Here is a 144,179-nt window from a genome sequence, read left to right on the forward strand (position 1 = left end):
GGAGAGCTTCACAAACTTTTTTTTATAAAACTCATTTAGATAATGAATGACATAGATATGTGTGGTAAAGAAAGAAAACTAGTGGACTGGTAACTTTTGTAGACTAATATACTAAATACATAGCAGCAATAATGTAAAAACATTACACGGAGAGTAGTACTCCCTTTATTTGAAAAGTAGAAATGCCTATGTGGAAACAGCCCAGGACCCTAAATGGGAGGAAGGAGGCAGGCTAGAAGAGATAATAGAGATCACTTACCCTAAAATATTATTATTATTATTATTTTACATTTATATCCCGCTCTTCCTCCAAGGAGCCCAGAGTAGTGTACTACATACTTGAATTTCTCTTTCACAACAACCCTGTGAAGTAGGTTAGGCTGAGAGAGAAGTGACTGGCCCAGAGTCACCCAGCTAGTTTCATGGCTGAATAGGTCTCCCTGGTCCTAGTCCAGCACTCTAACCACTGCACCACGCTGGCTCTCTTATAGAGCTACCCTACCCCAGCAACAAAATAATGAGGGGCCAAAGCAAACAAATCTGCATCTCCCAGTTGGCAGTGGCTGAGTGTTGTATGTGTGCGCTGCCATTATACAGCCAGGAATTGTCCTTAGCAGCAGAAAGTAGCATGCAGGGGGCTAGCCCTCATCTAGCTGGCAAGGGTTGGGGATGTAGGTAGGTGTAGGAAGCAAGAAGCTTGGCTCTGCTTGGCTCCAGCAGCCTGAGGCATAAACAATGGGGGTAACTGGTCTCTGGAAGATTCGTGCTGTTGGAATGGAATTCTCCCTCTCCAAGATTATTTGTGGCAGTGAGCAGGGTCTTCACTGACACATTAAAAAAATAATGGGAGGGGAAAATTGACTTAGAGAAAATACACCTGTGGGACTGCCTCTTCATTGCTTAAAGGATCATGGGAGGGATTGGGCTTAGAAGACATGCATCCTGAAAGCCCAGACTTGCTCCTATCACCTTCCTCCTTCCACAAATTTTGCATCATGTGTCCCAATTTGGTTTTGTCCCAATAGAACAACATTTCTCTCGGACTATTCATGTAACTCACTATAAATATTTTGAGATTAGAGTGGGCTTTTCCAGGTATCAAAAGCTCAAAAATGATCCCAGCAGCAGAATCATTCTTAAAAGCTAGTTGTCACTTCCCAGCATGTATACACACAACAAAATGCAGGCGTGATCATTACATGCTATGAGCTGTCCACAGGTTAATTCTTACTTAAAAGCCCTTTCCATGTCGGGATTTTTTTTTTTTTTTAATGTGAACAACTTCTGAGCCCAAGAGTGAAAAAGATCAATGTGAGATAGAAAGAGACATAAGCCCCGTGCAATGTTCAGCTCTATTATCCTCTTTCATTGGTAAGGATGTAGAAAAGTGCCTAGTGTCAAATATAACGCAATCCCATATGTTTAAAGAACACGTTTTTATTTAGACGTGTTGCATGTTCTCATCCAGCTCTGTTGAACAACAGATCTTTTCCCTTTGTGTTTCTCAAGCACTTATTTTCTGTCTCCAGCACCAAAATAAAACAATATTTTTTTTTAAAAGCACCCCCCGCGCGCGCGCGCACCCACCCCCCGTTCCTCACTTGTTCAGACTCCAGTGAAAAAGAAGATTGCAAGACGGGGAGTGGGGGGGGGGGGGAGCTAAGGTTGCTGTCGCTCCCCCTCGCACCCCTATGTTCCCACAGTACTACCGACAGGGCAGCAGCAGCCTTGCCTGGCCCCATTAAGCCGCCTCACACTCTCTTTCCTTTGTTACCAGCCCCTACAGATGGTGCCCTGCTTGGGTCTCTGGGGTATTGAAGCGGGGGGGGGAGAACGGAGAGCAGCCAATCACAAGGCAGCCCATCAGCTGACCTGCTTTGCTTACACCAGGTGCACGCTGGCTGCAGGCTGTACAAAGCGGAGCTTAGGAGAAGGAGGCTGCAAGCCATAGCGGCGGCTGGAAAGGGGAGGAAAAGAAAAAGAAACAGGCAAGCTGGAGGAGGATTGGGGGACCAGTTACTCACGGGTGTCCAGCGCGGAAATTATAGCCACGATCGCCTTAGCTCGAGCAGGGGGAAGAAAAGAGGGGCGTTCCGCCGAGCCTCTCTTAGTTTCTTTCATCATCATAGACTTATAACATTTAAACTCGAACTGGTGGAGCCTGAATATTAAGCCTGCTTTACTCCACGGCCACGCCACACACCCCTCTCCAGGGATTGTTGTAACTCCTGGGCAGGCTGGGAGGTGTCGAATGAGCATCTTCTGCTTCTGCACGGGGGGTGGATTTAAAAAAAAATTTTTTTTTTAAGGTTCTTTTCCATTGCACCCACCATCCATTCCCCTCTGGGTAAGTTTTTCCCCTCCCTTTCTCCCTCACGTTGGGGCGGGGCGGGGGCAGGGAGCTGAGTTACCTGAAGGGATTAAAGGAGAAGCCAAGTTGCTGTGCTGTAAGGCAATGGAGAACACAGGTATGTTAAAGATGTGGGCGGGGGGTTGGGGGAGCGTATGTTAAAGAGCCCGGTTCCCCGAATCCATCGAGAGTGGCTTTTGTCTATGAGGATCAATAAGTGGGCACCCAAGGGACTGGTGAAAGAGATGTCGCCTAGCAGCGGTTGCTTTTGTTTGGGAAGGTTGTAAAGGGAATGGCATTGAGAACGCGTTACCTAGCACACACGGTCCGCAACATGTATGGTCGTAGTCGAACGTATTAAATCACCCTGGTTTTCTCTCCATTAGAAAGAAAAGGAGTGTGCTCTTTCTCCCCCCCCCCCGCTGCCAAAGTATTGACTTGTACTTGAAGCTTATGTAATGTATAATTAAAGGTCTCAGCATCGCCTAAGGGAAGGGAGATCTAGGTGTTGACTAGTCTTCCTTCTGATGGATGTGGTGGACTGGTTTTCAAGACTAAAGCAAGTTGCCAGCCATAATGTAGTCCAGGGAAAGTATGGAAAGTTTGCAAGCCGGTCTCCTTTGTGCTTCCAGGCATGAGGGATAGAGGATGGCGGCTGTGGCAGCAATGAGGAGTCCCTCCCCTTCTTTTCTTTCTCTTAAGAAGCTAGTTAGCTGGCTTGTAGTTTCAGCCTCAATTCCGAAATTCGTTTTGCATTGTCTTTCTGCAGAGGTTTGAAACATTCCAGTTAAATGCATGCATTCTGTCTTTGATTGTCTTCTTCAGCCTCAGGAAATGGTTTTATTGCTATCGGGATAGTTGTGTTTGGCGGATGATACAGTTATTTGTATCAATGCTGACTTTAAGGGTTGTGTTAGTCTACCCTGTAAGGCTTTTGGTCTCTTTCTTGTGAAGAAAAAGGAAGCAAGACAAGCACACAAGTACTAAGAAACTCAGCAAGATGCTTTCCAGAATATTATCACCATGCTGACGACTGTTACCCCCTTTTGTTTTGTTTAAAACACTACATGAAGCTTTCTTTCTACATGTTTCCCCCCCTATTTTCTTCTGCATTTTAGTGCACTTGCTACATTAAGCTACTAGGGAAATGAAATGGACAGTGAGGCATATGTGACAAGAAAAGTACAGGGTTGAAGTTTTCATTTCCTCTTCATGTGGTAAGGAGACTGGTGCTGTTTGTCCAGCAAGGGGCATGTGTGTCCCCCTAAATCTCTGATTTGCATGCAAATGTGAGTGCACCCTGGCAGATGTCTTGCCTCCTCCATTCACATGAAGGAATTTGAAAAGACAAGGAGTCTTCAGTTTAACAATAGACCTTAAGAAAATGGTATAAAGGCTCAGTGTGAGGAGCTTTTTGTTTCCCTTTCTGTTTTGGAAATTATATGTCTTGCTGTCTGTCACCTCTATCCAAGAGCCAAAATCTGTTGAGTTAAAATCCTAGGGAATTGCTTGTTCATTACCTGTAAACTTTGCTTTTAAAATTTTTTCTCCTTTTCCAACTGGTTTACATAGAACAGAATGAAATTTTATTTTCTCAATATGTTTAACCAATTTCAGTTTTGTTCTTATAGTTTTCTTAATGGATGCCGACCTCTTTCTCTTTTTTTAAAAAAAGCACTGCACTTTTATTACTCATGATATTAAAATGCTAAACAAAAGGCGCAGCAAGTCAAAGCAGATAAGGCAAGATCCTGAGTCAGTGGGCTTTAGTGATGGCCTAAGCCTTTTAAGCTGTGTGCATTTAAAAAAACAAAGTGCTATCCCTGCCCCACCCACACATGTTTCCTTATGGTTTGATGTAAACATCTGGAATTAAGGCAAGCAATGGGTTTTCAGACCATGCCATTTTCCCTGTCCCTTTAGGAATTAGCTTGCTAGCCTGTGCATTTCACCTCCTGGCATTATGGAGCCTTATCGGACAAAAGCATGCAGCATGGACTGCACGTGAGTCTGGATGAATATCCCTCCTTGCATGCCAGGCACCAGTTGCTGCCTCCTTTGTTGAGTTGCTTGGCTAAAAGAAAAAGACCCCTTTAAAAAAAACACACACAAAAAGTTAACCCTTGGTGTCCATTGCTTCAATGAAAGAGACAACACAAAGAGCTAGAGGGAAATAAGGCATTGTATTAGTGTACCATTGTTTGGAAGAGGAACACAACAGATGTTCATCGATTTTATGCATTTCCCTAAGTTATTTAGTCCTAGTTCAGTGCATGTTTCTCAGTAAGCAATTGGGTAGAAATGGAAAGGAGCCAAATAGAAAAGTTTTTAAAGTGTGCAAGAGGAGGAAAGAAGCATCTTAACTGAGTGTTTGTTCACAACTTCCCCCTTTCATTGAGCTGTACAGTACAGTAGTTGCACTCGGACTGAGTATTTTCTTTTTTTATGGGATCCTATATGAAAGCGGCTTGATTCTGCTACACAAGGCTGTCCTCTTAACAAAACTGGAAAGTATTTTAAAAAGTGGCAGCAGCATTCTCTCAGACAATTGCATATCACCTGTACTCCTCCAATAAATGTTGTTGTCAATATGTGAAGTGAAATTTGTAAGGTCTTTTTTTAAAAAAAAGTATTTGGAAAGATAAGCATACATGCCCACTGAGGGGAAACCATTTGCGTAGGGTTGCCAGATGCTCCTTGTTTCAGGTTTGCACCAGAAAAGTTACTAGCCAGCCTTTCTCTGCATGCCTAGTCACCTGTGGCCAGAGTTGATTTGGTTAAATCATGATTTAAATTGCTTCACAGAAGGACTCAAATTTAAATGATTTAAATCACGATTTAAATGACTAGTGAGGAAGAGTCTATTGAATCATCATTTTCTAGTAAAAGTTTGTTCTTGTTTAGTCTAATATAGTCAGTAAAACTTTATTTCGGTCATAGACCAGCAATACAACAATATAGTCTAATATAACTTTAATACGTTTTCAGAGATATAGGTTTCATTTTTAGAAGGTGGGTACACACTATAAGAGAGGTGGGTACACACTTCTCATTATGTGGTTTCATGTGGGCAACCAAGCCTTGCATTTCTTTGTTGCACTGTTTGCATTTCGCACACATGGCTGTTTTATCCACAGGTACAGGAACCTCATTAAAATATTCCCAAGTTGGAGCGGGGGGGCGGGTCTTGCTTTATGGCCTATTGCCAAAACAGGTCCCTTCTACAATGGAGGATACATTCAGAAAAAAGTTTCATAAGAACAACATGAATAAGTTCTTTTCACTTCTGGTTTCACTTTCTATTCCCCTCTATCGCTTGCATTTATATCCAGACTCCTCCTGCTTGCTCAGATCTACTCCATCCTCCCAAATTTTCTATTTATTCATTGGCCTTCTTTAGTCTGATTAAAACATCATGCTATACAAGTGTACAGATGTCTGTACACATGTGTGTGTAAACTTCTGTACCTGGGTTCATTTTAAAAGTGAACCTGGATACAGACACTTCAAATGCATGGAACATATAGGAACTGTACCTCTGTACCTGCGTTAAGCATAACATGTGAATGACTGTATCTGTATAAGATCTATGTCCCTGTGTATGCTGTACACTTGTATGAGTGTTGAAACTTTTGTTGAAAAGTAAATATTCATAATAAATTGCATGTGAATGGACCTAATGTCTTTGCATTTCTAGAGAAAGAGAGGGATATGGGCTTAACCATGTGTGCGCGCATTCGCACTACATGCACAACACTTGCAGAATAGGATTGATTAGGTCTGTTTATCTCTCAACCCCATGTACAGCAGTTAACAAGTTCACAGACTGATTAGGAGCTATGATTAACATTCATGATATCTTTGACCTAGATTATTTTTTTAATATATTTTTTTAAAAATTAAAATTTGACTTTAAAAAAATCTGGTGTGTTTTTTTTTTAATCATCATTTTTTATCAACCCTGTATGAGACATAAAAGAAATATTCACATGGTGTGTTCTTTCTTGGTCAACTGGAGACAATTCATCACAAGATGAAACAAGTGAATGTTTGTAAGCCTAACTTATTTTTAAAAGCTGTAGTCAATGAATTTCCTAAAGGCTTATAAAGTTATACTAGTAGTTGTGGCGATAGTCTTAAATATGGTAACTTCATTGAGCATACTAGTGTACTATGGTATATTCTGATTGATTTGTCATAAAATGTCAAGTGGAGGTCCTAAATTAGGATCCCAGTTTGCCCTTTGCTCAAAACCTTTATAGATTAATGGTGCAGACATGTCTTATTAGGAATTCAACTTTCCAGACTTAGCTAACTATCATAGTAGAATTGGCATGGGTTACATGATATGAAACCAGAAGATTTCTTTTCTTAGTTCTAAGATATGTCTGATGCAGTTTTGTATTTATCATATCTATATTCCACCTGGTATGTGTCTCTCTAAGCCACCTAATGGCGCAGTGGGGAAATGACTTGATTAGCAAGCCAGAGGTTGCTAGTTCGAATCTCTGCTGGTATGTTTCCCAGACTCTGGGAAACACCTATATTGGGCAACAGCGATATAGGAAGATGCTGAAAGGCATCTCATACTGCGCAGGAGGAGGCAATGGTAAACCCCCTCTTGTATTCTACCAAAGACAGCCACAAGGCTCTGTGGTCGCCAGGAGTCGACATCGACTTGATGGCACATTTATCTGTATCTCTAAGTAGTATACACAGTTTAAAACACAACTAATTTAAAACAGAGTAAAAACAACTTCACTTAATAAAAAGTTAAAATATTTTTTCATGAGATTTCATGCATGTGACTCTGCACTGGTTCAAATGATACACTGAACCAGCCCTTTAAACGTTCTGGAGGAGAAGCATTATGTGCATATGTCTCTTCGCCACCCACCTGCCCAACACCCATACCGTAATTTAATTAGGCAAGGTAGAGATGAAATCTGCCTCCCACCCAATACAATAAGGCAGTGGTGCACTGGGGAAGGGGAAAGATGTGCATGCCCACACACCGCACCTGTGTTTAAGGGCCTAGTTCTCAGTATTGTCTGAACTGGCCCCATGTCTTCTCCTCCCTTTCCTCACTATACTATGAGTTGGTACCAAAGAATAAGGTAAAATCATTGTGTATGGTGTTGAAATAACTTTTGCTAAAATAAGACATACAGCATTTAATTTGCATGTCTCTTCCTCGGACAGAATGGAAGTTTTTTCTTATTTTCTGCTATATAAAAAGTAGCATTCCTTTCCTCCTCCTATGTAAGTATGTATATATCTTAAAATGTTTCTCTCCTTTTTTCAGTAGAACTCAAGGTTACTATAACAGTCACAGCCAAAATACAGCAATAAACATACAATAAAGCAGAACAACAACATCATTAAAAGACTATAACATGTTTTAATCCTTTAAAAAAACAACAGACTTCAAGTGGTAGGGAGTTGAAGTCTCCCTACCTAATGCTTCTCCTCCCTAAAGAGAGAAAGCCACCACTGAAAAAGCCCACTTGTGCATCACTACCAGCTAAGCTTTAGATGGCAGTGGGATGTGAGGAAGAGCGGTTGCTACTGAGGGGAGGCAGTCTTTGGGTATCTTGGCCTTAAACTGTATAGACTTATACTCAAGCTAATCCAGTAGTAGTCCATATGCAAAATTATCTTGCCTTCCTACACTTTTCAAAAACATGTATTACAAGTTTCTAGGTACCAGTCCAGCAGATTATTTCAAAGGTTTAGGTTCAAATATGAAATTTCAAGGTCACCAGACACTGAGGAATAGGGATGTGCACAAATGGCTTGAGGCAGCTGATGGGAGCAGTTCCCTTAAAAAGCAGGTACGCAGCTCCTTACCTGCTCGTCCCCACCCTGCCACTTTTCCAGCAGTGCCTGCTCTCCAAATGGCCACACAGCTCTGCAGCGCTGTTCCCTGTAGCCTCTGTGCGGCATTGGCACACACATGGCTGGTGTGTGTGCATGGTCAACATAGGTTGCTGTCCATGTAAATGGCCAGTGCACATGCATGATGTTTGGTGGGGAGGCAGGTTTCATCTCTGCCTTGCCTAATTAAATTATGGTGTGGCTGTTGGGCGGCGGGTGTTTGGTGGGGGAGAGACACATGAACCTAATATGTTGTTGACCATGCAAATGTGCATGCCAACACCATGCAGAGCCTGCAGGGAACAGTGCCAAAGCCCCAGTTCAGTGCTTCCCAGAGAAGGCATCGAACCAGCTAGTGCACATCTCTAGTGAGGATTTTTTCAGTTCTTCATATAGTGGTTAATAGTCGACCGTAATCATTTTCTAATCTTCCATTTTATTTTTATTTATTTGACATAAACCACCCAAAATGTATGTCTCTGTGGGGTTTACAATAAAACAATAAACATTAAAACAAAATTAAGAGGTTAAAATATTAAGTTAAAGTTTAACACAGTGTTAATGGTTAAATGTTTTTGAGCGAGCTCTTCAGTAGAGTAGCAGAATTTTAATACCTGGGCCAAGCTTTCTTCAGGAAGCTTGTGCTCATATTTATATCAGAAGCATTGAGACTTATGCAGTGGAATTCCAAGTAGAATTTTATTTATAGGCTGCTTTGTTTCAAAAATATTGAGTTGGAGCAGGTTGCTCAAGACTCATGGTGATAAAGGGTCATCTAGTTGGCATTACAGGCCTATTATTGGCAACTGTCCAGGTCATAAGCCTTGACCAAATTGTTGTGATGGTGGTCATAATGACTACATCAACTATTTCTGTCATACTTACAATATACATACAAATATGAGGGGCAGAGAACTTTATTTATTAGATTTTTTATACTGCCTCACTCAGGTGGCTCTGGGTGGTTCACAAATATAAAAGCAGATAACAAATAACTCATTAAAGACAAAATTAAATATCAGGCTAAACAGATATGTTTTTAGTGCTCTTTTAAAAAACTCTTAAGTTTCTAATATCCATGGAGAGTGCGTTCCAGGGTTCAGGAACAGCTATAGGGAAGGCCCAATACTGAGCTGCTACCAGGCGAACTGGTGGTTGGCGGACCTTTCCCAATGACCTTAAAGTACTGTGGGGATCATACTGAAGAAGGCGCTCTCCTAGATAACCTGGTCCTAAGCTTTTAGGGCTTTAAAAGTAATCACCAGTACTTTCAATCAATATCTTTATTACAGTCTTTGACCTGCCGGCAAAACATAAAAATTGTCATCCGAACAGAAGCGAAAGATTAAAACTATAAAATTATAGTTTAAAATAGTCAATGCCTATGAGGGCTGTGAAGACAGTGACTATAGCATATTAAAAGCATATTGCTCAAAAAAACCCTATGAAATTGGTTAAATTTAAAATTTAAAATGTGATAAGGTAGATCATAAAAGCTAAGAGCTAACAGCTATATTATTAAAAACAGCCTATGTGTATGAAAACAGTTTGAACGTGATATCATAAAAGTCAGAGTATTGCTATAAACTAAGATCAATTTTTTAAAAAAACCCTGTAAAATTAGTTACGATGACCTGCACTTTGTATTTTGCCCAGAAACACTGGCAGCCAGTGCAGCTGTTCTAAAATGGGCATAATATGGTTTCTCAGAGAAACCCCAGAAATCAATCCAGCTGCTGCGTTTAACTTGCGTTTCTGAACAACTTACAAAAGCCGCCCCATGTACAGTATGTTGCTGAGTCAAGCTGAGAAGTTACTAGTGAGTGCCCCACAGTTTTTAGAGAACTTGTGTTCAAGGAACGGATGTAGCTGCCATATCACAGAGCAACTATCCACGAATGACGCCATCTGAAATCTGCCTGAGAAATAGGAAAGGAACTACTGCAGAGTAATATCCTGTATACCCACATCCCTCAGACAATTCAGAAGGATACCATGGTCAATAGTATTACAAGCCACAGAAAGATCCAAAAGTACCAACAAAGTCGCACTCTCTTTGTTGATTCCTTGGTATTGATCATCTATCAAGCCAACCAAGGCTGTCTCAACGCTATAGCCCACTCATATAACATGGTTTTTGATATATAAAAACTAAAGGTTATGAGCTAACATTACAAAATAGAAGCCCTTTGGAGCCTGTAAGTTTTACTCATCTGTTTTAATTTTTCTATAGTTAACCGAGAGCTGGACGTTCTTCCAGATACTGAGATGTGTTCAAAAAGTAAATCTGTACTTCCATCATTTAGCACTGATTCTCAGAAGCTGCTGCAAACATCTGTATATCAGTGGCCTTTGGTAGAGACCTCAGCAGCATGATCTGTGTGTTTACTAGTCTCATTTAGCTCAGTAGGGTTTACTCTGTAGTAAGTGTGTTTAGGTTTGGAGCCTGGATGTATAAAGAACCAGAAAATATTAGGGTAGGGACTTTGTTTGAGAGTGCTGTGGGGGAACGTGTGTGTAGGTAGGGAATCTGAATGATCTTGGACACTGGAAAATATACTGAGTTTTTAGAGGTAAAATTGCACTTGCATGCACCCAGAAAAAAAATGTAAGGGATAAACAGCTTTTCAAGAATAAATCTGCCTTCACCATTGCTATGATGTCAATGATTTGGTTTAAAAAAAACCCAAAAAACTAACCAGGACCCTAGATTAATAAAAACAAGTAGTAATTTTCAGACCCAAGCTATCTTGGTTCACAAATACCCTTTTTTGGCAGGGATGTGGTCCCCACAGCTGTCTTCTCATTTGTGTATGAAATAGAAACACTGGTGTCATTTGTAGGTTACCATAGTTACATGAACAATACACGTGTGATACTTCATCTTTCCAAGCTAAAAGGGTTTTTCAGTTCTGTGCCTAGAAAATGACTGCCAGGCGAGAAGGTCTCTGTCTCTGTCTCTCTTTAGTATACAAATTTCTTCCCTTTAATATATTTTCATAATGTTATTTTGATGGCATTTCTCCCTTTTCATTTGAGCAAGAGCTCATTGCAAGCCTTTTGCTAATTAAACATCCAGCAAGCTGTTGTACTCCTGTGGCTTGCAGGTGCTTCATAGGTTCACCGATCTAATTCTTAATAATGACATGTCATAAGGTGACTTGGTAAACAAGATTTGCAATACATTATTTATCAGCTTGCCTTTGAGAGCTGGTTAAGGCTTGTTAATGGAGGGTTGAACTTGGATCTGGGTTCAAATCTCAGCTCATCGGTGACAGAAGGTGTGGCTGAAGGCAAATGACCATCTGTCGGCCTCTATTCTCCATTTGTTTAATATGAATAACAAATGGAACCTGCAACAAAAATGTTGCATCAGATTTGAAATCTCATCTGTTACACTGTTGATGGAGGGGCAAAATAAGACATTGATAGGTAGCAGGAAGGTTCTTGTCAGAATGCTTTTCATGTTTGCTATAGCATATTTTGTTGCTTTTGCAGCATGTTTTTCCTCTTTGTTTAAAAACAAAATTGGAACATCTCTCTGTTTTCGTATTTGTCATTTTCTTCTCCTTTTTAGCCTGCTTTCCTTAAGGAAAGTAAGCTTATGAGATCACACAGTATTGTGTGTGTGCTTGTCCCATCAACTTTGCAGTGACTGGACCAACATGAACCAAACTGAGTACAGTTGTAAGGACACATGGGACACCTCAACAGCATAGTTTGATGTCATCCACACTGATTCAAGATGGCAGACGTGAACATTTGAGGCAAAAGTGGGCTAACCTGTGAACTGCCTAATCGATTTGAACCAAATTTAGTCCAGTTGTAGGGATAGTAAAAGGAAAGTAGGCAGATTAGTTTTTGTCAGAACTTGTTTTCTTTATATATAGCCTGTGTCTTGTGAAACTAATACCCCTGTCACTTTCTTTCCTTGTTCCCCCCCTTCCTTCATCTCCCTCTCTGAATATTTTTTTAACTTCCTGCCCCAGAACATTTAGTATTATTTTCTATACCCTGTAGATTGTAAGGAGAAAGACTTCCTGTCAGAACCTTTGAGCATTTCATGGCTGCAAAGCATATGAGCTCTCTGCCTCTTTGGGAGTAGTTTTTGGTTCTGTGGGGGAGAGGTGCAGGCTAGGGATGTGCAAACTGGTTCAGGAGTTTGGCGATTTGGTTCGGGGATTTGGGGTCAAACTGAACCCCCCCCTCCCAGTTCCATCCGGACCGGAACTGAACCCCGCAGCAGTCCATGATATATATATTTTTAAAAATTATTAAAAAGATTAATATTACCTCTAGCCCCTTCGGGGAGCTTCCTAAAGGTCTCGGGGTGTGTGTGTGTGTGTGTGTGTGTGTGTATGTGTGTGTCCGCAAAGGTTCCCCCTCCCCCTGCCAGCCTCTTAAGTCACCGCTGCGGCCCGTAAAATGATGTTTTTGGCCCGTTCAGGCCGCTGTATTTGCATGTGGTGGCCATTTTGCCTTCCACCACACATGCGCAAATGGCCTTTGCAAGGCAAAATGGCCACCATGTGCAATTACAGAGGCCCAAACAGACCAAAAAATACCATTTTACGGGCCGCGGTGGTGACTTAAGAGGCCGACGGGGCAGGGGGAACCTTCACGGACACACACACACACACACACACACACACACACACACCCCTGCGGCCTTTAGGAAGCCCCCCGAAGGGGCTAGAGGTAATTTAATTTATTTTTTTTTAAAAAAAATTGCAACCCTCCCTGCAGGGTTGATAGGGGCTGGACCGAACTGGTCCGGTCAGGTTCGAACCTGGCCAGCTGGTTCCATTCACACCCCTAGTGCGGCTTCCCTCCAAACACTAACACTTTTTAGCATGCATCAAGAATTTGGGGGTGCTGGAAGTTTCCCTCCCAGCACCCCCAACTCCCTCCCTAATTGGAGCTTGCAGAGACTCTGTGCCTATCTGCACTTTCTATTAGCAATCAGTGATATATTAATAGGCTATTACCTACTTCACAATCTGTTTGTAAGAAGAAATGCAATATGCAATTGTACTGTATTCTTCACACTACATAATATTTATTCTACATAAATATTAGCTAAAATCTATGATTAATATTTTAGAGGCCTCTTGAGATGGGTAACACATTGGAAGAAGTGCTATGTGAAGCCACACCTAATAAATATATCCTTAGGGGAAAGTAAATACAGGAGTTCTAAGAAACAGAAATAATTTTATTGCTTCCCAACCTGTAATTAAGTCTAATACAAATGTAAATTGAGTGATTTGGTTAAAAAGCCATTCAACCATACTAGAGGTGCTGTCATGCTATAACAATGCTAATCAGTACTCTTGTGCTTATAGAAGAATCCTTAAATTGTGAAAGGCTATTAAGACAATCAGAAGATTAACTTGATTACTTTTGTTTTAACAGCTACTGGATATCTATTGTTCATATTATTGAGTCTTATGTTTTTTCTCCTTGCCTGAATTAGATTTAACTGTAATTATTTGAGATGAAATAATGGAAGGTGGGCATTTGCTCAAATGTAGGCAGGCATAACATTAATTTTAGGCATGGCACATTAATCCTTTATGTGTTGAAGCTCATTAATCTAATGTGTTGAGGAAACTAGATTGGCTGGTGAGAGCGGGGTGTGGGTGGTTATTGTCTTACATATAGCTGGGAGAGAGGGTGGAATCCAGTTAAAAACACTTCTTCTCCCACAAGCATGTTAAGCCTGCCTTGTCCATCTCTTCTCCTTTATTAATATACTGAATAATCTTTTGAAAAGACTAGCCAATTTCACATAATTGTTCTATTAGTGGCTGTTTGCCATGATAGCTATATTTATTTAATTTAATTTAATGTATTTAACAGGTCTTTATTTTGCCCCAAACCTATGTGTCTGGGTGGTTTACAATAAAACAAAATAAATAACAGGAAAAGTTAAAACATAAAAACAATTTAAAGTTTTAAAACAATGTTAAAACTATTAAAAGAGTATTTAATTAAAAGCCTGGGAGAACAGATGTGTCTTTAAAGTTTTTTTAAAAAAACTTGTCAGAGATGGGGATGCTCTTATTTCAGCAGGGAGCGTATCCCAAAGCTTCAGGGCAGCAGCAGAGAAGGCCCATCCCTGCCACCAGACAAGGCAATGGCAACTGCAGACGGACCTCTCCAGATGATCTCAGTGGGCGGTGGGGTTCATACCGAAGAAGGCATTTTCTTAAATACCCAGGGCCCAAGTTGTTTAGGGCTTTATAGGTTATAGCCAGCACTTTGTATTTTGTCCGGAAACATATCGGCAGCCAGTGTAACTCCTTCAATACAGGAGTAATATGGTCTCTCCTAGATGACCCAGAGACCAGCCTGACTGCTGCATTCTGAACCAACTGTAGTTTCCAGATTATGTACAAGGGCAGCCCCACATAGAGCGCATTGCAGTAATCCAGTCTGGAGGTTACCAGCAGATGTACCATTGTTTTGAGGTCATCTGCTGGGTCACCAGCAGAGCCAACACTAAATCCTTCCAAGGCTTCTTGGAATCCTATTGTATCCAGTAACCTTCTTGGGTGGACCATCCTAATGGGCCCTGTGCCCCTGCAGAGGTGGGACGTGGTCATGAGTCCAGCCTTAACCAGATAGTGGTCCGCCCATGACAATGGGGAAATCCCTGGAGTTCCAACCAACGGAACACCACCCTGTTCAGAGCAGAAGACCAAATCAAGCGTGTGACCAGCACCTTTTGTTTTGCCCAGAAACTTATCAGCAGCCAGTGTAGCTCTTTCAAAATGGGAGTAATATACTCTCTCTGAGATGACCCAGATATCAACCTGGCTGCCACATTCTGGACCAACTGTAGCTTCTGGACTACATACAAAGGCAGCCCCACATAGAGCACCTTGCAGTGATCCAATCTGGAGGTGACCAGCAGATGTACCACTGTTTTGAGGTTGTGTATCTCAAATGGACGCAGCTGGCATATCTGCCAAAGCTGATAGAAGGCACTTCTGGCAACTGCCTCAACCTTGGATACCAAGGAGAGGCTTGGATCTAGAAGCACCCCTAGATTGCATACCTGTTCCTTCTGGGGAAGTGTGACCCCCATCCAGAACAGGCAAATCAAAATCATCTCCCGGTTTTTATCTCACACAATGAGTTCGTTCATCTTATCTGGATTCAGTCTCGGTTTGTTACCTCTCATCCAGCCCATCACCACCTCCTGCCACTTCCTGGCAGGCATTTAGGGAGGTTATGCCTTATCCTGATGATATTGACATGGAGAAATAGATTTGGGTGTCATCAGCATACTGATCACACCCTACACTGAATCTCCTCCATGATCTCTCCCAGCAGATTCATGTAGATGTTAAACAACATTGGAGACAATATAGAGCCCTGAGGGACACCATAGAAAAGTTCAGATTTTGAACAGTCTCCAAGAGACACTATCTGGAACCTGCCTAGAGGTAGAAGCGGAACCACTGCAAAGTAGTGCCTCCCACTCCCAACTCCCTCAGACGCTCCAGAAGGATACTATAGTTGATAGTATTGAAAGCCTCCGAGAGGTCCAAAAGGGACCAACCTAGTCGCACTCCATCTGTCAATTCTTAATTGGAGATCAGCCATCCAGCCAATCAAGGCAGTCTCCACCCCATAGTCCGCCTGGAAGCCAGTATGAAATGGGTCTAGATAATCAGTTTCCTTCAAGTTTGTCTGGAGCTTGGAGGCCACCACCCTCTCAATTACCTTGCCCAGCCATGTTAGGGTCTGTAGTTGCTCAACTCTCAGAGACCTAATGCAGGCTTTTTCAGAAGTGGACTCATAATTGACTCCTTAAGACAAGGAGGCATCCTGCCCTACCTCAGGGAAGCATTTATAATCCCTACCAGGCCTTCTACAACAACACCTTCCAGATAGTATAAGCTATGTCAGGCAAGGGTCCAGAGAACAGGTGGTAAGCTGCACCTTTCCAAGCAGCTCATCCACATCCTCAGGAGTCACAAACTGGAACTGATCCAACCTAACCACATATGAGTCATTGCTGGACACCTCTACATCAGACACTGAAGTAATTGTGGAGACTGAATATAAGTTGGCTCAAATACAAGAGATTTCCCTCACAAAGGATTCATTAAACACATCACAGTGGGTAATAGATGGCCAGATTCTCATTCAAGGGAGGAGGGGCACATACTAGCCCTCTCACAACCCTGAACAACTCCACTGGATGTGAACTTACAGACGCAATATGGGCAGAAAAGAATTTCTTCTTCATGGCATGTATTGCCTGATCATCAAATGTGCTTCATGTTGCAATCTGTCAGATTCAAGTCAAGTTTTTCTCCACTTGGGCTCCAGTCATGTACCTTGTTTCAGCCCTGTAGTTCTTCTGTATACCAAGGGGCCAGTTTTGAAGAGGGTCAGAGAAGACGCTTAGGTGTGATTATGTCTACTGCTCTGGTGAGTTTGCTGATCAAGTTCTCCACCAGGGCACCAACAGGATTGCCGGCAGAGCCAACAGTAAATCTCTCCAAGGCTTCTTGGAATCCTACTGTATCCACTAACCTTCTCAGGAGGACCATCCTAATAGGCCCCTCACCCCAGCAAAGATGGGAAATGATTTTAAGTCTGACCTTAACCAGATAGTAGTCGGTCCATGACAATAGGGAAATCACAGGAGTCCCCACCCATGAAACACCACCCTCATAAGAGTGAAAGACCAGATCAAGCATGTGACCAGCAATGTAAACCGCCCTGAGCCATTTTTTGAGGGGCAGTATATAAATCAAATAAATAAATGTGCATTGGTCCAGAGACCCCTTGGGATAGTCCCATAGTTGTCATGGCTGCTGTGAACTCCTGAGCCACACCGGATAGATTGGTCCAGAAATGAACATTGAATTCCCCCCACCACTACAAGCCTGTGGGACTCCAACACGAAGCCTGAGACCAAGTCTGTCAGGTCAGTTAGGGACTCTGTTGGGCAGTGGGGTGATCGGTACACAAACAGAAGTCCCAATCTATCCCTGTTCTTAAAACTTTAGTGTGCACATTTGATATGGTCTTACACTTCAACAGAGATCCTGGTAAGGGAGATGGTGTTCTTATAGACCACAGAAACTCCACCTCCCCACCTACAGTCTCACATCCACTCCTCAACAGAATACCCTGGAGGAAGAAGCTGGGACCAGACCACCAGTCTCCCCAACCAGGTCTCTGTAATACATACCAGGTCAACTCCTTCATCCAGAATCAAAAAATGGATGTTTTCTGATTTGTTCTGGACTGACCTGGCATTACAAAGGAGCAAGGTGAGGTTCCATGGATGGTTGGCACTCCTCTCAGTGTTTGCTGACAGGACAACTGAAAGGGGAAACAGCATATGCACAAGATCTCTCGTTCAATCAACAGTAGTTCCAGATACAAGGATGTTTGGTAGGGCTGAGGCATTGTAAAGTCATTGCTGGTTTGAAGCAGGGTATAGAAGCCATCTAATGGCACAGTGGGGAAGTAACTTGCCCATGGATCAAGAGGTTGCTGGTTTGAATCCCTGCTGGTATGTTTCCCAGACTGTAGGAAACACCAGCAGCGATATAGGAAGATGCTGAAAGGCATAATCTCATACTGCATGGGAGATGGCAATGGTAAACCCCTCCGGTATTCTACCAAGAAAACCACATGGCTCTGTGGTCGCTAGGAGTCCAAACTGACTTGACAACATAACTTTACCTTTTTACCTTTAAAGGTAAAGTGTGCCATCAAATCAATTTCGACTCCTGGTGCCCACAGAGCCCTGTGGTTTTCCTTGGTGGAATACAGAAGAGGTTTACCATTGCCTCCTTCCATGCAGTATGAGATGAAGCCTTTCAATATCTTCCTATATCACTACTGCCTGATATAGTACCAGCAGGGATTTGAACAGGCAACCTTTTGCTTGTTAGTCAAGCATTTTTTATTAGTTCATTCTCCCTGTTCAGAGATAGTGTGAGTTCCAGATTCAGGGCATAAACAAGGGAGAGCACAGGCAGGATGCAGTGAATAGTGGGGCAGACAGGAGGGCCTCAGCAGAAGTGGAGGTGGTGAATGGTGTGTTCTGTGGAAGCTCCCCACAGCAACCCAGCAGATGGCCGAACAGTGGTAGATCTGCCCTACAGTCTCTTCCAGTTTCCAACAAATTCCTAACAACTTCTTTTGGAAAGTAGAAAGAGAAACAAGGGAATGGGCTATCCTTGACCTGATCCTAACTAGAAAATTGTTGTTGGGGAATTGCTTTGAGATTTGAAGTTTAGAGGAGTTCTCCCAATTAATCTGGATAGTGGAATGCCTCCATTAATACTACTTTCCCCCCTTTCCTTGAAACAACTGTAACTTGCTCCAGGAAAGCATCCTCCAGCAGTTTTTATTGCTTCTGCAATTTTATTTTATTTTTTACCTGGATGCTCTCTACTGAGCTATCATGTTCACTGTCCTGGATTTCTATGTACATATTTTTGAGATATAGTTCTACTTTATTCCATTTCTGTTGCCTCTGTTCTCTTTGAGCACAATATAGTCTCTAGTTGGTATGTATGCTCCAATCCTGGTAGCCATCTCATTACATCTTGGATATTCCTCTCAGGTCGCATTTACCTTGTTGTAATAGTTCATGCTCATCAGCCACTGGGTATGATGGGTATTGTAATCCAGCATCATCCCAAAGTTGGACCACTGCAATGTCCCAAGCTTGCTATAGACATTATGCTCCAGTATCTTTACTATTTTGTTGTGGGGTTTGCTGGGCAGTCTTGCAAGTCCTTGCCCCAGTTCCTCCTGCAGCACCTAGATATTTTTCTGTAGTACTTTTGTATGTAATTTTGGACTTTTGGCTCCAGCCTTCATTCACTGAATTGGGAACTTAAAAATAAATAAATCTAGGAGCCAGACAATGGACACTTGGTAAAAAAATTGCCAGACTTAGTGACAGACATTGTGGCAGGGCAGGGATATGGTAAATAGGCTTTGCTTTACACTTTTACAAGCAACTTACTTAGAAACCAGGTTGCTTGGGACAAAATCTCCTGTATTTGGGTGACTTGAACTCCACTATTTCTGCAGGGTCAATGAAGGGGATGTCCAGCAATCCCTCTTGCCCTATTAGATTGAATCAGTTTCAATCTGTGACTCCTGAGGATGTGGACCAGTTTCTTGGGGCGGTGCGACCTACCACTTGTTCTCTGGATCCTTGCCTGACTTGGCTGCTTCTCTCTAACAGGGAAATTGTTGGAGGTGGCCTAGTTAATATCATAAATGCATCGCTGAGGGAGGGTAGGGTGCCTCCTTGTCTGAATGAGGCAGTGGTTAGACTGCATCTTAAGAAGCCTTCCCTGGACCCCTTAGCGATGGATAGTTATAGACCAGTCTCCAGTCTTGGTTGGACAAGGTGATTGAGAGGGTGGTGGCTGACCAGCTCCAGGTGGTTTTGGAGGAAGTTGATTATCTAGACAAATTTCAAACTGGCTATGGGATTGAGACAGTCTTAGTAAGCCTGATGGATGACCTCTACTGGGGAATCAACAGAGATTGTGACTCTGCTGCTTCAGTGGTGTTCAGTACCATCAAGGAAAGGAGATCTGGTCTTGTGATTGCAAGCATGAATTGTCCCCTTAGCTAAGCAGGGTCCACCCTGGTTACATATGAATGGGAGACTAGAAGTATAAGCATTAATATGATATTCCCCTGAGGAGATGGAGCCGCTCTGGGAAGAGCAGAAGGTTTCAAGTTCCCTCCCTGGCATTTCAAGAGGGCTGAGAGAGATTCCTGTCTGCAACCTTGGAGAAACTTCTGCTATTCTGTGTAGACAATACTGAGCTAGATAGACCAATAGTCTGACTCTGTATATGCTAGCTTCCTATGTTCCTGTGACCATGGTATCCTTCTGGATTGCTTGGGGTAATTGTGGATAGGGGACACTGCTTTTCAGTGGTTCCGTTCCTATCTCTCGGGTAGATTCCAGATGGTGGAGCTTGGTGACCGTTATTACTCAAAAGAGGAGCTGTTATATGGAGTCCCTCAGGGCTCCATTCTGTCACCAATGGAGCTTTTTAATATCTGCATGAAACCACTGTGTGAGGTCATCATGAGTTTTGGTGCTGGGTGTTATCAATATGCTGATGATATCCAAATCGACTTCTCCTTTTCATCTACATTATCAGGAAATGGCATTCATTCTCTTAATGCCTGCCTACAAGCAGTAATGGGCTTGATGAGGGATAACAAATTGAAACTAAATCCAAGCAGGACGGAAGTGCTCATTGTAGGGGCTCAGAATTTAGGAACATAGGAAACTGCCATATACTGAGTCAGACCATTGGTCTATCTAGCTCAGTATTGTCTTCACAGACTGGCAGTGGCTTCTTCAAGGCTGCAGGCAGGAATCTCTCTCAGCCCTATCTTGGAGAAGCCAGGGAGGGAACTTGAAACCTTCTGCTCTTCCCAGAGCGGCTTCATATCTTGCAGTGCTCACACATCAAGTCTCCCATTCAGATGCAACCAGGGCAGACCCTGCTTAGCTATGGGGACAAGTCATGCCTGCTACCAATTTGAGGGATGAGTTAGAGCTTCCTGTCCTGGATGGGGTTACACTCCCCCGGAAGGAGCAGGTATGCAGCTTGGGAGAACTCCTGGGCCTCTGGTATTTCAGGTGAAGGCTATGGTCAGGAGTGCTTTCTATCAGCTTTGGCTGATCCGACAGCTGCATCCATTCCTTGAAGAGGATGACCTCCAAACAGTGGTGTATCAGCTCATAACCTCCAGGCTTGACTTATTGCAATGCGCTCTATGCGGAGTTGCCTTTGCAGAAACTTCAGTTAGTTCAAAATGGTCTCTGGGGCAACCTGGAGAGACCACATTATGCCTGTTTTAAAACAGCTGCACTGGCTGCTGATATGTTTCCAGGCAAAATACAAAGTGATGGTTATTACCTTTAAAGCCCTGAACAGAAGGTTACCTTAGAGAGCACCTTCTTCTGCATGATCCTCACTGCATGTTAAGGTCATCTGAGGAGGTTCATCTCCAGTTGCCACCAGTACATCTGGTGGTGACTAAGAGGCAGGCCTTCTCTGTAGCTGCTCCTGGGTTGTGGAATGCACTCCCTGCAGAAATCCGGAATCTGAATTCATTATTGGCCTTCAGGAGAGCCTTAAGACCTATCTGTTTGTCCTGGCCTTCCAGGATTTTAAAATTGTGTTAAATGTTTTAATTGTTAATTGTTTTTATATTTTTATAGTTTTTTATTTTAACTGTTAATTAATTTTAATTGTGTTTAGCCTATTTTCCAGTAGGCATATGAGATCATCTGGTATTCTCTGTGTGTGCACACGCGCGTCCCCTCCCCACCCCATCAGCTTTGCAACAGCTGAACCAATATGAATCAAATTGGGGACAGTTGTAGGGACACCTCAGTGGCATAGTTTGTGATGATGTCATCTACCCTGAACCAAGATGGTGGACGCATAAACTTTTGAGGTGCAAGTGCACTAACTTGAGGTCTGTCTATGATCTGAACCAAATTTGAAGATTTTGAATGGACACATAGGGACACCTCAATGGTGCAGTTTGTACTGATGACATCCACCCTGATCCAAGATGGCGGGCACATGAACATTTGAGGTACAAGAGATCTAACGTGGACCTTGATTTGCACCAAATTTAATCCAGATGTAAAGACAGTGAAAGGAAAGTAGGCCAATTAGTTCTTATTAGAACAACTTGTTAATGTAAACCACCTTGAGCCATTTTTGGAAGAGTGATATAGAAATAAATAAATAAATAATAAAGATTTTTTTTATTAAATAACACTACCCATCGTGGTTATAGGCACCACAGTTTACTATTTCTAGGTGCTATGGTTCCTTGGCATCTGGGATTTGACAGGACCTGGTTTAAGCTAGATATAATTCAGGTCCCTTCCACTATGAGATACTCACATTTGAAATAACCTAAGTACTTCCATCTTCAAATTTTAAAGAGTCATTGCTGTGTGTTAAGTTTATTTGCACTAGCATTTCTGTCATGCCGGTGATATGTCTAACTTTAGAAGTAGGACATTACTTCAGTATGTTATGAATAAAATGTGTATTAAGACTTTATTCATAACACACTTGTGGCCTACTTTAAAATTTCAGTTTATCACCAGCATGACAGGAAGCTAGTACAAATAAACTTAATATGTAATGCAATGACTCCTTAAAATTTGAAGATGGAAATGCCTGGGTTATTTTGTATCATGGCTCAAGTTTATGTATGTGGAAGCATTGGGTCTTAAATATCTAGAGTGACCTGAGCTACAACTTGGCATGGAGGTAGCCATTCAAACACGGTGTCCCCTTTTTTGTGAGATCCAAGTTGTGTTTACATCTCCAGTTTCCATGTCTTTAAAGAAGTAATCTGAACCAATTTTAGTGACTTTGGAGCTGCACAAACTAGAGGTACACATCAAGCAGTATATAAATAAAGGGAAATCTAATCCCTTTATACTACTGTAATTCCATATAGAATTGCCATATATTTGCTTTTAGGTAAATTATACTTTGATTTGAGAAATGTGTCTTGCTCTTGATCTTTGCCTTTTCATGCATGGTGATTTTTGAGTAATTGAATAGCCTTTAAAATTGAAATATGATTTCTAATAGAAATATAACATAACAAGGGATTGCCACAGTGCCAAAAGGTACAAAATAGACAAGCTGTCTATTATAGTCTTTTGTACCTGTATTATAACTGCATAGAAGATAATGTGCCTGAATTCTGTCTTATAATTTGTCCTGCAATAAAGTGATGCATCTCATTTTATTATATTAGAGACTGTGTGGGAAAGCTATTGGAGGATGAACAAGAGGCTGAAACCGCTTTAATCTGTGACAGTTTTTTCATGTATGTCCTCAGTTTTTCACTTAATTGGCATAGCTTTGAAGGCGAAACATTTATCCTCAAGAACTGTGCTACAATTGGATAACTCCAGAAAACAGCAAAACAGTGAAGGTGTTCAGGGCATTAGGGGTGTGTTTGTGTTTTCCTTTGGTATAGATGTTTCTTTGTTATCAGGTCTTTACGGTTGTACAATTTTTATATTTTCCTGTGCTGCTAGCAAAAAGCTAAACTGCTTAATAATGAAAAAGAGAATAAATTTTTCTCAAATAAAAGTTTGAGAACATGTGAAAACTAACTTTAAAGAAAACTCTAATTACATGCTGACCAACAAAGTTCTATAAGTAGAGATGCTGGCTACTTTCATTCTTAAATAAAGGCCCTGGCAGAGGCTGCCTGGAAGCACAGGTATTGGGCTGTGAATCAACTGAAGTGTTTCTTAACTCCTGGGAAGTGATAGCACTGTGGAAAGAGGGATATTCCTCCAATTGAAGGAGCTGTTTATATTGTCAGACAAAAAGTCTGTCACACCATCCACCTTGACTGGTCAGAAGAAATCCTGGATCACTCTAGACATCTGTGGAAAATGTTTTTGCCACAGATTATGCAGTTGGGTTTTCCACATTTGGGGCAATCACAGGGGTCAACGCACAGTCATAAGAACATAAGAACAGCCCTGCTGGATCAGGCCCAAGGCCCAACTAGTCCAGCATCCTATTTCACACAGTGGCCCACCAGGATGCTGGACTAGATGGGCCTTGGGACTGATCCAGCAGGGCTGTTCTTATGTTCTTATGTTCAGCACACAGTGGATGAGTCGGCACACAAGGCAATGGATGAGCCTCACCCTGGGAAAACCACATTCAAGGATCTGGAATTCTTTTAGCTAGGGATGCTTGGAATTGGATTGGGAATCTGTCATATAATGTGTCCATTTTCAGGCCTATGCAACTTGGGGCCCCCAGCTGTTTTTGGACTACAATTCCCAGAATCCCCAGACACAGTGGCTAATAGGCAGGGATTATGGGAGTTGTAGGCCAACATTGGCAGGAGGGCTGAAGTTGATCAGCCCTAGTTCATATGCTTAAACTTGATGCAGTAGTTCAACCAACTCACTTTGGTTTGGGCTAACAGATGAAAGGTATATACCTTCTTTGCAAACGGTTGCAACGCAAATGGCTTCTGTGTTCCAAAATATATACACAGTTGATAGGGCATGTTGTCCCCTTCAGTTTCTCTGCCAGGAACTCACTAAGTGGCCTTAGATGAGCCCTTCCTCAGGGCCTCAGCTTCCCAGCTGCAATATGGGAATGTGTTGCTTCCTATTTGGAAATGCCACCCATTTTGGAATGTTTTTTTTAAAGTGAGAAGGGACAACACCAAGTCCTCCTCCAGATCTTATTCAGGGAATAAGCATAAAAAGGTGGTACTACAAGCCAATCCTGGTGCATTAAAGTGGGCAGTTGCAATAGAGGTTTGCAGCCAATGCTGATTGGTGAAATGATTTTCAAAGTTAAACAGATTGTCCATAGTTGTATATGACTGAATAAGCTTTGAAGGTGACTTAGTGCTGCTCCTGTTCCAAGTGTTAAAAAGTGTTCTGATGCAGAAGGCAGTTCCAAACAAGAAATAATGCACAGCTTGCACATAGTTGCCCATAATGATTGCACATATAAGAATGAGAATCAATGTGGTTCTAGTGGGGTTTGGTTTTTTTTTGACAAATTGCTGGTCTGCCTTATCTTGTTCTTGACGACTAATGATTCTTATTTTTCATAGTAAATTTTCAAAGCCTTTTTAATGGTGAACATCTCAAGTTTGTATTCACCAAGCTGTCGTGCTGCTAATGTACACATATTCCAATCTGTAGTCTGTTTTACACACCAAGCTGAAAAGAGTTAAATTGGAGCATCTGGACGACTGTTTGCTGTTCTTTCTGGATCCAAGCTTTGTGTGAACGGTATCTTCTGTATGCAGGTACAGTGCTAGCAGGAGTATGCCAGCAAGCCTTGCCCTCTGCACCAGCATGCTTATTAACCAATGTGACTCCCCCAGCTCTCCACATATACAGCATTTGTCTGCAGATGCAAACACTGTATGCAGAAAGAGATCTTCCCCATGACTAAGAATGCTGGGATATTGCACTGGGTGGAGGAGGCAGGTTTGTGCCCCCACATCTCTTCGCCACATGTTTAAAGGGCCATTTGGAGCATCATCCTATATTTATTTATTTATTTTATTTATACCCCGCCCAAACTTACATCTCTGAGTGGCTGTGTTTATTCTCTTCTTGGAGGTAAGGTGAGATACTAATATGATCAACCTCAAAATAGAGCTGTTTTATTCTGCATTGCCCAAATAGAAAATAGTTATCCTGTTAGAAAAGAGAAGCACACTTTTGCTCATGGCATATTTCCTCGGGTCACCTACTCATTTTTTGGCTTTATAGGAAGGCTCCTTGTGGCGGTGGGCCCACCACCAGCGGGGGGAGCCACTTCAGGAGAGAACGAGGGCAAGAGGGATTCTTTTTAATTAGTTTTAAGCTGTTTTAGATGGGTTGAAAGTATTGTAATGTGTTTGGGTTCATCTGAAGATGGGGGGACAGGGGGTGCCTTCGTTGACTATGGGGCAGCCATCCCGGTGGTGGTGGGGAATAGAAGAAGTAATGTTGGCAGGTCAGCAGGCTGTTCCAGGGGAAGGGTAGCCAGAAATTTAATAGCTGTCTCCCCTTCTGGCTGTCCTGCCAGCTCTTTGAACTTGGGGAGGACTGCCAGCAACCCACATAGCTTTTCCCTGTTCCTCTGTAATAAGCCTGAACTCATCCATGATTTGATCATGGATGAAGGGGCCGACCTGTATGTATTACCGAGACTTGGTTGAGGGAGGCTAGTGGACCAGTTTGGTCCCAGCTTCTCCCTCCAGGATATTCTGTAGAGGATCAGGTGAGGGGACGTGTGCAGGGAGGTGGGGTGGCTGTAGTCTATAAGGATAACATCTCCCTTACCAAGGTCCCTGTCAGGGTATCTGACCATATCGAATGTGTGTACTTGAGTTTGGGGACCAGGGATAGACTGGGACTTCTGTTGGTGTACTGATTGCCCCACTGCCCGATGGAATCCCTTACTGAGCTCACGGACTTGGTCGCAGAACTCACATTGGAGTCTCCCAGACTCTTGGTGCTGGGGGACTTCAATGTTCATTTCGGGACCAATCTGTCCGGGGCAGCTCATAGCAGCCGTGACAACTATGGGCCTATCCTAAGTGGTCTCTGGACCGACGCATATTGCAGGTCAAATGCTTGATTTGGTATTTTACTCTGATCAGGGTGGTGTTCCATGGGTGGGGACTCCTGTGATTTCCCCATTGTCATGGATGGACCACCATCTGGTTAAGGTTGGACTTACAACCACTTCCCACCTCCGCAGGGGCGAGGGTCCTATTAGAATGGTCCACCCAAAAAGGTTATTGGATCCATTAAGATTCCAAGAAGCCTTGGAGGGATATAATATTGGCTTTGCTGGTGATCCTGTTGATGCCCTGGTTGAGAATTGGAACAACTTGCTCACCCGGGCAGTAGACACGCTCCCAAGCGTCCCCTCTGACCCGCTTCAAAATTGACCCCTTGGTATACGGAAGATTTGCGGGGGCTGAAACGGCAAGGTAGGTGACTGGAGCGCAAGTGGAGGAAGACTCTATTCTAATCTGACAGACTGCGACATAGATCACATCTAAAGATCTATGCTCAGGCAATACATGCGGCAAAAAGGTGGTTCTTTTCTGCCTGTATTGCCTCTGCAAATTCACATCCAGTGGAGTTGTTCAGGCTTGTGAGGGGATTAGTATCTGCCCCGCCTCCCTTGAACCAGAATTTGGAGTCATCAGTTACCTGCTGTGATGTGTTTAAAGAGTTTTTTCTCAGATAAAATCTCTCGGATTCGGGCCGATCTAGATGGAGACTGCACAATTAATTTGATGTCTGAGCTGGAGGTGCCCAACGACTCCTCTTATGTGTTTCGACTGGATCAGTTTCAGTTTGTGACTCCTGAGGATGTGGACAAGCTGCTTGGATTGGTGAGGCCTACCATTTGTTCTCCTGACCCTTGTCCAACATGGCCTGTTTGATCTAGCAGGGAGGTTGTTGTAGACAGCCTGGTGGATATCATAAATGCTTCTCTGAGGGAGGGCAGGATTCCTCCTTGTCTTAAGGAGGCAATCATTAGACCTCTTCTAAAGAAGCCTGCATTAGATCCCTCGGAGTTGAGCAATTATAGGCCTGTTTCCAACCTCCCATGGCTGGGCAAGGTAATTGAGAGGGTGGTGGCCTCTCAGATCCAGGCAGTCTTGGAGGAAACTGATTATCTAGACCCATTTCAAACTGGTTTTCGGCTGGGCTATGGGGTGGAGACTGCCTTGGTTGGCCTGATGGATGATCTCCAATTGGCAATTGACAGAGGAAGTGTGACTCTGTTGGTCCTTTTGGATCTCTCGGCGGCTTTCGATACTATTGACCATAGTATCCTTCTGGAACGTCTGAGGGTGTTGGGGGTGGGAGGCACTGTTTTACAGTGGTTCCGCTCCTACCTCTCAGATAGATTCCAATGGTGTCGATTGGAGATTGTTGCTCTTCAAAATCTGAGCTTTAGTATGGTGTCCCTCTAGGCTCCGTACTTTCTCCAATGCTTTTTAACATCTACATGAAACCGCTGGGAGAGATCATCAGGGGATTTGGATCTGGGTGTTACCAGTATGCTGATGACACCCAGATCTACTTCTCCATGTCAACTTCTTCAGGAGCTGGCACATCCTCCCTAAAATGCCTGTCTGGAAGCAGTAATGGGCTGGATGAGGGAGCATAAACTGAAGCTGAATCAAGATAAGATGGAGATACTTGTTGTGCGGGCTCAGAACTCTAGAGACAATTTTGATCTGCCTGTTCTAGATGGGGGTCTCACTTCACAGTTTTGCAGTCTGGGAGTACTTCTGGATTCACACCTCTCCCTGGTTTCTCAGGTTGAGGCGGTGGCCAGGGGTGCTTTCTATCAGCTCTGGCTGATACGCCAGCTGCGCCCGTTTCTTAAGATCAGTGACCTCAAAACTGTGGTACATCTTTTGGTAACCTCCAGACTTGACTTTTGTAATGCGCTCTACGTGGGACTGCCTTTGTACATAGTCCGGAAACTTCAGTCGGTTCAGAACGTGGCAGCCAAGTTGGTCTCTGGGTCATCTCAGAGAGACCATGTTACTCCTTTCCTCGTGGAGTTATACTGGCTGCCAATAGGTTTCCGGACAAAATACAAAGTGCTAGTTATAACTTATAAAGCCCTAAACGGCTTAGGCCCTGGGTATCTAAGAGAGTGTCTTCTTCGTTATGAGCCCCACCACCCATTGAGGTAATCTGAGGAGGTCTGCCTCCAGTTACCGCCAACTCGTTTGGTGGCTACACAGAGACAGGTCTTCTCGGTCACTGCCCTGAGATTGTGCAATGTGCTCCCTGCTGAGATACGATCCTCCCCATCTCTGGCAATTTTCAAAAAACACCTGAAAACCCTTCTTTTCACTCAAGCTTTCTCAGCTTCCTAAATTGTGGGGTTTTTAATATCTGTTTAATTTTAACATTCAAAACCCAATTTTAGGGTTTTTAATCACTGTAATTATTTAATTGTTTTAAAATGTTTTTAAATTGTTAATTGTTATGTTGTTTTTTAATTTGTTTTAGCTCTTTACTGTTTTAGTGGTGTGTTTTAATTGTAAACCGCCCTGAGCCATTTTGGAAGGGCGGTATACAAATCCAATCCAATCCAATCCAATCCAATCAATCAATCAGACAATACTTTCCAGTCTTTCAGTTAAACAGTGTCTCACAGCAACAAAAGGAAGTTCTTCAAATGTCCCCAAGAATCACTCATAATACACGACAGAAATTAGCAATATTATTTTTTGAGAATATTTAATTTCTAATTATGAAATCTCTCAACTTGTGCAAAAAATTTTTTATCATATTTTATATTGCCTCATGTGCATCTCTAGGTGGTATACAGAATCTAAAACACAACAGAGTAAAAACCTTTAAAATTTCACGCAATAAAAATCCCTTAAGATAAGAACAAGTTAAACAGTGTAACATTAATTCCAGTTAAAAGCTTGAGAAAGCAGGTGCATCTTGAGACTCTTCCCAAAAAACAAATGGAGAAGGAGATGCTCTTATTTCAACAGGGAGCATATTCCAAAGTCTCGGGGCAGCCACAGAGAAGGCCCAGTTCCAAGTCACCACCAAATGAGCCAGCGGCAACCGTAACCAGACCTTTCCAGATGATCTTATGAACACTGCTGCCTCTTGACAAAGAAGGCACTCAAGTACCCTGGACCCAAGCCATTGAGGGCTTTATAGGTAATAACCAGAACTTTGTATTTCGCTTGGAAACATAGCAGCAGCCAGTGCATATCTTTTAAAATCAGTGTGTTATGGTTCCTTTGGGTTGTCTCAGACCAGTCTGGCTGTTGCATTCTGTACCAATTGTAGTTTCTGGACTATGTACAAAGGCAGCCTCATGTACAGTGCATTACAGTAGTCAGGCCTGGAGGTTACCAGCATATGCACCACTGTTTCAAGATCATTTGTTTCCAGAAATAGATGCAGCTGACATATTGGCTAAAGTTGATGAAAAGCACTCCTGGCCACTGCTTCAATCTGAGAAATGAGAGAGTTTTGGATCCAGGAGCATTTATATGTTAAGGAGCATAAATATATCAAGACTGTGGGACTAAGAAGCCAGGCAGTGAAGGTGTAGTGATTACCTACACCTCACGTGAGCTTGCTCAGAGACAAAGGCTTTAATCTGCTACAGAAGGTATTGCTCCTTTCTCCAGACCAGAATGACCCTAGAATCAACTTTATTTGGCCTCTAGTAGCCTTACCAAGATTTAATCCATATATGATGAGACCCTTGCTGACAATCTTTTCACCTTGATGGATGCTTGATGTCTATGTTTAATTGTTGCTATTTCAAGCCTATTCTATTGGCTCAAGCAGAGAACCAATCTACTGAGTTCCTCAGTTTCCGCAGTCAGTAAACCTGGATACCCTGGACGTTCAACTATGTTACTGACTTTTACCATCCATGAGAGGTTGGAATGTTCCAGCTCCTAGGACAGAATCTGGATAATAGTTGCTCTCTAATAATACACTTTTGGCCTGGCCTGCTCCAGAGAATTTTGGGTAGCACTACCTGGATGCATAATTCTGTGTTGTGAGAGAGGATGTGCATGCATGCATATGTGTGATCTTATAATGAGGATAAGATGTGGGATTTGTAATAATGATCCAGGTACTTGGGGTTGGATTTCAGAAAATCTCTGATGGTTGGCTGCTGCTTTTCAACAAAAAGCACTCAAAACAGTTTGCATAGCTCTGAGTCAAGTTCTGAGTCCTTGCCCCAAAAGGGCACTTAATCATAAAACAAATGCCGTGCACATCCCACCAGTAGCTGCTGCTATGGAGAGACACTATGCTGGGCTTAACAGGGACAAGTGTTCTCCTGTGAAATGAGAGAACCAACTCTTTAAGAGATAAAAGATGCCTCTGCCCAGTTAGCAGGGGGTTGATATTTGGGGCAACAAAACTGCCATTGACTATACTGAGCTTTGTGGTATTAGGCAATGGGTTTAAGAAACCTATACAAGATGTGGATACTAGAAGCCTATATTCAGGAATCCACACTTTTATAAAGGCGTGGATACCTAATTTTTTAATAGGACTAATAAGTGTAAATAGTGATTTATTTATTTTTTTGGTAGAATATCCACATGCGCTGGGTGAGGTTGAATTCTGAACCTGTGCCTACCACTGAGTTCTACAGAGGAGTTCCTAATATAGACTAAGTTCTAAGACAGGGCCTAGGAAAATCATTCTATTTCTAGGCAACAGCATCAAATTATTAAACACCCATATTCTTTCCACCCTTGCTCTAAAACCTGTACTTCGCATTAGTATGACACGGATATTGTCTTGTCGCATTTTGTATGCATGTAGGAATGCTGTCTTGCATGTCTTAAAGAACAAAGGAGTCTTCTGCATACAAATGTGTGTAAAATAGATACATACAATTGCAGGTGGAAGAGCATTTTGGCAGCTTAAAAAAAAATCTATTCTGATATGCCCGAGTTATGTCTACTAGGTCGTAGAGTACATTGTGCAGAGAAGGGATATCTGCACCAATGCTGCTGCTTTCATTTTTCTTTTCAATCTTAGCGTTCTTATATGTGCATATTTTCTCCTTGGACCTTTTAAAAAAATCTACTGCATTTTAAAAAGAATGCTGATATGCACAATTACACCTATACATCTTAACACCAAATAACTTTGAGACTAGATAAAAAGGAGGGAACCTTAAGAAGCTTTGTAAAGGAATTGTGCTTGTGCAAGGTTGGAAATAACTACATCTTCTTCACAACAAAGGAATTCTAAATTAGCAAGATATCTGGTGAATGGATGGACATGAGTAAATGGAGCATATAGAAAAGGGGAAGTGGGGGTGGAGTACAAATCCCCCTCATTTTTCTTTTTTAAAGATTCGAATAACTGGAAAAATGGATAGTATAATGGCATAAATGTAAGTAAAGTAAAGTGTGCCGTTGAGTTGGTGTTGACTCTTGTTGACCACAGAGCCCTGTGGTTGTGTTTGGTAGAATACAGGAGGGGTTTACCACTACCATCTCCCGCACAGTATGAGATGATGCCTTTCAGCATCTTCCTATAGGTGTTTCCTGTAGTCTGGGAAACATACCAGAGGGGATTTGAACTGGCAAACTCTGGCTTGCTATTCAAGTCATTTCCCCGCTGCGCTATTAGGGGGCTGGCATGAACGTAGGATGTCACAAAACACTTGTCCAAACTTAAGTAAGACATATGGTAGGAAAGTGGTTCCATTTTTTATAGATTCACACAAGGAAGCTTGTTCAGATCATCACTGCTGTGTGACAAGTCTTGGGCTGAGGTGCAACCAATTCCTTTTTGCTATATTCAGTGACAGATGGTGTGAGAGAGAGAGCTTGTGCAGGCATATCCTTAGGCACACCTGAGTTAATAGCAGACAAATACCCTGATTCCCAGAAGAAAACACAATCATGACCTTTTGATATTTTGTGAAGGAGCAGACATAAAGAATTATGGAATATTTTGAAAGAGCTGGAAGATTGCATGTCGGCAAGCATCTGTGTCTAAAATGACAGATTTTGTGGTGGTACCTTTCCCCACATTATGTAAGTGAAAAGCAGACTAATTCAGAAGCAGTTGATTTCAGAAGCAACACAATTGGAATTATTTTGCATCTATATTTATATACCTCCTTTTGACATGACTTTCTCAAAGCAGTTACATAGCAATAAAAATGGGGTGTGGGGTGGGGATGGGTCCCTGTCCCAAAGAGGCTCTCACTTGAAAAAGAAAAAGAAAATCCCTTTGCTGGGATGAATAGAGACAACTGCTCTCCCTTTCCTAAATATGAGAAAGGTAAAGTGTGCCATCGAGTCAGTGTAGATTCCTGGTGACCACAGAGCTCTGTCGTGCTTCTTGGTAGAATACAGGAGGCGTTTACCATTGTCATCTCCTGCAAAGTATGAGATGATGCCTTTCAGCATCTTCCTATATTTCTGCTGCTATAGATGTTTCCCATAGTCTGGGAAACATTCCGGTGGGGTTTCGAACTGGCAACCTCTGGCTTGCTAGTCAAGTCATTTCCTCGCTGAGCCACCACCTAAAAGGAGCTTATTTTTTGCCCCATTCTGCCAATTACTGTGAGCTGTGAATAGAATAAGGAACCTGAATTAGGCTTATGTGAACTAATTATGTGAATAGTTCTACCTTTCTCATGATTTCCAATTAATTTGACTATTTAATCACTATAGTGAACAAAATAATTGCTGTAGACTAGTTGTGGGGGGAGTATGCTTTGGCCAATTAAAAAAACCCCATGTATCTTTGTGGACTTTTACAAAGCTGTTGGAGTCAAGACTGTAAAAGCAAATGAAGTGTTTATATGTGTATTTATTGTAAAGTTTATGTTCTTCCAATATCCTTTGGTATTAATATGTCAATGTCATAAATGCACACTTAGAAACTCTCATTAGTTTTAATTTTATGACCTTGCATCCATCAAAAGATTTGCCTGCTTGCCACTTTCAAGCACATACAGGCTGGGAATCCCTTGAAGATGCATTGAGAAGTCGCAAAGGGAATGCAAGTTGCAGAATCCTAGTAAAGCTGAGCATACAAATTGTGTTGTTTGATTAGACCAAATTACCTATCCAATCAGCACACAGATGTCTCCGGGAGGCTCACAAGTAGAACATGATGGTTAAAATGGAGACAAGTCATCTCTGGCATATACTACCCCAAGTGAACTGGATCATAGTGAATCAGACCATACTCAAAATGGTGCATCCCCTATGTAGAAGTAAGGAGATGACTGCCCTTCTAAGCGAGGGAAGGACAGAAATATTTTCTAGGTTAGGTGGTAGTAAGTAATATTGAAATTGAGCAACCTATACACTTTGCGTCAAAAGGCATACTCTTACTACCAGGGTGGTGCCAAGTGGAAGGAGCCAGTATTCCTCTGTTCCCCAGTTGTCTCTTCCCCCAAACTCTTGAGTAGGGATGATGACTTGATAAGGAGAGATTCTGCCCATCCTTCTCAAATGGGGCTGCTGGACACAGTGGCAATACAGAAGGTGGAAGAAGGAGCGGATGTCACCACTGCTGTGTATCCTCCTCAATCGCCAAGGAGGAGAGTGGGAGAGGATGAAGTCTCCTTTCCCCTCCTCATGGGCAAAAGGGATTTCCATCCTAGATATATCTGTTATCACAGGGAGTTCTGGAATTGGGAAGAGGCAGTGGTTCCACAAGTCACTGTGCCACTGCTGCCTTCTCCCACCTGCTGCGCTGGCTGCCTCTGCAAATCGGAATGACCCAGGAATGTTCCCATTTGTGGGTGTAAGAGGATAGCATTGGTGCAAGAGATTTGTGGTAGTGCTGCCTTCTTGCAGCATGGGGATGTCTCTGGGTCAGCGGTAGGCTCTCAGTCCCAACTTGGCCAGCTTCTGATGCCCCCCTGCTTATAACAAGCTTGTTCTTCTCTTGTTCTGTCAGTTGACAAGATCTTGTAAAAGAAAAACGCCCTTCTCCAGAGCCCTGCATGTGTTTCGATTCTTACACACAAGGCTCATGTGCATGGGCTATCCCCTACATAAGAACAAAGGAAGCTGCCATATACTGAGTCAGACCCTAGTTCCATCTAGCTCAGTATAGTCTACACAGACTGGCAGCAGCTTCTCCAAGGTTGCAGGCAGGAATCTCTCTCAGCCCTATCTTGGAGATGCCAGGGAGGGAACTTGGAACCTAGATTCTCTTCCCAGAGCAGCTCCATCCCCTAAGGGGAATCTCTTACAGTGCTCACACATCAAGTCTCCCATTCATATGCAGCCAGGGTGGACCCTGCTTAGCTAAGGGGACAAGTTATCCTTGCTACCTCAAGACCCAGATCTCCTACATTTCAGTAGTGTTATCCTATCCAAATGCACAGGTTGATCTCTTTGATGCAGTGACATCATAAGAAAGTTGCACTGTGTAGGATGTGAGCATTGGACATCCTGTGCCTGAAATAGATTGCTGGGTCAGGATGATGTATTCTTTGCATTGTTTCTTCCCAAATCTCTGATTTATTAATTCCTATACATTTTTGGAAACATTGTGGGGAAGTTTGTTTACTGTTGCATCTTTCTATCTATGATGATGTTATCCACCTTTCATGAATTGTTTGGACATGAGCCCTCTGTACCAAGGGTGGGCAGGCTTAAGGCTTCTGGGAGCTACTTGTTTTATTGCCAGAGCCTTTGGAATTTATAGCATGAAATAACTGCTTGGGGAGACAGAGCCAGTCACAAAATGGCAACGTGGGTAGGCAGAACGAAATATTTACATCACTAAGGGAGTCTTCTTTTTTTTTTAAACATCAAAACCGCCAAATTCAGGGAGCATTCTCCTGTGATAGGAGGAAACAAGAGAGGCTGATTTGTGAGAGAAGAAACTGGAGAGAAATTTATGGAAGATAAAGTAGAAGCCATCCTGAGCATCCGTAGAGAGATTAAAAATGGCATGGCCATGCCCCCACTCAAGCCAGCCAATATTACAGATTTGATTGGCTGGGAGGAAAGGGAGGGAGGAACAAATTCAGATAAGCCTGGGAGTTACCAAGCTATCTAGTGCCTACCCCTGCTCTATATTACATATGGCTAGTTCTTCAGATTCTGCAGTTGGGGAAATTGATGAAAAACTGGCACATTGTACATTTTTTCCCTTCGACATGCTTTGGATTTTATTGATTACAGTACTGTATGTGGATGATTATGGAAAGTGGATGCATGAGGACTGTGTGTATTGGATAGACTAATATAGAAGTTTCATGAAAGCTGCTAGGTGACTGGATGAATGGAGAAAAATCCTTCTGTGATACCTAGTTTGGCCCTAAGTTTTCAAATTTTAATGTTTGGCTCATCTACAGTTCGTTTTTCCTTTTAAAATAGCAATTGTGCATAGGACATGATTCAGAGTATAACCATAATGTGGATGTAAGGAGTGTTTAACTCCTATTGTACAATTTCCCTACCAAAATCTACCCCCACAAATGGCACACAAGTAAGAGGTTAAACATCCCTTCCTCTGTGCCATGGTTCCTATCCAGATTGGGCCTATGCCTAGCTGCAGTATTTAAAGGCGAAGAAATCTGGACACATTCACCTATCTATTTAATCTTCCTTGAATACCAGATTTACAAAACATCCTGGTACTATTCTTTTGAATGGTTTTTCTGGCATCATGAAGGGTGGGCTGAGTGAGTGAATAATTAACTTGTTTTTCATTCTGTTAAGTATTTCAGCCAACTGTTTGGCTTTGGATAACTATATTTCTTATTGCAAGATGAGACCAGAAGCAAGACAGAGTTAATGAGGGCAGGGATGCTCTTGATAACTTTCTCACAAATAGATGTGTGCAGCAGTGAGGACCTCCACTAGGGCTGCAGTTTTATGACCACTTACTAGGGAATAAGTCCCATTGGGACTTCCTTTACTTGGGATAAACATTGGCTTCCACTGCATACTGGGACTTAAACTTTACTTGGGATAAACATTGGCTTCCACTGCATAGAAAAATAAATGGTTCCCTGACCCAAAAGGGCTTGCAATCTAAAAAGAAACACCAGCAACAACCACTGCAGGGATGCTGTGCTGTGGTTGGATAAGGGATAGTTGTTCTGTCCTTGCTATGTATAAGAGAATTACTACTTTAAAAGGTTCTTAGTTGGCAGGGTTTAATTGACACTGGTTAGTTGAAAGTGGGGATGTGGAACCTACAGAATGTTTAACCTTCAAAGGCTAAAGAGTTCTTTTCTTCCTCCATCAAGGTCAGTTCTTCTTCTCTTCCTCCACCTTTATACTTTCCTTCCTGTAGTTGCACAGGATTGTAGTTGCCCTTCAAGGAACATTATCATAAGCTAACATTGTGTGTGGTGAGCAAATCCTTCAGACTTTCAGATAGTGTATAATAAGCCTTTCTTGACCATCCATCCACTTGTGCTATACACTGAATCAGGTGGTTGATTTAAGTGCGAGACAAAGGATGAAAAAAAAAAGTGCTTCCATTGTAGTGCTGAGTGGCAAAAAGATGGGAACTGATGGCTGGAATTTTGAGCTGAGATACCCTTGGAACCTAGTAACCTGAGAAACCTAGTAACCTATGCCGTGTGAAATCAGTTTTAGGCTGGGCCTTGTGAGAACCTTTTTTCAAAAACAAAAACCGCACTCACCAAAGTGATAAGCAAAGCTGCAAATTGTCTACAGCTCTCCCACAATAATGCAAGTTGCTTCCTAGAAGCCATATTGAATATGGAACAGAGCAGATATGGAAGCCCTTAAAATTGTCTCTCAATGGATAGCTTTTTGCCCACTGGTGTGTAGAAATGCGTATGAAATTCTTGACTTGATTAAATGCAGCTTTCAAAGTCCATAATCTAACAGTGAGGTAGAGAAAGGGTGGGGGTGGGGAAAGAGAAATGCAGTTGAACTGAAGGTAGTTTTCATGGCCAAGTTGACTATTAAACAATTACACTTGCCTTGCAGGTTTTTTCCATGGTCTTCAAATGCTTAAAAGAGTACTCCTATTCCTCCTGAAAACAAAATGAAAAGCAATCTGGCAATGTAAATAACTTGACAGCTCAGTATTTGCAAGTATTCTTGATGTGTCTAATATGACTTGGTAATGCTTATTTCACTAAAGACTTAGCTAGGCAATGGCAGAATGAAGCAGTATTGCAGCACCTGGTTGATTTTTGCAACCGCTGATGTACAGAAAATCACCCTGGGCTTGTATTTAATTTTTTAAACTAAAAAATACAATAGCTATACTATAATATTTATAAGTAGAAAAGGGCGTTTTATTTTCCATGGAGTCAAAATCACTAAGAGATGGTGACATGCACCAACCTTATTTGGCCCCAAGAAGATAAAAAGACAGAAGCATTCTAGTTTCTTAGTGGTCTTCTGTAGGAACACATATCTGTATTCCATTTTTCCCAAATGAATTGGTCCAAGTGTGAGCGTAGCAATTAAATGCAATATTTCAGCTTTACTGAGGTGTTGATAAAAGTCTATCTTGCTTAAACTGCTTGCTTGAAGTCCATGGAGTACTAGAATGGAGATGCATTAACACTTTACGTTCAGCAAGTTTTTTGTTTGCTAGTTTCACGCGGTATGACTTCTTGTTGCCATCCATAGTGCACTAAAACCTAACCTTTTTCTGCTTGAATTGTTGGCACGCTGCTGTGTACATTTACACAAACTACTGAAGCACCTTTGTAGGTGTAAAAAAAATTTTAACATTTGATTTTTAGTTTCCTCTCAGATGAATGGTGAAATACTGTGTTCAGTTAAGAGTTCATTGTTGTGGTGCCCTGTCCCCCTCACCACACCTGGGACAAGTATGGATGGATTTGTGTGTAAAAGGGCCCTTGTTCCCCATCCCTCCTGAGTCCAGTTGTCTCTAGAGACTGCTTCAGACACCACAAAAACTGGGGACCCTGGGACACCCCAGCATTTGGGAACAATTTGACCATGAGTGCAGTATTTGTCCCTTCAGGCAAACATTGTAACCATGGACAATGGAAGGGTGGGGCATCTGAGTGCATCAGAATGCAGCAGGGCTTCAGAGCATGTGCTCAGGGATGCTGTATGTTAGTTTTTACTACTTCTGAGGAGAGCTTCGATAGCTCTTCAGAGCTGCATTCCAAACGCATCTTTGCAGGGTCATTCTAATAAGCTGCTTACTGCATGAAATCAGCTAATACCTTTCCAGACAGTGGCTGACATCTTGACTAATGCTGTGTGTGTTGTTATAGCTGCTCCCCTCGTGAACACAAAGTAGTCTTGTGTATGTTTAACTATTCAGAAACAGCTCCATGTTTCTCCTTCTCCTTCCCTTCCCTTCCCTTCCCTTCCTGACTCCACCCCCCACCCCCTCTACAGGATCCCCCACAGGAACAAACTTCTAATTAACAAAACATAAACAATTGCTAGATAAAATACAACATTGTGCTTGTGCAACAAACCTCCTAGAAAAATCTCATAGCTGTACAAAGTCATGCTATTGCACAGAAGTTCTCTTTAAAACCTATGAGGTGTGATGCAGGTTGCGCATGGACATTGGCCATTGTTTCTTACTGATCTGTAACCTTTTCTCACAAGTATTCTTAATAATTTAAAAATGGAAAGTGCTTGGACAAATCATTTTTATACAAACAACTGCATATGAAATTGTACAGTTTCTGAATTGCTTTAGCCAAAGGGCACAGCAATAGCATCATCAACAAAATGAGGTACCGCATAATGATTGCACTAATAATCATACAGTCCAGAGTATTCAATAATCAAAACTCCTGCTCTTTAGCAGAATACATCATCACAACAACAAATATTTAAATACTGCTTTTTGACAAAAGTTTCCAAAGTGGTTTAGATAGAGAAATAATAAATAAGATGGGTCCCTGATCCCAAAGGGCTCACAATCTATTATTCAAATAAGTTGTCATTGCAGTTTTACAGATGATCCCCACAAAGACAACTCAGTTAGCTTTACAAACTGAGAACTGATTTCACATACAGCCAGTGCAAAGATGTTCTGTTGTGTGCTTCTTTAAAAATCCTTGTCCCTTAACAGATATGCAGTGCACACAGTAATAAACCAATATGCGGTAATATTCAGAACTGTAGATAGTAATTCATTTTCCACCGTAATCGGAGCCCATCCTTTAGTTAGGTATTTCCTTCATGCTATCAGAATTGACAGGAAGTTATCACAGCAGAGTTTTCCTGGAGGCTAGGTTGATAGTTAATCCCCAGTTCCTTTTCCTGTCGCTTCAGGAAAGCAGCAGAGAGAGAACTCCTCAAAACTTTGTTTTCTTTGTTTCTTTCCTTGTTTTGTTTTTTGGGCTACTATAACTGCTGGCTCGCTTTCCATCTAAGCTCTCCCAGCCATTTTCTACTTCTTTTCAGCTACTAAGCGTCCCTCCCGGACAACATTGAATCTTCCTACTCCTCCCACTCTTGCCTTCCTAACCTCAGCCAAGCCAATGGAGCACGCTCATGCCGCCAACACCATCATGGCTTCATTGTCCAAAGGGGAGACGTTGACCGCAAGTGCCACCCTTACAACTGGGGTGGTTTTGGGTGCAGGACAACTAAGCATAGCTCAAAGTGCCACCCTTTCTACGGGGGCCAATGCGGCACCAAGGAAAACAGCAACAAAGTCAAAAGAGAGAGAGCGGGGGGCGGCGGAGCAGCCGAAGGCTGCCGGGAGCCGCCTGAAAACTACAAAGCCTCCGATTGCACGGTTGAGCGAACGCCTGCTTTTGCAAGCAGTCTGCCAGCAGTGGCAGACCCCGGCACATTCCTTCCCCAAGGCTACTAGCCCACCAGGGAGCGGACCAGCTGGGGAAGGAGGCCGAGGCAGCGACGGACACCATGTTACCACACGTGATGGTGCCTTTGGAAAACCAGGGCAATGGGAACCCAGAAGGAACCTCCACGGCTGCCACCACAGAAATCCAACCTACAGATGCCGAGCCATTACTCGTGAGTAACCCCCCACTCAGGCAGGGCAGCACAAAACCTCCCATATCAGAGGAGGGGGCCATGTGGCTGAGGGGTTTTATAGCCAGGGAGTTTAAAACACTCTTCCCTGCCCTGGCTATGGAGGTGGGAACTTCCTCACCCCCAATTGGAGAGGGACATAGAAACTCCTCCTCATCCTCCTCCCCGGACTCAGTAATTCTCAGGGGGCCCATTCCTGAGGGAGAGCAAGGCCATTTTGTTCCGTGGGCACCCTCTTTCTGAAAGAGGAGGTGCTACTGTTCCCCCTCATCCTCTTCCTCAGAGACTGGGGGAGCACCTCCAAAGAGACCATCTAGAAAGCTCACACCTGTAGCGCCTACAATCTCAGTCCAGCAGCCACCCCCAACCCCACAGGGACCAGGGGGGCACCCTGAGGTATCTCCTCTTCCCGGGAGGCCGGAGAACCTGGACCACTCCTCTTTTGGGACTGAAGAAGGAGAGATATCCAAGGAGGGAGAGCTTACCCAACAGGCAGCAAGTTCAACCCATCTGTTTACTCAGGCAGATTTTGAGGTTCTGCTGGCAAAAGCATGGCATACCATTAATGTGGTCTCTCCACTGGAACCCATGGATGTCAGGCAGGAGCCAGACCAGGAGGTCTTTCCTTCTACCTCCAACACTGCACCTATAGTTCCATTTCCCCAACTGTTCATGTCTACCCTAATGACCGAATGGAACACACCATTTACCCACAGGTCTATGACCCAGTTTTATAACAAGCTTTACACAGTCCCACAAGAGATGTCCGCCTTGCTAGCCGCCGCCCCCCCCCGGTGGTGGACGCCCCAATCACAAAACTGGTATCAGGGTCCATACTTAGTAGAGAAGGAGATGAACAACTAAAGGCCACTGAGGATAAGAAGTGTGAGTCCCTCTTAAACAAGGCTCACAAGGCCTCTGCCAATGTAGTTAGAGCAGCAGCAGTGAATTCTATCTTTGCCAGGGCTTCAGTCCTCTGGGCCAAAGAACTGGTCAAGATGGTCCCACCTGAGAATACCAAATTACAGCAGGGCATCAACAAGATGGCCAAGGCGGCAGCGTTCATGGCAGATTCCAGCCTGGACTGCATACAGCAAGCTTCTAGAGCCATGGTGTCAGCGGTTGCGGTGCGATGCTGCCTATGGCTGAAGCACTGGAGGATGGATTCCAAATCCAAGCTCAATCTGGCCTCAACCCCTTTCAGAGGGACGAGGTTGTTTGGGGACTCACTAGAGCCCATACTAGTGGACTCCAAGGACAAGAAGATGATGATGCCTTCTTCCAGAATAGAAAACCAGAGACCATTCAGGGCGGGAAGACAAGCACGAAATTTTCGCCCCTCCTTTAGACAGTCCAGCTACTCGTCAGCCAGTTTCTTTTGTGACTACTGTCAATACAACCAGCGACCAGCCAGCTGCCCCCACTGGCAACAGCAACAGAGGGGAGGGGCTCGCCAGCCATTTAACAAGCAATCCCGATCAACCTTCTTCCAACGGCGCAAACAATGATGCCGCACCAGTCAGGGGCAGGCTTCAAATATTCCAGGAAGCCTGGGTCACAGCCACCTCCGACCAGTGGGTTCTCAGGACAGTCTCTCCCGGCCTCTCCTTGGAGTTCTCATCCCCACCCCCCAACAGTTTTCGTCTCACTCCTGTTCCCAAGGATCCAGAGAAGAGACAACAAATGGCTAAGGCCATACACCACCTCCTCCAGATCAGAGCAATAGAACGAGTGCCGAGGACAGAGTCTGGGCACGGCATATACTCAGTGTTATTCTTGGTCCTCAAAAAAGATGGGTCGTGGAGAGCAGTCCTGAACCTAAGGCCTCTGAACCACTACATATGGAAACGCACGTTCAGGATGGAGTCCCTCAGAACAATCAAAGAAGTGGTGAAAGACCAGGAATTCTTGGCATCAGTGGACCTGTCAGAGGCTTACCTCCACATCCTGATTCACCTACACCACTGGCGTTTTCTCAGATTCGCCTTCAACAACCAGGATTACCAATACAGAGCAATGCCCTTTGGCCTGTCCTCAGCACCCAGAGAAGATCATGGTGGCACTGATCACACACATCAGGGCCAAGGGAGTATGCGTCCATCCGTATATGGACGATCGTCTTATACGCTTGCACTCACTACTGAGGGCCAAGAAGGATGTCCAGAGGATGCTGGAACTCCTCACCTCACACGGCTTCGTGGCAAACTGGCAAAAGAGTCACCTGTTACACACACAAAGACTTCAGCATCTGGGGGCAGTCTTCGACACGGCCAGGGGGATCATTTACCAAACTCTTGAAAGGAAGGAGAAGATCCGCCAGCTTGTATCCTCAGTACTGGAAGCGAACTCCTGCCAGATCATGACACTGGCAGCACTACTGGGCTCCATGACAGCCTGCATAGAGTGCACCCCTTGGGCCAGGTGGCATTCCCACAGTCTACAGTGGTTACTGCTTCCTCACCAGGACAGCATCACGTTGTGCTTACAAATACGTGTCCAGATTCCACTCACAGTACGGGTATCACTACATTGGTGGAGATCCAGGGTGCTATCTACAGGCCGCCCATTCAGCATCCCATACAGAATAACAATAACAACAGACGCAAGTCTGGAAGGGTGGGGAGCACACCTGGGACATCTTTTCATACAGGGAAGGTGGCATCCACGGGAAAGCAAAAGATCAATCAACCTGCTGGAACTCAGAGCAATACGGTTGGCGCTACTTCATTTTCGACAGCACATCAGACATCGGCATGTTTACATTCGCATGGAAAACACCACGGCAAAATCCCATGTCAACAACCAGGGCGGAACGAGATCCAGGCAGCTTATGCAGGAATCAGTCAGGCTCTTTGCATGGGCAGAGAGAAACCTCCTGTCCATAACAGCCAAACACCTCAGCGGCACCGCAAACCACAGGGCGCACTGGCTCAGCAGGAGACAGGTAGATGCGGCAGAATGGTCCCTGAACCAGGAGATCTTCGAGTGGATGACCAGCGCTTTAGGCTGACCAGAGGTGGATCTCGCCACCAGCAAGAACAGGAAGGTACTGCGCTTCATGACATGTTTCCATCACCCACAGGCAGAGGGGACAGACGCCCTGATCTCCAGATGGCCGGTGGGCCTGCTCTACACCTTTCCCCCACGGTGATAATCACCAGAGTGATCCAGAAGATACAGCAGGAGGAGGCCAACATCATCCTAATCGCTCCCCGGTGGCCACACCGGCTGTGGTTCGCCGACCTACTTGTAATGTCAGTACAACCACCCTGGCCCCTTCCAAGATGACCAGACCTACTATCCCAGGGTCCTGTTCTCCATCCTGACCCAGATTGGCTCCAACTCTACGCCTGGACATTGAGCGGGAAGTGTTAACGGGCCTTGGGTACGACCACAAGGTACAGACGACAATCTTGACTTCCAGAAGGACATCCATCAACAGAATTTACCAGACCACTTGGAGGGCTTTTTCACTATGGTGCAGAAGAAAGGAGATTTCACCCACTGCGGCAAAGGTTCAGGACATACTCTTGTTTTTACAAGATGGACCTGACCAGGGACTGCGGGCCAGCACCCTACGAAAGCAAACCTCAGCCCTGGCCTCCATACTCAAGCTAAATTTGAAAGGCTCAATCCTTCTTCACCCCCACATTAGGCATTTTCTGAGAGGCACGTCAAATGTAGCTCCACCTCTGTTGCCAAGATTTCCATCATGGAGCCTGAACAAGGTCCTCAACGCACTTACAAAATCTCCGTTCGAACCCCTAAAGGAATCCTCCCTCAGAGTACTCATAGGCAAGGTGCTGTTCCTGGCAGCTATCACTTCTGCACACAGGGTATCCGAACTTAGCACTCTATCAGTATGAAAGGAACTGTGTGTTTTTCAGGAGGCGGCAGTGATCCTGTACCTAGATCCTACCTTCTTACCCAAGGTAAACTCAATCTTCCACAGGTCACAGCTGGTTATACTCCCCTCCTTCTGCCCAAAACCATCACACCCAAGGGAGAGATCCTGGCATTCCCTGGACATCAGGAGGGCCCTACACACATACATCTGGAGGACAAGGACTTTCCGCAAGACAGAGTCCCTTTTTGTTTCTTACAATCCCTTGACTATGGGAAATAAGGTGTCAAAGGCCACCTTGGCAAGATGGATATGAGGAACCATCATAATGGCCTACAACACCCTAGAGATTCTGGTCCCAAGAGGCATTACAGCACACTCCACGAGGAGTGCAGCCACCTCAGCAGTCTTCTCAGCAGCCTTCTCAGCCAGAACATCACTTCAGACAATCTGCAAGGCAGCAACGTGGACCTCGGTCACGCCATTCATAAAACACTACAAGATCTCAGCCTTCCATGAGGAGCAGGTGGCCTTCGGCCGTACTGTTCTCCAACAAGTTGTCTAGCACACTTCCGCTACTTCTGCGACCCACCCAGGCAATGCTTACTGTTTAGCCGGCTTGGGTATGTCTGTAACTAAAGGATGGGCTCTGATTACAGTGGAAAAAGGAACATTGGGTCTTACCTGTGAAGGGTCCTTTTTCACCGTAATTGGAGCCTATCTGCCCCGACCTGTGGAAGCAGACTTAATTGGGGTCAACACTGAATTCTATGACACTGAATTCTATGATTACCGGGACTAATTCGTGTGTGTGTGTACTATATAGAGGTGTTGGTGTTACAACTGTTAGTAAAAATTAGTAGTGGTTAGTAGAGATTAGTAGATATTAACACTCAAGAACGACCAGAGAATTAGTCATTAAGGGGGGTCTGAGTTGGACAAGGACCAAAGGACGACGTCACACGGATGGGCTTATCCATTGGCAGGGGTGAATCTGATACTTTTCTAACCTCAGTAAAAATCATTAGTATTGCTACCTACAAAACAGAGCGCTCTCTCTCCAGTAGTTTTTCACAGCATCCTTCAGCATGACAGTCGGAACTGGGGATTAACAATCAACCTAGCCTCCATGAAAACTCTGCTGTGATAACTTCCTGTCGATTCTGATAGCATGAAGGAAATACCTAACTAAAGGATGGGCTCCGATTACGGTGAAAAAGGACCCTTCACAGGTAAGACCCAATGTTCTTTTCTTACCTAAGGTCCTAACCAGGGTTTAACAAGACCCTTACCAAGTCGCCAATGGCAAGCATCCCTTTCATTAGTTTTGCATTAATTACAGAGGTGGGGGGCTGTCTCCCCTTTGAACTGACTGGAGAAAGTTAGCTCCATGCTCTTTGGAGCATAACATTTCTGGGGAGAGTAAACCATCATCATAATCTAAATTCTCTACCCATCCACCTGCCTCTCGAGAACAGCAGGCATTACCTTCATGCTGTGTGCATGGTCCTGCTTCTATATGTCTGAAGCAGAAAAACCTGCCAGGGAGGTGGTTGGGCCCTTAGATGATGAGGGGTGAAAGGGATTATTATGGAGGATAAGGAGATTGCAGAGAAGCTGAATGAGTTTGTTGCATCTGTATTCACAGCAGAGGATACTGACCATATACTCTCTCCGGAACTTGAGCTTCTCAGGTTTAGAAGCTGAAGAACTGTGCCAATTTTGAGTTGATGAGGGAAGATGTTCTAAATTGTCTTGAAAAACTAAAAATTAAATCGCCAGGGCCAGATGGCATCCACCCAAGAATTCTGAAGGAACTCAAATGTGAAATCTCCTATCAAAAATATGTAACTTGTCCCTACAATCAGGCGCTGTACTAGAGGACTAGAAAGCAGCCAATGTAACCACAATTTTCAAAAAGGGATCCAGAGGGGATCTGAGAAAATACAGGCTGGTCAGCTTAACTTCAGTGCTGGGCAAATTGATGGAAAGCATACTTGAGGACAAAATTTTTAAACATATGGAAGAAAAGGCCTTGCTGAAGGAGAACCAGCATGGCTTCTGCAAGGGCAAGTATTGCCTCACTAACGTTTTGGGATTCTTTGAGAGTGTGAACAAGCATGTAGATAAAGGTGATCCGGTTGACAGAGTATACTTGGACTTCCAAAAAGCTTTTGACAAAGTTCCCCACCAAAGGCTCTTGGGTAAACTTAGCAGTCATGGGATAAGGGGACAGGTTCATATATGGATCAGTAACTGATTGAAGGACAGGAAGCGGAGGGTAGGAATAAATGGACAGTTTTCACAATGGAGGGAAGTGGGTGTAGGGGAAGAATGGCAGTTCAGTCCCCAAACAGCAGAGCAAAACCAGTTTGGTGAGAAAGCAGTAAAGCAAGAAGTCTTGAGACAGTTCCTTAGTACTGAAGAACTACAAGGATTTATTTAAAGAAAAGGTTACAAACAAACATGAAAATGTCTGCAGCTTATTTCAGCTGTAGTTCATGGCTGAAGACAGAGACCAAAGCAGTCAGACATCTCTGGAGAAACAAAATGGAGACTAGCACCGGAAAAACAAAGAGGGGAGGAGTCCAGCACTTTTATCCATGACCCTAACCCCCTCCCCCTGGGTCACTACGAGACATTGCAGCTGAGAGTTGATGCTGCTAGTTTCTTCGCTCCAACAGTGCTCCAGGGATCAGTACTGGGATGAATGCTCTTTACCTTGTTCATAAATGATTTGGAAGTTGGGTTAACCACCTAAGGGGCCAAATCTGCAGATGACATTAAACTCTTTAGGGTAGTAAAATCCACAACAGATTGTGAGGAGCTCCAAACAGATCTCTCCAAACTAGCTGAGTGGCAAAATGGCAAATGTGGTTCAATGTAAGCAAGTGTAAAGTGATGCATATTAAGATTTAAAAAAAACAGCTCACATATTCACTGATGGGATATGAGCTCTTAGTGACTGACCAGGAGAGCATTGGAGAGCGCTCTAAACTTCACATAGTTCTCTGCTGCTTCTACCTTCATAGGTGCTGTATTAGAATATTAGAGACTTTTTAAAAAATGTAATTTGGGGTGGGGGGTATGATTGAGTTTAATTATCAAAAGGATACTCAGGACCCAGGTGTTTAAAATACCTATCCGTACCCCTGCCTTAGTAGTACCATTGAGAAGGTCATTTTATTCCTCTATAGATTTGCAGTGGCCTTCAAAATCCTTGCATGTAATCATACACAGACCTGAGTTATAGTGAGCACTGAACATCATCATCCTTTATTACAGTCATAGACCAGCATAAAAGTACATGTTAAAGAATACGGGTAAATAGAAGTAGTAGGTGGTTACCTATATGATGATGCATATATATATATAAACATTAAAAACTAATAATACTGAAAATGTATGAGGGTGATTAAATGTTAAAAAAAATGAGTACTAAAAAAGGTAGAAGTACTAAAATACAAAGAATGAGAATGAATAAAATAATAATAACAATATTACTATTGTTTAAAAGTAATAAAATGCTGTACAGTGCAATAAAATGAGGCATGGGCAAGTGCAAGGTCAATCCAGAGTCATCAAGAATCGGATTAAGGGGGCTCACAGCCTATCATCCTTCGACGGATGCTTATTGCAGCTGCACAGAACTTGGCAACACCATGTGTAATGGCAGGGTTAGAGTCAGAAAGCAACAGAAAACTGTAGAATTGTCTCGAACGTCCCGGGAACTTGCTTAGCAATGGGAGAATAAGGATGACACGAATGTCTCTATAAACCAGGCAGGATATGCTCAATAGTTTCGATCTGTTCGGAACCACAGGGACATAATTGCTCTGCAAGTGGGATCTTTCTGTAACGGCCAGAGCACTGAACAGAAGACTTCAGCTGATGTCATCTTTGTAATATCATGTTTCTGTAAAACAAATCTGGTCTCCTTCCAGTAGACTCATTGCTAAATGAGAATTGGCTAGATAAACTGACATCTGTATTTTCATCTGAGTCTTCATTGAAACTAGAGATTCAGTATAGAAAACTGCCAAATGTGCATTTATAAAAGTAATTAAAACTCCAATGTATCAATTTTGACTCTTCCCCCCCCCCCCCCGCCACACAACTCTGATCTGTGGTCTTTATTTTAAACTGTTTTTGCATGCCAGTCTCTGAATTTACCTAAGCACAAGAATTGAAATGGAACAAGACAAGTGAAACCAGCTACAGTTTTACTCTGCTAACTAACATTGGAGAGGACATGCATTTATAGATATGTACAATTCTGTAGCTAGAATCAGGATTTATTTTGATTTAAATCATCATGATTTAAACTCCTTTGCAGAAGGACTCAATTTTAATCATTTATCAGTCAGAAAAATTCTATTTAATCATTTATTGGTAAAAGTACATTCTTGTTGTCTAATATAACTTTTAACACATATTTAGGGATAGATGTAAGTTTCATTTTTAGAAGGCAGGTACACACTATAATAGTGCACACATCTCATGATGTGTCCATTCAGGCAACCGGGCCTTGCACTTCTTTGTTGCACTGTTTGCATTTCGCACGCATGCCTGTCTTATCCACAGGTACAGGAATTTCACTGAAATATTCCCAAATGGGGTCCCTTTTACAGCCTTCTGCCATGATGGGTATGTCCCTTCTACAAGGGGGGATACATTCGGGAGGGGGGAGTTTTCTCAGGACTGCATTAATACGTTCTGTTCACTTCCTATTCCGCTCTGCTGTCGACACTCCTATTCCTTGCTCAGATCTGCTCCACTCCACCCCCCCCCCAATCCTCTATTCATTTATTGACCTTCTTGGTCTTTGCACTTTTAGAAAAAGAGAGGGGCAAGGGCTTGAGTGTGTGAATGTGTGCACGCACACATGTGCTGCATGTACACACCTGCAGAATAGGATTGACCAGGTTATCTCTCATTCCCATATACTGCTGTTAACTTGTTCATAGAATATAATTAGAAGTTATGGTTAATACTCATGATGATATCTTATGGATTGGTTTTTTAAAAACTTAAAATCCAATTTAAAATTTAAAAATCTAATTTAAATTTTAAAAATCCAATTATTCTTTTTAAAAGTAATTTATTTTTATCAACCCTGGCTAGAAGGGATTGGAAGAAATAATATGCAGTTTATTCATAATTTCAGTTAGAGAACTAGATCTCCCTGCACTAGGAAATTGCTTATTCTAAGAAACAAAAGTTTCATTCTTAACTTGTAAAGTCATTATGCATGAAATGCTTAAAATGGATATTCTGTTTGGTAAAACAAAAAATCTACAACTGCTCAATCTGAAATACAATTGATGAGATGTATAAGTATTAACAAAAGAATGAATTTGAATGTGCAGCATGCTAAATTTGGCCTGTCTGTCTGTTTTTAATATAAGCTTTGTATAAGATACAAGCCTCCTAAACAGAGATAACTATAGTCGTTTTAAGTATATAATTGAGAACAATCCATGCTGAATAGCGGTTATGTTTCTGCTTGTGGATTTTCATAAGCAGCAGAATTTCATAATCAAGGCATCAATTATAGTAAAATAATGGATTGTGTTTTAGAAAAATGCTCTGTGGCATAGCAAGATTACTGGGAGTGATCTAAATACACGAAGATCCTTCCCAATCATATTATAAGAACTGCTCTGCACGCAGAGTGGGAATGGAGCCCTCAGAATGTGCTTGGATCTTACCAATGGAGAATAACCGAACAGTTAATTCATGAAGCTGTGCTGTTTTTCTTGTTGGATGGGGAGCTAAATACATATTTTACAAACCTATTTTCACAAAGTATTTTACTATGCTAGTTCATGGATTGGATATGTATAATGGCTGACTACATTGACTGACTGGTCACAAACAGACTCTTTGGTTGACTGAGTGGTTGCTGCACAGCTCTGGCCACACCTGGAGGATGTTAAATTTCCAGATCCATATCAGTCCAGTTTCTAGCCTGAGTTTGGCACAAAAAAGGGCTTTGGTCACCTTGATGGACAGTCCGTGTGAGACTTTGCTAATTCTTGTGTACTTCTCAGCAGCCTTTGATACTATTGCGCTTGGTATTGGCTGGATCCTGAGGTAGCAATTAGGGTCACTGTGCTTCAGTAATCCCATTCCTATCTTGGTGGCCATTTCCAAAAGGTGATGGTAGAGAATCTATTGCTCTGCCCCAAGACAATTATGCTATTTTATTTAGTTGGTACGGAAATGTATTAAAAATTAAAATGTGCCAGCAGTGACCCTTCATGCGCAGAGAGAGCCTGGCCATGACTATCCAGGACTGGCAACATCCTATTGGAGTACTGCTTCACATTCTAAGTGAGGCTGCTTTTGAAGACTATTAGGAACATAGGAAGCTGCCATATACTGAGTCAGACCATTGGTCTATCTAGCTCAGTATTGTCTTCACAGACTGGCAGCGGCTGCTCCAAGGTTGCAGGCAGGAATCTCTCTCAGCCCTATCTTGGAGAAGCCAGGGAGGGAACTTGAAACCTTCTGCTCTTCCCAGAGCAGCTTCATACCCTGGAGGGAATATCTTGCAGTGCTCACACATCAAGTCTCCCATTCAGATGCAACCAGGGCAGACCCTGCTTAGCTATGGGGACCAGTCATGCTTGCTACCACAAGACCAGCTCTCCTCTACAGTTAGTTCAACATACAGCAGCTAGACTACTGACTGAGGCCAGACACAGCAAAATCTTGCCAGTCTTCAAACAACTGCACTGGCTCCCAGTTCACTTCTCTTCTAAGCACAAATAAAAATGCTTGTGGTGTGTTAAATACCTTGAAACCCAGATACCTCTTGAATCACTTTTTCTCACGTGAGCCTGCTCATGTGTTAACATCTTCCTCAGAGGCCCTTCTTTGGCCACCTCTGTCAGATATGAGGCAGGTGGTCATCAGAGAGGACCTTCGGTGGCTCCCCAACTTCAGAATTCTCATTCCAGGGAGGCTTGTTTGGCACCAGATTTGCCATCCTTTCAGTGCAGGTAAAACCTTGTTTTCCTTTTCTGAGATTTTCTAGATTCCTTTATTTCTCCACTGCACTGAGTTGTGTATGCCGTGCTACTTACCTGCATTTTATTGCTTATGATGTATGTATTTATTTATTTCTATTTCTATACCGCCCTTCCAAAAATGACTCAGGGTGGTTTACACAGAGAAATAATAAATAAGATGGATCCCTGTCCCCAAAGGGCTCACGATATAAAAAGAAACACGAGATAGACACCAGCAACAGTCACTAGAGGTCTCTTCTTTATATTATTTTAGCTATATTGTTAGCTGCTTAGAGAATCCTATTATACTGAAGAGCAGACTACTAAATCTTAGAACTGTATTGTAGCTGCACAGAAACTTACCAGATGGTGGCTCTAACCATATGGAGAGCCCATCATAGGCAGCATCTGGCCACACAGTAACTACAACATGCCCATATTGTTGGAGGCTACCCAAATTTGGCAGCCTTTGTAGTTAGAAGTCATCCATTTCTCTGTGTGTTGAAGTCGGGCTAGTCAAAAGGGGACACACACAAATAGGACACAATGAATATTTCAGTTTATTGTCTTTCATCTGAGCAATGTAGATCTTTCATAGGCAGTTTAAAGGGATGATTAGGTCCAGAGATTGGCTCAACAGCACTAGTCACAAAAAGGGGGGAGAGAGAAATATAATACTTTATTTTAACCCTTCCTTTTAAAGTTCTGATAATTCCCTCTTGAAAAGTACCACTGAGAATATTTCACAGATATACTCTGAATATCTCACAATGTACTAAAGCATTAAAGCTTGCATAAACTTGATGGACACATTTAACTGCCATCTCAGTGCTTGATCAATATGAGGCTGCTGAACAACTCCTACATGGTCTTTATAGTCTGCAGTAGTTAACTACCAAAGATATGTTTTGATTTGAATTGTGTGTTTCTGACTGGTTGAATGGAAAAAATAGCTATTTTTCATAAGATCATACATCCCTTTGGGGGAGCAGTTCAGTGTTTGGGACTGTTCAGAATTACATTTTGATTCCCTACACCTATGGCCTAATGTAGGGCCATCCCTAAGAGGATGCAGGGCTGGGTGTAAGCAGCACTCCCCATCAGCCACACTTCATTGCTGCTCCTTGCACCACCACCCCCGCCACGCTGAATATCCAGCATGCATATCACTAAGGAGTTTGATTGCCTCCCTCCTCATTCCAGTGATGAAAAGGGTGACCAAATTTCCCAGTGCCATGGGAACTGGATACGAAATGAGAGGTGTACATGTGCCCTGATGCTTAATGTGCCTCTCATTTAGTATCCAGCTCCCACAACACCAGGAAGTTCAGTTGCCTCTCTCATTGCTCGAATGAGGACTGAGGTAATGAACCTCCTTAGTGCTGTGTTTGTGGGATACTGAACAGTGGGTGGGGGATGAGGAGTGAGGGGCTTTAAGAGGGGTTCGGATAACTTCATGGAGGAGAGGTCCATCAATGGCTACTAGTCGGAGGGCTGTCGGCCTTCTCCAGTCTCAAAGGCAGGATGGCTCTGAGAACCAGTTGCAGGGGAGTAATGGCAGGAGAGAGGGCACACTATCAACTCCTGCCTGTGGCTTCCAGCAGCATCTGGTGGGCCACTTTGAGAAACAGGATGCAGGACTAGATGGGCCTTGGGCCTGATCCAGCAGGGCTGTTCTTATGTTCTTATGTTAGTGGTTGCTGATGGGCAGTGTTGGGGTGATTGGGTCTGGCTGCAGAACCTTGGGGAGCATGGGGCTCAGGGTGATCACCTTGGTTGCCCCACCTAAAAGATGGGCCTGGCCTGATGTGCAAATTATCAGTTTCAGTTGGTACACCAGTTGTGACCACTACTGGAAGAAGATAATCTGGCAGCTGTCATTCATGCTTTAACAAATTCTGGATTAGATTCCTATAATGCTCTTCACGTGGGCTGCCCTTCCAAGAAATTAGGGAAAGTTTTGGAGTACACAATATGGCAGATGTTCTTCTGACAGGTCTTTACCATCATGGTCTTTACCGTCATTTTTAGTGTAAACCGCCCTGAGCCTTTTGGAAGGGCGGTATAAAAGTTTTGATGATAATGATAATAATAATAATTAATGAACATATAATGCCAGTTTTGAAACCTCCTCATTGGTTGTTTCCATTCCCAATTCAAGATACTGGTCTTGTATTTTAAAGCCCTAAATGCTTGGATCCTAAGTATATGAGGGAGCACCATCTCCTGTATGAGCCCCCTCACTGTTGGGCATTAAGATCTCTTAGTAAAGCACATTCCATGTACCATAAATTGTGGGTGCCTGTCTTCATCAAGGAGCAAGACTTTTCTTTTCTTGAGATCACGGTACTGATCTCAAGAACAGTGGCCCCTGTACTTCAGATCTCTCTTCCCTACCCCCACCCTTAAAGTTTGGCAGACAACGTATCTCTTCCACCCCTTTCTTATACCCTTAGGGACATAGTTTTGGGAGGCACAGGTCCTTGAAAAGGGAAGGGCGATTACCAAAAAAAGCCTCTTTTCTCCTCCTTGCATGATGGAAAACTTTGGTGAGTTGCTTAGGTTAGTTTGGATGGCAGCCATAATAAATAAGCAACTGTTAGCTGGCCAAGCTGGTTTTTGTTCCTGTATCAAGGATATATTTCTGTCTGTCATTGAAGGAAAGTAGCTGTGTTCTTACCACTATATACTAAATGAGCTTTCTTGTCACTGTACTCAGATTTACAGTAGTATTCCCAGGTTATTGCAGCATAATATACCTGTAGTGTATTACTGATAGTCTAGTCATCTCTTGTTAAAGAATCCCACAACTATTTTTATTTTATTGATACTTCATTTAATAATTTAAAAACAAAACAATTTCCTCAAACTGCATTGCCTCTGCAAACCTGTTTTAGATTGACAACCTTTACATTCTGAAGAGAAGGTATGAAGCAAATGTTAAAACAAATTACATCTGGATCTTACAAAGTGACATCATCTACAACAGGACAAGTAACTACTAAGCCACTTTATCTGAAGTATGATGTCATGATTGCAAAGAAAATATATCCAGAAAATCCCAATCATCTTGTTATAAGTTTGCTTACACACACTTGTAGGATGTCATTCAAGGGACTTGCTTGTGACCTTCCCCTTAAAGAACAGAGCAAGAGCTATTGTATGACATACAGGATGGAGTGAAAGGCAACTGTTATGCTGCGCACTTAGGCAGAAGTTGGGTGCTATTCATCCCTACCAGAGCATGTTCCGAAAGAGGGATCTTATTTTATTTATCAAATTTGTACAGCGCCCCAAGCTTTCATCTCTGGGTGGTTAACAATAGCATAAAACCAGTTAAAAACATATACAAAAACTAAAAACAATTTAACAAAAATAAACCAGAAATTAAAACCTAAAAATTTAGGAAGCTGAGAAAGTTTGTTAAAAGATGGGTTTTCAGGTGTTTTTTGAAAATTGCCAGAGATGGGGAGGATGGTATCTCAGCAGGGAGTGCGGTCCATAATCTTGGGGCAGCAACCGAAAAGGCCTGTCTCTGTGTAGCCACCAAACAAGTTAGCGGTAACTGGAGACGGACCTCCTCTGATGACCTCAATGGGTGGTGGGGCTTGTAGTGAAGAAGACACTCTCTTAGATTCCCAGGGCCTAAGCCGTTTAGGGCTTTATAAGTTATAACTAGCACTTTGTATTTTGTCCGGCTACCTATTGGCAGTGAGTGTAGCTTAAAGCTTGGTTCTGTGCATTCCTGGGGTGAAGCAGAAGTTGGGCTGCTTTCATTGACTTAGAAATGAAGAAAACCATTATTGCAGGCATAATAAGAAAAATTGAACTATTTGTTTTCATACAAGTGAAAGCATTCTAAATGCACAGACGTCAGATTATTCTCCTATTCCAACATTGTATTGAAATATTGTCACATCTTTAAATGTTTTTCTTTTTAAGCAATTCATTTTATGTAACAATTCCTCCATTTTAATTTCCAAAGTACTGTAGAGATTATGAAACATATCTTGAAAGTTTTCATCTATAGTATGATCTATAGATAATATGTACTTTGCTGAACAGTTGGATCCAGTTATGGTAGATATTTAGTTTCTAGGCCAGTTATGAAATGCCATTGTCCATGAAATATTTTACTACATGAGATTCTGACCCATATTGTGAATATTGATTTTATTTTATTTAAGATGAAAAATGGACCATTTGAAGTTCAAGGTCTGTCATGCTAAAAACAAAATTACAACACAGCTGGAAAGTTTAACTAGTCTTTCTCTGCACTTGTAATGGACAGTTACCTAGAAGACTCTAATAGTGACTACATAGAGAAAGGAATGATTACTTGTATCACTGGCAGTGTTTTGTTTTTCATCTGAGTGCAGAATGAGTTTTCTTCTGGGTGGCAGTATCAAGACATTGTGTGTGTACGTGCATTCAGAGTGGAACCTTCCCGATTCAACCTGAGTGGTATCTAAAATTGACTGAGTGGACATCAAAAACCATGCAAGCAGGCGCACATGTGCACGCCTTGGAGGGAACACTGATCACTGGACTGATATGCTAGGATCTGGGAGCTAGTAGATTTTGATTTAGAAACAATATTAAATGAATTAATACCTCTCTTTTCCTTCTTTTTCAGACATATTGCCATATATTGATTAAAATAGCTCACAGAGAAGATTGAGTAAAACTGCTAGGCTTGGTGAAGAGACATTGGATCACTTGCTGTCCACAAAGAAATTCATAGGAGTGTCTTCCATCTTCTGGATGTCCAAGTATATCAAACAAAAAACCATTTCATCTGTTTCTTTTATAAACATATATTTGATCTGTTACTCACAAGCGGCTAAGCAGCAGACCCTATTGGCAAACCAGCATGGCTAGAATTAGTTTTGTCTTCAGTATTTGCCATTTGGTGCTGAGATTGCTCATAAATCCATTTTGTGCATCTTCCATACAGAATAGCGAATGTCCACAATTATGTGTGTGTGAGATAAGGCCATGGTTTACACCCCAGTCAACCTATAGGGAAGCCACAACAGTTGACTGCAATGATCTTCGTTTAACAAAAATCCCAAGTAATCTTTCCAGTGATACTCAAGTTCTGCTCTTACAAAGTAACAATATTGCCAAGACCACAGATGAACTCCAACAGCTTTTCAATTTAACAGAGTTGGATTTTTCACAGAATAATTTCACTAGTATTAAAGATGTGGGACTCTCCAATCTTACTCAACTTACTACTTTACACCTGGAGGAGAATCAGATCACAGAGATGACAGATTACTGCTTACAAGATCTGTGCAATCTTCAGGAACTTTATATAAACCATAACCAAATCAGTACCATTTCTGCAAATGCATTCTCAGGCCTGAAGAATCTTTTAAGACTTCATCTAAATTCCAACAAATTAAAAGTTATTGACAGTCGTTGGTTTGATTCTACACCCAACTTGGAAATTCTGATGATTGGAGAAAATCCTGTGATTGGAATACTGGATATGAACTTCAAACCACTCTCAAATTTAAGAAGTCTGGTTCTGGCTGGTATGTACCTGACTGACATCCCTGGAAATGCACTAGTAGGTTTGGATAGTCTTGAAAGTCTCTCATTTTATGACAACAGGCTGGTTAAAGTTCCTCAGCTTGCCCTCGAGAAAGTTCCAAATTTAAAATTTTTGGATCTCAACAAAAATCCAATCCACAAGATCCAAGAAGGAGATTTCAAAAATATGCTTCGTTTGAAAGAACTTGGAATCAACAATATGGGAGAGCTGGTTTCTGTTGACAGATATGCACTAGACAATCTTCCTGAACTTACCAAGCTTGAAGCCACAAACAACCCAAAGTTATCTTACATACATCGTTTAGCATTTCGGAATGTTCCTGCTCTGGAAAGCCTGATGCTTAACAACAATGCCTTGAATGCAGTCTACCAAAAAACAGTGGAATCCCTTCCAAACTTGCGTGAGATCAGCATTCACAGTAATCCCCTCAGGTGTGACTGTGTCATCCACTGGATCAACTCCAACAAGACCAATATCCGTTTTATGGAGCCCCTCTCAATGTTTTGTGCCATGCCACCAGAATACAGAGGACAACAAGTAAAGGAGGTGTTAATACAGGATTCCAGTGAACAGTGTCTTCCAATGATTTCTCATGACACTTTCCCAAATCATTTGAATTTGGACATTGGCATGACTGTCTTCTTGGACTGTCGGGCAATGGCAGAGCCAGAACCTGAAATTTATTGGGTAACTCCACTTGGAAACAAAATAACTGCTGATACTCTTTCGGACAAATACAGGCTTAGCAGTGAAGGGACTCTGGAAATATCCAATATTCAGACAGAAGACTCCGGAAGGTACACTTGTATAGCCCAAAACATAGAAGGTGCAGATACAAGAGTAGCAACAATAAGAGTGAATGGAACACTGTTGGATGGTACTCAAGTGCTGAAAATCTATGTAAAGCAAGCAGAATCTCATTCAATTCTAGTTTCTTGGAAGGTTAACTCTAATGTTATGACATCTAACTTAAAATGGTCCTCTGCTACAATGAAAATAGACAACCCTCACATTACATATACTGCCAGGGTCCCAGTTGATGTGCATGAATACAACCTCACACATTTGCAGCCCTCCACAGATTATGAGGTCTGCCTCACTGTATCTAACATCCACCAGCAAACTCAAAAGTCCTGTGTTAATGTTACTACAAAAAATGCAGCTTTTGCCCTGGACATTACTGACCAAGAAACAAGTACAGCCCTGGCTGCAGTTATGGGAACAATGTTTGCAGTTATTAGTCTTGCCTCTGTTTCTGTTTATATTACTAAAAGGTTTAAGAGGAAAAACTATCACCATTCACTGAAAAAATATATGCAAAAGACCTCCTCTATCCCACTGAATGAGCTGTATCCTCCACTTATTAACCTCTGGGAAGGCGACAGTGAAAAGGATAAGGAGGGTTCTGCAGAAACCAAGCCTACCCAAGTGGACACTTCCAGAAGCTATTATATGTGGTAACCCAGACAATATTTTGCTTCTGGTAGTAAGGAGCACGAAGACTTTTTTGCTTTATTCTGCAAAAGTGACAAGTTTGAAGACTTTTGTATTTTTTGACTTTGCTAGTTTTGTGGCAGAGTGATGAGGACAGGTGGATATTTCAAAATTTGTTTAGTATAGCGTATCGCAATTGTTTTGACACACAAATGGCAGCTTCACCTAGCTTCCAATTTTTTTTAGTTGTGCTTAATTTAACAGTGCTGTTCTAACTTTGGGAAGAAGAAAAAACTTAGGGAAAGGCTGGGATTGCCCTGTGACTTACAAGTAGCATTACCCCTTTCTTCTGAAGCCATCAACAGAAAGTACAGTGTCCTGCAAGATCTAATTATACCAACTTGAAAATATTAAACCAGCTTTGTCATAATCTGGTCTAAGGACTCTTTAACTTGAGATAAGATGACAAGATTTTGAACATTGTTAGTTGGCTGTACTGTAATGTTGTATCAACTGATTTGAATGTTTTTTGAATATGAACAATTGATTTCCCCCCCTTTTTATAGTTCAAGAGGCTTAGGTAAAGCTAACAAAGCAACTGAAGTATGTACACTTTTTTTTCAATGTAACAAACTAAATGTTAATTGCTCTTTTGTTATATTTAGTAGAAACTTTTATGAACTTAGATTTTTGTTCTGTGTAATCCACCAACACCTGGCATAGAATTAAGACAGAAGTATAATAAATTATAGTTTTTGTTCTGTTTGGTTTTTTAGAAGAGTCGCAATAATGTATCTTTTTACTTGTATCACCATCTTTAATAGGTGATCATGTTTTGACAGAATACAGTATATCCAGACGTATATAAAACTGTGGGTCTCTGGGTCAAATTAGATTTCACTTTTTCCTAAAAATCTATTTTTTTTAATTTGGGTTTTACTCACATTTATTTAAAAACAAACAAACACCCTGACAAATTATTGATGGAATTTCATTAGAGGATGTATTGGATTGGAAAAAAATCTGTGTCAGATGTTGTTTGATGTATTCGATTTAGAGCAAGCAACTCCCCCCCACCCCCACTTTCTGTACAGGTAGTTTCTGATTTGGCAATAATTTAAGAGTAAACACACACAGAATGGCAACTGTCACCTAGATAAAAAGAAAGTAGATTCTCCCAAGTTGGTTGTAACAGATGCAAAGCAAAATAAATAACATTTGTTTCTAATACTGTCCTAGAACAACCAACTCAAAAGTTTAAAAGCAAGTTCTGATGCTCCTTTATAAACCTGTTGGCTAATAAGGAAATGGCTACCTGTATCACTCATGTGGAAGATGTCCAGTCATCCAGCGGACAGTGTTGAAAGCTGCTACATTATCTAGAGCTGCCCTATAATTACATGCGCACATGATGGCACGAAGAATTTGATCCTTTGAAGTGCTGGCCTGTTTAAGAGATAACAAATGTTAACAAATTTCACTAACAGGAGCAATGCTCTTCTAATGGGTCAGACTGGAATGTTGATTCACAGATTCTGATAGGATCCCTTTTTCAGAAAGTTTCTAACCCACAATAAACTGGATTTCTTAGCAAGAGGCAAACTGTAACCAAGGCCTGCTCTTGAGAGTAATTCTGCTTTGATGTTTTTGCTTGCAGTGAGTGAGACAACCCTAGCAACAGATGTGGACTTTTTAGAAAATTAAAGGGATATATATGTAGGAACTCTCTTCTGACTATGAGGCAAACAGTATGTATATAAAGCATCTGTGCAGCATCACCCTACAGCATTCTCATACCTCTTTAGCCGTCTAACTTTGTGGTTTCAGTTTTTCTTGGAGCTAAGGCATTTAGGTATGTAGTAATGCAAAGTTAGTGGACACGCAGCAGATGATAATGCCTGCTGTGGGCAAAGACTGCTGAGGTATTCCTCTGAATACATATTGACATTTGCTGTATGTACACTCTTGTGCCTCTTGAAGTGTATGGGTATTTTGATTGGAGGCATGTTCAGAAGTGATGTAAGCCCCAGGATGACAGCAGGTGTCATCCTTTCCACCCCTTGAATCCTTCCCTAGGCATGGGAGAGCCAGCAATAATTCTCATCTGCCATGTTTCAGCTTCCTGGAGCTGAGTCTAGCAGACAGTGTCTTCCCCCTTGAAGCAGGAGGTCACGGCTTACAAAGGGTTAGCTTCTTCCTCTTGCTTCCAATAGACGGGAAATTCAGGTAGTTTAAGGTGTCTGGTGGTCCATCCCCTCTCCCAACATGCTCCAGCTCATATCCCCAGTTCCTTCCTGTCTCTGCTCCTGGTAAGACAGGCTTCTTGGGGCTCCTGCCCCACTTTCCTTCATTGATTCAGATTGGTTAGCTATACTTTCCTTATTCCCCTTCTCCATCCTCTTCCTTAAATTGGCATGGATCTTTCCCAAGCAGGGGATACTTTTAACTCTCAGAAGGCCCGGGGGTGGGGAGGATAGGGGCAGGGCCACTCACAAGGCCGAGGCAGCTAAGCGCTGCCCCCATCTTTTCCCCTCCCCACATGGGTTGGAGAGGGGCAAGAAAAAAAAGTGGTCCGTTAAAGGACGCAAAGGGGCGAAGGGTGTACACCATTCCCTTATCCCTGCCCACAGACAAAGCGAGCAGCTTTTACTGCAGGTTGCCTTGCTGTCGTTGCAGCAACCAGTGGGGGTGGGGGATCATGTGCAGTCCAATCAACTCCCCGTAGCAGCCTCGTCCTCCAGCACCTTTTCCCTCCCGCCAACTATGGCCGTTGTACAACTTGTCCCTCAAAGCTGTTTTTGGACTGCATCTGACCACTGTGGCCAACAGTTACTGCTTGCTAACTTCAATCCATTACAAGTTAACAAGCAGTAAACTTTCAGCAGAGTTAATAATTAAAAGAACCTCATATTCCATAGCATCTTGAGACATGGTCTCCTTCTTGCTATTTTGGTGGATGCTAGTGGATGTTAACTGTGATTGTCCAGTACTGAAGGGGAGAGGCCTTGGCTAGAAGAGTATGGTCCATTGGCCCGTCTGGGTTACAGACCTAGCACTGTCTAGTGGTTTCACTCTGCTTCCCAATGGCATGGGAGTAGAGGATGGAATTAGATGATTCAGATGGGGTGGCCCTTCCATGAGGTAGGGTGAGGTACAGGTGTGAGAAAATGTTCAGGGGGGCAGCAAGTGCCAGAGCTTGGCACCACAGACACTACCATATGGGCCTCCCTGCCACCAACTGCAGTCGCCCTTCTTCACTCCACTGGGGCATGCTGTTCATTTCCCTCTCCTTGCACTGCCCCTCTTTCTCCTCTTCTCCCATTCCTGATGCAAGCTAGGAACAGTCCTGTTGCCATGGCCTGTCTTGGTGATGTCTGAGAGCACTTGCTGAGCTACTGCCTCAGTAGCAGGGCCTGAGAATGGTGAGCATCTGCCCACGGATGGGCGGTTGTCATATTGTCCATCCTCTCAAGCAGCAAAATGGCTTGGGCCACTCCTGGGTGAAGATAACATAAGACTGCTTGCTGAAAGCAGTGCTCCATGACTCATCCTCCCCTCTTCCTAGTAACATACAGTTTAAAAAATAATTATTATCCCATCCAGTGCCTGCCATTTGCAGAGGCAGAGAAACTTGTTCCGTATTCAACATCCGCACATTCTCTATGACATTACATTCTCTGTTGGATAAAGTAAGTTGTCAGTTTATTCTTTAGTTTTCCCACTTATTTTGCCACGGGAGGTGCATTTTAAGTGGCCTTCATGTGGCAGTCATTCCTCTCACACACTTTGAAAAGACCTACACATTTTCCCTAAGAGGATTTGATTTTACAGCTCAGCAAGATAGCATGAAGCACAGAAAGGTTCTAGTTAATGACTTATTTATATTTTGTTTTAGATTGTTTCCCCTTCTAATCCTTCACCAACTTCCTTCCTTTTTGCAAGGTCTCTCCCTTGGAAACCATGACCACTGATGATTATGTCAGTATGAGTCAGATCAAGCACAAGCAACTCAACAAGAAGAATTTTAGTTTTAACCTTCACAATAATCCACCTTGCTGCCTTTTTCTGCTATGAGCAAATGAAAGTTATTTTCCTCTATGCCATTCTTCTTTTTCTTACTAAATATAATTTGACAAGCTGAATGAGCTGAGACCCAATGTAATTTTGTTCATTTATTGTGAAGCCAATTAAAAGTCTAGAGGTTTTCCCACCTGTGAAATTAATGAATTTTGAGTTCTACTATTGCAAGAAGAAGTGGAATGCAGAATTTAAAAAGCAAAACACTTGTAAAAGTGACTTGTATAACTTGGGGTTGTTTTATGCGTGACAGACTGATACATTGGTAAATATATTTAAGGGATGTTGGCTGACGTGATGCACAGGCTAACGAAGCCAGAATCTTCTGTGTCGTGGCTGCAGCAAAGCTGGAAGACAGCCTGTTTTTAAAAATGGGTGCCTGTGCAAGCAGCATTTGTGACAATCTCTGCTTCTCTGCCGTTACCCTTGCCCAGTCAGCCAAATTGTAGTTTGACTCATGGCAAACATTAAGTTAAGTGTCTGTAATGCAGGCCTGTTCAACATAGCCACCTCCACAAGCTGTTTTTGGACTACAACTCCCATAACCCCCAGCCACAGTGGCCAATATTCCAGGTAAGATGGAAGTTGTAGGCCAACATCTGCAGGAGGGCTGAAGTTGTATCATTACAGCCCTGCTGTAATAAGTCCTTAAATGCTTATCATCAGGCATGTGATTGTAGTCCTTTTCAGATGACATACTGGCATTTCCTGAATGTGTATGAAAGATTGTGCCCCTTGCTCCACCCCCAGCCTTCATGTGTTCATCTGAAGTGCTGAACAAAGTCTAAATGAACACAAATGAACACAAAGTCTAAATGAACACAACCAGGGAGCCCCTGGTGGCGCAGTGGTAAAACTGCCACCCTGTAACCAGAAGGTTACAAGTTCGATCCTGACCAGGGGCTCAAGGTTGACTCAGCCTTCCATCCTTCCGAGGTCGGTAAAATGAGTACCCAGAATGTTGGGGGCAATATGCTAAATCATTGTAAACCGCTTAGAGAGCTCCGGCTATAGAGCGGTATATAAATGTAAGTGCTATTGCTATTGCTAACTATATATGCAAGCAGAGACCCTGCTTTTGCAGGGTGCCCAACTGCATAGAGAGCACGTTTGTACGCACAACTTGTACATGCATAGGTTCTATTCACATCTTTATCTGAACAGTGTTATCTGATGGACATGGGAACTGGTGGGAAAGATCCAATTTTTCTCCCCCACCACTTCAGTGAGCATGTATAAGAGCTAGATAGAAAGAAGCACTAGATCAGAAATACACCCAGAAATAAGTGACACAGATTATTGTAAAGCCTAATTCAAATTGCTTCAAATCCACTGTCCACGTGAGGTGAAACATTCTTGCAGCAATTCCATGTGACCAGGGGATTTTCCCCCATAGCCTATGAACAGCTTGCCATGTGGTGATATGCCACATGGAGCAATTTAAAGCCTATGTGGAATGTGTAAACAAGTCCATTGTCTTCAGTTATAGGTAGGAGTACTTTTGTTTAGTTGTCCTTTTCTTACAATATGAGTCAAAATAGTCTTGGTAAGTGTAGTTAACCAATGGCACAGGCCGAGGAGAAGATCCTTGTCTGCTCACTCCTTGCTTTCTGTGTTGCTATACGAACCTCCTTGTACTTACCCCTCCGCTGGGAATAACTCGAGGTATGTCTTACCAACCTGTGGCTCTTTACCACAACATCACGAACTAACTTTCTCTCTCTTTTTAATCCTTACCCTTGCTCCTTAAGGCCACATCTAATGTAGACACAACCAATTTTGTGTATACCAGGACACTTGTTTTACTGCCCATACTGGTGATGCTTTGTTCTATCATAAGTATTGTGACTTTTTGGCATGCCATTACAGATTTGGTGAGCAATGACATGATAAACTTTAGTTCATGTTTGTGGCCAGCTATTCCCATAATCGACTCGTCAGAAGTGTTATGTAATCTGGGCAGAAAAAGGAAGCCTCATGCCACAGACGATAGTGTTGTGTACTGGTGAAAAGCCAGGTGTAGGAAATTACTCATGACACTTTCTCCTCCTCCTTAGATACGAAATACTTGTGTTATTGTTCAGAATGTTTTGTGTAGAATAACATGCCATGTGTATTGACAACCTTTCCAGTATTTAGATTAATTCAGCAAAACAACTATAAAACATCATATTATTGAGGTTACATAACACTGATACCAATTACATAACACTGATACCAATTCTCAAATATGCCAGAGGTAGACCCTCAAAGGCCACTGTGGAAAGATGTTAATAAAATTACAACTCATGTAATACAATTACAACCATGATATTGGCTCTGTTCAATAAATAATAGAGCTGATATTAGTCTTGCAAAAGTAATACTAAGTGTTGAAAAGGGGAAGTCTGAAATCTTTGTAATATGTGTTCAGTTAATTAACTTTGCTTGTCTAAAGGACTATAGCCCTATTCAGACATGCTGTGCATACTGTATGTGCAGGTGTTTGAACACATGAACATGCTTTTGTCTGAATAACTGTACATGTGTTCATTTTGAAAGTGGACCTGTGCACAAGCTGCCTCAAATATGGAATGCAAATAGGAAATGTGCTATTATGTCTTGAAGACATTGTGTGATAATGTATGAATATGGCTTCCATCTCAAAAGCTCAAATACTTTTCTACTTTTTAGAGCTCCAGACCATAGCACACAAGCTTACCTGCTGTCCAAGACTTGGATTTTTCGACGGGAGCTTCACAGCGCAACATCAAGATTGTTTTTTCAATAACTTCAATTGCAATTTGAGGCATTCCTGAGGGAAGCCATAACTTTATTGGAAAGCAACATCTAATTTCCGTTAACAGCTGAGGTTAGATAAAGCAGATTTTGATCAGCACTACCCTCAGTTATACTAAGCTGAGATGAAGGTATGGCTCTTATTCACAGGTTCATGTGTCATATACTGTAGATGGCTAATCTGCATGGGGGAAAAGAAACATGATATAAAAGCAAAGATCTGCTGCCTAGTTATACTCCCCACCCTTCTGAAATGCAAGTCATACCTTCCCACATTTCACAGATACAAATACACAAGAGGCCTCTATTTTTAAATATCCATATTTTCTCACCAAGGATCATTATCTGAACACCTTGTCCCCAAGTATTATGGATTGCTGACAGCTCTTTTCTGTCTTCTGTATGTTGTATTCATTTAACCTGCAGTGGCTTATCTTGTTCTGGCTTCTGAAGCAGCATAAGTTCGCATCCCCCCCCGCATAACAATATATACAGAGATGGCCACAGTTGCCTCAGATTAACTCATAAATTTTTTTTTCCCCTCTCCCCTTCCAGAGGAGCTATTCAAGAGGAGAGCTGCAGAGGCCCTTTGGATTTGGAGTTTTTCAAAGGGATTCTGCCATTGGCTGTAGTTCCAAGGGCCACTGTAATGTGTCAGGGCAACAAAGTAGGGGGAAACAAAACCACTCCTGGTATGCATGCTGCTTTTATTCCTAGCATACTGCTCTGCAGAGTGCCATAGTGACAACAGAAGAAAGAAAAAAACCCTTCATCATCCCTGAATGCCTCTGCTGCTGCTGCCATCTCCAGACCAGTAAATAAATGACAGGGAAATGTGTTGGGGGCGCGGGGCGTGGGAGGAGCTGTAGGAAGTGGATTAGCAATACGAAAGGGGAGGAGATTATAAATGCTGGTGAACTCCATGCTCAGGCTTACACTTTAAAATTGCCTTGTGTGAACAATGACCATTTTCAGTCTCCAAAGATCTTCTCAAAGCTCATACTTCAAGAAGTTTGTCAACATATCTAGTTTTACTTTTAAGAACTTGTTGAATCTTAATTTGTTGAGTCAAGGCAGTGGTCTTCCATTACATGCTTCCCTCAAAATTCAAAAAAAGGTGATGTGGCTTTACCCCTGAACTTTTCCTAATTTAACATATTTTTATACTGCCCCAAACTCGCATCTCTGGGTGGTTTACAATTAAAATCATTTCAACATTAAAATCATTTAAAACACAACATTAAAAGTATTCTATAAATCTAAGTAAAAGCCTGGGTGAATAAATATGCCTTTAGTGCCTTTTTAAAGGTTTCCAGAGATGGGGAGGCTCTTATTTTAACAGGGAACACATTCCAAAGTCCAGGGACAGCAGTGGAGACCGCCCGTTCCTGAGTAGCCACCAAATGAGTTGGTGGAAACCGCAGCCGAACCTCTCCAGATGACCTTAACAGGCGGTGGGGCTCATGGTGAAGAAGACGTTATCTTAAGTACCCAGGGCCTAAGCTCTTTAGGGCTTTATAGGTAACCAGCACCTTGTATTTTGCCTGTAAACTTATTCGCAGCCAGTGTAGTTCTTTCAACACAGGAGTAATATGGTCTCTCCTAGATGACCCAAAGACCAACCTGGCTGCTCCATTCTGGACTAACTGCAGTTTCCAGACTATGTACAACGGCAGCCCCATATAGACCGCATTGCAGTAGTCAAGTCTGGAGGTGACCAGCAAATGTACTATTGTTCTGAAGTCATTCGTTTCAAGAAATGGATGCAGCTGGCGTATCAGCCACAGCTGATAAAAAGCACCTCTGGCCACCGCCTCAACCTGGGACACCGGGGAGATGTTCAGATCCAGAAGTGCCCCCAGACAATGATAGTCAGTCTAGATAATCAGTTTCCTCCAAGACCGCCTGCAGCTAGGAGGCCACCACCTCAATCACCTTGCCCAGACCTGTAGTTGCTTAACTTAGAGGGATCGAAGGCAGGCTTCTTCAGAAGTGGTCTAATGATTGCCTCTTTAAGACAAGGAGGCATCCTGCCCTCCATCAGAGGAAGAGAAGATTTTAGACTTTAATTTTGGAGTAAAATATTTTGACAATTACAACTTTCATCTGATTATGGTCATAAAATACAACAACTAAATGGTGTACAGGAGAACTTAACTGGATTCCCACCCCCACCCCCACCCCCCACACAATTACATTACAATGGCTATTGCAAGCTTTATACAGTCCTCCCTCATCAATCACGGATTTGAGTATTAGCGACTGGGAAATTGTGACTGCTCTCGCCATCTGCAACCCAAGTATCTACGGATTGGTGAGGTTTTTTTTAAACCTGGGGGTTGGGGTGATTTTCGGGGTCAAGGGGCGATTCTATTTTTTTACCATATTTTCAGTCTTTCTGCAACCGCAATTCCCCTAACCCTCTGTTTGCCACCGGTTTCAATGGCTCATCTACTGCGAATTTGCCAACCACAAGGTTTTCTGGAAATGGAACCCTCGTTGGCGAGGGACTACTGTAGACACGTTATGTTCAATGCAGGTACATGCTGTGTGCAGTGTATGAACATACAATAATTCACAAATTACATTCAATACATGTACAGCAGTACATTTCCTATCTGTACCCTGCATTTGAGGGGGTGTATACCTAGGTTCACTTTTAAACTCTATATATATGTACTGTCATATACAAAAACATCTACATGGATACAGACACCTTTACATATGTACAACACAATATAGTCCTAATAGGTCCTTATGGTTAAGCCTTCTCCCCACATAATGAAGCATTGAATGCTGTACTTGCATGCAACTTCCCTGAGAGCATGCCCTGAAGCTGTGCTGTCATGCTGACACACCCAGAAGCCCCGCCTCCTCTCTGTCCACAGTTACAGCATTTGTCTGCAAAGACAAATGCTGTATGACTGGAATGCTGGGTTGTCTCAGTAGGGACAGGGCTTCGCATACAGTGTCCACAATTTTTATAACATCTTTAAGAGGGCTTTTGAATCAAATGCATGTACAGTTTATAAGGATTTATTTATCCCTCTTTTAAATACCCCATTTGAATACACATTCAACTGGTTTAAAAAAAAGTAGATTTACCTCTAGCTGTCAATAAATGAGCCAGTACAGCATCCCCAACACACGATCATGTTGGGAACACTGAGAGAACATGCCTGCTATGACATCACTAAAGGATGTGGCAATGCATTCAATGCACATCCTTTACTTGTGTTTAAGGGGTGGACATCTGAATTGCCCTTCTCCATGTGCTGCAAACCCCTAAACAAACAAGATTTTACAGTGCATGCAGAGGGATGATTTGGATGATCACCCCTTACAGATGAGTAAAGGATGTGCCAAGAATGTGTCAACATGTCCTTTATGTCAGGGCTGGCATGTACTTGCAGCAGCCCCAACATGATCACATGCTGGCGCTGCTGTTTATCCTTAGGAACATAGGAAGCTGCCATATACTGAGTCAGACCATTGGTCTATCTAGCTCAGTATTGTCTTCACAGACTGGCAGCGGCTTCTCCAAGGTTGCAGGCAAGAATCTCTCTCAGCCCTATCTTGGAGAAGCCAGAGAGGGAACTTGAAACTTTTCTTGTCCATGATCATACTCAAGAGGGAAAGATGATGCCAGCAAATGTAAAACACTTTAAGACTGTTCACATTTTCAATTCAAGAGCATAATTAGGCTTCTACATGCATCTTTGGGGAAAGTATAAAAGGCGATAACAGATTTTTAAATATCTGAAATATGACACAACCCTCTCTTCATGTTGACAAAGAAGACTTTGTATTTTTCTATAAGAACATCCCTGCTGGATCAGGTTCAAGGCCCATCCAGTCCAGCATATTGTTTCACACAATGGCCCACCAGATGCCCCTGAGAAGCCCATAGGCAAGAGGTGAGGGCATGCTCTCCCTCTTGCTGTTGCTCCGCTGCAACTGGTATTTAGAGGCATCTTGCCTCTGAGGCTGGAGATGGCCTATAGCCACCACACTAGTGGCGATTGACATGTGAGGGTTTTTTCTCCTTGAAGCACTTTAAACCACCACTCAAGTACTCTTCTGCAAGTGCAAATATGGTCAGGGTACTGTAGAATCATTTTTCTTTTCTTTTCTTCAGAAGAGACACAGACAAGATATTTAAGGTATCTTCACCTCACAAGAAAGGGCTTTCTTTTCAAAAATGTTTGAAGGGAGAAAAAGAGTACAAAAGACATAATCATAATCTTTTTCAAATACTTGGGCCACCTTTGCAATCACTCAGCTTCTGAGAGAAGAATGCAAGCTATAATTGCTAAAGACTGAAGACCAAATAAGCCATTCACAATTCACCTAATTCACCCAATTCACATTAACTCTCTACATGGAGCACTTAATTTTGAGAACTGCTGCCCTGTGGTCAGGGGCGTGTTAACCTTTTTGCTGTCTAGAGGCAAAAAGGCTTTTGCCTCCCTTTAAAAAAAAAGAAGCAGTCACTATGCAGTGGCAGCATACTGCAGGGAGAGGGCAATAGGAAAGCCCCCCCCCATTCAATTTTTTTTTTAAAAGCTGCCACAGCAGTAGCTGCTATAGGGGCGGCAGGTGTGTGTGTGTGTGATTGGGTGAGGATAAACCTTTTGCCCCCTAAAAAATCACTGCTGCTGGCAGTGGGATGGGGCATGGTGGTGGTGGCTGGCTGCAGGGAGGGTGGGGGGAGCAAGGAGGAGAGAATGCCCCCCCCCTTTTACCTCTAAAAGCCTGCTGCTAACTGTGCGGGCAGTGGCGAGCTCAGCTCCTTCCTCCTCCCAAGTGAGTACCCACGGACAGGCTGAGGCTCTGTTGTAGGCTGCAGCCCATTTCCGGCTTTCCCATTTGGGCCAGGAAGTGGGCAGCATGGATGCTGTTGGATGGAAACAGAGATCCATTGGGAAGGAGGACGGGGTGGAGGACCACACTGACTTGGGGAATGAGTGTGAAGAGTGGAGCAAGCCTGGCCCACTTTGCAGCACCTTCGGCCAGAGAAGACCCCTGCAGCTATAGAAAGCCAGCTGGACAGTGAGCTTGGCAGCCATGATGGCCCAGAGGGGCATGTCCCTCCCCCCACACCTCCCAGAACCAGCAGAGTCCGTCTAGGTTCTTTCAGAATGAGAATAGTTACCTTGATTCCCCCAAGCGGCAGGCAGATGGGGGGGCTGGAAAAGGAAAGCCGGAAATGGGCTGCAGTCTATAGCAGAGTCAGTGGTGGACTTTTAGAGGTAAAAGGGGCACTTTCGCTTCCTTACCCCCCCCCTGCGGCTAGCTGTCACCACCACGTCCCATCCCACCACCAACAGCAGCGATCTTTTAGGGAGCAAAAGGAGGAACTTTCCCCTAGCCCAGCCGCCCCCTCCCGCCCCGCTCCCTGCAGGATCATCCAATGCCTGTGGTACAGCCTCCTCGCAGGTATTTGCACATCTACTTGTGGAGTATGCAAGCCACTGTTTTTAACTTAATGAGCCCAATCCTTTTCTCCTCAGCTCCAGCACAGAGCCGCAACATTTAAATCTTTGTTACATAAATCAGCAGTTGCAGCTCAGCTGAACCTGGAGCTGTTGATTAGCTGTGTTTTATAAACCACCCAGAGACAAATGTTTGGGGCCATGTACAAATTTGATAAATGAATAAGAGCAGAGTAAGATAACCATTCCAAGTCTACACGAGAGCTGCTGTTTTATCTCACCAGAATGCCAGTAGTACATAACAGGAGAAAGTAAAGAAGTGGTGGGAGCACATTGGCTTGGGAAATGTCAGACTATTTTCCCAACCCAATGAACCATGATAGTTTGAACTAGCCTGATGTCTGCACATAGCCTATTAGTATCTCTGTGTGTCTCTTTCTTCAGATGTTATTAAGCAATGCCCTGCTCATGCTTATAGCTCAGAAGGTGGGGAGGAAGTCCCACCCTCCCAGAGCTGTCACTCTCTTCCTCCTCCTGGGTGCTTGTGGTTAAGGCACTGTTTATCTGAAGGGGAAAGCGCCATAACCATGATGGCCAGTGCTTTTGTGAGTGGCAACCTCGGTTGCCGCTCACAGAAGCATCAGCCATAATGGTTACAACACTTTCCCCGTCAAACACATCCTAAGCATGAGCACCCAACAGGAAGAGGTGAGTGACATTTCTGGGATGGGACTTCCTCTTGCTTAATAATGCTGAAGGCAGGGGCGTAGCCACTATTGGGCAACCAGGTTCAAAGAACCCAGGCCACCGCCCCTCCGGGGCCGCACCATATGGCCCCATTCAGGAGTTAAATGGCCAGCGCTGTATTCACAGTGCAGCCAGGAGTGGCTGTCCACATTTGGAAGCCAGACCACCACCCCAACGCGTCTGATGTTAGCCCATGGCTAACCCCCGTGTCTTACATCATATGTACGGGTGAGGTGAATGGGGCTGCCATGGCAGCCAGACATGGGCCACCGTTGGCCTGGCTTTGCTACTGGCTGAAGGGCTTTGCTTAATAAGGTCTGAAAAGGGCTTGTACGTCCATTCATTTAAGAAACTGAGTAAACTCTTTCTTAGTGTAACAGCTGAATCAATGAATTTAGTGCTGGAAAATTCCTAAGTTAATAGATCCAATTAGGAAGGGTTTTTTGTCTGCTTGGGCAAGCCATTTCCAAGTCTGGAATGAACTGTGGACATGATCCTTCTGTTTCAGAAATATATTTCACCTTCCTACAGCTATATTGGTTACTACGACAGCTATATTGGTTTCATTGATTTGCTTGTCAGAGTATCTTAAGGCCATCCAAGGAAGAATGAGCACATGAAGTAGCGTTTAGTAAGTGATTGATATTAGTCACAAATTCTTATTCCATCAGGACTTTTTCACTGTTTGAATTATCAACACATTCCGACTGTCAGGCATTTCGTTTTTCCTGGAGGGATTCTGTATGATGCCTGCTACCTGCCATTATTTCCACATTACATATCGCTCACAGAACTGAGACTATAAATGTATACAAAGCATTTGAATTTCCATCCCCATTGCAGTGACCTTTACATGACCAACATAAAAATGTGTTTTCCCCCTATAACATTCAAATGTTATTATTTTAAAGGTCAATATCTCAGGGACCTACTCTGGCTATAGCTATGAACTACTGTCTGTTTTGAAGGTTCTGATTTTTAAATAGGACAAACATTTCTAGCCTAGCTTTGGGAGTGTTCTTCCCACTCCCATCATGGCACCTTCCCCTAATTGTGTGGGGTGACAGTTTGTCCAAAGTGCTCCTCTCTCATGCTATAAATACAAGCTTAAATTAGTGTGTACACAGTGCATGTTGAGGGGTGGTTTGAACTAACCATCTCGCCACACAGAATTAACAAATAGACCCACTGGTGCCAGGAGACAGGAAGAACACACAGGCTGTTGGCATGCACATGTTGTTATTACATGCGATTGGACTGGCAGACAACATTTTTTATTGTGTTCCTTTAAAACTATTGAAAGTCAGTATATTTAGGGCTAAATTACACATGATGTGGGAGTTCCATGACTTGAACTCTCAATGTCTTTTCCTCTTTTTTTTTTTTTTAATCAAGAAGCAGCTGCATGGAGGGAGATTTGGATCAGCAGTGATTCCTGCAGGGCAGGAAGAGGGGAGTTTGCCCCTTCCCCCCACCTTCCCCACACCACAATCCCAATCTAAACTGTCCTCCTCAAAGCTGCAGTCACAGAGGAGAACAATTACAGAAGCAGATGTCATGCCTTGTGAACATCGTTCCATTCCAAGCCCTATGGCTCTGGTGAGGATGATTTAACTTGAAACTGGTACAGGGCGAAAGCATTAAAACCTCCCCTCTCTCCAGCTGTGGCCCTGAACATGTTGGCTCCCCCTCCCCCCAAAATGTGGCTGCTTTTTGATAAAGAAAAATACATCACATCCAGGATTCCCTCTAACAGGGATTCCCAGATGATATTGACTACAACTCCCGTAATCCTCAAGCAAAAGAAATGGCACGTGGGGATTCTGGGAGTTGTAGTCAACAACATCTGGAAATCCCTGTTAGAAGGAACACTGATCACATCTAGTTCGGGCCTTAATATGTTTCTGAAAATATTGGCTGACGTGAGGAAAATTACTTCAAGTAGCCCCATTGAAATGAAAAAACAACAAGTAAAGCATTGCCTAACTTGTCCTTTTAATGTCAATGGGACTACTTAGAGTAATTCTCCTCATCATGCTAGTAATAGTTTTAGTATTAATAGTAATACTAATAATAGTAATAGTTTTCACAATGGAATTTCAAAAGGTACTGCATGTTTCAGGTTAAAGAGTAGAAATCCTTAAAAGCCCCAAGTTCCATATGGTTCTTGAACATTTTGCATTCATTATCAAAGATTACAGCTAGATGTCCAGGAAAATTGTTATGAAATATAGGCTTCCATCCATAATCTGTTGTTGCAAGTAACAGATTTTGACAGCCATCCTATCCAGTTGGACACGGTATGATCTATCTCTGAATAACCATACATAAGATCAGGCTGTCAGTGATTTAGTGTTAAAACTGCCATCATAATCCTACACAAGTCATGTTTGGTTCACCATGAGTGGCAAGCCAATGCATACAGTCATTCCAAGTGGATTCCTTCTAGCCACCACGTACCCAATGGTCTTGTGAACAGGCTGTGGTTCAACACAACAGCATAAATTTGACATCAGTGGACAGAACGAAGGAAAATAGACACCAGTAGTCCAGACTGGGTTAACCATATTCATATACGCTGTGAAGGAGTCATTCTGTGGCAGGAGTAGGGGCTGGAAGGATGTGTGCCCATTCCATTTAAATCAATGGAACTTAAGGGCTTAATTGGGTGCTTTATTTCTATTGATTTCAAATAGACTTGTGCATGCCTGACCACAAAAGTTCAGTGTAGAGTGATTAGTTGTCAGATTATCTGTTTGGCTTACAGTAAGCAACACACTGTGGAATTCACTGGTCAAGATCCAATCTCCCCTTCATGCACGTGGAAAGCATTTCTTCTTGTGAATGGAAGAGGCAAACGTTGCTGCTTCTGACAGCGGACCTTCATACTTTGATATGCTGCTTTGGAGGGCCAATCAATTTGTGGGAAGAGGAACAAGGACAGCAACCTGGTTATTTCACCCATACCCCTTAACAGGTTTTGATACTATTGACTGTTGGATTCTTCTGGACTGATTGTCCAGAATTAGATTTATAAACAGAAACATTGGGATGCAATGCCCACATCTGGATAATCCATTAATCTGGATAGTCATTAATAGAAAGTGGTGATGAGGGGATTGTTTTTCTGCCCTGTAGCAATTATGCTAGGAGGTACTGCAGGGCTCTATTCTGTTTTTCAAGCTAATTAATGAGCCCATTCTCACAAACGAGTGAGAGGGCTACTAGGCAGGCAGCAGAGAAGGCTGCTTACAATTACCTTCCCTGCAGATGACTGATTCTCTGTTGCTGGGCATGCTCACCACGTGCCCAGACAATCCTCTGCTGCCCCAGGCAGCATGGAGGGCCGGGGACCAGGAAATCCCATAATGCACCAGGAGCATGCAGTGCATTGTGGGAATTCCCACAGCAATGGGAAGGCACCCGTCACTGCAGCAGCAGCAGCTAAAAACAGCCAGGGCTTCACACAATCAAGAAAATGGGAATAAGGGAGCACTCACCCCCTTAACCTTGTTTAAGAGGCTTGTTCCACAGGCTGGTTTGCTGCCAAAGCGCCAACAGGATCAGGCACTATCCTAGCGGTTCTCATGCACAGCCAAACCCAGTCTTGGCTGCACATGTGAACAGTCTCAGTGTCTCACTGAATCACTGAGTGAATTCATTTAGGGATTTGGGATAAGGTATCATCAGTAAACCAATGATACCTGATGTAAAACAGTGAGCCGGGTCTCACGATCCGTGAGACCTGGTTCCATTTGGTGAGCAGGAAGGGAGCCCTGGGCAGCCAGATTGGCCACCCACACGATGGCCGGCTCCGAGTTGGAGCTGGCGGGGGCTGGGGAGCTCGGGGGCCACGTGGCCCCCAGAAGCCCCAGTATGCCCTGCGCAAACACGCAGGGCATACTGGGGAGACCCCTGAGCCGGGAGGCTGCTTTTAAGCCTCCCAGCTGGGGGTCTACTCACGAGTAGCCGTGGAGCTGCGCCACGGCTACTCACGAGCAGTTAGCCCGGGTTTGCGGAGCACTCACTACATGGCTACAGGAGCGGGTTAGCCGCTCCAGAACCACCGGGCTCGGCTGCGAGCCCGGTGGTTCTAACGATCACAAAAATCAGGCTAAGATTTTCCGAGCCCGATTTTTTTGATCGTAAGAATAGCCCCAGTGTCTCCTATTCATCAAATCATTAGAATATGTGAAACTGTTAATTGTTGGTTGGGGGATAACAAAGCTTAATCCAGACATCCCCGAGGTGCTTTTGGTGGGTAGTTAGTCTGACCTGGAAAGTGCATTCATTCCAGAGGCATTTCTTCCATAAGACAAAGTGAGGCAGTTGCCTCAAGCAGTGGATTATTGAGGGCACCAGTAGAGCAACAAGACGTCTCTCTCCACCTCACTAGGTATGCTTTGCCTCCTGCCACTGGAGCAGCTCTTTCCCAAGTGATGGCACAGGCCACTGTTTTACAAAGAGCCTCTGACATGGATGTGCTCTTCTCCCTTCCTTTGTCATCACCATTTCCTCCTTCATACTCCAGAACTCTCCTGCCCTTTCCTCTTCTGCTGCCTTGCCCTTTTTCAATAGCACTCCAGTGGTGTGTGAGGAGATTGGTGGGAAGGAGGTGTGCATGCTGTGTGGTACCTATCACCACCACCACAAAGGATGAGGAAGTGGAGGAGGTGAAGGAGCGTGCACACAACAAATATTTATATACTGCTTTTCAACAAAGGTTTCCAAAGCAGTTTACATAGAGAACAAATAAATAAGATGGCTCCCTGTCCCCAAAGGGCTCACAATCTAAACAGAAACATAAGATAGACACCTGCAACAGTCACTGGAGGTACTGTGCTGGGGGTGGAGAGGGCCAGTTACTCTCTCCCTGCTAAATAAAGAGAATCACCACCTTAAAAAGGTGCCTCTTTGCCTAGTTAGCAGGATTAGCATGCCTGAAAGGGGCTTCTGGATGTGGCTGCACTTTCTTTGAAGGATCAGTTGCATGGTGTGAGAGTCCTCTTAGAGCTGGCCTTGACTTTGGAGGCCCAAAAGGCCTCTGTGGCCTGAAGTGCATTTTAACAAGTAAGGTTAGTCCTCCACCTACAGCTTCTCTTGGAGAGCTATAGGGCTTGTTTGTGCAACCGCTGGCATGTTAGGAGAAACACCAGCCTGGGTAGGAGAGCCAGGCATGGTCCCAGTTTGTGGTCATGTGCTTGCAAACATTAATGTAGGAGGAGAGGAGAGTGATTATGTGTGAGATGGCAGCTGGGTAAAATGGCTTTTCCTTCTATTTCAGTAAAATGCCAGGGACAGAATCTAAGTAGGGCACACTTGTCCTACCCAGTTGCTGCCACACACATGATCACTCTTCCCTCCTCCTACCTTAATGTTTGCAAGCACACAGCTGCCAGTTGGGAGCATGCCTAGCTCTCCTACCCAGGCTGGGCCCTCCTCCTGCCTTGCTGGCAGTGGTGTGAATGACCCTATGGAATGGCCACATATGCTTTGGTAACATCTACTTTGGACTACTGCAAGGTTGTCTTTGACGATTGCTCAGCGATGACAGTTTCAAAATGCTGCAGCAAGATTGTGGCTGGAATAATTAGGAAGATTTGGGTTGGCTGCCACTTGAAAGGGGGTGTTTAAAAGCTGCTGTGCATGAGCAGAGCAGCCACCAGCACTAGTTTGCATCCTGTCTGTTGTTACATAAAAGAGGAAAGCTTGCTCTGTTTCTTTAAGTGATTGGAAGTTATAGTCATCCATACAGAGTATGTTTACACACACACACACACACACACACACACACACACACACACACACACACACACTTATATCAGAAGCCAGCACACTCTAAAACTGAACTGCTGTTCTCTGCTAACTGAGCAAAGTGGCACCACTTAATGTGGTGATTTATTTTATTTAGCAGAGAGAAACCAACTGTCCCTATCTAACCCCAGCACAGCATTTTTCTAGTGGCTGGGACAGGGAACCAACTTTTTTTCCCCCTGTGGGAACTGCTTTGATTGCTTTTTGTTGAAAAGTATTTGTTAAATATAGCATATTTATTTAGCAGAATAATAATTAGTTCTCTATCAGATTCTCAAGGATGCGTCAACCACCTGCTTACAAAATCACAAGACATTCAGTCCAAATTCAAACTACAGAATGCTTTCTTTTGCTTCTCCAACTAGCTTAAGGTTGTAAAATTTCAAAGGCTGGAAAAAGATATCCAGCTAGTTAGGAACATTAGGCTATTTCACCTACATTATGCCCAACTATTAACAATCACCAAGACATCCAAATGTCTAATGTTATGAACTGTCAAGGTAAGCGAGGTGAATCTGAGTCTTTTTTCTAGCACAGGCTCTGTGTCTTAACAGCTGCATGGCATACAAAAATCAAGAAGTATAGTTTACTCAGAATGAAAATATAACAGTAGGGGAAACTACCTAGTGAATTGTAAAGCATCCTTGGGTTGCATAGAGCCTCTGCCATCAAAAAGATGGCAACAATAATATAACTACAACATGATCTTAAACTAACCAGTAAATTAAGATATAGGGTTTAGGAAGTTGGCTAGTAGAATCTAGAGCAGCTGCAAGGCTATATGCTAGCATATGGAGAACACTGAAATGCCTGTACAATACACCATTGTACTGCTGAGTGTGCACAAAACCAGCTTGGCCTGTTTGGTTTGAATTCGAACCCAATTTAACCAGGGTGGGTAGGTTCAGTTTTGGTTTTGCTCACACACCCCTTCAGTTCAGTTTGAATTCAAGCCCAACTGGAATCGGTTCTAAAAGGTTCTACATAGGGTATAATGGGGATTCAAATTAGCCCATTATTCCCTATCCATAGCACCTAGGGGCACAAAACCAGGGTGGGTGGTAGGCACCCATGGGTGCCTACTACTCACCAGACTCCAAAGCAATCGGACACTCATGCAATTTAAAATGTATTTTTGAAGATCTTTACTTTTTTTGCATTTTCCTCATAAGGAATAATAGGGATTTGGGAATGCCCCATCTGCCCCACATGGGGGCAACCTGGGCACCAAAGTGGGTTTGGAGGCAAGGCACATTGTGCCACAACTCCCCCCTGAAGCCCCAAGCCGGTGGGGTTCATGATTTTTAAATATAATTTTAAAAATATTTTAGCCTGTTTCAATGCAATGAATATGAATCCCTCTCCCCATTCAGAAAAAGAACAGTGTTTGACCTTAATTGCTGTGAACTCAGAGTTCACAGCAATTAAGGTCACACACTGTACTATTTCTGAATGGAGGTCCCTCCACCTCAGCAAGTCATCCATACAAACAACGTTGCCCTTGATAGTCAGGTTGCGGAGATAAGCCAACTCCTCTCTGTCTCCCAACACACCAACCAGCCTGCCAACAACCCCGGTCCTCAGTCGTTCAGCCAGCGCACGACCCTCTAGTGGTCAGTGAGATCTGGAATTCACCCATCAGCTTTTCTAAGAGAATAGCTGTGAGCAGGGCCTGGCTCAGAGGAGTGGCATTGGCGCACAGAGTTTAGTGCCAACACCATCTCAGACATGAACTTCCACTCCAGTTGGAGAGGCCCAAGGCCTCATTCTTTGCCAGGTTGTCTAAAGCCACCTCCTGCTCTAACAGGTGCTGGAACAAGAGGAAGGTGGAGTTCCACTGGGTATCTACATCTGTGCGGATGTGATGGTAAGGAAGGCCATGCTCATGTTGCCACTCATGAAGCAAGCACCTGGACTTCTTACTCCAGTGGAAATGAACTGCAATCTTGCGGGCCTTGTCCACAAGTGCAGCCATGGCACCAACAGCACCCTGAAGCAGATGGCCCTATTCCCTGGATGCCTTCACCTCCTTGAGGCCAAAAGCATCCCTCACAGCCAGGTGGAGTGTGTGTGCCATGCAGTGGATGTTCACACACTCCAACACTGTCACTGTACTGCTACAGTAACCTTGAAGCCATTGCCTATTACAAAGAAGCCCCGGGTGAGGTCCTGCAACCCACCTATCCACTCCTCAATTTGGTAGCCGAGTATAGCTACCTCCTCCTCCTCCTCGGTGTACTTGACATCCAAGGTCTCCACGTGCAAGACAGCCCACCTGATCTGAAATGCGGTGTGGGATGCACTGGAGCCAGAGGCAGTACCAGAGGTCCCTTCTCTCTCTGGGCCCCACCAGTGAGAAGTCAGGGCCAGATAGCAGCATGCATTCCACTCACACTGTTCCAGAGATCAGTGGTGAAATGCACGCTGGTGCCAGGGAGGAAACCACATTCTGGCTGAATGTGGTCCTTGAGAGGGGTTTTGGTTGGGTATGAGTGTCTGGATAAGCAGGGATTCTCAACCACCTGAAATGGTTGGTCATCAGTGGCCATCATCTCCCCTATGAGGCGGGTGAGGAGATGTGGGTCCACATGCTCAGTATGCTTCTTGATCAGTGACTGCGTCCACCACTTGACCTGCAGCATGCCCTGCTACAGGGAAGTCTTCACATGGCCTTTGTCAGCACTAATCTTACGACTAGCGCACTAGGCATGCTAGCACTGTCAGCGGGATCTGGATGACTCTGTCGCTTGTGTTGCCACATGGAGATCTTCCCAACATGCTCAGCATCCTTCCTCTGACTGACCTGTGCCCTGCAGTGAACACAGCAAGCAGTAGTTGGGTCATCTTGAGGGATTTCAAAATGATGCCAAACAACGCTGTTCTGGGTGGCCTCAGATGTCCGGGATGCCTCTTGGGCCTCTTTGGTGACAGCGGCTCTAGGGGGCTGCTGGTAGTCACCCACTGCTGTCACCCACTCCCCTGCTACCCTGCGCATCGGAAGACGTGCCCAGCTTTGGCTAAGGGGGCACCTCTGCCCTGGTAACAGACCCTTCCTCCTCAGAGCCAGACTGGGAGGACCCTGAACTGGACTGCACCATGACCTGGGCATCATCGGGGGGGGGGGCACTGAGTGCCGAGAGGAGCATTGGGATGGGCCGCAAGAGGGAGGGAAAACTTGGCTGCACTGTCAGCCGTCAAGCCTCTGCCCTCCACCCCCACCACAGAAGCAGCTTCCTTGGCAGGAGAGCCCCTTGCACTACCAAGCTCTGCATGGGCGGCAACACTGGTAGTCCACCCGTTGATGGACTCACTGGCTCAGTGGCAGCAGGCTCCTCTGGATAGGAGAGCCTTCACGCCACCATCTCACCTGGGGCAAAGAACTTGCCCATGGAGACCTGTGGGACCCAATGTTGGCATCTTCTCTGCCTCCCACCCCAGCTTCCCACAGTAGCTTGGGGACCCCTCCCATCTCTGCTTGTCCTCAGACATAACCCCTCTGGGTGTGGGCTTTTTTAAAAAGGGGGGGCCCTAACCTATAAAACCCCCAAATTAAACCCTTAAATTTAAACTTTAGTCAAATTAATTAAGCCGCATGCCTGCCCACCCACTCCACAACAACACAACACAAATACAATGGAGGGCAACTAAGGTGGACCTGCAAAAACAAGAAACAACCTGCAAAGAAAAGCACAGAAAAAATACCTTTCCCAACCCAAACAAGAAAGGAGGCTCTATTTAAACTAAGGGCAAAGGGGGCACCAAAAAGAAACCCCTTACCCTTCATTGTCCTGAAGAATTTTCTGGATTCTGCACATCCAGAATCCACACACAGAAGACACACACTGGTCAGGGGAGGGGGGCAGCACAATCAGCCAGGGTGGAGGGGAGGGCAGAATGGGCAGCCTTCCAGCTATCTACACAAACAAACAAACAAACAAATAAAAGAAACACTGAAAAAAAATTAAAAGCTGGTGGAAAAATGTGCAGGGGAATAGGTCAGAGAAAAGGAAGGGAGGGAAAGAGGACAGAGGGGAGGCAGCCATGGCACTGGACTTTGGAGCAGGCGGTGTGCTAAGCCCAGCAGGGAAAGGGTTAAAAAAGAAAAGCACCTGCTTCCGAGAAAACAAGGACCACCCCACCAAGAAAAAGTCCATAATGGAATAAAGCAACCGAGGCTGCTGAGCTGAGGACTATTCAACTCAGCCCAGAATTAAAAGCAGCAACCAGTCAGTATAAAAGCAAGGTAGACGGGGAATAAACTAGAGAAATGGGCCAGTGGCCTCCCAGGCCAAAGGGCACATGGCCCTCCATCCCCTGGCAGTGGGCACAGAGCAAGAGAGGAGGGAGACAGTCACTCCAAAAAATAAAAATCCAGCACCAGCAGCACGCACACACACACACAAACACGCACACACACGCATGCAGCCAGGGAAAATTACATTGAAGAAGGGGGAGGGGGGGAGAAAGAAAAAACAGTCAGAGGGGACTGGGGAGACCTCACCTCACCACCACCACCACCAGCGCAGAGTCACACAGGCAGGCAGGCAGGCAGGCACCAAAAGTCTGCAGCCAGACTCTCTCACCACCAGCAAGCAAGCAGCAAGAGTGATTTTTTGGAAGGCAGACATGCCTTTAAATCGAACTTGAATCTCCCTCCTTTTAGAGCCCCCACCTTTGCCCCCCCCCATCCAATAGGGTGCCATTTCTCAAGGAATGGCAGCACTGGAAAGCCTAGCAGAGAGCCAGACTCATTTGGCCAATAAGGGAAGCAGGAGCTCGGCAAATGACATCAAGCAAAACAAGTGACACAAAATGGCCACTTGCACCTAAAATGAAGGCTCAAGCCTTCAAGCCTCTTTGAACTAGATCAAACCAAACCAGGCTCATTTGGTTCTAACTCGGACTGGCATTACCAATGCAATGCCCTGTTTGGTCTGGTTCCAACCTTTGAACCGAACCGGTTTGAATTCAAACCTGTCCACATATTCCTATACCATTACACCCACTGCTTTAGTGCTTGAATTCAAAACCATGAGAAAACAAATCTAGTTAATAAACCATCCAATAACAGATCTCATTGGTCTCAGTGTACAATTTGCACAACATTGATAAAGCAGTGATATCAAAGAGATTTACAGTCAATTAATTAAGGTGATATCTGTACAGTTAGCCTTATGAAGGCTTAAGATCATTGCTTCATGGAAATGGAAGTAAATGCTTTCCTCCCCATGAAAGGGGGACATTTAAAGGGTGCTTTAGTCACTCCAGTTTCTTGGTGTCTCTACAAGTAACTGTGATTTAATGGGTAAACATAAAGCTTATCATTCACTAAAGAGTATAAATCCATATTGCTGCATAGAGAGGCCATGCAGTGCTTTAAGTATGGCATAGTTTATCATTGCTAGCCAGCAATTCTTTGGTGTTTCCAGGGAGGAAAAGAATTATTCTTCAAGTTGTTTTAGCTCTTAATATATCACATTTCCTGGTTGCCCATAGCTTGTCTCAACTGGCAAAGTACAAAGGCCCATGATAAATCAAATAACTTAGCTCTCCAGAGGACAGGACTTTATGGGGCTGTGCCTCCCCAGGAGCAGCACCATAAACATTGTTAATTAAACAGGTCTATTAAACAGGGTAATATGCAGCTCAAACACCCCTGGCAAACATCCCCGACTACTTTTTGGGGGCTAGCAAGCATGAATGGAGCAGCCCACCTCAGAATAAATGTGTGCAAAGCTTCAGTCTCGGAAAGAATTGACAGAATTGAAAGTTCAAAAATAGAATCAGGGTTATTTTAAAATTTAGGGTTACAGGAAATAAAATATTATTAATAGGCAATATGATATTAACTAGCAAAACTAACAAGACTAACAAATCAATAGGACTAAGTTACGGCTCACAAAGAGGCAATTTGGCTTGAGATATGAGTAAAGTCCATTCAAGGCTGACCAGAGAAATTGTCTTAGAGAACAATTGGATCTTTGAGGGAGAAGGAGAGAGAAAGGAGGGGATGAAGAGGTTTTGGAACAGAGGTGATACCTAAGCCCATGGGGCATAGGGACCCTTGTAGTTTGACTGATATGGAGGGATCTCTCTCCTCCGGGACAGACGGGAAGGCAAAAGGCAAGAGTGGGGACCCAAGTGCCAAACGAGGATCCAGGAGTCAGGAAAAATCCAAAGGGGGTCTGATCTCAGGAGACCACTATCTCTCAGCCAAATTTGGTGCACAGGTTGGGCTTGGAAAAAGGGCCAATTTGGAAGTGACATACGGAATGGAAGCAAGATGGAGTGGCCAATGCTCAAATGTACACACAACTGGGAAATCCGAAGAAGAGACACACTGACTGATTCTGTCTTGACTAGAAATAGACAGCAACTTGCCCTGAAGCGGCATGCTGACCACACCTTTTGACTAACAAAGGCGACAATAGGGATAGATAAAGGAGTACATTGTCCAAACTTTGCTGGGTCTGCTTCTACCAGCACAATGAGGTAAGTGGTTTAAGGAACCTATGTAGGGCAAAATGAAATGGGCGTATCAGAGCTTATCTCATGTTTTCGGGAGACCTTGGGAGTGTCTAGGAATGTTTTTACAAGCTTGCTTCCCGTGACCCAAGCCGGCCATTAGCACTTTTGCTATAGAAGGAGATGAGCTTGTTACCTCTTATCTATCCCACCCAGTAACACCATATGGTATCCAAATGAAAATGCCCACTGCTGGATTGCAGTGGTTAAAAGTTGTGCTGCCACAATCATGGCAATAATTTATAAGAGGCTGTGCTGCAAGCATGGGGCTGGGGGTGGGGTCTAACTCACACTTTTAAGTTCTCAGAATGAATGTATCTCCATGGGATGATCAGGGTACATCACATGGAGAAAATTCAAATTGCCTGAGCCAGCTTTCATACTAATGGAGATCCTCCTAAATGTGTTTTTGACTTCAGGTTATAGGATCTGTCCTGCAGTTTGTGCTGCACATATCAGAAAGAGAGTAGTGATAGTCAGTAACCATCAACAGCATTAGTCACACACTTCTGATATTTCTCCATGCAGGATATATATAATGTGACTGTTTATTTAATATATTTATATACCACCCAAAACATATGTCTCTGGGTGGTTTACAATAAAACTGTACTAATTAAAATAAAATTAAAATGTTAGAACATTAAAATAATTTGAAATTTAACACAATGTTACAAACTGTAAGTCTAATTAAAAGCCTAGTTGAACAAATGTGTCTTAACTGCCTTCTTAAAAGTTATCAGAGATGGGGAGGCTCTGCAGGGAGTGCATTCCAAAGCCTTGTAGCAGCAATGGAGAAGGCCCACTCCCAATGGAGAAGGCCACCAGACAAGCTGGTGGAAACTGCAGACGAACCTCTCTGGATGATCTCAGTGGGCAGTGGGACTCATAGAGAAGAAGACATGATCTTAAATACTCAGGGCCTACGCTGTTTAGGGCTTTATAGGTCATAATCAGCACCTTGTATTTTGCCCAGAAACCTATCGACAGCCAATGTATCCCTTTTAATATGGGAATAATATGGTCTCTCCAAGAGAGGAGAGCTGGTCTTGTGGTAGCAAGCATGACTTGTCCCCATAGCTAAGCAGGGTCTGCCCTGGTTGCATCTGAATGGGAGACTTGATGTGTGAGCACTGCAAGATATTCCCCGCAGGGGATGAAGCCGCTCTGGGAAGAGCAGAAGGTTTCAAGTTCCCTCCCTGGTTTCTCCAAGATAGGGCTGAGAGAGATTCCTGCCTGCAACCTTGGAGAAGCCGCTGCCAGTCTGTGAAGACAATACTGAGCTAGATAGACCAATGGTCTGACTCAGTATATGGCAGTTTCCTATGTTCCTATGACCCAGAGACCAACCTGGCTGCCACATTCAATACCAACTGCAGTTTCTGGACTATAGAGAAAAAGCATGAAAACAGCAGGAAGTCAGTAGACAATGTCCAATGTGGCTGCTTCTATGTCATTATGGAAGGATTGAATTACATATGGGAAAGGCTTGTTTATTAACACCAAGCACAGATATATTGCATCATCTGTAGACAGAAATTCAGGCACCTGAAAAAGAAAGCAAAGCTTGTGCTTAGTAAATACACATGCAAAGGCATCAAAATAGGGCTGCAATTGTTGTAAAAACGTGAATATCTTCTCAGTGCATTTCTTCCAATACACATAAAGCAGCCCCTCACCAGCTGTGGAGATTTCAACGCCAATAGCTCTGTGGGAAGGAAAAACAGGTCGGGACACCAGAATGTGCCATGTCAATGTACCACTGTGGTTTTCACAGACCTGTGGTTTTATAGGGAAATGCAACTAATTTTTGTCCTTGTTCTTGGCGTTTAATAATACAATTACAAGGTACAGTGATTAACTAAACAAAAGCTGCTAGATGACCATATAATATGTTACTGTTTGATGCTGGAAACACCATGCTGAACCTATTTGGGGCAAACTTGTGTTCCATCTTGGCTTTCTAAAAGGTCACAAGGAAATGAGATTTAGTTTCTGTATTGCAGCAGGATGCATATCTTTGTTGAAATGAAATTGACCTAGCAGGCCACTCAGAAGCAAATTGCTTTCCCTTTGGGCTCTAATTATCTTTGAGCCTGCCAGCTCTTTATATTCTCTGGCGTTTCATCTCTTTTCTTGATTGCAGGCAACTCTCTTTTGACAATAATTTGTAATAAAAGTAACTAGCTCGAATTGTAAGCATTTTCAAAATGTGCAGTTCCAGCAGGGTAGAGAGACAACCCTATTGCTGAATAAGGCAAGCGAACTAGCACAAAACAGTACCTTCAAAGCTGAACACATTTATTTCAGTATAAGCTTTAGAGGGCTAAACTAGAGGCCACTTCATCACACAGATGACATGGATTCTAGTCTACCAAAGTGATCACTGAAATAAATGTATTGGTCTTTAAAGGTGCTACAAGACCGTAGCTGGTTATGCTGCAACAGACTAACCAGGCCAGCAGCTGTCAGTCCAAAATGTTGCAGCTTATAATGCATTGCTGGCCACTGTTTTAATTTTATATATCATCAGGAAAGCAATAAAACTGGGTGGGAAGTATTTATATCCAATAATAATAATAATAATAATAATAATAATAATAATAATAATAATAATAATAATAATAATAATTATTATTATTATTATTAGATTTCTATACCGCCCTTCCAAAAATGGCTCAGGGCGGTTTACAAAGAGAAATAACAAACAAATAAGATGGCTCCCTGTCCCCAAAGGGCTCACATTCTAAAAAGAAACTTAAGACACACACCAGCAACAGTCACTGGAAGTACTGTGCTGGGGGTGAATAGGGCCAGTTACTCTCCCACTGCTAAACAAAGAGAATCACCACTGTAAAAGGTGCCTCTTTGCCCAATTAGCAGGGGTGGAATGCAAGTACCTTTCCCTCCTAATAAGAACTGTGTAACTTTAAGAGCTGCGTGACATGCTGAAATGTCACAGGTGCAGCATTGACTGACATGGAGATATGAGGTGAGAAGATATACCCCTGGAGGTTTTTCAAAGGGTGATGTACTCCTGCTTCACTATGCATAGGGTCATGGGGAATTCATATGAGGGGGGACATTTATAGTGTCCAATATGGGAACTGCAAAGTGGTATTCATACAGCCAGTAGTTCTTTTCCCCATGATGATTGGCCTTAATACGAAATGTATGCGTACCGGTATTTCAAAAGTTGCACTTTGGGAGAGTGTTGAACACGGAAGTGTGGATACTCCGCCGTTTTTGCTCCATCGTATTGAGGGACCCCGCAGATAAAGCGGAGTGATTGTGGGGAGTGTTGGCTCCATCTGCCACCCCTCTCAATTCCTAACCGGGCAAACTTGTTTCCTGTGCCTGAGCATGCCCCCCCCACCCCAATGCTCTTGGTTACTTCCAGCAGTGTGCTAGAACAATGGACAGGCAACCCAAAATCCATAGCAGCTTTCACCCTGTGTAGTGTACTCATGATTTGATTTAATCCAGAAATGCCATTAGTTATAATTAAAATAATCAGAAAATGAGAAGATGAAATGATGAAGAAATTAAAAATGGTGTCTGCCAAGCAATCCCCCCCAGTGGAGGGTTTTGTTGGGGCGGGAGGTTAAAAAGCTGTCCTTGCGCAACCGCACCATTGCAGAATCATGCAAGGACAACTTTTTAAACCAAGTCTATCGAGAAAAGAGGGAAAGAATCAAAGCTGGGCGATGGCTCGGCCGAGAGCTCTGAAATATGACACACTGACAAAATTCAGTGACAATTTTCTAACAAAAATTAGGTGATTCTTTGATGTTAGCACAATTCAAAATCAATGGATTGTCCAATTAATTTGAAATTGAATGCACAGTGTCCTACCATCCTCCACTAACTCTGTCAAATTTCAGATCTCTCTGCCCAGCCATTACAAATTACTCTGATTTACCCCCCTCTTTTCCCCTTAGACTGCTGTGCACAACACTGGGTTGTTCAGTTCGAGTCCAGACCGGACGCAAATCAGACCAGGCATGTATGGTTTTGTGCACCCCCAAACACCCCCCTGGCTCAGTTCGGGTTCAAATTTTAAAAAGATTAAAACTTTTTAAAAAGGTAACAAAACTCACCACCTCCTGCTCCAAGGGCTTCTCTGAGGCCACGGGAGGAGGGGTCTTCATTGGTTCCCCCTCCCCCCACCGGCCTCCATTTAGACTCCAATTTATTTAGTCATGAATAGCATTCTATATCGAACTGGCCATGTATGAATTTGACCCTGTTTGCACATCCCTACTGTGCTCCCTGAAGATATACTTGCGCAAGAGCACAGGGAGAAAAAAAATAAAGATAAAAAATTGAACAAATAACTGGAAACCATGCATACACATGCACTCATTCCTTGCCTACCTGGGAACAGGTGAATGCAGCAACAGGAATCAGGAGGCACCCACCTCCTCTGCAAATGTCTTGGCCATAAATGAGTGGGACAGATGGGGAGAAGCCTGCTATATGAACAAGCCAAGGTTTGGAAAACTGCAACAAACCATACTCAACCATAATAAAAAGCAGCAATGTGAATAGCCCAGATTTATGCCATGTTATGCTTCTTTACTCTTATACATGCATAGACTCACTTTATATACTTTCATCCTAACTCATCCAGTAAACCTCACTGTCTCACAGTCTGGGAAACCTCTTGGTGAATTTCTGCATGTTATGCAGCTGTTAAAAATGGAGAGTCTGGATGGGGGCAAACAAATTCCTGCCTGCAAAGACTATGGAGTAGAGTACCCGTGCACATATCCAGATATGGCACTCAGTATTATAATAGAAGACCCATAAGGTCATGATTGGTTTCTGGAAGCAGCCAGTTTACAGAGTCCTGTCATTAAAGCAAGAGGTAGCTGTTAACATCATTCACAAATTCTTGTGCTATTTCCTGCATCTAGTGACACAAAAAGGTTTGTGCACCAGTGATATGTGTGTAGTTTTAGCCTCACAGCTACACATTTCCAAAGTGTTGATAAAGTGTTCTGCAAGCGCTAAAATGTTACTGTTTATATAGGCTATACACAGGGGAAGAATGACTAAAGAGCCATTACCATCTTTAGCAATTCAGCACTTCTTGGTCAGAGGGAAGTACTGTCCCTTGTGTGTTGTTTAAAGCTCAACAACTTATTTGAAATGCTTTATATACAGAAAGCTGGGTCGCTTTCCAGTTGGGTCTCAGACATTTGTCCTTTTTTAACATGCCACATATAATGTCTTTTGAGCTAATAACACCAGCCTTTATTACCCAGACAGTGAATGCTGAATAGTTACAACCAGATAGAACATTTGTGCTGAATTCTGCTAAATCAATGCTCTACAAGCCTGAACAGAGCCCTAAATGCATACCTAAGCACAAGAATAGACCAGGATGCAAATCAGCTCTGACACGACAGGTATACAGTGTCATGCATTTTTACATTTTGTTACCAGGGGTGGGTGGGGATACAGAAACAAACAAAAATGACATTAGTACAACCAGAGGCCCAATGGATGATGAAACTTAAAGAATGTATAACATAGGCCAATGTCATTCACATGTGAGTAAACAATTAAATCAATGGAATAGGACAGCAGTCCTGCTAATTGAGCAAAGAAACACCTTTTAAAGCGGTGATTCTCTAAGATTTATCCAGGAAAGAGCAACTGGCCCTATCCAGCCCCAGCACAGCATCCCTGCCGTGGCTGTTGCTGGTGTCTGCCTTCTGTTCCTTTTTAGATTGTGAGCCCTTTGGTGACAGGGGGCCACCTTATTTATGGTTTTTTTTAATTTTTCTATGTAAACTGCTTTGAGAATTTTGTTTAAGAGCAGTATGTAAATATCCGTAGTAGTCCAGATGACTATGGAGATGAAAATCTCTGTGCTATGGAGCATCGTGAATCCCAACCATAGTGAATCAGAGTCAGACACTGATGAGGTAAAGCCTTCAGCACCCAAGGCTAGCTAGAGCCTGAGGGAACCCCAGGGCCAGAGAATGGTCCTGGAGAGGCAAAGTCAGCACTGGTTACAGCTACAGACTGCAGTGATAATCTGGAGCCCAAGGAAGTCTCAGGGTTTATACCTGAGGAGGCAGGACCAGAATGGGACCCGACCCCCTGTCCTCTCACTGGAGCCAGTGAGAACTCAAGGGATGGGGTTCCTTGAACTGGCATGCACAGAGCCTGGCCTTCAGAGCCTGAACCTCTGTGGGATCTGCCCCCCCCCCTCCTCCATCGCCTCCCCTGATGTCTGTGAATCAGCACCAGCAGCGGACAAGGCAGGAAACTGGAGAGAAAGAGATGTGCTAGGCTACAAGCCAGGAAGCTGCCCCTTTAAGAAGGAGGCTTGTTAGTTTTTGATACAAGCTAGGGGCAGATCGTAGGGGAAGAATGGCAGTTCAGTCCACAAATAGCAGAGCAAAACCACTCCCTGCCCACCTAATCCACTTATCGAACCCGGCTGTTAGCTGAGGTTAAGGGTTCTCTTCCATTAGCCCAAAGAGTCACAGAGATGGGTGCATAGAGTAATAGTCTGAGGGGCGAATCCCCAATGAAACACACATGCTACACATTGCATTGAGGGATGCCCAGAGGTCAGAACAACAGGTTCCAGCCTCAGATCCCTCTGCCCTGCTCTGTGCTTCACAGAACTGTATGGAGCAGGGTTGCCTATGTACTCACAGTGCTTCACAGAACTGTATGGAGCAGGGTTGCCTACTTTTAGAAGCATCTTAAGAACATAAGAACAACCCTGCTGGATCAGGCCCAAGGCCCATCTAGTCCAGCATCCTGTTTCACACACTGGCCCACCAGTGTTTCACACCAGTGTGTGAAACAGTGTGTGCAGCTGGAAAACACAGGCAGGAGTAGACGGCATGCCCTCTCCCCACTGATACTCCCCTGCAACTGGTACTCAGAGGAATCCTGCCTTGGAGGCTGGAGGTGGCCTATAGCCCTCCATCAAGTAGCTGATGATAGGCCTCTCCTCCATGAAGTTGTCCAAACCCCTCTTAAAGCCATCCAGGCTGTTGGCTGTCACCACATCTTGTGGCAGAGAATTCCACAAATTGATTGTGCTTTGTGTGAAAAAGTACTTCCCTTTGTTGGTCCTAGATTTCCTGGCAATCAATTTCATGGGATGACCCCTGGTTCTAGTGTTATGTGAAAGGGAGAAGAATTTCTCACTATCCACTTTCTCCACTCCATGCATGATTTTATAGACTTCTATCATGTCTCCCCACAGTCATCTTTTTTCTAAATTAAAAAGCCCTAGGTGTTGTAGCCTTACTTCATAAGAAGGGTGCTGTAGGCCCCTGATCATCTTGGTTGCCCTCTTCTGCAACTTTTCCAGTTCTACAATGTCCTTTTTTAGATGTGGTGACCAGAATTGTACGCAGTGCTCCCGAGTGTGGCCACACCATAGTTTTGCATAAGGGCATTATAATATTAGCAGTTTTATTTTCATTCCCCTTCCAAATGATCCATAGCATGGAATTGGCCTTTTTTACAGCTGCCACACATTGAGCAGACACTTTCGATGAGCTGTCTACCACAACCCCAAGATCCCAATCCAGGTCAGTCACCAACAGCTCAGATCCCATCAGAATATACTTGAAGTTGGGGTTCTTCGTCCCAATGTGCATCACTTTACACTTGCCAACACTGAACTACATTTGCCACTTTGTCGCCCACCCAGTTTGGAGAGATCCTTTTGGAGCTCCTCACAATCCATTTTGGATTTCACTACCCAGAAACATTTGGTATCATCTGCAAATTTGGCCACCTTGCTGCTTACCCCTGCTTCTAGATCATTTATGAATAAATTAAGAAGCACCGGTCCCAGTACAGATCCCTGGGGGACCCCACTTCTTACTTCCCTCCATTGTGAAAACTCTCCATTTATACCTACCCTCTGTTTCCTGTCTTTCAACCAGTTAGGAATCCACACATGTACTTGTCCCCTTATTCCATGACTGCTAAGTTTCCTCAGGAGTCTTTGATGAGGAACTTTGTCAAAGGCTTTTTGGAAGTCCAGGTATACTATGTCAACTGGATCACCTTGATCCACACACTTGCTGACACTCTCAAAGAACTCCAAAAGTTTTGTGAGGCAAGATTTCCCTTTGCAGAAGCCATGCTGGTTCTCTCCCAGCAGGGCCTGTTGTCATATGTGCTTAACAATTTTATCCTTGAGAATGCTTTCCATCAATTTGCCTGGAACGGACATTAAGCTAACAGGCCTGTAATTTCCCAGATCACCCCTGGATCTCTTTTTAAAAATCAGTGTTACATTTGGTACTTTCCAGTCCTCTGGTACAGAGCCCGATTTCAGGGATAAGTTATATATTTTAGCAAGGAGGTTGGCAATTTCACATTTGAGTTCTTTGAGGACTCTTGGATGGATGCCATCCAGCCATGGTGATTTGTTAGTTTTTACGTTTTCCAGACAATTTAGAACATAATCTCTTGTCACTTCTACCTGACTCCGTTCTTTAGCCTTCACCCCCCAAAAGCCTGTTTCAGGAACAGGTATATGCTCAGGATTCTCTGCTGTGAATATGGATGCAAATAACTCATTTAGCTTCACAGCAACCTCCATATCCTCCTTAATAATCCCTTTCACTCCCTCATTGTCTAACAGTCCAACCGCCTCCCGGGCAGGTTTCCTGCATCTGATGGATTTAAAGGAGTTTTTATTATTCCCCTTGATACTTTTAGCTAAATGTTCCTCAAACTCTCTTTTTGCCTCCCTTATTGTCAGCTTGCATTCCTTTTACCAGAGTTTGTGTTCCTTTCTGTTCTCTTCATTTGGACAGGCCTTCCAATTTCAGAAGGAAGTCTTCTTCCCTTTTATGGCTTCCTTGATGGTACCTGTTAGCCATGCTGGCATCCTCCTGGACTTAGTGGTACCTTTCCTCCTTTTGACCATACAATCTAACTGGGCTTCTTGTAATGTGGTTTTGAGTAAACTCCATGCATTCTGGAGCAAAGTGACTCTCCTGATTTTCCCTTTCAGCTTTCTTTTCATCATACTCCTCGTTTTGGAGAAGTTTCCTCTTCTAAAGTTCAAAATGTCTGTGTTTGACTTCCTTGGTGATTCTCTCCTCACATGTATGCTTAATTTGATCGCATTATGGTCCCTGTTCCCTAAGGGGTTGGTGACACTGACATCACGCACCAGGTCCTGGGTGCCACTCAGGATTAAGTCCAAGGTCACCTTCTCTCTGGTTGGTTCCAAGACCAATGGTTCTAGGGCACAGTCATTCGGCGTATGTAAAAATTGGACCTCTCTGTCATTACCCGACTGTGAATTTACCAGTCTATGTGTGGGTAATTGAAGTCACCCATTATTACAGCCCTGCCTCTCCTTGACGCCTCCCTGATTTCCTCCTGCAACTCCCAGTCACTGTCAGTGTATTGATCAGGAGGGCGATAGCACGTCCCCAGTAGCACGTTTCCTTTCCAGCCTTGTATTGTCACCCACAGAGTTTCTATGGAGGACTCCAGTCCACCTATGTTTTCTAGCTTGTTAGATTCTATCCGTTCTTTAACATACAGTTTTACTCCACCTCCAAGGTGCCCCTGCCTGCCCTTTCTGTAGAGTTATATCCAGGGAGAACCGTGTGCCACTGGTTCTCACTGTTCCACCATGTTTCTGTTATGCCCACTATGTCTATTTCTGCATTAGCAACCAAGCACTCCAGCTCACCCATCTTGGCTTGGAGGCTTCTGGCATTGGCACATAAGCACCTATATGCTGAATCTCTCACCTGGTGTATGCTATCTTTCTTTTGACTCTTTGACCTGCTGGCACAGGCTCCCATCTGCTCTTTATGCGGTTCTGCTCTGTCCCCTTCTGTTTTATCTGAATCCTTTGCACCCTCGCACTTTAAAGGATGGCATTTGCTGATCTGTATACTACCCAGCTACCGTCGGCTATTCTCAAGGTGTCATTTTAAAAGCTGCTCTGCAACCTTTTTGATTTTAAGTGCCAGCAGTCTGGTTCCATCCTGGTTCAAGTGCAGCCCGTTCCTTTTGTACAGGCCTTGCTTGCCCCAAAATGTATCCCAGTGCCTAACAAATCTAAACCCCTCCTCCCGGCACCAATGTCTCATCCACGCATTGAAACCCCTCAGCTCTGTCTGTCTCACTGTACCTGCGTGTGGAACAGGTAGCATTCCTGAGAATGCTACCTTGGGGATCCTGGACTTCAAAATGCTACCTATCAGCCTAAATTTTGCTTCTAGGACTCCCAACTACATTTCCCCACATCATTGGTGCCGACATGCACAACAACAGCTGTCTCCTCCCCAGCACTGCCTAAGAGCCTATCTAGACACTGTGTGATGTCTGCAACCTTCGCACCAGGCAGGCAAGTCACCGTGCGGTCAACAAACCCATCTCTCTATACCTCTAATGATCGAATCACAAGGAGGCCCCCACCCCCCGGAGGAGTATCCCCTGTGCGAGAGGATATGGGCTCATCATCCATGGAAGGGGTCCCTTCTAAAGGAGTGTTTCCCTCTTCCTCAGACTGATGTCCTCCTTGCCTGAGACCTTCATTCTTCCTGACAGCAGGGGAGCTATCAGCCCTGGAGTGGGATGCCTCTACCATATCCCTGAAGGTCTCATTCGCATGCCTCACTGTCTCTCTGAAATTCTCCAGATCCGCCACCTTGGTCTCAAGGGAACGGATTTGTTCCCTGAGAGCCAGGAGCTCCTTGCACCGAGCATACACCCATGACTTCTGCCCATGGGGAAAATAATCATACATGTGGCACTCTGTGAAATACACTGGGAAGTGCCCCCTCCCCTGCTGACTTTCTATCTTCATACTGGCTTTGTTTGCTCTTTACATTATTTAGAGATAGTTTATTAGTCTCAGCTGTAATGGTCAACTATTTGACTGTCCAAACAGCCATTCTCAAGAATATGAGGGAGGGATTTGTAGTTACGTTCTCTTCTCCACCAGGCTCCTTGTGATCACCAGGGTTTGTTCCAGGCTCTCCCGCACACTTCCTGCTAAACTCCTGCAAAACTCCAACATCCTGTTTGCTATCCCTGTGCACAATGCTCTCAGGCCTTCATCTCTTATGTAGAGAGTAGGCTTCCAACTGAGACACAGGATGTGGGTCAAAGGAATGTCAAAGGAATGCCGGGCCTCCCACAGCCCTAGCTGACTCCACCCCCTCCAGGCGGGGACAAACAAAAACACTGGAGTTTGCTAGCCCTGGCAAATGCTAGCCCTGGTAAATAACACACACACACACACACACACACACACACACACACACACGGACTCATCCCTTAAAGAGAAACCAGCCTCTCAAAATATCCCCTCCTCCTGTTAGTTAGTTTGAAGGGGGGAAAGACTAAATGTTATTCTGTTTAGAAAAGCTTGCTCACCTCCTCAAGCTGTGTCTGCTCTTCACAGAGTAGGCTTGCCTTTGAGACTGGAGGTGACTCATAGCCACCAGACTAGTAGCCATTGATAGACCTGTTCTCCATGAATCTGTGCAAGCCCCATTTAAAGCCATCCAAGCTAGTGGCCATCACCACATTCTGTGGCAGAGAATTCCATAGATTAATTATGCACTCTGTGAAAAAATACTTCCTTTTGCTGGTCCTAAATTTCCTGGTCATCAGTTTCATGGAATGACCCCTGGGTCTAGTCTTGTGGGGGAGGTAGAAAATTTATCTCTCTCCACTCTCTAGTTCATGCATAATTTTATATAGCTCTATCATTTATCCCCCGTAATCACCTCTTTTCCAAACTAAAACTTTTATTCTTTCACAATAAAGGGGTATTTCCTGGGGTGGGGGGTGGGGGGATCTGAATTATGCAGTTCTTTTTTTAAAAAAAAAAGAAGGATGGAAAGAAACAGCCATGTAGCCTTCCAGGCATAGACAAATACTGTAGATATATGAACTTGCAACTGGACTAACTGAGGGTTTTCTGGGTTTAATTTTAATATTTGTGTCTGTGTTGCAATGAATGCCTTTCTGAAATCCACAAGGGAGAAAGATGCTGTGCAATCTGAGCTTTGTATATAGTCTAACCCCCTGTTCTTGATTTCTAGAATGAGAAGGGCAGTAGCAAAACAACTTCTGTGACTAAGCCACAAAGAATGCTAACTCAAATTAAGTCCAGTAGCAGATCATCTAGCCCCCTCTTTACTGGTCTTTAAATCCTTACTGAAGACCTTTCTTTTCCACTGGGCATTTACCCTGTAGGTTACTTTATTTCCTTTCCATTATCTATTTTATTTTGCTATTTTAATGTAATTTTTATTGTAAATTTCAGTGTTATCTTATTTACATGTCATTGTACACTGCCCGGAGTCTTTGGAGTGGGTGTTATATTAAATGCTTCTAATAAATAAATAAATAAATAAATAAATAAATAAATAAATCCTAGCATAGCTATCTCATGCAAAGAGACAAAGAAAGAAGCTGTTGGTTAGCTTGTGCAACTGAAAACTGCAAAGAAAGGGCATTGCCATTTCTATTTTATGGATTTATATACCACCTCAACTCTTCTTTCTAGGATATGTGATCCTAAGGCTAAACACACACACACACTTTACGGGGAGCACATGGCATTGAGCAAGTTACTTTTCCTATTGCATAAAGTGCATTTGAGTCTCTCCCACACTTTTTAATGTCAGGTACCTATGTCCCTAGGTTCCTATGTATTATTGCTATTAATGGAATTTCTGAAGAAAAAGAAATACATTCCTTACAGCTAATGTAGGTTTTACATTCACATTAGGAGCAACTTTTTAAAAAAAGCTGTTTTTTGTCCATGTGAAAAATGGCAACGTCCTGCGTGTGTGCCCAGATCTATAAATCTCTTCCCCACTTGGGAGCTAAGTCTGTCTCCATCTCTTTGATCAAATATACAACTTTCTACAAGAGGTTTGATTTCTTTTTCAAATATAAACAAAATCCATGTGAAATAGGTGGCTGTTTTTAATCTTTCAAACTGCCCTATCCAATGAAACTACTTAAACCCAGCTTTCTTTTCAAAAATCTCCTTTTATTTTTAAGTTTTTTAAAGATTCTGTAGGACACATCCATCAAGCAATGTAACTGATATATACCAAGCCTGCACACCATTGCTTTTAACATTAATATTATTTCTTTTGTTAGATTGATGTTGATAAGGAACATTAGCCACATTCACATGTAATGCAGAGTCATGGGTCCAATGGACCCACGGCTCCACCTCACCCCACCCCGCTCTTCTGTCCAAATTAGGGCGTTCAGGAGAGCTCCATCTCACTGACTGCAGAGAGGAGGGGAAACTGGCTGCCTGGACTTCCTTCTTTATTGAAGGACAGCCCCGGCAGCTAATAGCAGCTGGAGCGAGGGAGGAGCTTCCTCCCTCAACTCCAGTTGCAAAACAACCAGACTGCAGTGCCAGCATTCGGACTTGAAGGTCCAAGTGGAGGACCTTATTACAAACCAAAGGTACAAATCACTGACTGGGGAGGGAAACAACAGGCTCATTTTCTTTCTTAATTGCAGTTACCCGCATTAGGACATTCAGAGATTGAAACCGGAGGCCCCTCACCTCTGGTTTCATTCTCCTCATGTGAATGTGGCCAACAAAATTTGATCCCATAGTCATTGTCTGGGTTCAGATTAGGGTTGCCGTATTCAAGCTCTGCAAATCCAGGCCCCCTAATTTGCATTTTATGCAAATAAGTTTGCAAACAATATACATATTTTGCAAATTCTGCAAACCCCTGCTAACTTGGCAAAGAGACACCTTTTAACGTGGTGATTCTCTTTATTTAGCAGGGGGAGAGTAACTGGCCCTATTCACCCCAAGCACAGTACTTCCAGTGACTGTTTCTGGTGTCTAATGTTTCCTTTTAGATTGTGAGCACTTTGGGGACAGGGATCCATCTTATTTGTTTGTTATTTCTCTGTGTAAACTACCCTGAGCCATTTTTGGAAGGGCGGTATAGAAATTGAATTAATCGTAATCATAATCATAATCATACACTGAAGATACACTGCAGGAATAATATACTGGACCCAGGCAGAGCTAGAGATGCTAGATCATAAGACCAGGAAAATAATGACCATCAATCATCTCTGCACCCCCACAGTGATGTAGATAGGCTATTCCTCCCCCGCTGCTCTGGTGGAAGAGGAATGCTGCAAGTCCATCAAACAGTAGAGGAGGAGAAAAGAGGCCTTGCAGAATATAGAAAGGACAGTGAAGAAGATGCACTTAAAATGGTCAAGAATGAGAAACTATTCAACACCAATGAAACAAAGCAGGCCTACAAGAAAGAACAAGTCAAGAACCGAGCAGAAAAATGGAAAATTAAGCCACTGCATGGTCAATATTTGCACAATATAGGTGGAAAATCAGACATCATCAAGACCTGGCAATGGCTTAAGAATGGCAACTTGAAGAAAGAAACTGAGGGTTTAATACTGGCTGCACAAGAATAGGCACTAAGAACAAATGCAATAAGAGCAAAAGTCGAAAAGTCAACAACAAACAGCAAGTGCCACCTTTGTAAAGAAGCAGATGAAACAGTGGACCACCTAATCAGCTGTTGTGAAAAGATCGTGCAGACTGACTACAAACAAAGGCATGACAAGGTAGCAGGGATGATACACTGGAACATCTGCAAAAAATACAAGCTACCTGTAGCCAAAAATTGGTGGGACCATACAATAGAAAAAGTTGAAGAAAATGAAGATGCAAAAATATTATGGGACTTCCGACTACAGACAGACAAACATCTGCCACACAATACACCAGATATAACTGTAGTCGAGAAGAAAGAAAAACACGTCAAAATAATCGACATAGCAATACCAGGGGATAGCAGAATAGAAGAAAAAGAAATAGAAAAAAACCACAACATACAAAGATCTACAAACTGAAATTTAAAGGCTGTGGCAGAAAAAGACCAAAATAATCCCAGTGGTAATTGGCACCCTAGGTGCAATTCCAAAACAACTTGAAGAGCACCTCAACACCATACGGGCCACAGAAATCACCACCAGCCAATTACAAAAAGCAGCTTTACTGGGAACAACCTATATTTTGCGACGATATCTATAATAACCAACAGTATTGAGGATGAAATTCAGCCATCCCAGGTCCTTGGGAAGGACTCGATGTCTGGATAAAATAAACCAGTCAATAACACCTTTCTGACTGTGTAAATAAATAAATAAATAAATATTATTATTAAATATTATTCACTACCACGTGACCCACTCTTCTGTCCTCGAAACCCCCTTTCTGCCCCGAATCTGCCACAAAGACATGCCAACTTCAAAAATCATTTAAAAATCAGCCCTTTGCTCAATTTCTTTGAAATCTGGGTGGTTGGTTCCTTGCTATTGGGCCACCCTGGTGCCACTCCCACCCCAGGGAATTATAACTAAGGCTGCTGAAATCCCCATTATTCCCTATGGGAAAAAGCTTGAAGATGTGTAAACTTCAAAAAACATTTTAAAATCACCTCTTTGCCCAATTCCTTTGAAATATGGGTGGTAGCTTCCTTGCACCCATTGCGCATTACCACCCACCCCACCCCACTCTGGGCCACCCCAGTACCCCCAAGATGGAGCTATAAGGTTTCTGAAATCCTCATTATTCCCTATGGGGAAAAGCTTAAAACTTCAACAAAAGTTTTTGAAAAAGCGTAAACTTCAAAAATTCTTTAAAAGTTACCCTTTTGCCCAGTTTCTTTGAAATTTGGGTGGTAGCTTCCATCCATTGAGCACTACCCTTGCCTCCACTCTTTTGGCCCTGGGACCCTTTTTTACCTGAATCGATTCTGATTCATAAAATTAAGGTACATATCGAATCTGGGGTGATTTGTGGGGGTGGGGGTCAGATCTGGACCGAAAACAAATCAGGGGTATTTTAATTCAGGTCCAAATTGAAATGAAAAATTCGATTTGTGCACATCCCTAGAATTCATGTTGACTTAAAGCAAGTTTTTTTAAAAAACAAAAACAAAACATCTATAGAAAATAAATGAAGTCTATGCTATGTTTGAGATATTAATAGCAGCAATAGCGGGGGAAAGTACACTGAGCTTCTTCAGAAGGCTGCAATCCTATACTTGGGAGAAAATCTTATTAAAACCAATGATACTTACTTCTAAGCAGGCATGCATAGAATGGATTGCCTATGAAGCCTTAAGCATTACAATACCTTAAGCATTACAATATACAGATAGGTAGCGATTCTCATCAAAATCAAGGTATCCTCCCAACTGCCATATAGAGATCCCCTGCTGACAAAAACCAAAGGCAACGTTCCTCAGGGGGGTTACTTATCATGTGAACCTCTCTCAGCCAGATTCCTGTGCTTCACCTGCCTTTCTCTAAGTCCAGTGGTCAAACAGAATAGTGACCCCACATTTCGCTCCTTAACTCCCCTTCTACAATGGCTAGAGGTTAGCTTTTTAAAGAAGAAAGAAAGAAAGAAAGAAAGAAAGAAAGAAAGAAAGAAAGAAAGAAAGAAAGAAAGAAAGAAAGAAAGAAAGCTGGAAATCCAGGTAAGCTAATGGCCTAACCGGACACCAGGGAACATGCTTAAAATCTTGTAAAAACCTGGAGGGAGGAGAATCTGGGGGAGATGGCAACCTTGACCTAACATGAATCTGGGGGAGATGGCAACCTTGACATAACATGAAATCACAGCTTGTTAGCAGAAAAGTGTGTTAGTTAATGTCTGAACCCAAGCTGACCACACACCATGGTCTGAAACCATGGTTTTAAATTGGTTTGCAAATCACAGTTTGTGCTGTGGTTTCATAGAACATAGATAAATCGCCACCATTACAACTATTGTTTCAACTCCTGAGGCTGCTGCAACATGGACATGAAGTAAATGGATGAAGCGGAATCCAGAGCATTTTGGAAACAAAACCAACGAACTCTGAATTGAACTCTGAATTGTTGTACAACTGGAAGCTCAACCAACGGTGCAGATTCTCAACAATAGTTACATATGATGGTTTTTCATTATTGTTGAACTATGAGACGCAGGAAATCAGCAATCAGAATCTCCCGTGGACTGTTTAAAGTTAAAAGGAGACATGTAGGGGCAACATTGCATGAGGGGGAATTCACACACACACTCTGTCCCTCACAATTTGTCTCATAGTGGGAAACAATACTGTCCCTTATGGGTATTTAGCACAAACCACAATTTACAACATATTGCAAACTATGAGCCCTTTCTCACGGTCACGTGAGAGGGCTGCAGGGCAGGCAGTAGGGAAGGCACAGAAGCTTGCTTTCCCCACAGACGATCCAGCAGCTGGGTCTGGGAGGGTCAGAGTGCTTGATCCCACGTGCCCAGACGGTTCACTGTTTCCTCCGGCAACATGGAGGTGCGGAGGTCAGGACTCATCATCCTAGCCCCCATAATTCTCACAATGCACCATGAGAATGCACGGCGCATTGTAGGGATACCCCCCAGTGACAGGCAGGTTCCCATCGGTGTTGCAGCATCGGCTGAAAGCAGCTGACGTACACGATTTTAAAAAATGGGGCTAAGGGAGCACCTATTCCCTTAACCTTGTTTAGGAGGCGGGTTCCACATTGGAGTTAGGCAGTGCTGACCCACCAGGATCAGGTCCAATCCTGGCAGTTCTCACCTGCAGCCTAAACCATGCCGGACGTCCCTAGCCCGGTTTAGGCTGCATGTAAGAAAAGCCTCTATTTCTGATTTTGGTTTGCTAGCACAGGTGCAACCAGGAATTACCAATTTGATGAATGATTTCGCCATCATTTGCCGATTTGCCAATTTAACTCCAAACCATAGTTAAGCTTCTTGAACCATAGTTTGGCTTGCTGTCTGAACTGAGTGAGTGAGTTTCTTTTTCCTCCAATTACTGCAATAGGCATGTTGGTAGCTGTACAATTGCTGGTGTTGATACTGTGTCCACCTTCTTAATTTCTTACACTTCTCTCTCTCTCTCTCTCTCTCTCTCTCTCTCTCTCTCTCTCTCTCTCTCTCTCTCTCTTTCTCTCTCTCTCCCCCCTCCCCCAGCACCATGTCCTTTCAGGCTTCGGATCTGGCACTTCTGCTGACAGTGCATCACTCCCATTCTCAGAGCCCCACTGCCTGCTGCTTGAGTCCCACTTTCGTTGTTTTCCCCTGGTCACCTGTCTGTCCTGATTTCCAGTATTCCATAGGCTCCTACAGCTGCTTGCAGCCTGGCTTCCCTAGCATCATCAGTCAGGCTTCCTTCACTCTTGTGATGCCTGAAAAACAGAAACAGATGCAGCCATCATTGCTGGAAAGGTAAGATCTTTTCTCTTTTGTAGCAGCCAAAGTGCTACACCTTGTTAAGCACACCGTGTTAAGCTGCCCTAAGCAGCTGCCTAGAGAGATGACTGCCTCCGTATGGTTGTGAAACTCACATTAAAACTTGGTTGAAGAAATATTACTGCAGTGTATAAATCAGCTGCTTGTGAACATATGATTGCTTTTATTGACTAATCCCGGAGGATAGCTTTGTTAGTATGCTTCAGCAAAGACCACAAAGAACCATGTGCCACAAGACAGCAAAAAGTTGTGCAGTTGGTGAACGACCACCTATTTTGGAAGCCGCATCTGCTGAACGGGGCTCTAGTTCACGAAAGCTGTGCTGCAATAAATCTGTTAATCTTTAAGGTGCTACAAGGCTTTTTACTGGGCAGACTCCAAGAAGTATTCACAAACCAAAGTGAATCATCTTACAGAGAGGAACTTTTTTTCCAGAAGGGATATTAATAAGTGGCTGGTTAACTATGCCAAAATCAGGAGTATGTATTGTACAATGTGAAGTGTGTGTTTTTGGCTGCTCTGCAGCTGAGTCATAAAAATCAGATTTGTACTGACTGGAAGACAGTGTGATTGCCAACTTTTTATTTTTAACTGTTCCTGCTCTTATGCCTTCAAAAGTAGCATAAAACAGGAACAAAAGGACCGGCCAGTTTGGACAATACTTCATCCCTCTCTGGCCCTTGAGCATGCATGTCCTCCCCAACTCCTGGCATGCTGGGTGTCTTTCTCTCATTGCACGGGGGGAGGGAGGGCTCCCCTCTATATGCACTAGAAATAGTCGTTTAAACCAGTATTTCTAGGGCATGTAGAAAGCAATTTGAATGAACTACCCCCTCCATGTGATTAGGGAACGATGCACAGGGAAGGCGGAGTGTGCTCAAGGCGCAGGCACATCCTAGTCACATGTGGTGGGCAGGCCAGATGAAGCATAATCTAAACTGGCTCAAGCAGATGGATCTTTTCCCTCACTTCTCCATCAGACTGATGATAAATGTATGTATCATGCTGTTTTACTGATCCCAGGAGCAGGGTCAGTTAAAAAGAAGCAGCAGCAGCAGCTGGTGATCCATCTTTTTGGTTGTGGGCATTCAGCTTTACAATGCCCTCCTGAAAGAGTTTTGCCATGCTCCCCACCGCCAGTGATCTAAGTTCTTAGCTTTTTAAAATGTGGTTTTAGCCTGGTCTTTTAACTTGTTTAATTTTATTAGTCTTTTATTTTATACTAGCTGGGCTGGGCACAGAGCTTCTGAGCCTCCAGGCAGCCCGCCCACTGCCGCTCCCCCCGCCCCCTGCTCGACTTTCTGGCTAGCCAGCTGGCCACTTCTTCCCCCTGCCATGCTTTATGTTGGGCTGGCCGGCTGGCCGGAAAGCCAATCCGCCATCTCCCACCCGCCCGCTCCCGGTAGAGGCCACCAACTCCCGCTGGCCGGGCTGGATCAGCCCGCCACTGCCTTCTCCTCTTGGTGGCCGGCCTGCCCGCCACCACCTCCTATTCCTGCCATCCGGCCCGGCCAGCATCCCTATTTTCCTCACCGCTAATCCTATCTGGCAGCTGCTCGCACACTCTCACGAGAGCTGGCACACATGGGATTAGCGATGGGTACGCCTAGGAGAAATAAATATATCGAAGATTGTATCTATTTTATTATTGTTGTGAGCTGCCCCAAGCAGTAGTGTACTAGAGGGGTGGGGTAAAAATATTCTAAATAAATAAATAAATGCACCCTTTTTCAAACAGTTGCCTTGGTGAGTCACTTGAGAGCCACATTGCTGTTTATGAGCTGCACTCCCTGGATAATGGTCTTGGGAGTAGTAAGCTTTCCTCTTCATTATAGCATACCTCATACAAAAAGATTTCAGCTGTTGCAATGCATTCCTCAATGATTCAGCAACACCAAAATACCATTTGGACAGATTTTAAATATCTGAAAGCAGATGGCAAATGCTTTTACTTTTTTTTCACCTTGGGAACTGGGATATACAGAATCATATACTAAGAACATTAAGAATTCAAGGCTATGCAAGACCAGTATTAAAGGCCTTTAGTGCCATCAGGTAATTGTTATCTATCCCTGTGGCCAAATTGCTGCTAGCTATGTGCAGAAAGAAAGGTAGAGTGTGGATTCCTTTTACACCAGATGCACTAGTTCAAAATTATTTAGCTTATTGGAAAGGTGTGTTGTATAAAGCAATAGCTTTAGTCATTGCCAACAGGGGGGGAAATGATTACCCATTTATGGTCCAGAGCAAGGAAGCATGATCCAAGGAGACTGCTTGGTAATTAAGCAGGGCTTAAGTTGAACAAGAATGAGCCTCAGAGTTCATTTTAAATGCCAGAACCCAGCCAGGGAACATGTTGAGAAATAACAGAGAAGAGAGCATCTTCCCTTCTCTAATGAGAGATGAACTCAAGAAATATCACGTGGTATAGCCATTCATAGACTCCAGGACTTCTAACTGCAATGATATAACTGTGTTTGGAATAATGACAGGGTTAGGGTATGGACTCCCCTAGTTAAAAAGCCTCCCTTCATTCTGAACCAGGTCCTGAAATGTGCACATTCAAGGGCAGTTTGAAAGGGGTTTATTCTCCACCACTGAGGATGAGGTAGAATAATGATGAGGGCATGGAAGGGATGATTAAGGAGCATAAAGTGATTGCAGAGTTGTTGAATAAGTTCTTTGCATCTGTCTTCATGGTGGGCCGGGTACTTCCGGTCACTTCCAGTCCAATGAGGCAACAGGGTGGCAGGGAGATACACTGCCACGTGCTGGGCCCCTTTAAACTGCGCCACCGGCAGGGGAAACGTGGCAGGTGGGGTAAGAGCACCCTCCCCCGCCCTTAAAGGTACCCCCACACACACACCTTTGAACCATCCAAACCACTTGTCTTTCAAACCTGTTTGGAGGCCCGTAAGAGGGGCTCTGAACAGGTTCATGCACATCCCTAGCAAGCAGCCCAGTTATCACTTGATCATGTTGGGGGGTCCATTTGGCACAGCAAAGGGCTTCCCGTCCCAGGGATACTGGAGGCTGATAGCCATCCTCAGTGTGGGCTGAATGGGTGAAGGATTTTAACTGGAGGAAGATCGGAAAGTGATCACTGTCAAATTTAGGAGCATTCAAACATAAAATCCCCATATGTGGTGTGGAGTTATACAACTACAGTAGGACAGTCCATGAGAGAGTTCAGCTCGAAGCAGCACATCCAGATTTCCCTTTAACTGGAATCAAAGGCAGGGTTAAGTGTTAATTACAGTCACTATTGATACATTTACCTGGGATTGTGGAGACAATGGGACTTGTTATTCAAAGGAGGGGAGGAATCAAGTGTGAGTGGGTGGATCTGGTTAAGGGTTACATGTTATTTTTTTCTCACACAAGTTTAATTGTAACATTATATTCATATTGCATTTGATATTCATAAACTCTTTCATGCTGTAACTTTCTGAATTTGGCATTATTAAACATCACAAAAGCATCATGGGCATAATTTAGAAATCATGCATAATTTAGAAATTATGCATCGATCTTTATGTATATGTATATGTATATGTATATGTATATGTACACACACACACACACCCCTCTCTCGCAGATTCCTACCTCTCTGGAAGATTCAAGATGGTGCTACTTGGAGACTGTTATTCTGCAAGGTGAGAGCTAAAGTGTGGAGTTCCACAAGGCTCCATACTATCTCCAATGCTTTTTAACATCTACATGAAACAGCTGGGAGAGATCATGAGGAGGTTGGTGTAGGGTGTTATCATTATGCTGATGACACCCAGATCTATATCTCCATTCCAGCTTCATCAAGAAATGGCACAATCCCCCTAAATGCCTGCCTGGAGGCAATAATGGGCTGGATGAGGGATAACAAACTGAGGCTTAATCCAAATAAGATGAGGTACTGACTGTAGGGGGTCAGGACCTGAGAGATGGCTTAGATCTGCCTGTTCTGGATAGGGTTACACTCCCCCTGAAAGATCAGGTGTGTAGTCTGGGAGTGCTCCTGGATCTCAAACTCTCCCTGATTTCTCAGGTTCAGACAGTGGCCAGGAGGGCTTTCTATAAGCTTTGTCTGATATGCCAGATACGTCCATTTCTGGAGGTAAAGGACCTTAAAACAGTGGTACATATGCTGGTAACCTCTAGACTTGACTACTGTAATGTACTCTACATGGAACTGCCTTTGTACCTAGCCCAGAAACTACAATTGGTACAAAATGTGGCAGCCAGATTGGTGTCTGGGTCAACCCAAAGGTACCATATAACACCAATTTGGAAAGAATCACACTGGCTGCCAATATGTTTCCAAATGAAATACAAAGTGCTGGTTATTACCTATAAAGCCCTCAAAGGCTTGGGTCCAGGGTACTTAAGAGAGTACCCTTCTCTGTCATGAACTCTGTCGCATACTACGATCATCTGGAGAAGTCCGGTTACAGTTGCTGCCAGCTTGTTTGCTGGCAACTCAGAACAAGGCCTTCTCTGTAGCTGCCCCAGGTCTCTGGAATATGCTCCCTTCTGAAATAAGAGCATCTCCTTCTCTACTTGCTTTTAGGAAGACCCTAAAGACATCTTGTTCCTGTTTCCTAGGCTTTTAACTGAAATTTAAATTTTAATGTTTTTATTTACTGCAATTGTTTTTATCTGTTTTATGAATTTTAACTGTTTTATATTGTTTTTACATTTGTTATGTTTTAACTTTGTACACCACCTAGAGATGTCTACATCAGGTGGTATAGATATATGATAAATAAATACACACACACGCTGGGTCAACTAGAATGACAACTTAACAATTCGCAGTAAGTGTCATCTAGCAGCTCTAGAGAGAAACAAGGCATGATCATCTTATGCATAATAGGCTACCCACAGTAGTTCAGCTTTTAAAAGGATACATGATTAATTGATTGATTAAGTGCCATCAAGTTTGTGTCAACACTTAGCAACCACATAGATAGATTCTCGTCAGGATGTTCTGTCTTCAACTTGGCCTATAAGGTCTCTCAGTGGTGCTTTCATTACTGTCGTAATCGAGTCCATCCACCTTGCTGCTGGTCAGCCTCTTCTTCTCTCTACTTCAACTTTCCTCAGCATTATGGACTTGTCAAGGGAGCTGGGCATAATATGTTGCATAATATGTCCGAAGTATGGTCATTTGAGCCTGGTCATTTGTGCCTCGAGTGAAAATTCTGGATTGATTTGTTCTATGAGCCATTTGTTTGTTTTCCTGGCTGTCCATGGTATCCTCAAAAGTCTTCTCCAGCACCCAAGCGTCAATGCTTTTCCTGTCTTGATTCTTCAAAGTCCAGCTTATGCATCCATAGAGTGTCATAGGGAAAACCATTGTCCAAATGATTCTAATTTTTGTAGGCATAGACACATCATGGCATCTAAATATCTTTTCCAAGTCTTTCATTGCAACTCTATTAAGTGCTAGCCTGCGGTGTATTTCTTGACTGCTAGATCTTTTACTGCTGATGGTTGATCCTAAAAGGCAGAAGCTATCCACCACTTCAATGTCTTCATTATCAATTCTGAGACCATTGTCATTAGTTTAGTCTTCTTTACATTTAGGCGTAGTCCCATTTTTTCACTGTGCTCCTTGACTTTCATTACTAGAGCTTGCAGATCATCCGCATTATCAGCTATCAGCGTGATGTCATCAGCATAGCACAGGTTATTGATGTTTCTTCCTCCAACTTTAAAACCACGCTCATCTTCTTCCAATCCAGCTTCTCTCAGTATATGTTCAGCATATAAATTGAATGAAGATGGAGAAAGTATACAGTCTTGTCTTACTCCTCTGCTGAACTGAAACCAGTCTGTTTCACCATGTTCCATCTGGACTGTGGCTTCCTGTCTGGTGTATAGGTTTCTCATAAGAAAAATGAGATGCTCTGGGATGCCTATATGGCCTATAGTCAGCTTATATGGCCTAGGAAACAGAAACAAAGCAGGAGGATGACTTATTAGTTTCTGCCAAGCCAGTGAAGTCTTCATGGCTAACACATTATTCAAACAACCAAAGTGGCACCTATATACATGGTAATAAATCACCAGATGGAGCACATAGAACTCAAAATGATTACATTATCTGTGCAAGGAGGTGGAAGAGCTCAGTTGTAACAGCAAAGACGTGACCAGGAGCTGACTGTGGAAGAGATCACAAACTGCTCATGTGCAAGTTCCAAGTCAAGCTAAAGCGGAAATACAAAGCTATCCAGCTTCCACAATGTGATCTTGAGAATGTACCCACCATTTTCAAGGAGAACATTTGCTTTGAAGTTCTGAACCTCATTGATAGGGAACCAGAGGAAATGTGGAATGAAATCAAAGAAGTTGTTAAGGATGAATGTGAAAAGAGACTGCCCAAGACCAAGAAACAGAAGAAAGCAAAATGGATGTCAGAACGGATGGTTGAAATTGCCAAGAAGAGGAGAGAAGCCAAAGTCAAGAAAGATAAAGGCCTCAGGAAGGAACTTAATAGGGAATTTCAGAAAGCTGTTAGAAGAAACAAGGAGCAGTACTACAATGACATCTGAAGACCTGAAGGATGGAAATAGACACAGAAAACCAAGGAAAGTTCTCCAAAAGATCTCTGAACTCAGAGGGAGGTTCCAACCTCAAATTGGTATGTTAAGGGATGCCCAAGGACAGATAGCAATTGATTCAGAGAAGATCAAACAGAGATGGAAGGAGTATACTGAAAATCTGTACAGCGGGGATGTCAACATCTAAGATACTCGTGTATATATTCCCTACTTGCAAGAACCTCTAGTACGGGAAGGTGAAGTTAGATCAGTACTCCTGTCATTACCACGCTAAAGGAATTGATGGAATAGCTACAGAAATATGGCAGGCAACAAAAGAAGAAAGAGTCAAGGCTCAAACCAAACTATGCCAGCAAATTTGGAGAACAACACAGTGGCCAAGAGATTGGAAGATGTCAGTCTACATACCCATACCAAAGAAAGGAGACTTAACAGATGACACAAACCATCGCATAATATCCTTAATTTCACATGCTAGCAAAATAATGCCCAGGATCATCCAACACAGATTAGAGCCCTACATGGGAAGGGAAATGCCGGATATTCAAGCTGGTTTTAGAAAAAGCTGGGGAACAAGTGACATCATTGCTGATGCATGCTGGATAATTGATTAAATGGTTTTAATCATTTTTGAATTGTTTCTTATATTGTTTTTAGCATTGTGTTTGAATTGTGGGTTTTATGTCTTTTTAAAAAGTTGTTGTACACTGCCCAGAGCCTTGGGATGGGGTGGTTTATAAATGTAATAAATAAATAAAAATAAAATAAAATAAAGCCAAAGAATACCCAAAATATGTCAAAATGTGCTTTATTGACTACAGAATAGCCTTCGATTGTGTCAGCCATGTCAAGTTGTGGAATATCCTTAGGAAAATGGGTGTCCCAGAACATCTCTTTGTTCTCATGAGAAAGGATACATGGATCACTAAAAATATGAAGAGTAATTAATACATTAATAGAATGGGAGGGAGAAAGGATAAGGAGGAGATGAGAGGATAATTTGACTTGAATAGTTCTTTATTTTTCACTGCCTGAATAGAGCATTGAGAGTACAGTTATTCATGTATTTTTTTCTCTAGCCACATATACACAGGGGATCATTACAAATATTTTAAATCCAAGCCCAGGCAGTAAGGGTTATTTTTATGTACAGCTGCACTGCAGTGTCAGGTTCCTGAGAGGTTTATGATCCAAATTAGCAATATACTCTTGACAGCAACATCCATCAGTTCTATTCAGCCAATCAAACTAGGAGATAGTATTTCTCAGTCCTTTTGAATGAATACTATCTGATGATGGTAGGGGGAAAGCAACTGGATTAAATTTCATTTTGAATAATTAGCTCATTGAAAACCTATTGTCAATTAAAAGAATGGTGGAATTAATTTATAGGAAATGGTATGTGGAATATAGTTCTGATGGTTTAGGAAAAGCCCAATGTGAAATAAATTGCATGCACACATTATTGAAAAACCATTGGCGAGGTAAAGGTAAAGTGTGCCATCGAGTTGGTGTCAACTCCTGGTGACCACAGAGCCCTGTGTTTGCCTTTGGTAGAATACAGGAGGGGTTTACCACTGCCATCTCCTGCACCTTATGAGATGATGCCTGTCAGCATCTTCCTATATTGCTGCTGCCTGATATAGGTGTTTTCCATAGACTGGGAAACATACCAGCGGGAATTTGAACCGGCAACCTCTGGCTTGCTAGTCAAGTCATTTCCCCGTTGTAACTCCCAAAATTATCATTTTAAAAGGCTGAACCGGAGTCCCACAAAAGCCAATCATTTAAAAAGAAACCTTATCTTAAGTGGTCAGTATGCATACGCTATATTTGAGTAGCACTTTGGACTTTAGAAAGCTTCCAGAAAGGCAAACCTGAACCATTGCTGATAAAGAATCTGATGGAATTGTGACTGTATAGTGAAATTATGCTCCACCCTCCCGCTGTAGGATGGGAGCGTCTCTTATTTACCCCAAGCCAAACACAAATCTCAAAGCCACAAGGCACACCATCTTGATTGGGACTGTGGCATTGGGCAACGAGGGGCTAATTCTTGGTCTTCATTCTTTGCCTCAATTTGGATTAGCCCCCAGTAGATGCTGCTTGCCCCAGGAGGGAAGCTGCCATTAGTACTGCGCCAATAAGAGTCTTCTTCGTGGAAAGAGCAGCCATGGGGTAGGAAGAATTCAGTACAGGACTGCAGCAGGATAAAGGATTAAAAGGTCTTGATCTGGAACAGGGCTCCACATGACAGCCATTTCTGTCTTTAAAAAAAACAACCAAGCGCACAGGCTCCAATGCCATAACAGGTGTGTAATCTCATTTGGGCTAAGTTTAATGACAATTAATAAGGCATATTTGCTAACAGGAAAGCGGAGAATGTTGCAGTTGCTAAGAATTCCCTAAGAAAAGGCTCACCTTTTAAAATCCTTTGCCCTTAGTTTAGCTTGAATAATATAAAGGTAGAACATACATTCTTCTTGCACAGGTGCCGGACAGACCGTGCGAATTATTGTTTTCTCACTGCTTCATCACTGGACCTATCTTATGCTTGAATATAGGTATTTGTATTTCACAATATATAAAGTCCTCACATCACTGAAATGAATGCTTACAATACTCTTTAAAAATGGAAAAGTCAAAAGAACAGAGAAAACAAAACTTCTGTATTCTCACCATGGATCCACCTGCTCATAGCTGACAGAACATTATAATCTTCAGTGGCTGACATCCTGACTAATGAAGCACTGGTGCTACAGAGAAGCACTAGTGTAGCACCACTGAAGTTCCAGATTAACTGAAAAAATCCAGATTAACTGGTGCTTGCACACAAGGTAGGGTTGGGGCAAATTTGAGCAACCTCTCCTTCCCTCTGAAATTTGCTGTGCCTCCAGAAAATATGACCCAGGGCTGAACATCCTTCAGGGACATAATAACATAGGAAGCTGCCATATTCTGAGTCAGACCATTGGTCCATCTAGTGCAGTATTGTCCACACAAACTGGCAGCAGCTTCTCCAAGTTTTCATGCAGGAATCTCTCAGCCTTATCTTGGAGATGTCAGGAGGGAACTTGGAATCTTCTACATGTAAGCATGCAGATTCTCTTCCCAGAACTGCTCCATCTCATCTTACAGGGCTCACATGTATTCCCATTCATATGCAACCAGGGTGGGCCCTGCTTAGCAAAGGGGACAAGTTATGTTTGCTACCACAAGACCAGCTCTCTTCCCATATTTTTGGGTGATGTATTTTGGGGTGACACAAAGGACTTCAGGGGAAAGGGAGGTTGTTGAACCCCACCCCCCTTCGGCATAAGCGTGAAACAGAGTTAGATTAACCCTTCAGAAACACTGGTGCTTCTCCTGTAGTATGGGTGCTTGGTTAGTCCAAATGTCAGCCAGTATCTTCTCACAATCATCATATATTTTAAAAAGCTTATACTACTCAATACTCCAATTGTTTTCCAGCATTCAAAACACAGAAGTGACCAAAGAACACTTATATACAGAGGTACAATTTAATCCCAGTTACTAGTAGAGTTTGCATATGAATCTTTTAGATGTGAAAATAGTGCTTATGGGATGGACCAAAATATTCCCTGAGCCCCTATTCCCTTTATTTGTTATCTGTGGCTGTTTGGCGGCTCCTTCAGCATGATTTTTTAAAAAAATCATTTTTCTTCCTTAGAAAAGTTACATCACATAGTCAGTCAAAACTGGCTTCAAAATGACATCACTAAGGGAAAACAAAGCTAATTCAGACTGATGGCAATCCTTCCTGCGATTGCATTCTCTGCATTCTGAGTACACAGACACGTTTATGCTCTTTTGACCTCTACTCAAACAAATAATAAAATGAGGGGGGTGCCCCTTTTCACAGAGGGATAAAATGATTTCAGACGGCACCACTTGTTGTCTCAGCACTAAACAATAATAATAATACATATCTAACTTATTTCAAGAATTGAAAGCACTTCACACACTTGACAATCCTTACTACAGTCATATATATATATATCTCCAATTATCTATGTTGCATTCTTCTTAATCCTCCTTCACACCTCCTTCAGGAAGGAAATCTGGTTTCTACGCTGTTTATATTTTATGCATTTATGAATTGTTTGTTTGTAATTGGGATATTCTTTGAAATGATCAACTACAAAAGTCCTTAGAAGGTGTCATAATGATTGTTATAAGAAGCCGTGATCAAACCAGTTTTCCCAGGCCGTGCCAAGAATATACATATGCTAATGCTTAAAATGGATCTGGTGGTAGCACTGAAAAACAACACAGCCTGCTAGATGCAACTAAGTAAGGGCAGTGTAAACATGTAGCAAGGAGACATGGCAATTCCCAGCTTCATATACTTACTTGATGCCTGTGTGTATACTGTATGTACATATTGCAATTTTATTGGTAACCATCACATATTTTCCTATTTAGCAAAATGTCTTATTTTATCTACACAAGACACTGAGGCGGTTCTCATGCACAGGAAAAACTGGGCTGCCGAAGCCAAGCCTCGTCTTGCTCGTGCATGATAACTGCCAGGATTGTGCCTGATCCCAGCAGCACCTTCGCAGCAAACCTGCCAAGCCAGCCACCATCCTGGCTAGTGCTGTCTTAGCCCCGTTTTTAAAATTGTCTGCCAGCCCTGACTGTGGAGCTCCTGTCTGGAATTGGGTGAATCCCCATAATGCACCATGAACTCATGAGATGCATTATGGGATTTCCGGGGGCTGGGATAAAGCATCCTATTAATGCATCCTTCTGCACTGCCGGCGGCTTCTGGCAATCGTGTGGACAGGCAATCCGCCTGCCCAGGAAGAGAAGAGAGATTGTCTGTGGGAAGGTAAGTGCAAGTAGCCTTCCTCCTCACTCTCCCTCGAGCCCTTTCTCACCAGTTGTGAGAAAGGGCTCACCATGTGTGAAGTGCTCTATAGCTATAGGTCAAGCTAGGAACAAATGATGCACGAATAATCTACATCTAAAACATAAAAATGATACTCTCTGTTACTGCATGTGTGTTTTAGTTCTGAGCCCTTTGGGGGCAGGGAACCATTTCCCCATCCCTTTGGCTGTGTGAACTGCTTTCAGAACTTTTGGTAGTTGTTGAAAAGCAATAGAAGTATATTTTAAGCAACAATAGTAAAACCAGAATTCATTCAAAGTATTTATGCCCCAGCCTTTTATTCAAAGTTGGTGGGTGAGAATGTAGTATATTGCAAGAATGTTCAGTGCATTGCATAATATAAAACGTAAGTGTGTAGCTTTTGAAAAAGGCTGCATCAACTTTCAGAAATCAGCTCATTTGAATACAGCTTTTTCTCTCTCAGCCACGTCTTCATTTTCAGTCTAGAAATCATGCTGGGTAAATGACATTTAACAAGAACCACAAGTTATGGAAGGCACTAAATAAATTATAACAAAGATACCAGTTTGTCATTCATCATCTCTTGAGAGACAAAGCTGTGCCATATTTCTACAGGAAGACTTTACTCTTTGTTCATATTAACAATTGGCATTTTAATGACAAAATATGTTCCTCAGCGTTTAGGGCCAGCAATGAGCCTAGGCCCCAAACACACTTTGTGCATGTACAACAGCAGCTGGATTCATGAACAAAGAGCCTTCTTGGTTAACTGCTTTGTGTGGTGTTTTTGGTTAATCCATTCCTTGATCCAGGCCAGCTTTTGAATGGTGCTTTAGTTACTTTTAGTCCAGTCAAGTGATGTTCCCGGCTGGCCAGGATTTCTCCCCAAATGTAGGGAATTCTAGCTTCAAAAATCAGGGGAAAGGGAGAAGGAAATCCTACCTAAAAAGTGGTGAAATGCACGGAGAAATTCAGGTGATGCAGAGAATTTTAGATAAAGTTTATTTTCCTGTTGTGGTTTTACTACTTTAACGTTCAGTTCCAAACTCATGAGGCATGAGTAAGCATCATATGACTGCATCTCAATGTATGTATCTGGTTGTGTTGCACTGGGCGAGTAGACTACATAGTATGTATAACGAAGGGAATCAATAGCTTCTTTACAAAGGGAATAGCCTGAAGGAGTAGTATTGGAATAAGTGCACATATTAAGAAACTACCTCACGAGAATATTTATCAGCAACACACATTTTTTCTTTAATCAATGCTGAATTTTCTTTTGTAGTGGAAAGAATGAATGAATTTTGGAAAAGAAGGTCATTCTACCCCCACAAAAGCAAGAATAATTCAAGGTGAACTGACAAAAGAAAGAAAAAAGAAAACCATTTGTTAAGAAGTTTAGAAAGGAGTGGTTGGAACTGCCTCAGTTTTAAAGGGTGGGGGAGGGAGTAATTCTACAGCTCTGTGCAGATCTTGTAATATAATAAAATGTTGGGAAAGTGACATCGAAAACATGCTAAAACTTCAAAGCATACGAGTGCAACTTCATTATTCAGCTTTTTGCTGAGTAAAAACCATTTGATACATTTATCAAAAGAGAATGAGGCTATTCCCATGATCCACGGAAAGTGGGCGAAGGGAGCTTAGCCTGCTTTCCATGGATTGTGGGAATCATCGGGCTCGCAGGCTTTCCCGCTGCTCCCAAGGCTGCTAGCCCACCTAAAACACTCTCCCCTTAAATGAGCATTCCGTTAAGTGCTCCACGCGTGCTCCATTAAACTCATTCCGTTGCCCGTGTGTTGCCACAGTGTCCAGCGACAGATGAGTAGATCCTGGGCTCAGGGGTCTCTCCAAGATGACCCGCACACTCACACAGGGCATCCTGGACCTTCTGGGGGCCGCTCTCCCAACATGCTCCGAAAGAAGCTCTTCTCACGGATCATGAGAAGAGTATCTATCTAAGATAGATAGGTAGGTAGGTAGATAGATAGATAGATAGATAGATAGATAGATAGATAGATAGATGTTTTCCTTGCTATGAACCACCCCGCCCATCGAGATCATCAGGAGAGGTTCATCTACAGTTGCCACCAGCTTGTCTGGTGGCTACTCAGGGACAGAACTTATCTGTTGGCGCCCCAAGGCTTTGGAATGCGCTCCTTGCTGAAACAAGAGCCTCCCCATCTCTGACAACTTTTTAAAAGGCACTTAAGATACATTTGTTCACCCAGGCTTTTAATTAGACACTCTGAATAGTTTGATTATTTTTAATAGTTTTAATGTTTTAAATTTTAAATTGTTGCAATGTTTTAACCTTTTTTTATTTATTGTTTTTATTGTTGTGTTGTAAACTGTCCAGAGACTTGCATTTTGGGCAGTATACAAATATGAGAGAGAGAGAGAGAGAGAGAGAGAGAGAGAGAGAGAGAGAGAGAGAGAGAGAGAGAGACTTAGAAATAAATGATCAATTTCTTGTCTTTTGCTTATATAATTTTTAATTCCTCCAGGGAATTTCAAGGACAAAAAAGGAATTCCGGCAGGGAATTTCAAAGGCAAATAGGGAATTTATGGGCCTCTGTTAGGGAATTTCAGCTTCCGGTACTGAACAACACTGGTCCAGTCCTGGAGTAGAGGTGGGGCTAACAAACAGCCAGCAGCAAGATCATTGAAAGTCATCTGCACTTGCCTCTCTGTAAATAACATCTATTCATTAAACCATTCATGTTCCTGATTCTACTCCACTGCTTTGTCCTTGCATGCCACAACTCCTTCCTCTGGATTCTGCACCTTGCTCACTTGGGGCCTTTGGAGTTCAGTGGTGGCAAGGAGAAGCTTGCTCTTGCCACTGCTGCCAGCAGTGTGGGTGGTCCCAGCTAGGGAGGTGCATGGAAATGTGGCAGTGAGGCTCGAAGGTGGCGGGGGTCTCCCTTTAAGAGCAGGGGAGGTTGCACTTACCCCTCCTGCCACTTCCCCCTGCCAGCGTCCATGTTTATTAATGCCCATCAGGGCGGCACCATACCTCCCTGCCGCCCCATTGCCCTCATATTCCGGATATGACTGGAGGTCGCCAATGCACCTGCGTGTGCCGGCACAGGCACGTGCACCTCACGCATGCATGCACATGCACCTGTGCTGGTGCGCACAGGTGCGTCAGCGACTTCCGTCATATTCCGTCATATTCCATCATATTCCGTCATCCATACCCCGATGGGCATTAATAAACACAGACGCCAATGGGGGGAAAGTGGCGGGAGGGGTAAGTGCACCCTCCCCCCGCTCTTAAACCCCCGCCGCCTTCAAACTGGCGGAACCGCCGGTTCTTCGAACCGGTTCAGAGGCCCATAAAGGGCCTCCAAACCAGTTCAGTGCTCATCCCTAGTCCCAGATCCTTTCCTGCTTGCCTCCAAACACCAGCACCCACCAACTAAACCAGCCTTGCAACCAAACTGGATGGTACAGCAGGCAGTGGCAACCAGTCTTTGTCAGGTGGGGGGCTGTGGAGCTTTGCTTTATTCCCTGTGTGATCTGCTTTGCATAGCTTTTGAGCTCTTTGCATGGGCTGTCTTTTAAAAGAGCAGTCTTTTGGATCCCTGATCCAGATCAGGACCGTAACATGAGGAGAAGGGCCTTTAGCCTTTGTTCTGCTGCAGTCTTGAACTGAATTCCTCCCACCCCATGGGCTACTATTCTCAGGAAGTAAACTCCTGTTGGTGCAGTGCTAATAGCAGCTTCCCTCCTGGGGCAAATAGCAACTGCTGCGGGGCAATCCAAATTATGCTAAAAAGCATAACTTGGCTACATTGTAAGTGACCTAAAACTTATCATCTATTAGAAGAAGTGAAAATCATGAAAAACATGAAAATCATCGAGTGACCTGGAAGTTCTAATAGAAAAGGGGAGAGCAAACCATGACATAAATTGGAATAAAATCTGCAATATAAAAGCTCATGTGTTATTATCCATCTTACTTATGTATTTTTTATTTCTCTATGTAAACTGCTCTGGAAACTTTTGTTGAAAAGCAGTATATAAATATTTGTTGTTTGTTGTTGACTCAATTTCACACGCACCACAGAGACACAAACTTTGTGCAATGGGAATTTTACAATATCTGCCCTCCAGAAGTGCTGAGAGGAGGGCATTAAATCTTGCTCTGGTAAAAGCCCAGCGATAATTGGGATATGTGAGTGTGAATAGGTAAGAGGTCCATGAGGACCCTCTTTGCCCAATGCCTCTTGGACTAGAAATTCTCAGCCAATATTTCATCTGTAAAATGGGCAACATTTTGACCTGATACCTTCTGTGGGTATGTTTCAGTGGCAATGGAGTTTTAAGCACATGTACAGCTGAACCACCCCTGGCCTTATTGGATGCTACCCTTTACTCCATTTGAGTCATGTGCCTTCCCCCCCCCCAAGGCATCATTATATTTCCTTTCAGAATTCCTCCAACACAGAGATATCCTGAAGTGTGAAATGGGCCCTCTCCAAAAGCAGTTGATCATGGGGAGGTCCAGTTCATATGGTTCTTCCTGCACACACACACACACACACACACACACACACACACACACACACACCACTTCTTAAAAAGGCTAAGAAGCATGCAAATTAGGCTTGTGCATATTGAGCATTCATGCAAAAGCCTGCAATTTCAGTGGGAACTCAAATGGTTGAATGGTTGAAGGGAGGGGTTCATGCTGTTCCTTCACCAGACTATTACAGCTCTGTCCCAAGTGGGTGCATGAAATGAGGCATAGTCATGCAGTAGCTTGATACCATGTGATGGTCTGAAACCCTGAGATGCCAGGGCTGAAGTAATCCAAGTTATAAATCAATACAATCAACACTGCAGGATACATTCAAGCCAGCTTTGCGCATTGCATCTGTTTCCTGAAGCCTGCTGTCAGTCTGAGACCATTACTCTTAATGGCAGGAGTGGCGCAGGATTGAAGGCACATGACTTAGTGCACATGCAGCAGCCCCCATCCCCACTAGCAGTGGGGACAGGCTTTGGGCTGCCATTGAAGCTGTGTGAACACACTCCCCTTCCATGGGCAGTGCACTGCATGATTTGCAAGCCTGAATTTCGAAGAGGCTCTCAGCCATCAATGTAGTTGTTCACAACTACAATTTCCAGAGAATCATAAAAGAAGATGCTATGTGTGCAGCAGCACTGGTGTGAATGCACCCACATTAAAAGCTGGGCAAGAACTTGCAGGAACAGCTAGCGCCACCCCACCACACACACCAAAAAAAAAAAAAGTTCACTGAGAGTGTTATTAAATTGACTGATTGATTAAGTGCCGCCAAGTCAGTGTCGACTCTTAGCGACCACATAGATTCTCTCCAGGATGATCTGCATTCAACTTGGCCCTTAGAGTCTCTCAGTGGTGCATTCATTGCTGTTGTAATCAAGTCCATACACCTTGCTGCTGGTCATCCTCTTCTTCTCTTTCTTCAGCTTTCCCCAGCATTATGGACTTTTCAAGGGAGCTAGGTTTTCACATAATGTGTCCAAAGTATGATAGTTTAAGCCAGGTCACTTGTGCTTTGAGTGAAAAATCTGGATTGATTTGCTCTAGGATCCATTTATTTGTTTTCCTGGCTGTCTCTGCTAACTTGTCAAAGAGGCACCTTAACGTGGTGATTCTCTTTATTTAGCAGGGGAAGAGTAACTGGCCCTATCCACCCCCAGCACAGTACTTCCAGTGACTGTTGCTAGTGTCTATCTTATGTTTCTTTTTAGATTGCGAGTCCTTTGGGGACAGAGGTCCATCTTATTTATTTGTTATTTCTCTGTGTAAACTGCCCTGAGCCATTTTTGGAAGGGTGGTATAGAAATTGAATTGAATGAATGAATGAATGAATGAATGTCCATGGTATCCTCAAAAGTCTTCTCCAGCACCAAAGTTCAAAAGAGTCAATCTTTTTTCTATCCTGCTTCTTCAAAGTCCAGCTTTCACATCCATAGGGTGTCATGGGAAAAACCATTGTCTGAAAAATTCTAATCTTTGTAGTTATAGACACGTCACAGCATCCAAATACCCTTTCCAAGGCCTCCATTGCAACCCTACCAAGTGCTAATCTGCGGCGTATTTCTTGACTGTTGGATCCTTTACTGTTGACGGTCAATCCTAAAAGGCAGAAGCTATCCACCACTTCAATGTCTTCATTATCAATTCTGAGACTGGTTGCTGTACCACTTGTCATTAGTTTAGTCTTCTTTACATTTAGTCATAGTCCCATTTTTTCACTGTGCTCCTTGACTTTCACTACTAGAGCTTGCAGATCATCAGCATTCTCAACTATCAGAGTGGTGTCATCAGTGTAGCACAGATTATTGATGTTTCTTCCTCCAACTTTAAAACTATGCTCATCTTCTTCCACTCTAGCTTCTCTCAGTTCAGCATATAAATTGAATAAATAAGGTGAAAGTATACAGCCATGACTTACTCCTTTTTCGGTCTGGAACCAGTCTCTTTCACCATGTTCCATCTGGACTGTGGCTTCCAATGCTGTGTATAGGTTTCTCATGAGAACAATGAGATGTTCTGGGATGCCCATTTTCCTAAGGATATTTCACAACTTTACATGGTTGATGCAATCAAAGGTTTTTCTGTGGTCAATAAAACACATATTGACTTCTTTCTGGTATTCTTTGGCTTTCTCAATTATCTTAAATACTAGCCCACCTAATTCCCCCTCCCCTTAATTGAGGTTAATGGAGTGAGCACTCCATTAACCTCATTTGGTTGCTCGTGTGTCACCACAGCACATGGCAACATGCGAGTAGACCCCCAACCAGGAGGATACGGAAAGCCTCCCATGCTTGGGGGTCTCTCCAGGATGCCCCACGCACTTGCGCAGGGCATCCTGGAACTTCTGGGAGGTCACGTGGCCCCTGATCCCCACAGCCCCCACCGGCTCTGTGATGGAGCTAGCAGCCATGTGGGCAGCTGATCTGGCCACCCAGCTATGAGCGGCTGCTCATTTGTGGGGAGAGCAGGCTTAGCCCACTCTCCCTGCAGACCCGGAAGAAGCTCTTCTCACCAATCGTGAGAAGAGCTTCCTAGAGTTCTTGAGAACACCCTAAAAAGAGAATCCCATGGTAGCAATCCTAGGCTTATTAAAACAGAGAATCTGCCAGAGCTGTGTTAGAAAGGGGGGGGGGATTTTACAGAGAGTTAGAGATGACTTTCTTTTTTTTCTTTTTAAAATAGAATTTTAATTTTTCAAATTAAGGAGTGGATAGAGGAAAGATACAGCAAAGGTATTCAGTAATATCGAGCAATACAAATTGGGAAAAAGAAAAAGGACAGCAACCTCTTCCCTCACTTTTCTGCACACATAATTTGGTAACTGAATAAAGAAGAAACCTTATGTTTCATAATTACAGATAAAAATGAAAAAGAACCATTTATATTAAAAATGCCAAGTTAACAAGAGAAAAAAATATTTGTGAAAAATATTTCTGAATATTTGTATTAAAAAGAGCTTTCCAAGATAATATAATATAGGTATATGTTTATTCAAACAGTATTCTTATAAGAAAAATAAAGAGTATCAAACACTGGGTAGCTATACACCCTTTTCAGCACTGTTTACTTTAAGAATGAAAAGGGTCATAAATCGAATCCCGACATTGGGAACAAGTGGAGACCTTGTTGAATACTGTAATTTATAAAGGGCTCCCAAACAGACATAAATGACTCAGAAGACAGACCCTTCTTGTAAGCTGAGACTTTCAAAATTGATGCATAATCCCATAATTTCAAAAACCAATCATTTAAAGAGGGACTCTCAGGTACACGCCAATTTGTGGCAAATATAATCCTAGCTGCGGTAATCATATATAGAAATAGCTTGTTACGTTTGGAGGAAATATAAGGTTTTGTCATACTTAGAAGAAATATTTCTGGAAGAAAAGGAAATTTAACCTCTAAGATTTGTTCGATTTTCTTATGAATTTGCTTCCAGAACAATTGAGCTTTGTTACAGCTCCACCACATATGATACAATGAACCAGGATGTTGGTTACATTACCAACAATTCTTTGAAAAAGAGTCATCTATTTTGTTAATTGTCAAGGGAGTTATGTACCATCTAAAAAACATCTTATACCAGTTTTCACTTAGATTATTGTTCAGGATAAATTTGATGTCCTTCTTCCACTGATATTCCCAATCAGAAATATAAATCAACCTGTTAAAATTCTGCATCCATTTTATCATGCATTCTTTAATCTGTTTGGTCTCTGTATCTTATCTCAATAACAATTTGTATATCTGCCTAACAAATGATCCGTATTTCAAGTAATGACATCCTCATAATCAGTTAGTTCTCTGAGCTTTCCACCCTGTGTCTGCAACTACTTCCATACTATCAAACTGATCTGGGCATGTTGAAACCAAGATGAATAATGAGGTGGTTGTTCAAAAGATTTACTTTGGACTAGGCGTTGGGTTAAACTATGCAGAGTATATAAATTCTCTCTCCAAAATTTATACTTGTACGAGGATTCCTCTTCATAGAAATAAGCATTCAGGATTGAAGTCAAAGGTGATAGCCTCGGGCTTATTATTTTTTGATATTTGTCCCAGACGTATAAAAGATTTTGCCTAATGGCATGATGTTGTATCTCCGGATCTTTTCTCAAGTCTGAAATCCTAGAGTTGACTTTCTGAGCAGCTGCTGGGACTCCCTTACCACTGCTTGCCTAAGTAGGCATGTTGCCAAGGCTACTGATGTTTCTTTTCATTCCCTGCTGCCAGACTTCTTTTCTTGTGTGCTTACACGGGCATGGTTTTTCCCTGCTGCCTGGTACTCTTCTCTACATTTTTCTCCTTCTCTGCAGGCACTAACATTCTAAAAACCTCTCCCTCCCACTGAGTCACTTGCCATCTCATTTTGATTCTAACATAGCATTTCCCAGCATGCAAATCAGTGTGGTATCATCAAAAATTTCCCCCTTCCCTTTTCTCTTGGAGGCAATTTGAATTTTATCTTCTCCTCACAACAGAATAGGCAAGTTGAAGCAGCCCAATAAGACAGACAGAAGCTGAAACCTTGATCTCAGTTCAGTTATGGATATCCACTCAAGACCAATTATCATCATATTTTAAAGGATTGTCATTTATTAGGTGACTTTTAAATCTCTTTAATAAAAATGCAGGGAACAATGGACGATTTAGAACTTATCCTTCTGGATTTTTCATACCAACAATTTCTAGGGTCTAGTTCTCACCAACTGACCTGTGCTGTATATGTAATATCACTTTTCACATGAGTACTGCATACAAGCACTGAATACATAAAACTAAAATGTCAGGAACAAGGGTTCTATCCTAGAAACCATTTTTTTCTGATATCTAGTTTGCTATGTGGAAGAAATTATCTTGTGTGAAGAGGTATTCATTCATGCCCACACTGGCAGGCTGAAGTGGTATACTATAAACATTAGTCAGTAAACCCTTACATATTCCAAATCCTATTACAACCCTGTTGACCATTTGTATCATGGGCTTGTCCACACATTTGCTTTTTATTATTTATTTACATAGTCAGACAGGTGTTATTGACTGGTTTGTTTTATCCAGACATCGAGTCCTTCCCAAGGACCTGGGATGTCAGAGTATTGTTATCATTATTGTTCTTGTTGTTATTATAGATATCGTCGCAGAATATAGGCTGTTCCCAGTAAAGCTGCTTTTTGTAATTGGCTGGTGGTGATTTCTGTGGCCCCCTGGTGTTGAGGTGCTCTTCAAGGTCTTTTGGAATTGCACCCAGGGCGCCAATTACCACTGGGATTATTTGGGTCTTCTTCTGCCACAGCCTTTCAATTACAATTTGTAGATCTTTGTATTTGGTGATTTTTTCTAGTTCTTTTTCTTCTATTCTGCTATCCCCTGGTATTGCTATGTTGATTATTTTGACTTGTTTTTCTTTCTTCTCAACTACAGTTATATCTAGTGTATTGTGTGGCAGATGTTTGTCTGTCTGTAGTCGGAAGTCCCATAATATTTTTGCATCCTCATTTTCTACAACTTTTTCAATTGTATGGTCCCACCAATTTTTGGCTACAGGTAGCTTGTATTTTTTGCAGATGTTCCAGTGTATCATCCCTGCTACCTTGTCATGCCTTTGTTTGTAGTCAGTCTGAGCTATCTTTTTACAACAGCTGATTAGGTGGTCCACGGTTTCATCTGCTTCTTTACAAAGGAGGCACTTGCTGTTTGTTGTTGATTTTTCGACTTTTGCTCTTATTGCATTTGTTCTTAGTGCCTATTCTTGTGCAGCCAGTATTAAACCCTCTGTCTCTTTCTTCAAGTTGCCATTCTTAAGCCATTGCCAGGTCTTGGTGATGTCTGATTTTCCACTTACATTGTGCAAATATTGACCATGCAGTGGCTTATTTTTCCATTTTTCTGCTCGGTTCTTGACTTGTTCTTTCTTGTAGGCCTGCTTTGTTTAACTGGTGTTGAATAGTTTCGCGTTATTGACCATTGAAGTGCATCTTCTTCACTGTCCTTTCTATATTCTTCAGGGCCTCTTTTCTCCTCCTCTACTGTTTGATGGACTTGCAGCATTCCTCTTCCACCTGAGCTGCGTGGGAGGTATCGACATCACTGCCTATCGACATCACAGCGTGGGTGCAGAGCATGATTGATGGTCATGATTTTCCTGGTCTTACTATCTAGCGTCTCTAGATCTGCCTGGGTCCAGTCTATTATTCCTGCAGTATATCTGATAACAGGTATAGCCCAGGTGTTTATGGCTTGTATGGTGTTCCCGCCATTGAGTTTGGACTTGAGGAGTTTTCTAATTCTCCTGATGTATTCACTTCCAATTTTTCTTTTAACTTCAGTGTGTGTGATGTTATCAGCCTGGAGAATGCCCAAGTATTTGTAATGTTCTTTCTCTTCCAGGTTCTTGATCTTGCTTCCATTGGGCCATTCTATTCCTTCTGTTTTTCTTATTTTTCCTCTGTTCATTATTAATGCAGCACACTTGTCTAGTCCAAACTCCATTGCTATATCGCTACTGAATATACGGACAGTGCTTAGCAGTGATTTGATTTCTGACTGGGACTTTCCATACAACTTCAGATTGTCCATGTACAGCAGATGGTTGATTTTACTTGATGTTTTAGATGTTTGGTATCTGAGGCCTGTTTTGTTTAGTATTTGTGAAAGTGGGGTCATGGCGATTACAAACAACAGAGGGGATAGTGAGTCCCCTTGGAAAATGCCTCTTCTAATGCTAACCTGTCCAAGTGTCTCGCCATTGATTGTTAACTGTGTACTCCACATGCTCATTGCTTTTTTAATAAATATCTTAATTTTTTTTTTGACACCAGTTGTTTCTAAACATTTTAGTATCCATGTGTGAGGCAATGAATCGAAGGCTTTCTTGCAGTCAATCCATGCAACACTTAAATTGGTTTTTCTTCTCTTGCAATTTTCTAAAACCATTTTGTCAATCAGCAGCTGGTCTTTTGTGCCTCTGGTGTTCGGGCAATTTCCTTTCTGTTCAACTGGAAGCTGTTTGTTAGTTAATAAGTGTTGCATCACGTCATCTGCTATTATTCCAGTTAATAATTTGAACATGGTTGGCAGGCAGGTTATCGGTCTATAATTACTTGGAACTGCACCTTTTTCTGGGTCTTTCATGATGAGATGAGTTTTCCCAGTTGTTAGCCATTGTTCAATATCACCTCCTTGCAAAATGTGATTGAACCGTTTTGATAGTTGTTTATGAAGGCTTGTTAGGTGTTTAAGCCAAAAACCATGCAGTTCATCGTCGCCTGGCGCAGTCCAATTTTTAATTTTCTTTGCTCTTTCACTTATTAATTCTGGTGTTATTATTAGATCTTGCATTTGTTGGTTACATTTTTTGACCTCTTTCATCCAGCCTGCTTTTTTTTATTATAATCTATTGGATTGTCCCATAATTTCCCCCAGAATTGCACTGTTTCTTCTTTATTTGGTGTTTCTATGTTTCTTGCAGTTTCTCCTTCTATGCTTTGGTAGAAACGTCTCTGATTTGACTGGAATTGGAGATTCTGCCTGTGTTGTGTAATTCTGGCTTCATACCTGCTAATCTTCTTTGACACTGCTGTTATTTGCTGCTTTATTATTTCCAGGACTTCTCTAATTTCCCTTGAATCTAGGTGGTATTTTTGGATCAGATACTGTTTGGTGTTTTCATTCTTCAGCTATTATTATTATAACATTTTCTATCCCACTCTTCCTCCAAGGAGCCCAGAGTGGTGTACTACATACTTAGGTTTCTCCTCACAACAACCCTGTGAAGTAGGTTAGGCTGGGAGAGAAGTGACTGGCCCAGAGTCACCCAGCTAGTATCATGGCTGAATTACTAAATCACTAGAGTCCGTATATGCCACGCTGTCCCAAGAATTCATGTAATTATACATATATGTTGTTCTAAAACCAGATAAAGAAAAATGTTGCAACCTTTTATAAGACAGAAAGATCTACTTATTCTGCAGTGCAGGATAAAATTTGAAACTTCACTTTGCCCTTGATTCACAGTAGCAGAAGAAACTCTTAACTTATTTAAAATAAGTTAAGTCATGTTCAAATCCAGGGCACTGTATGGCCTTTATTAATTAATAGAATCAAGGGCATAAATGAGCAGAGGTGGGGGGGGGAGACAGTGGAGCATGTTTTCTAGCAGGCCTCATTCCCATTCTGTCTTTGATCTGCAAAATCAAATAGAACCCTACAAAGGAGGGAAGAGTGTGGCTATTTGGAAAACAAAAAGGCCAGAAGCCAGCTTTCATTTTCTGTTATACAAGCAGTCTGTCATTGAATATTTGAAAGGGATTCTACTGGAAATGCTCTAGAGAGTTTCTCTTTTTAAAATGCTGAAATCCTATTATAAATACTTTTCTGTAATTGACAGAAATCATGTAAATGTTTGTAAAGCCATTGGTTTATCTAGCTGTAAAACGGAGTCAACTGGTTCACTGAATCCCGTATTACCTAGTCTGACTGGCAAGAGAGTCTGAAGCAGGGGTCCTTGCAGTATAATGTGGCTGCCATGCTGCATTTTCAGGAAGAAAGAAGAGCAACCAATTCCTATATGTTTACCAGTGAAGGATTTCCCTGAGACCAAAGGGGAGTGCATTGCCTGCCACAACCTGAAGCATTTGTTTTTTATCACTGCCTTTGAGACAATGGGTTTATTATATTATTTAAAATATTTATTTACCACTTTTTAATGACAACAACAAATTATCCACATGGTTAGACAGCAAAAAGGAAATAGAAGATGGTTCCCTGCTCCAAAAAGGCACACAACTTAAAATAAACCTCAGCAACAACCACTGGAGAGACATTATGCTGGGCTGAATAGAGACAGTTGCTCTCCCCCTGGGAAGTATAAGCCACCAGTTTAAAAGGACTATAACCCAGGCTCAAACTATCATACTTTGGACTTTGCATTACTTTGCGTTATGTGAAAACCCAGCTCCCTTGAGAAGTCTGTAATGCTGGAAAGAGTTGGAGGAAAGAGAAGAAGAGGATGACCAGCAGCAAGGTGGATGGGCTCGATTACGACAGCAATGAATGCACCACTGAGAAACCTTAAAGGCCAAGTTGAAGAAAGATCATCCTGGAGAGAATCTATCTATGTGGTTGCTTGTCCATGGTTTCAGGCAAGAGTCTTTCCCTGCCATCTCCTTAGGTGGAGATGGTAGGGATTGAACCTGGGACCTTCTGCACACAAAGCATGGGTGATTAAACATCACCAATAAACATTGATGATAGGTGGACTTGAGGGAGGGCATCAGGATGTACAGCTGCTAGGAGCTCCTGAGGGTAAATCTTTTGCAAACTGTTACTATGATCTAGATCTGGAACCCATACCTGAAGATTTCTCCAGTGGAAAACACAGTCCCCTTATGCACAAAGTAGGGATGTGCAAACAGGTTAGGATTCGAACTGGTTCAGTTCAAAGGTTCAAACTCAGACCAAACAGGACATTCCTATGGTAATGCCAGTCTGAGTTTGAATAAAACAGAGCCTGGTTTGGTTCGAACCGGTTCGAAGGCTCGAGCCTCCATTTTAAGTGCTGGTGGCCATTTTATGACACTGTGTCACTTGCTGTGATTTAATGAAATCCAGCTTCCCTTTTTGGCCAGATGTGTCTGGCTATCTGGTAGGCTCTGCAGTGCTGCCAGTCCTGGGGAACTGTCACTCTATTCGTCCTGGGGTAGGGCATGAGTGGGGGCTCCCAAAGGAGGGAGATTCAACTTCTAATTAAAGCCAGCCTCTGGGCTTGGAAAATCACTCTGCATTTTAACAGGCTAAAATCTTTTTAAAATATATAATAATTTAAAAAACAACAACACCTGAACCCCACCAGCTTGTGGCTTCTGGGAGGAATTGTGCCACAATATGCCTTGCCCCCAAACCCACTTTAGGGTGCCCATGCACCCCCCAAGGGGGAAAATGGGGCAGCTTCAAATCCCCATTATTCCCTATTGGGAAAATGAAAAAAAATTGAAATTTTTCACACACACACAAAAAAATAATTATAAATTCCAGGGGTGTCTGATTGCTTTGAGGTTTGCCACCCATGGGTGCTTACCACTCACCCTGGGTTTGTGCCCCTAGGTGGTCTGAATAAGGAATAATGGGCTGGTTCGCATCCCCATTATACCCTATGTAGAACCTTTTAGAACTGGTTTGAGTTGGGTTCGAATTCAAACCGAAGCAAGGGGGGTTCAAGCAAAATAAAAACTGAATCTACCCACCGTGGTTCAAATTGGGTTAGAATTCAAACCAAACAAGCCAAGCTGGTTTTGTGCACACCCCTAGCACAAAGTGTTGGACAAGGTTTTATAGATTATTTAGAAAAACCAAGTTACACAGAATTTTCATTTCAACCCACTTCAGTTTCATCTTTAAGAAGTTTTTTTCCCTTCCACAAAAGCCACATGATATCAGTGTATAACAAAAGAAAGGAAGATAAAGATGAGAAACCAGTTGCCAATGATCACTGGACTATGAAATGCAATGGTGGGACATCAAAAACACGCCATCTTAACTATACTGGTGCTATTGTACAAGTATAATTTTAAAGCTTGCAGGAAAAAGCTGAAACCTGACTTGTGTTCTGTAACAACCAAGCGGCTAGGAATCCATTAATGGAAACTAGATCCCCAGAATCTGATAAGGCATAGAGAAGGATTTGTATGAGTCATCTGCATAGAAATATATTTTGAACAGTAGCATTTGCACTTCATTGAACTGGATGGTGTGAAAATGGTACTAAATGTCACAGATGACCCCAAAAGGGTGGCAATTGCACCATCTTTACCTCATTTGACTCCAGCTAATCCTCTCTGGACATTTTTCTGCTTGAAATAATTGGATAAACTAAGCTAGGAAAATAAACAGCCTTTTATCTGTAGCATCCCTTGAGATCACAGGCTGCGCTATGCCCTTGGGGCAATATCGGCAGTTAATGATTCTTCATTCCTCCAGCAGGAAGAGGCTTAATTAACAAAAGGCAATGTTTCACAGACCTGGCTTCTTTTTTCCAGTTAATGGTGCATAGTACTCTCCTGTGGACTTTTTAGATTTGAGAAGAGAGACAGAATATTGGACCAACTGGTTGTTTAAAATGTTGCAAGCTTTCATTCACAGATGTTCTGAGATGAAATAGAAGGGTTCTTCTTCTTCTTCTTCTTCTTCTTCTTCTTCTTCTTCTTCGGCTGGGCTATGTGATTGGCTAAACTGAACAAAGAAGAAAAAAGGTAAAATAATGCTTAAATTATAGGGGGCAGAGAAGGCCCTTTCTTTTTTAACAGGCCTCTTAGCTATTATTTTCAGAAGGCTATGGGGAAGCATGATTTAGTTAATGTGGGGGGATCAGTGGGTAGAGGTTATAGGTTTCATGAAGGTCCCCAACCCCCAGCATTTCTCCTATAATTCAAGCACTGGAAAGAAGGCAAGGTTAATAGCATCACAGATGCTCGGCTGATCCCAAAGAAATAGATTTAATATATTATCGACCATTGTAAAGCACCACAGACTAGTTAAAACTGGTCATTAACTTGGAAAGAACAGTAGAGAGAGACAGCTCAGATGACAATTTATATTTATATATCAATTTAAAGATTTTCTACTTAAGAGAATGTCTTCTTCACCATGAGCCCCATCGCCAATTGAGATCATCCAGAGAGGTTCATCTGCATTTGCCAGCAGCTCATCTTGTGGCTACATAGGGACGGGCTTTCCGCATTGCTACCCTGAGACTCTGGAATGAGCTCCCTGTGAAAATAAGAGCCTCTCCATTTCTGGCACATTTTTTCACCCACGCCTTTCAACTAGAGTTGTAGCTTTAAATCATTTTAATCTGTTTTGAGTTGTTATATGTTGTTGTGAACCACCCAAAAATGGAAGTTTGGGATGGTATACAAATTAGATAGATAGATAGATAGATAGATAGATAGATAGATAGATAGATAGATAGATAGATAACCACTTTTGACCTCAAAGAGGTGCCCAAAGTGGCTTATAACATTTTAAAAACAATAGAAACATAAAAAAGGTAACCAGAGAAAGTTTGTAGAACAGGAGTATCTTCAGATGCTGCCAAATCACCAGGAACTTTTAAACACAGCAGGCTTTACTGCACGTTTACTGGGAGGCTTTACTGCGAACTCAACGCTATCCAAAAATTGGTGATTTCAAGACAGGAGTGGAATATCGTTAAACGATGACAACCATAAACAAGGGGGTGAGAAATGAGATGACTGATTATTTATACCTCCCCTTTTTTGTTAGCAATGAATGGAAATGAAGAGTCCTGACTGAAAGGAGAAACAAAATGGAACATCGTGAGATGAGAGGTAGGAATAATTAGCTTTACAAAAATGGCTTCGCATCAAAAGCATTTTTCTAAAAGTTCTGCTTTAAGTATGTTTGAGTATAAGTAATTTGATTTATTTTTGCACTTTTCTCCTTCATCCATATCAGAGGTGCACCTAGGTGATTTTGGAGCCTGGACCTAAAGGCCTTTGGAGAGCCCCCTGCTGTAAGTTAAGCATCATTTTTTAACACGTAGGTTCTTGAGGGCACAAACCACACCACCTAGGACAGGCTAAAGAGGATTTGGGGGGGCCCAGGGGTGTGGAGGCCCTGGACTTTGGCCCTGAAGTCCAGGGGTAAGAGCACCTCTGATCCATGTTCATATGGATGAAGCCACTGTTCATATTCATATGAATTAACTTTTTCGAAATGTATTTCTATGGGGAGAAAATGTGTTCTATTTTTCAAGGTCCCCTATTCCACTTTTGGGGCACAGGTCTTCCTTTGATAGTCCATAAGGTGAGAGGGACACTTTTGTGACAGAAAACAGTATATGCTCACTTATACATGATTTTCCATTTTACCTAGGGCTGCTGTCAAGCCACAGGATCAACCTTACAGCAACCTGTTGTCCAAGAACAGGATGATGTTAAGGACTCTTGTTTCAATGCCTCTTTCTAATGAGCTGCCATGGCAGAGTGGTGAAGAACACTTACCCATCATATGATGGGCCTGTTGCCACATGTTAAGTGGATACTGACAACACGGAGTCTGCCTTCAGGCAGTCACGTGAAAACACTCCTCACCGTCTGAAACATTTTCTGCAGCTTTCCTATGTAATGTGTATTCACAGCATCGATTTTGCTGCATTATTAAATTACAATTTTCCTTAGGGATAAAAATTATGATCTGTGTAATGGAAACAAAATCCTAGAGATGGCAAGAATCCTTTCTTTCTGCTGCAAGCTAATATCAGAAGCTGTTCTTTATATTGTTCAGCAGTGCAGGAGAAACCTTTGCTTTCACCTGCTCACATCCCACATTCACAATATATGCCAAACTGCAAGCACTGTGCTATTCATGGTCAGCAGTCCTGCCAGTTCAAAGTATACCACAAAGCTCCTTGTTTTTCAATGATATTAATGTTTTCCCCCATAGCAGCCCTGTGTCACATTCATCCTCATTATCCTGTGCTTCAGAGCAAAAAGAGTTCTATGATAACCAAGTAGGAGCTGAGTAATTACACACCCTGTGCCCATACTTTATTTTCACCTTGCCAAGTGACATTGCTTAATGCATTGTGCAGCTTGAAATGATATGGGAGATCCAAAAATATGTAGTAGCCTCATATATTCACTAATTCCACTGACAGCCTGTGGATATCACTTCTCTATACGTTCCTATCAATACTTTGCTTTATAAGAGTTGTATTGTACTACTAACTGATTCATCTTGCTTGGTCAGGACCAGATTAACCACATTGCCATGATGAAGCCGGGTTAAAACTACACCCCTCCGTCATGATAACTACAGGTAGCAAGTACTGAACTGGAAGTCACTCCCAGTGGAGATCTACCAGACTTCCCAACTTCTTTTTATAGTCATCTATTGCAGACCTTTCTGTTTCAGCAAGCTTTCGGTATATAATGATATGGAAATCTATATATTTAATTATCTAAGGCATACCTATAGCTAATCGCATGCATGGCAGCTCTCATGAGAGTTCAGAGAGCTGCCAGATAGGCTAGCCATTGGATGGGTGGGAGGGGGGGAAATGGTGGCAGTGGGGGGGGAATGGTGCCGAGAAAATGGAGGTAGCGACTGGTGGAAGGAGGAGATGGGGTAAGACAAGGATGGGGGAAGAAGGAGGCAGCAACAGGTGGGTGGGGGAAGGAGGCGCCAATGGGCAGGGGGGGAGAACGAGGCAAAAACGGGCAGGTGGGGGAAGAAGGAGGCGGCAACAGGCGGGTGGGGGAAGAAGGAGGTGGCGGGCTGGCAACAAAACAGTGACAGCATGGGGACAGGTGACAAACTAGAGGTGCAGATGCTCTGTGCCCGGCCCAGCTAGTACTTACTTAATTATGGAATCCATCCAAATTTAATTATGGACTCTTATGGACTGCAACTGCTATCCTTAATACTGTTGTTGGCTGGGTTCACATTACCACTGGCCGGTCTGACAGTGCAGAAAATGTCTGGGATATGTTAGGACACGCGAGCTTGCACTCCTGGCGGGTGTGACATGTGAACTCAACCCAAGCCTGGTTCCCGTGCTCTCTGCCCAACATTCTCCCAAGATTATCTGCCCAACTTCCAGATCGTGGATGGATATGGAAGTTGGGAGAATGCCAGGCGGGGGGATCTTGGGAACTGGAGTGGGGTAGATTCAGTTGTGTGAACCCGCACATTTTTGCTGTGTTGCACTTTTAGTATTTTATGTATCTTATCTTTACTTTTGCTTATTCAGTTTTGATAGTATTATTCTATCCCTTTGAAAGCCACTTTGAGCATTTTCAGCCAAAAAGGGGCAGACAGAGAAATAAGTGGCATCCAGAGAAGTGCTCACCCACTGGCACTGGCACAAACTAGCTTCCTAGCTCACTCCTCCCCGTGACAGCCTCCTGCAACCCCCAATAAGCTGCTCCAAAGGGTTGGAGCAGGTTGGGGGACCTTTGGCAATGGCTTGGCATATAGTGTAGGAAAGCTGCAGTGGGAGGAGGGATTTCTGGAAACTGGGCAAAAAAATGTCTCCTGTGAGTGGAGCATCACATCCCATGCCATTGCCATGGGTCCCTGAATGGGACCTTTACAGGAGCACCTTTACAGAGGGTGCAAGAGGCTGCTGTGGGGAGGGAAAGGGCATGGGAGATAGATTTTGTCATGCACTTGCACAAGTGTTCCTCTGGATGCCACCCAGTCATAATAATCTCCATGTAATCCTGTGTACCCAGGAACACATGGTAACCAAGTGCAGATGAGAGATGTGCAAATTGATTCAGCAGCGCATTGATTCTACTTGAATTTGGTTGATTTGAGTGTTTCTCCCTCAAAATGAATCACACCTAGTTTCAAGGTGGAATCGAAATCTGCCGGATTTGGCTTGAATCTAGCCGAATTGATTTGGCCTTCAATGTATGGGGGAGGGAGGGAGGGTGAGGAGAGCCTTGTGATGTACTTTAAGAACAAACAGTGCTGGGGTGCCCCAAAAGTAATTACCTTTACTCATTGCAGAGCTTGCAGCCAAGACCCAACCCACCACCACAGGGGGATGGTGGTGGGTCAGGTTATCGTTGTCGGCCTTGCAGTGAGTAAAGGTAATTAAATTTGGGGTTCCAGTTTTTAAAGTATGTCATGGAGCTGTCCTCCCCACCTCCCACAGCACAGGTTGAAAAGATTTGAATCTGAGCCCGAATCAAATCAACCTGGTTTCGAGAAGGCCAGATTCATGGTCAAGTCAAAATAGATGGTTTTGATTCGACCACAAAACGAATCTCAAAATTTGATTCATGCACATCTCTAGTGCAGGCTGCAGCCAATGATGAGAACTGGCCCAGACAGGGGCAAACCCAATTCCAGCATCTCCATGTATGAATAGTGCAGATCTGAGAAGAGAACTTCTGAAACTTTTGTGCAGACATATTCCTAGGTTCTTCTTAGGAACATCCTTAACCTTTTGAGTGCCACTTAAGAAGTGTTTTCCCTATAAAGTGATATAAGGTGATGTCATGCAGCAGACTGAGTAAACTAGAATACGTTCACTACCTTCTTCTGTGCCACAAAGCTGCTAGTGCCATTAGCTTTGCCCTGGCCTTAGGAGACATCAAAAGAAGAAACCTCTGAAGGGGGGAGGGATTTACATGTGCATATGTCTATAGGTTTTCTTATTATGCATATAACTTAGTGGGGTGCGTGAAATAGCTATAACGTACATGTCACTCCCCAAATACACACAGGCAGAGCAACACCATGAGGTTGTTCTCATGACCAGCCCTATCCAGACAGGGTTGCTGTAGCCCAGGTAAGGCTGGTCGTGAGAACTGCCAAGAGCACTTTAGGGGTGTGCACAGAACTGGCTGGCCCAGTTCGGATCGAGTCCAGACCAGACTAGAACCAGACCGGCCAAGTCCAGTCCGGCCCCCATTGACTTCCCCCCCCGGTCCAGTCCAGGTCCAGACAGTTCTGGAGTAAGTGGTGGCCATTTTGACCACAGTCACACATGCATAAATGGCCTCTGTGAAGCCTGGCATGGCCCATGGCCTTGCAGAGGCCATTTACACATGCGCGGCGGTGGCCAAAACGGCCGCCGTAGTTTACTGCAGAGGCCTGAACGGGCCAAAAATGATCAGTCTCCCAGGCCACAGCAGTGATTTCAGAGGCCAGCGGGTGGTGGTGGTAGGGGAACCCTTGTGGAACCCCCCCGCGCAGCATACAGGAAGCCCCCCGAAGGGGCTAAAGGTACTTTTACATTCATTAAAAAGTTTTTTTTTTAATCCGCGAACTGTCTGGATGTTTGGTTCCGGTCCAGACGGAACCTGGGCGGGGTTTCAGTTCGATCCCGAACCCCCAAACTCCAGACCAAACTTCCGGACCGCCGGAGCGGTCTGCACATCCCTAGATCGCTTTTGATCCCAGCACTCCTTCACCAGGTAGCCCAGTCTAAAAGTGAGGTAGGAGGATGTGCACGGACTTCCTACCTCACCGTCTGCTTGTGTGGCAGCTTGGGCTGCCAGCACTCCTCCTCCACACTCCTCACAGCTCTATGGAAGCTTGGGCTGCGGCAGCCTGAGCTTCCACATGACTGGGCAGTATGCATGCAGTGCATTGTGGGATACGGGTTGCAGTGAGTGACACACAGGGACACTTCAACTGCTTAGTTTGTCAGTGAGTGACACACAGGGACGCCTCAACTGCATAGTTTGTCATGACGTCATCCACCCTGATTCAAGATGGTGGACGCATAACCTTTGGAAGTGCAAGCGGGCTAACTTGTGAACTACTTAACTGATTTGAACCAAATTTGCTACAGCTGTAGGGACACATAGGGACACCTCATTGGTGTAGATTGTTACGATGTCATTCAACCTAATTCAAGATGGCAGACATGTAAACCTTTGAAGCACAAGTGCACTAACTTGTGGACAGTCTAACAGATTTGAACCAAATTTGCTACAGCTGTATGGACACATAGGGATGCCACAATGGTGTAGTTTGTGATGGTGTCATCCACCCCTATCCAAAATGGTGGATGTAAGAACTTTTGAAGTGCAAGTGCACGAACTTGAGCAAACTTGAAGAAACTTGCTGTGCAATGTTGATGTCATATCACACCTTGCATATTCAAGTCATGAGGGAGAGAAGCGCCAATGCTGTTTTCAGTCTGGCAGCCTTGCAGCTGCTGAAATGTCTAGTTCCAGCCTGAGAAAAGAGCTTTGAATGGTGCATTCCTGAACATTGTACATTAATATCTTTCAAACTGAATTTAGCTAAGAGCTGTTTGACATAGTAAGTGTGTTCATCATCACAGCCTTGGGAGGGTTACAGCTCTGGCTCTATGTGTGTGTTGTGAAAGTGTCTGTAACAACTAAATGGATATGAGAAATCTATTCCATGGCTGATAATCTACGTGCTCCCTTTTAAGCATGTACTGTGGCTTTCCGACCCCCAAGGCAAAAATATTTCTCTAAAATCTGCAAAAAGGGCCCAGAACTTAATATTGCTATTTTGCAGTGATTGCTGTTCCTGTGTGATGTGCCTGTTTATACACTTATCTACTTGCTGCACTGACAACAATTGAAAGAAGACATTTATCTTAACAGCTAGGATAGCTTTGCCATGCTCCCTTGACAAAGGGAAGTGACGCTTCAGACACAGTCAGGCTTTGCCAGTTGCACAGAAAGTTAAGCAGCATTATCTTTGCTGGCTAGGGGAACATTCTCAGTGATGGTATTTAACCGGGTGGCAACAGCGGAGTCATATATAGTGTCACCTGAACAACAGAAAATGAAAACAGAAGGTTGTGCTGCATCAACTTTCCCAGGTAAGCAAGCAAGCAAGAAAAATAAAAAGAAAGGAAGGAAGATTTATAGTAAGAAAAGTCAGGCTGGAAATGAAAACAAGTTGTTCTAGTAAGAGCTAATCAGCCTACATTCCTTTCACTGTCCCTACAACTAGACTTAATTTGGCTCAAATTGAGGTCCACAAGTTAGACCTCTTGCTCCTCAAATGTCCATGTGTCTGCCATCTTGAATCGGGTTGGATGGCATCATTTAAACTACACCATTGAGGTCTCCCTGTGTGTCACTCATTACAACTGTAGCAAATTTGGTTCAAATTTCATTTCATTTCATTGGCTTGCAAGGGTGGGAAAACAGCATGTCACTGTCACACATTGAATATCTCTAAACTAGAAGACCTCCAAGGGCCCTTCCAACACTAAAATTCAAAATGCCTACAATTAAATCTGCATATACTGGCTGCTAACCAGAGCAAGGAAACACCAGTGCAGCTAGAGGAGCACACTAACAGCACTTCCTGATTAACTGCACCAGTGCATTGGGAAGGGATGATTTTTGACAAGCCACTTGACAAGCCAGGAAGCCACTTGAAAATATGTGCCTGAGGGCTGCGCAGCAGAGGGCTTCCTGGGGGAAGGGGAGGTTGTCAAAAACTGCCACTGCTCCAGTGCACTGGTGCAGTTAGTTGGGAAGTGCTGTTAGCCTGCATCTCTCGCTGCTCTGGTACTTCCTTGTTCTATATGTCAGCTACTGATACCTATGCCTAATGAGCCAGATTGCAGGATAAGAAAGGACCCTTTGCCTATCCTGTCTCCCCTGCCTCTCCGTCCTATTTTCTATGTACGGCTCAGGGGCGTGGGGACAATTGAGCAAGGGGGGATGACCATCCCTTGGCTGCCCGAATGGGGGGGGGGGCGGGGGCAAGGCACTTCCTCACCCTCAGCCGGGGTACCCCCTTGCCCCCTCCCAGACCCAGGTGGCAAAGAAGCGCTCGCCACTGGAAGTGTGAGGCTCACCCCTCTCCTACCCAGCCAGTATTTCATTGAAATGCTGGCTGGGCTGTGGGGAAAGCAGGAGGAAGCCCAGTCAGTCAGTGTTTCAATGAAATGCTGACTGGGGAAGAAGGGAGAAGGTCTGAATGGGCCCTCTCCTGGGCAGTAGCCATGCCCCCTGTATCAGACATCAGTTGCAGGGGCCTTGGCCAATACCAAGGACAGGGCCAGTCCCTACAGAGTCAGTAGCTCATTGAATCACTGACTGGGAGCTCCTTTCCCTGCCTCTGTTGACTGGGGGAAACACTTCAGGGGCAGACTGGCCCCGTCCCTGGTATTGGCCATGCCCCCTTCATCTGACGTTAGGGAACGTGGCTTGGGGTGCATGCACAAACAATTAAGAATAAAAAGAGTTGAGGGAACTGCCAGCAGGACTTTGTCTGTAGGTAAGCTCCCTATGCCCCTACATAGTGCCTGGTATGGCTCTATGTATCTATATATTTATTTCTCCTAGGTGCACCCGCCACTAATCCCATGCATGGCAGCTCTTGCGAGAGCCTGGGGATAGCAATGGGGACGTGAGAAAATGGCAATGGTGGCAGGCTGGCCTGGCCCTGGCCCGGCCGCTGGTTGGCCGGAGAAGGTGGCAGTGGGCTGGCCAGGCTCTGGCCCAGCTGGTGGAGGAGGCAGAAGTGGGCTAGCTTGGCCCACCCACTGGGAGGAGGAGTGGGGAGGAGGAGGTGGCAGCAGGCCGGGCTTTCCCTGGCCCAGCTGCCGGTTGGCTGGAGGAGGTGGCAGCGGGCCAGCCCGCCTCATCCGCCTGCTGGGAGGAAGAGGAGGCTGCAGGAGGAGGCGGTGGGCCGACCTGGCCCTGGCCCAGCTGCCAGTTGGCTGGAGGCGGAAGTGGCGGGCAAGCCTGGCCCAGCCACCCGACGGGAGGAGGAGGCGGGAGGAGGAGGCGGTGGGCCAGCCTGGCTCTGGCCTGGCTGCTGGTCAGCTAGAGGAGGTGGCGGTGGGCTGGGCTGGCCTGGCCCAGCCAGCTACTGAGAGGAGGAGGTGGGAGGAGGCGACAGGCTGGCTGGGCCCAGCCGCTGGGAGGAGGGGGTTGGAGGAGGCCAGAAAATGTGGTGTGGGGGGAGAGGAAGCGGGCCGGCCAGCCAGCCCAGCAGGAAGCATGGGGGGGAGGAGAAGCAGGCAGCAGGAGGAGGGGGAGTGGCCAACTAGCCAGAAAGCCAGGCATGCTGGGCGTGGGGGCAGAACAGCAGCGGAGGGTGGGCCGGCCAGAGGCACAGATGCTCTGCGCCTAGCCCAGGTAGTAAATAAATATTTCTTTAACACATACTCTGCAAATACAACAAACAGTTAGGAAAAACTGCAAAACTAGACCCAAAATTCAAGCTTTAAAGTGTGTTTCAGAAGACTCACTTGGTACCCCAGATGGTGTTGGACTACAATTCCCATCTTCCCATGGTGCTGTAGTCCAACAACATCTGGGGACTCAAGGTTGGAAACCCTACGCTAAAGGATGAATTGACAGGTTCCCCACTACTGTGTGCTCACCGCAAGCTATTGTTATGTTATTATTAATAATATTTAATTTAAGGTAGCGAATAGTGCTAATCTAGTTTTAAAGTTTTTGAAACAATGTATAATAAAATATTTCAGGGTATAGAAATGTGGTGACCAACCTGGGCAATCAAAAGCTGAACAAATGGTAGACATCAGTTTCCAAAGGTACCAGACTAGAATCTTTCACCTGCATTTCATTCCTTCAGCTCTAGCAAAAAGGAAAAGCCCACCACTCTGTCTCTGATATTTCATTCAACTCCCAATCATTCTTCACTAAAGGGATTCATATGGTAATTGCTACCTGTTAACAAGCCATATAATGAGATAAGAGCACAATAAATTCATAGCTGTGCTACAAGCGGGGCGGGGCGGTGTGCGGGGTGGGGGGGGCAGCCTGCTTATAAACATTTCTTCTTCTTCCTATTATTATTACTATTGGCACAATTCAGTGAGAATTCCTCCACAAGCTCCATTCACATGAATGGGATGCAATTCTTCAATGATTGTCTGTGAAAATATATTTCACTGACATGCATTACATGTTGAGTATCTTGGCTTGTGTTAGTCATTTAATTGGTCACACAACCTCTGCCAAAAAACGGGGGGGGGGTTTCTTCTCCCAAAGCAACTATGATTTCATTAATTATGAAGTTGATTTTAATGCTAAATGTCAAGTGTCCCTGAATTGCAGGTACCTGGGAAAGAAGCAAGGCCTTAGAGAGAAGAAAGGTCCTTAGAGAGCCCTGGTGGGGTGTGTGGGACAAATCAGCCAGTGTGGGGGCCCCTTCTAGTCAATTTTAAGGATGGCAACAAGAACAGGGCCCGGCAGTAGCCCTGTTTGCCCTGCCTTAAAGAGCCCTAGAAGCACCAGAAAGCACAACAGCAACAATAATCGCTAATTTGCTCTTGTTTTTGCCACAGCTTCCTGGAAGTATGTCTTCATCCATGTTTCCTCAACAGCTACTTCTAGAGATGCCAGGGAGGAAAAAGCTTTGTTTGAAAAGCCAGGGTAAAATGCTTATTAGGCAAAGAATGTTCTGAAATCAATGTTGTTCTAGTGCGGAACTGTTCTAACAATTATACAACTTATTATACAACTGTTCCAACAGTTCAGACATTATGCAGTACGAGTGAACAGATGTGTGTATGCTTGTACATGTGTTTGCATGAATGATTGTATCTGTTTCCATTTAAAAAGTGAACCTGGATACAGGCCCTTCAAATGCATGGTACAGATAGGAAGTGTATCCTACATGGTACAGACAGCCAGTGGCAGTGGCTTCCTGAGGCTCTCAGGCAGGATTCCCGCTCAGCCCGACCTGGAGATGCCAGGCAGGGAGCTCACCTGTGGCATCGCACCCCTGCAACTCTCTTGCTCGCCCTCGTCGCCCCCGCAATGCTCTTGCTCGCTCTCACTGCCCCCTCAATGCTCTGGCTCACTCTCACCACCCCCACAAGTCTCTCCCCCACCGCAAGTCTCTCACTCATGCTCTCTGTCCTCCATCTTTCTATCTCTGTCTCACAGTCCTTGCTTCCCCCTGCCACTGCCAGGGACTGTCGCCTGCTCGCCTGACAACCTCCGAGCTCCCTGCTCCCTGCCGCTTCACTGCACAGCTCAGCCAACCATCTGCCGCCTGCAGCCCTCAGAGCCAGCAGTCCAGCTCCTGAAGCTGCCCCCAGCCTCTGAGCTCCCTGCTGCTTCACAGCGCCCCCAATCCAACTGTCAAACTGCTTTCCAGCCACCCTGCAGGGCACATGGCCCGTCTAGAAGAATTAATAATATAGAATATCCCACTCTTCCTCCAAGGAGCCCAGAGCAGTGTGTTACATACTCAAGTTCCTCCTCACAACAGCCCTGTGAAGTAGGTCAGGCTGAGAGTGAAGTGACTGGCCCAGAGTTACCCAGCAGGTATCATGGCTGAATGGGGATTTTTGTGCTCCTTCCTGTCCCCTGCAAGTCACTGGACAAGAACAGGAGTGTCCCTGCCCTTGCCTGCAGCTGCCCTTGCCTGCAGCATGGTGTAGTGGTTAGAGTGGTGGACTAGGACTGGGGAGACCCAAGTTCAAATCCCCATTCAGCCATGAGATGCTGGATGACTCTGGGCCAGTCACTTCTCTCTCTCAGCCTAACCTACTCACAGGGTTGTTGTGAGGAGAAACTTGAATATGTAGTACACTGCTCTGGGCTCTGCCGGTTCCTCTTTCCATCTGCTGCCTCAGAGGACATGCTTCCCGACACGCACCCCCCCACCGACCCCCAAGGCACTGGTGATGGGGCTGCTGCTTTCCCCTTCCTGGTGCCAGTGAAGTGAGGGAGGGAGTGCTGCTGCTGTATTGCTGCTGCTGGGAGCCAGTTCAAAGGGAATCAAGCTAGAGATGCGCTTAGCAAAGGCGCTGAAGGAGCAGCCCAAGAACCAAGCCCCTGCCCCACTCAGAATCCAGGGAATGGAAGGGGAGGGAGCAGTAGGAGTTTTGCCATCGCTCTCCTCCTTCCCGGGCAGACTGCGGCTGCTCCGGGTGGGTCCAACAAGGTCTCCAACAGGCAGGGAGTTGGTGGGCCGGCCGGCCAACCTTCCTGCAGGCAGGGGACCCCCTTCCCAAAGAGCAATGGGCCCCGCCACGCATCCCACCTCCAGAGGCTCCCAGCGGTTCAGCCTGCTGTCGTGCTCACTTCCAGGCTGGGCCAGTAGACCATGGTGGTGCCAACAGAACCGGGCGCTGCTGACCAGGGCCATTCTGCAGCACCCCTGGCCGCTGGAGGATGGGGCTCTCTTTCCTGAGCACGCTCCCATCCACCCCCACCTCACAGCTGCACGAGAGGGAGCCCTTCGCACCCTGCAAGGGGATGCAAGGATGTGCTCCATACAGGAGAGTGCGGGGCCCTTGAAAATGTGGGATCCGTAGCATATGGCCAGCAGAAAGGGAGAGTGGGCAGATGTTCTGCAAGCATCACCCGCCCACCCAGAGGTGCTCTTAGCCCCAGACCATGGGGCCCTTGCCATGGCCCCCAAGGTGTGGGGGAGGCATTGAACGGCTGCGCAGGGTTGTTTGCCGCCTCTGCGAGGCCAAATTACTGATTGTTAGAAGTATTCTAGCCACCATGTGTGTGGCCAGGGGCAGGGTTGGGGCAGGCCCCTGTGTGGGCAGCAGGTGGAGTGGGAGCGACCACTGGAATGACTGTCCGCACAAGGGTCACTGGTTCAGCCTCATGGCGGCAATGGCAGTGGGGGGGGGGGGTCGTGGTGGCAGCAGGAGGCTCACAGCAGTGGCGGAGGGCCTTACAGCGGGGGCAGTCCAGTTGCCCAATTTGCCTGGGTGTGACACTGCACACACCTGCACACCCTCTGCACCATCATTAAGATGCAGAGGGTAGCAGTGCCAATGAGGGTGGGCAGGTGTGGGCGACACTTTGCCACTCAATCCTCTGTGCACGCACAGAGGCCCCAAATGGGTTGCAGATTGACTGTCTTGTTATTTGGGAGGCTGGCAACGGGTGGCAGTAGCAGATTGATAGGGAGGCAGAGTCGCCACTTGGCTATGGCGGCAGTGGGAGGGGGCAAGGGGGGTTCTCCCTTTTACCTTCTACACACACTATACAGTGGGGTGGTGGGGTACCAAGGAGGCCACAGACACAGTTGCGAGGAGGGTGAGCGGGCGAGGGGAAGTTTCCCCCTTCTGCCGTCCCAAACCATGCTGCTGTACGGTGTACGGAGTGTGCCTTGTGCCTGGGCTACTTATGGGGGCATCTGGCAATTGCTCCAGGGGGCATCTGCTGTGTCCCTCCTAGATCTGGTGAGTGTGTTGGGGTGTGTGTGTGTGTGACTCTTCCATTGGGGCTGGTTGGCAGCTGCAGCTGCTCTCTTCTCTCTCCTTTTGGGCATCAGGATAGAGTTCAGTTCTTTTGACAGTGCTGCAATTGCCAGGAAAGGGTTAACTGAGGCTACCACTTAGAGAGCTACAAAGTGGGACTGCAGCTTGGAGCCCTCTGAGTGGTCTCCTTGGGTCATGTGATTCCCCCCTAGCCACTCAGGGGGCTGGAGGACCAACATTGCAAGCTGTGGCTGACTGCTTGAAGAGAACCCCGTAAAAGTTGGTCGTCAGTCTCTCATATTCACTGCCGCGGCTTCAAATGCATACAACATGCATACAAAACGTGTGTTTGCTGTGAGGCTTGAAATAGGGTAAAGGTTGTATGCATGGGGTCACCTTGTTTTCTGCTCGTGTGAATAGCTTCACTATGTGCTATCAAGTCGATTTTGACTCCTGTCACCCACAGAGTCCTGTGGTTTTCTTTTGGTAGAATACAGGAGGGGTTTACCATTGCCTCATCCCATGCAGTATGAGATGATGCCTTTCAGCATTTTCCTATATTGCTGCTGCCCGATATAGTACCACTGGGGATTCAAACCGGCAACCTTCTGCTTATTAGTCAAGCATTTCCCTGCTGCACAACCATTTGTAAGTGTCTCTGAATACAAAGTAATCTAGGTAACTTGAAATTGTTGTGTGTAAATTCAGATGACCAGATTAAATATGAAGTCCAAGAAATTACTGGGTCAAAGTGGAATTAGGCGTTTTTGAATAAATTTGTTAAATAAATTAAACAACTTAATAGAAGAGAACCTAAACTCTACAATTACAAGAACAGCAATGGCTCCACAAACATTGTCTAAATTGAAGTGATCTTGGTTAGGGAGAATTGTAATAATAAAAATGAAAATTTTAACCAAGTTTCTTTGTTTTTCTCATGTTGTTCCTAGTAATCCTACAAAGTGATTTGAATCCTGATTAGAATCTAAGCAGTAATAAATAGATGTATATGGAATTACAAACCACCATGTGTCAAAATGATAGTAAAGAGGTGAACTAGCCGTTCTTTGCATTACAAAATACCATGATTCAGATTAAATGCTAGGCCTGTGCAATTTTGGAAGTGGAATTTTGTAAATGGTCCAATATTGGCCATTTTGGAGAATATCAGAGATAATTCTGGTCCAAAATAGGGAAGCCAGCTTTAAACCAGAATTATCCAAAATGTTTTTGAACATAACACTGAACATAACATTTGGGGAAATTTTGGCATTTTGGAGCTCTAAATGGCAACAGAAATAAAAAAATGGAGTCACACACACACACACACACACACACACACCATGGCTGGGGGAGTGCATCTTCTGTCATCTATCTGCCAACCTGCCTACCTGTGCATTTATTTCTTACTAGTATTTTTAAGCCCGTTAAAATAACGGGCGCTAGTAGGGTTGTGTAGTTATGTTTGTTTGATCTGTATCTCCTCTACAGCAAGGGTTGTGTTTTTTGTTTTATTTCCCCTTTTTGTTTTCAGTAAGTCTTTTTAAGTGTTCATTTTCAAGTTTTGTTTATTTTCCCGATATGTATGTAATTTACTTATTGGGGAAATAAGCAGAATTTTTAAATAAAAACTTAGTAAGGCTTA

General features: G+C 43.6%; 1 protein-coding gene and 1 long non-coding RNA gene across 3 annotated transcripts; one reads left to right on the forward strand and one right to left on the reverse strand.

Moving 5' to 3' along the window:
* The first annotated feature begins 1,841 nt into the window (after positions 1-1,841).
* On the forward strand, positions 1,842-58,947 carry LRRN1 (leucine rich repeat neuronal 1). 2 transcript variants are annotated; one of them, XM_053301801.1, is made up of 2 exons: positions 1,842-2,347; positions 55,809-58,947. In XM_053301801.1, the coding sequence occupies exon 2, from the start codon at positions 56,046-56,048 to the stop codon at positions 58,194-58,196; it is 2,151 nt and encodes a 716-aa protein (XP_053157776.1). In that variant the 5' UTR covers positions 1,842-2,347; positions 55,809-56,045; the 3' UTR covers positions 58,197-58,947. The 2 variants fall into 2 exon arrangements, with proteins under 2 accessions (XP_053157776.1, XP_053157778.1); XM_053301803.1 differs by lacking the exon at positions 1,842-2,347 and adding an exon at positions 2,397-2,468.
* A 543-nt stretch (positions 58,948-59,490) lies between these two features.
* LOC128347331 (uncharacterized) lies at positions 59,491-68,178 on the reverse strand. The gene is made up of 3 exons (XR_008317515.1): positions 68,130-68,178; positions 64,948-65,205; positions 59,491-59,615 (listed from the first exon to the last, which is right to left on the reverse strand). It is a non-coding gene; the product is annotated as an uncharacterized LOC128347331 (long non-coding RNA).
* Between the last annotated feature and the right edge of the window lie 76,001 nt (positions 68,179-144,179).

This window comes from Hemicordylus capensis, chromosome 2 (genome assembly GCF_027244095.1).
Source record: "Hemicordylus capensis ecotype Gifberg chromosome 2, rHemCap1.1.pri, whole genome shotgun sequence".
Lineage (NCBI taxonomy): Eukaryota > Metazoa > Chordata > Lepidosauria > Squamata > Cordylidae > Hemicordylus > Hemicordylus capensis.

Excerpts from the sequence above, each read along its gene's own strand:
- LRRN1 (XM_053301801.1), top strand. The coding sequence starts at position 56,046 with ATGGCTAGAATTAGTTTTGTCTTCAGTATTTGCCATTTGGTGCTGAGA.